This window comes from Chiloscyllium punctatum, chromosome 41 (assembly GCF_047496795.1).
Source record: "Chiloscyllium punctatum isolate Juve2018m chromosome 41, sChiPun1.3, whole genome shotgun sequence".
Classification (NCBI taxonomy): domain Eukaryota; kingdom Metazoa; phylum Chordata; class Chondrichthyes; order Orectolobiformes; family Hemiscylliidae; genus Chiloscyllium; species Chiloscyllium punctatum.
Window position 1 is genome coordinate 2,009,329 of NC_092779.1, and position 144,179 is coordinate 2,153,507.

A 144,179-nucleotide genomic window follows, 5' to 3' on the forward strand; every position below is an offset into this window, starting at 1 on the left:
GGGTAGGAATAGGTCCAATCAAGGATAGTAATGGGAAGTTGCGTATGGAGGCTGAAGAGATTGGGGAGGCACTGAATGAATACTTTTCATCAGTATTCACTCAGGAACAGGACATTGTTGTCGATATGAATACTGAGGCACAAATAAGTAGAATGGATGGCTTTGAGATATGTAGAGAAGAGGTGTTGGAAATTCTGGCAAGGGTGAAAATAGATAAGTCCCCTGGGCCTGATGGCATTTATCCTAGGATTCTCTGGGAAGCAAGGGAGGAGATTGCAGAGCCATTGGCCTTGATTTTTGTGTCCTCTTTGTCTACAGGAGTAGTGCCAGAGGACTGGAGGCTAGCAAACGTGGTTCCCTTGTTCAAGAAGGGGAGTAGGGATAATCCTAGTAACTATAGGCCAGTGAGTCTCACTTCTGTTGTGGGCAAAGTCTTAGAGAGAATTGTAAGGGATAGGATTTATGCACATCTTGATAAGAATAATGTGATCAAGGATAGTCAGCATGGTTTTGTGAAGGGCAGGTCGTGCCTCACAAACCTTATTGAATTCTTTGAGAAGGTGACTAAGGAGATAGATGAGGGGAAAGCGGTAGATGTGGTATATATGGATTTTAGTAAGGCGTTTGATAAGGTCCCCCATGGTAGGCTACTGCAGAAAATACAGAGATATGGCATTGAGGGTGAGTTGGAGGTTTGGATTAGGAATTGGCTGGCTGGAAGGAGACAGAGGGTAGTAGTTGATGGCAAAGGTTCATCTTAGAGTGCTGTCAGTAGCGGTGTTCCGCAAGGATCTGTTTTGGGACCATTGCTGTTTGTCATTTTTATAAATGACCTGGAGGAAGGGTTAGAAGGTTGGGTGAGCAAGTTTGCGGATGATACGAAAGTCGGAGGAGTTGTAGACAGTGAGGAAGGATGTGGCAGGTTACAGCGGGATATAGAGAAGCTGCAGAGCTGGGCAGAAAGGTGGCAAATGGAGTTCAATGTAGCTAAGTGTGAGGTGATTCACTTTGGTAAGAGTAATAAAAAGATGGGGTACTGGGCTAATGGTCGGATACTTGGTAGTGTGGAAGAGCAGAGGGATCTTGGTGTCCATGTACACAGATCTCTGAAAGTTGCCACCCAGGTAAATAGTGCAGTGAAGAAGGCATATGGCGTACTGGCTTTTATTGGTAGAGGAATTGAGTTCCGGAGTCCTGAGGTCATGCTGCAGTTGTATAAGACTCTGGTGCGGCCGCATCTGGAATATTGTGTGCAGTTTTGGTCGCCATACTATAGGAAGGATGTGGAGGCACTGGAACGGGTGCAGAGGAAGTTTACCAGGATGTTGCCTGGTATGGTAGGAAGATCCTATGAGGAAAGGCTGAGGCACTTGGGGTTGTTTTCATTGGAGAAAAGAAGGTTTAGGGGTGACTTGATAGAGGTGTACAAGATGATTAGGGGGTTAGATAGGGTTGACAGTGAGAACCTTTTTCCACGTATGGAGTCAGCTATTACAAGGGGGCATAGCTTTAAATTAAGGGGGGGTAGATATAGGACTGATGTTAGGGGTAGGTTCTTCACTCAGCGAGTCGTAAGTTCATGGAATGCCCTGTCAGTAGCAGTGGTGGACTCTCCCTCTTTATGGGTATTTAAACGGGCATTGGATAGGTATATGGAGGATAGTGGGTTAGTGTAGGTTAGGTGGGCTTTGATCGGCGCAACATCGAGGGCCGAAGGGCCTGTACTGCGCTGTAATGTTCTATGTTCTACGTTCTATATGTGTGCATGTACAGGAGAGAGAGAGAGACAGAGTCAATGTGTGCATGTGAGTGTGCATGCACATGAGAGAATGTGTGTTAGTCTGTGTGCAAGCTTAGTTAACTGTGTGTGAGTGCGATGGGGTATAAGACTGTGAGAGGGTGCATGTGTGAGTATGAGTGTGGGAGATGTATGAGTGTGCATATGAGAGAGAGCTTGTGTATGATAGAGGCTCTGCGTGAATGTGTGAGAATGAAAGAGTGTGTGTGTCTGTGTCTGTGTCTGTGTGACAGAGACTGTATAGAGCACTGGGGTCACCTGTAGTGTGACATGAATCCGATGTCCCGGTTGAGGCCATCTCCATGGATACTGAACATGGCTATCAGCCTCTGCTCGGCCACTTTGTGTTGTTGCCTATTCTGAAGTCTACTTTGGAGGATGGTAACCCAAAGATCCGAAGCCGAATGTCCCTGACCACTGAAGTGTACCCCAATTAGGAGGGAACACCCCTGCTTGATGATTGTTGCGCTGTGTCCATTCATCCATTGTCATGGTGTCTGCTTAGTCTCACTAATGTACCATGTACAATGTAGGCCGAGTCACATGAGTACCCTGCTGCATACAAGGTGGGTTGTGTCCCCACATGTAATGGTGGTATCCATGTCAACACTCTGATACATCTTGCAGTGGTTGCCATGACAGGGTTGTACAGTGTTGTGGTCAATGTTGTCCTGAAGGCTGGGCAGATTGTTGCAAACAATGATCTGTTTAAAATTTGAAGGTTGTTTAAAGGTGAGAAGTAGAGGTGTAGGGAAGGTCTTGGCGAGGTGTTCATCCTCATCGATGATGTGTTACAGGCTGTGAAAAGCTTATGAATGCGTTCTAGACATTCTTTTTGCCCTCCTGATTTCCCTCTTAAGTATACTAACACTGCCTTTATACTCTTCTAAGGATTCACTTGATCTATCCTGTCTATACCCGACAAATCTCAATTTCTCTAGTCATCCAACATTCCCTACACCTATGAGCCTTTCCTTTCACCCTAACGGGAATACATACTGTCTCTGGTCTCTTGTTATCTCATTTCTGAAGGCTTCTCATTTTCCAGCTGTCCCTTTACTGCGAACATCTACCTTCAATCAGCTTTTGAAAGTTCTTGCCTACTACCATCAAAATTAGCCTTCGTCCAATTTAGAACTTTAACTTTTAGATCTGGTCTATCCTTTTCCATTAGATTAGATTACTTACAGTGTGGAAACAATAAGTCCACACCGACTCGCCGAAGCGTAACCCACCCAGACCCATTCCCCTATATTTACCCCTTCATTTAACACTACGGGCAATTTTAGCATGGCCAATTCACCTAACCTGCACATTTTTGGACTGTGGGAGGAAACCGGAGCACCCGGAGGAAACCCACACAGACACGGGGAGAATGTGCAAACTCCACACTGACAGTCGCCTGTGGTGGGAATTGAACCTGGGTCTCTGGCACTGTGAGGCAGCAGTGCTAACCATTGTGCCACCGTGCCGCCCATGCGGTTAGCACTGCTGCCTCACAGTGCCTGAGACCCGGGTTCAATTCCCGCCTCAGGCAACTGACTGTGTGGAGTTTGCACGTTCTCCCCGTGTCTGCGTGGGTTTCCTCCGGGTGCTCCGGTTTCTTCCCACAGTCCAAAGATGTGCAGGTCAGGTGAATTGGCCATGCTAAATTGCTCGTAGTGTTAGGTAAGGGGTAAATGTAGGGGTATGGGTCTGGGTGGGTTACGCTTCGGCGGGTTGGTGTGGACTTATTGGGCCGAAGGGCCTGTTTCCACACTGTAATGTAATCTTCTCATCTTCTCATTACTACTTTAAAACTAATAGAATTATGGTCGCTGGCCCCAAAGTGCTCCCCCACTGACACCTCAGTCACCTGTCCTGCCTTATTTCCCAAGAGTAGGTCAAGTTTTGCACCTGCTCTAGTAGGTACATCCACATACCGAATCAGAAAGTTTTCTTGTATACAGTTAACAAATTCTTTAACACTATAGCAGTCCCTACCATAACCACCCTTTTATTCTTACAAATAACTGAAATCTCCTTACAAATTTGATTCTCAATTTCCACTGACTACTAGGGGGTCTATAATACAATCCATATAACATTTGTAAATTCCACTTTGGAAAGAGGACCAGTCTTACTCAAGTTTGGGGTCCAGACAGACTCCAACCTCACACACATTTATGGCATTGTCTGAGCTGAGATGTCACCTTTTGTTATGAAACCTTAAATTATCTTGAGCGTGTGACTTAAACGTTCTAGGATTTACATATTAAAGAACAGAAACCAGCAAATCAATTCTAAAAGATGAAAGACTTAGCAATCTAGGTTTGTTCAAAGTATTATTGAATCACTGTAATCTTTTGCTATAAATTCAATGTTTTATGGTCCTGCTTCACAACCACCCGATGAAGAAGTAGCACTTCGAAAGCTAGTGCTTCCAAATAAACCTGTTGGACTATAACCTGGTTTATTTATAGTCCTTGTGTTAGCACCAATGCTGTAGGTTCGGGTAAGTTAGTCAGTCTGTGCCTCGCCGTGGATCGCACATGCAGTTCTAGTTCCCACGGAGACGGGGGCTGATCTATATTCAGTTCACACGCTTTGGTTGCTTGGGAGCCTTCTCAGTGCATTTCTTTCGAATTGAAACCGAACGACTCACAGCCAACCATGAGGATATTCGTCCCAGTGACACAGGCAGCAAGCGATGAACTCACAGCGAAACCCGGCTCAAAAATTTATAAACACGCGTTTTGCTAAAAGTACCACAAAACTTCCACCTGATTGAAAAGCCGAGAAATCAATCCTATTAATCAGTGAATATTCAAGATCCATCGGACTCTGGTAAGTGTGTAACATTTTATTGAAGAGTTAACGATGCTTCTCATATTAAAGAGCTGAGAATTGAGAGTCTCTCTTGGAGCGGTTGAAACTCAAAGGCAAATTGGAACAAACGTTGCAGAGGGCGCCAGAGAACTTCGGTCTCCAAGACCCTTGTTATTCACCAGCCTCCGGTCTAACCCGTACACTGAATTTAAGAAGAATTGTTGCTCATGTAACAACACAAATCGGTCCTTGCTTCTTAACACCTTCAGCAAGTTAATTTGGAAAAGATCCGCCTCGCCTCCACTCGCAATCACAAATGAATCCACAACTCAGGATAAACTTCCAATTTAAAAAAAAACTCATTGTATGAAATGCATTTGTCGTTTCAATCAATGGGCACTTCGTTATAAAGACTAACATTTCAGGGATTAAATTAAAATTTCACCCGGAAGGTTACATTTGTAAAGAAAACAGGCTGCGCTTGTCAAAGAGTACCAAATCGTTATGAAGATATTTAAAATTAAACCACTTAATGACATATTTTAAAGCTGCAATTTGGAACGCTGAAAGAGCACGTGATGCCGGTCTGTGTGTCCAATTGTATTCACTGCGCCATCTCCGAGTAGATATTATTTTACAAATGGGCTAAGGTTTACTCGGCTCCTGCCCACACTCTCCGGCGAAATGCAGCTCTAGAGGTGTGCCGCCTGAGTCCCGCACTGAAAACTCCGCTTTCACACACACACAGACTGTATAAGGAGCTTCACATCGGAATAACGGTAAGGCACGGAGCAGAATATTTCGGTGAAAAACCGCGCGGGTGAATGCTCAAATGTGAAAGGTTTTGATCTGATGGAGAGCAACAGCATTTTCGAAACAAAGCAGCCACTTGAATTATTGGCGTAAGGCAGTGGGTGCGTTTTTAAGGACTCTGCTGTGATGTGTGAATGCAAAATGTGTCATTTCAGATGACTGAATCTTTTTGATTAGAGACTCCATTCTTTGGAAAAACAAGCTTTATGAAGCTGATGTATTTGGGGGGGATGCAAGTCAATAAGTCTCATTCATTTAGCACAGTAACCTATAGCAATTATGAGGGATAAATCACTATGGCCTTGTCTAAAATTGATCTCGGAACAAAAAAGAACGACAGTTTAATTGAACTAATCATGTCATTGTCATAGGATTTCTGAGTATAGAAAAAAAATATTTAACAGCTGCTATTCCCAGCACCTTACTGATGCACAGTCGAATGATAGACGCTCGCTAAAGCCATGTAAGAAACGATTTTTAGTATTTCGATGAAACCTGTGGTTGTATGACTATTAGGGAAAGAACTGAGTATAAATGCTTTGCATCAAGTTCTAATTTGATACCGATGTACGGGGGAAAGCGTTACTGTAAGGGCATTATGGTAAATTTGGAACATGATTTACTATTTAAATGTAGAAATTTCGGTCACTTCCTTTTTCTTCTGTAAAGCTTGGTAACTTAGAGCGCAGTTTTATCGAGTGGATTTTCCAGACTCCTTGCTCAGACATTGCGGCTCATTCTCAGGTCGAGAGCCATTGAGTTCCTTTGTTTCCCATGACGCATGCGCCTTACTGCAGGGTGTGGAATGAAGGCATATCTGTAAATCATTCTGTCATTTAGCTGTAGTCAGGAGAACAATAGAAATTGTTACCTGATTAAATTCCACAATTCCTACCTCCTTATGAATCAAGGCATCTTACTAACCTTGTAGTTTCTAGGACTTATATCTGACTCCATAAACATTTATTTGTGATTTCATATTTTAATGAGCAAAACAAATCTGTATGAATGACCAATATATAAAAAATGTTGGAACCACAAGACTTCAGTTGACAAGCCGGGAAATGCAGTCTAGCATCAACTACAAATTCCTGGGTGCCTTAGGGAAGGGCTTTGCTGTAAATGTATTCAAATATATTGCAACAACTGATTGAAACTATGTTGAAGCAACACTCCCTTCTCATTAATGTTTTTAAATTTCTGTGTAGAGACCTAAGTGTTAAAAGAACACTACTGCAAAAACGTGCATCCCAAAATGTGTTGTTTGATTTTGATGTTATAGATATGGCAGACAAAAAAAATTGTAGATGGATGAACTTGTCCTATCATGTGTTTCTTCGTCTACCTTCTCTGATAAACATGTGACTTTTCAGAGTGAGGCACTTCATTATTCTCAAATCATTTTATGTCTAGGTGTAATTTAACCAAACATTCTCCAGGCAAGTTCCAACTGCTGACAGCTTTGAAAACATTGACCATTACTAAAGAATGTTATGATATTCATTACTGCTTTGCAGAAAAGATGAATAATAACAATTCAATATGATCTGCAACATTATGTTTCAGAGGTGACATGGGCATTTTTGCATTGAAGTAATATCATTATTTTGTATAAAAATTGAATTTTGTGATGACATTCCTTTAAAATTCAGCCCTATTTTCATTAGTATGTTGGAATACACAAATGAATCGATGTCTGTTTCCTCCTCAAATGTAAGGGCAAAACTATGTGGAAATATATCTGAATAATCCTTATTTAATTTCAGGCATTATGCTGCTGTTCTGTGAATCTTCATTTGTATGTTGGTGACATAAATGTGGAGCATTCAATGCAGTTATCAATAATATTTGTTGTTAATATCATTTAGAGGGCTGTTTTGCATGCATATTATCAGTACATAGAAAATAAAAGCATATATAGTTCATTTAGCCTCTTAAGCTTGCTTCTTTTGTCAGCTTCTAGATAGCAAAGACTCTTTAAATCAATCAGGATTTTATTATGACAATGAGCACTTCAAATTACTTTATCATTATTTATAATGAGAATTGATATTCAGAAATTTTAAATATTTAAACATATGGTCAAAGGTTTATTGTTCTCCACCATTATGCCATGTTTGTGCATGTATTTAAACCATGAACAGAATCTGTTATTGAATCTTTTTGAAACTTCCAGCATGGCAATAATGGTCTCTTAATTCAGTGCTAATTAAACTTCATAATGTGAAAGAATATTTATTAAAACCGCTTAAAACCTCTCCCATAAATCCAGCTGCTTAAGCATCTTCACATTGCTCAAGGAATGCGTATTGCATTTTATATTAATGGCATTTCCCTTCCCCATAAATGACACAATTGACCTATTCCTGGGTGGAAATGTGGAGTACAAGTAAATACAACTTTCAAGTTAACATGGATTAGGCGAACAAGATATAGACAATGGCTTGTTGCTGCAAATGAAAATGGAACTACAAAACTGTACTTCTATTGCCATAAACTTTAGTTGATGACTACTGATAGATTAGAAGATTTTGAGCAGCAAATATATGGTTGCTTTAAATTGACTGATTGCCAAGTGTTTTAGACTTAATCTCCGTGATCTACACCAAATGGTTAGGTTTGCACTAAGTAATTTCATTGAACTTCACAGATCCAACTGGAGCAGATGGGAATATTAAAAATGTTCCGAAGTCTATTAAAAGGTCATCTGTACTGTGAAACTCAATTAGCACCTGTAACATTACATAGCACATTAAAATTCAGTATAACATTTTTGCCCATTTCGTTTCAAATAAAACTTCAGGTCACTTCTGTGTTGCCAGCTTTAAACCCAGAGAATGCAATACATTTGTCTTAACGCTATAATTTTGGCAAATGACTATGGTTGTTCATTTCAAATATTGGCAAGTGATAGCTTCAAATCAATCCACTGACCACAACAATGGAGATATGTTACTGGGCTACGCCTCACAAAAAAACTCCAAAGCAGCATCATATTCAACGCCAGTACTTTACTTCAGACAGGCTTCCATGTTTATGGAGAGAGAGAAGCTGAACTTCAATGTTCAGAATAAATTTCTAGCATAGCAAAGGCAAATTGCACACAATGGTGAACTTGTGACTTTCCAACGATTGGTTTAGTACAATATTTCATACCTATATGTGCTCTGAGTGACAATATAATCAGATTAATGAGAAATGAACCTGGTTACTCACACTTGCCTCAAGTTAAATCCTGTTATCATGCCATCTCACATCGAAATCAAAATGTAATAAAACAAGTAAATAGTTTTCATTTACACAACACTTCTGATTTGCAATATTAGGAAACTTTGGTCCTTAGTTAACCTTTTTTTTTAACTGCCTTTACTTATTTACATTGATTCACATGGTACATCATTGGCAATAAACCGGTTAACAAGCATTTCAGTTCAATAGGTGCATGTATTGCACTCTTAGAGCAGAGAGTCAGCAATCGACCTCTGTCAATGTTGATGTGGTTTGAAAGGAACTGAAAAATTCCCAGCTAAGCAAATTGCTAGGAATGTCTGAACTACATCAGTACCCATGAACGTAAAACATGAGAAAAATAGTACTCATCCAAATTATAATGTGGAAGCTGGAATTCAGAGTTTTTGCATCGGAGGCTGAGGCAGTAATGACTAAAGTTATTCATTTGGGACTTCTAAAATCATCTTAACTCATCCCATTCAAAATGTATTTCTAGATCCAAGTTAATATAGGTGGACTTTTACTTAGCTTATTTAAAAATGTTCTAATCGATGGGTCCCTATTTCCATCTTTCATTCTCATACAATCTCCATCAACTGTCCAAAAACTTTAAAAAAGTTTTGAAGCTTTCAGAGTCTTGAAATACTTCATATACTTACAATTGTCAGGCAAATGTTGTGAATGACACAGTCTTGCAAAACAAATGCTTATGGCTAGTTAGCTCTGCAAGCTAACCGATACTAAGTTGTATGGAAGCTTTATAATACGCTTCTGAAGATGGGTCACTGGACTCGAAAGATTGACTCTGCTTTCTCTCCACAGATGCTGCTGGACCTGCTGAGTTTCTCCAACAATTTGTTTTTGCTTCAGATTTTCAAAATCAACAGTTCTTTGTTTTATGATAACATGATGGCCCTTGATTCATGATTGTAATATCAATTTATACATTACAGATATTGTCAGATATATTTAATATTTCAGCAATTCTATTCAATACAAAATCAATTTTATTTTTGACTTGCCAATCAATTTGACTTTCCATGTTCTAACACTTTTGCAATAATGACATTTTCAGTTTGCACGTTTTCCAATATATTTAGGTACTTTTACTATCTTTTTAGTAAACATAATATTTACCATTGTTATAACTCAGTGTGAAAGATGAGTTTTACACAATCTGTCAATTTTATTTGAAGTTGAAATCCAATGCCAACTCCAAGGTTATAAACATACATACATTTATGTAAACATAGAAATGAGAAAAAGGAGTAGACCACACAGCCCCTCTGTCCTGCTCTAGCATTCAATAAGACTATGGCTGATCTGTTTCCCTCCATTCCTGCCTACCTATGAGGGCTTTCAACTCAACCCCCTTCCCCCACTTACCAAAGATTTATCTACCTCTGCCCTAAAATGTTTCAAAGATACTGCTTCCAGCAATGTTTGAACAAGAGAGTTCCACGCATTTATGACCATCTGAGAGAAAGTAAATTCTGCTCTTCTCTAGCTTAAATTTATTTTTATACAGTGACCCCTCAGTTTTGATTCTCCACAAGGGGAACCATTGTTTCCTTATCCATCTCATCAAGATTCCTCACATCATTAAATGTCTAAATCAAGCTGCCTCCTGCTTTTCTAAATTTCAGTGGATACAATCTTAGCCTTTCCAATATTTTCTAAAGACAGTCAACTCATTACATGATATTAGTCTAGTGAGCCTTCTGTAACCTGTACTTATGCCCTTACTTAAATAAAGAGACTAGTGCTCAGTGTAGACTTCTAGATGTACTCTCGATATCCCATATAGCTGAAGCATAATCTCCCTATATTCCTCATGCAATGAATGATATCATTCTACTAAATTTCCTAACCTTTTTGCTGCATTTGCATATTAACCTGTTATGATACATGCAATAGAATAGAATAGCCTTTATTATCACATGCACTTGAATGATGCATGAAAAGTTTGTAATGTCATTACTTTGGAGCCATCTTAAGTACAGAGTACCAAGTTATAAATGTCTTAAGTGCTTGTTACAGAATTGAAAGTGTTTTTAAAAAGTGTTGCATTGGAATACAAAGTTTTAAAACTATTCAAACTACTCAAAGTCCGGAAGTTTAAAAAGTTGAAAATTGGGAGTTGGGGAAGAAAAACTGCAGAAGAGAGAAGAAAGAAAAAAAGGAACTGGTAGAGCAGAGGAATTCTGGCTGCATCTGGTGCCCCCTTGTTTGATGTATTAGGACACCCAGATTATTCTGCATCTTGAGGCGTTGCACAATTTGGATAATATGCTACCTTTTTTTATTCTTCCCATCAAAGAGACATTGCATTCTATTTGCCTTATCTTTATCTCTTCATAAATTACTATCCTACTTATCTTTGTGTCATTATCAAATTTGGCAAACATCCTTCTATCCTTTCACCCAAGTCATTTATATAAAATGTAAAACATCGATCCCTGTGGTGAACCACTCATTATGTCTTGCCAACTAGGAAATAACCCATTTTGACTACTCTCTGTTTACTGTTAGCTGACCAATTTTCTATCCACACCAATATATTACTTCCTTTATAATGAGCTCTTATTTTCTGCAATAACCTTTAATGTAACACTTCATCAAGTGCTTTGTAAAAGCTTAACTTCTCCATATCCGTTAGTTCTCCTTTATTCCCAGCATGTTCATTCTTCAAGTAACTCCAGTGAGTCTGTTAAACATGTTTCGCCTTTCACAAAACCATGTTGACTCTGATTACATTAAATGTCTCAAAGTGCTTTGCTAAAACATCTTTAATAATAGTTTTTAACATCTTCCCACTGATGTTAAGCTGAGTGGCCTGTATTTTCCTATGTTCTGTCTCCCTCAACTTTTGAATAAAGGAGTTACTTACACTATTTTCTAATCTAATGGGAACTTTTCCAAATATAAGTAATTTTGCTAAATTAATACCAAATGCATCAAATATTTCATGAACCACTTCTATCGGATGAAGATATCCGCTCATAGCTCCCAACTGTTTGTTTAATATCACTTTCTTGGTCATTGTAATTTTCTTGAATTCCTCCCAGCCTTCCATTTCCTGATTTATGGCTATTTTTGAGAGGTTACATGTCTTGTCTATTGTGAAGACTGAAGCAAAATACCTGTTTAATTTCGGCTCTTTGTTTTCCATCATTAATTCACATGGCTCTTTTCTATAGAGCCAATAGTCATTTCTAAAAAAAAATCTTCTAAGATATTTAGAAAAATTTTTAATATGTGTTTTTACATTTCTAACGAGCTTTTTCTTGTACTCTAATTTTTCTTCCTTATTACTTTTTTCAGTCATTATTTGATTCTTTCTTTGTATCTTCTAACCTGCAACATATCTTTGCACAATATAAAGTTAAAAATCACACAACACCAGGTTATAGTCCAACAGGTTAAATTGGAAGCACACTAGCTTTCGGAGCGACGCTCCTTCCTCAGGTGATAGTGCCTGATGAAGGAGCATCACTCTGAAAGCTAGTGTGCTTCCAATTAAACCTGTTGGACTATAACCTGGTGTTGTGTGATTTTTAACTTTGTACACCTCAGTCCAACACCGGCATCTCCAAATCATTGCACAATATAAATCTGGTACTCTTTGACATTTTTTAGTTAATCTCAAAGAGTGGATCCTCCCCTTGAGACTTTTTTCTTTCTCATTGAAATGTATTAATTCTGTCTATTATGGCATATCCTTTTCAATGTCTACTACTGCACTTTTGCATCTCAGTTAACCTATCTTTTAATTTAATTTGCCATTTCACATTAGCTGGTTCTGCCTTCATAGCTGCCTTTGTTTAAGTTTCATAATTTTGGACTCACTCTTCTGTCAAACAGAATGTACAATTCAATCATATTACGATCAGAACGCTGTCAGGATGCCTTAATTCACAAGGTCATTAATTAATTTCATTTAATTTTTATTTGATAATTCTTTCATCTAATTATGTACCTCACTATTTTTTCAATAAACATAGTTTAATTAAACTTGATGAATTAAATGTTGAAGTCATCTAAAATTTATAAAATGTGATATTACTCAAAGTAGTTTTATTATTAAGGCTTAGTGAATTGGTGTTCCTCTTAATAAAGAAGACATTCTAGCAGAGGTAAAACAAGTTGACAATTTGTGATCCACATTTTAGAACATAGAACAGTACAGCACAGAACAGGCCCTTCAGCCCACGATGTTGTGCCGACCATTGATCCTCATGTATGCACCCTCAAATTACTGTGACCATATGCATGTCCAGCAGTCTCTTCAATATCCCCAATGACCTTGCTTCCACAACTGCTGCTGGCAACGCATTCCATGCTCTCACAGCTCTTTGTGTAAAGAACCCGCCTCTGACATCCCTTCTACACTTTCCTCCAACCAGCTTAAAACTATGACCCCTTGTGTTAGCCATTTCTGCCCTGGGAAATAGTCTTTGGCTATCGACTCTATCTATGCCACTCATTATCTTATATACCTCAATTAGGTCCCCTTTCCTCCTCATTTTCTCCAATGAAAAACGTCCGAGCTCAGTCAACCTCTCTTCATAAGATAAGCCCTCCAGTCCAGGCAGTATCCTGGTAAACCTCCTCTGAACCCTCTACAAAGCATCCACATCTTTCCTATAATAGGGCGATGAGAACTGGATGCAATATTCCAAGTGCGGTCTAACCAAAGTTTTATAGAGCTGCAACAAGATCTCACGACTCTAAAACTCAATCCCCCTGCATGCTTAATCAACAGTCGCTGTCTGAGAATGGGTCGGAAAAGAGATTTGAAGGACTGATAATTGCAGTGAAGATTATCACTGCATTTCATCCTGAATAAAAATTGATCTTTAGCGGGTATATTTCTTCAAGTTCTGTAATACTTATGATACATTTGGGAACTAAATTAATTTTGTTTACTATATTTTCAATGTATGAAATAAATTGAGGAAAAATCATCCAGAATTCAGTATTATGTAGGAAACTAGTTCACAAGAAAAAGGATTAGATTCAGTATTGGAGTGGTACTACAAAAACTGGATTTAAGATGTAATAAACGTGACCTGCCAATCTTTCATGATAGGGGCATTGGAGGAAATTTTTTTTATCCAATAGGTTATTATCTTTCATAACATGTGTCTAATTCACAAACAAGAACAGAAAATACTTGAGAAACTCAGCAGGTCTGACAGCACATGTAGAAATTCACAAGTGGTTCAAGAAAACAGAAAGGCAGAGTGATATTTAAATGGTGATATTTTGGGAAACGTGAACGTGCAAAGGAATCTCAGTGTCATTATACACCAGTCAATGAAAGTAAACAGCTAGGTGCAGAAGCAATCAGGAAAGCAAATGTATTTTGGTCTTAATTGCAAGAGGAGTTGATATAGGGCTACCTTTCCACAGCTGTGTATGGCTTTGGTGCAACCACACCTAGAGTATGGCATGCAGCTTTGGTCTCTAGCCCTCAGCAAGGATATAATTTCCATTGAGGGAGTGCATGGGGGTTCACTAGCCTGATACCAGGTTGGCAAGATGGGGAGAGATTGGTTTGACCCAGCCTATATTCACTGGAGTTTAGAGGGGCTCTGATTGAAACACAAAATTCTAACAAGGAGGGACAGACTAGATGCATGGAGGATGTTTCCCCTGGTTGGGTAGTCTTGAATTAGATGTCACAGTCACAGGATATGGGTTGGCCATTTAGGATTTTTCTTCATCCAGAGAGTGGTCAACCTGTGGCATTCACTATTACTGAAGTCTGTGGAGGTCGGATCACTGAGTATACTTAAAAAGAGATTGAAAGATCTTTAGATATAATAACATAAGAACTAGTAACTGGAATAGGCAATTAAACCTCTTGAACTTGCTCTGCCACTTGGTAAGATCATGGCTGATCTCACCTCACTCACAAATAACTCTTCATAACCCACCAAACGATTACTAATTTTAAATCTGTCCACCTCCTCTTTAAGTTTACAAAGTCTGAGCATCCACCACACCCTTCCACAGATTCACAATCCTTCAGAGAAGCAATTTCCCTTCAACTCTGTTTTAAATCTGCTACCCCTTACTCTAAATCTATGACCTCTCATACTAGACTGCCCAATATGATGAAAAATCTTTTTATATCTAAAGGCATCAAAGACTATGGAGTGAAAATGGAAATATAGTGTTAAATCTTAGAATCCCTACAGTGTGGAAACAGGTCATTTGGCCCAACAAGTCTACACCGACCTTCCAAAGGATATCCTGCTCAGACCCATTCCCCTACCCTATTACTCTGTATTTGCCCTGACTATTGCACCTAACCCACACACCTCTGAACACTATGGGCAATTTAGCACTGCCAATTCACCTAACTTGTACATCCTTGGACTGTGGAAGGAAACCAGAGCACCCGAAGGAAATACACACTGACACGGGGAGCATGTGCAAGCTCCACACAGTCAGTTGCCCAAGGCTGGAATCAAACCCGGGTCCCTGGTGCTATGAGACAGTAGTGCTAATCACTGAGCCACCGTGCTGCCCCAAGTAGAGGATCATCCATGATCATACTGAGTGGTGGACCAGGCTCAAAAGGCTGCTTACTCTTAGTGTTTCCAAGCACTGCTGCCTCACAGCGCCAGAGACCTGGGTTCAATTCCCGCCTCAGGCAACTGACTGTGTGGAGTTTGCATATTCTCCCCGTGTCTACGTGGGTTTCCTTCGGGTGCTCCGATTTCCTCCCACAGTCCAAAAATGTGCAGGTTAGGTGAATTGGCCATGCTAAATTGCCCGTAGTGTTATGTGAAAGAGTAAATGTAGGAGAATGGGTCTGGGTGGGTTGCTCTTCAAAGGGTTGGTGTGGACTTGTTGGGTCGAAGGGCCTGTTTCCACACTGTAAGTAATCTAATCTAATCTAATCTTGCTCAATGATCCCAAGCATCTGGAGCAAAATCAAGTGCAGACCAGTTATGGACAGACTTCCTTCCCTAAACCATATTCGTGAACTAAAGGGACTTTCATGACAATCCAGTAGCTTCATGGTTATCACTCCTGAGACCAGTTGTTTTATTTCAGAGTTGTTTATTTATTAAATTTAAAACTCCAGCTGCCATGCTAGAATGTGAATTCATGTCTCCAGTGCAGAATGAGGCCATTTGGTTCATCAAGTCTGCAACAACCTTCTGAAGTGCATTCCATCCAGGCTCATGCCCCACTCTATCACTGTATAGGGTTTTTAACATGGCTAACCCACCCAACCTGCATGTCGCTGGACATTATGGGCAATTTTTTTTCAGCATGGCCAATCCACTTAACCTGCACACCTTTGAACTGTGGGAGGAAACCCATGCAGACACAAGGAGAACATACAAACTCCACACATCAGATGCCAAAGCTTGAATCAAACCTTGGTTCCTAGTGTTGTGAGCCACATTAGTCCAGAACTCAAGATTATTTGTCCAATAAGATTACAAACTATGTTGTTATCCTGTATTTTTTTGTCATTTCCCTCAAAGCAAGATAGGCACTTTGAAACCTCAATATGCAATGCAAATTTTACATCTTAAGGTGAATAATTGATTCCATCAAAATTATTATCTTTCAAATTTCTGGGAAGTGGTGCTTAACTGTTGCAAAGTTTGATCACTACTGTTTCCCTCTTGCTCCCTTCTTCAGTCCCATACTAGTTCTGCTAAAGCTGGAAAAGCGCAGCAGGTCAGGCAGCATCCAAGGAGCAGGAGAATCGATGTTTCGGGCATGAGCCCTTCTTCAGGAATGAGGAGAGTGTGCCAAGCAGGCTAAGATAAAAGGTAGGGAGGAGGGACTTGGGGAAGGGGCATTGGAAATGCGATAGGTGGAATGAGGTTAAGGTGAGGGTGATAGGGCGGAGTGGGGGTGGGGGCGGAGAGGTCAGGAAGAAGATTGCAGGTTAGGAAGGTGGTGCTGAGTTCGAGGGTTGGGACTGAGACAAGGTGGGGGGAGAGGAAATGAGGAAACTGGAGAAATCTGAGTTCATCCCTTGTGGTTGGAGGGCTCCTAGGCGGAAGATGAGGCGCTCTTCCTCCAGCCGTCGTGTTGCTATAGTCTGGCGATAGAGGAGTCCAAGGACCTGCATGTCCTTGGTGGAGTGGGAGGGGGAGTTGAAGTGTTGAGCCACGGGGTGGTTGGGTTGGTTGGTCCGGGTGTCCCAGAGGTGTTCTCTGAAATGTTCCGCAAGTAGGTGGCCTGTCTCCCCAATGTAGAGGAGGCCACATCGGGTGCAGCGGATGCAGTAAATGATGTGTGTGGAGGTGCAGGTGAATTTGTGACGGATATGGAAGGATCCCTTGGGGCCTTGGAGGGAAGTAAGGGGGGAGGTGTGGGCACAAGTTTTGCATTTCTTGCGGTTGCAGGGGAAGGTGCCAGGAGTGGAGATTGGGTTGGTGGGGGGGTGTGGACCTGACGAGGGAGTCACGGAGGGAGTGGTCTTTTCAGAACGCTGATAGGGGCAGGGAGGGAAATATATCCCTGGTGGTGGGGTCCATTTGGAGGTGGTGGAAATGATGACGGATGATATGATGTATATGGAGGTTGGTGGGGTGGTAGGTGAGGACCAGTGGTGTTTGTCCTGGTGGCGATTGGAGGGGCGGGGCTCAAGGCCGGAGGAGTGTGAAATGGAGGAGATGCGGTGGAGAGCATCGTCGATCATGTGTGGGGGGAAATTGCGGTCTTTGAAGAAGGAGGCCATCTGGGTTGTTCGGTATTGGAATTGGTCCTCCTGGGAGCTGATGCAGCGGAGACGAAGGAATTGGGAATATGGGATGGCGTTCATGCAGGTCCTTCGACTCCTCCAAACGTCGATTCTCCTGCTCCTTGGATGCTGCCTGACCTGCTGCACTTTTCCAGCAACACATTTTCAGCTCTGATCTCCAGCATCTGCAGTCCTCACTTTCTCCTAGTTCTGCTGAAGCACAGGGGGAAAGCATTCATTGTCGAATAAATATTGAACCAGTGCAATTTATCAGATTAGCATATGGAACAACTCACTGCACTCCAAATAATTAATTGTATGAAGTGCTTCCAGATATTTTGATGTGATAACTTGTTCTGTGAATACAAATATTATTTCACTTTTTGTGGAATTGTTAGATTCTCGTTTTGTACTACAATAACAATGAAGTTAAAATAACTGTACTCTTCTCACTGTGGGCAGACCATCCTATACCTTCCTCGTGTTATTTTCCATGAATGCATGTATGTGTTAATATGTTTGTCTTGACACTGTTTTACATATCAAAAGCATTGAAAATCACAAAGAAAATGTGCGAAAGTAATGAATGGTGCAAAGTAGAGGAGGATACAAATGTAAAGAATTGCACTACCATAGTGGTAATGCCAAAAAAAACACATTTTCAGCAAATAATTAAATTCATTTTTACTTGGAAAAACATTAAATTATCCAATTGTTTAAAATATGCAACTTTAATAAAACTACAGATATTCAAAAAGAGATTATGGCAGAAAACAGGAATCAATAGGAGAGGTAGCTTAATGCTTACTCCGTAGATGCTAGAAATGGTCATTAAGGAGGATATTACTATGCACTTTGAAAAGCTTAAAGTGATCAAGAAGAGTCAGCATTGATTTGTGAAATAGAAATTGTTTTCAACCAATTTATTTGCATTCTTTGAAGGAATAATATCTACCTATGGATACAGAAAAAACTGTGAATGTATTATACTTGGATTTCTGGATGGCATCTGATAAAGTTATTGCACAAGTAGGAGTTCGAAAATAAAGATAAAGTTGCCATAATCCTACTGGATGATTGGGCTACACTCTCATTAGAGAGAAATGACTGGTGGTGGTTTAATTTCAGGGTCACCACGCCTTAGATAAAGGAAGAGGTTGAGAAGGTAGGTTCTCCATAGTAACATCAGCTGGAATAGGAATTGAACCTATGCTGTTGGCATTATCCTGCATCACAAACCAGCCATCCAGGGAACTGAGCTGTCCAACCCCTCAATAGAGGGCAACCTTTTTAAAAATTCAATTTTGGGATGTGGGCATTGCTGGCTGGCCAACATTTATTGTCATTCCTAAATATCCAGAGGGCGATTAAGATTCAACCACATTTCTGTGGTTCTTAGAGTCATAGAGGTTTACAGCATGGAAACAGTCACTTCAGCCAACTTGTGCATGGCCCCCAGTTTCCATAATTAATCTACTCCCATTTGCCAGCATTTAGTCCCCGCCCCTCCATACTTCTCCTATCCATGTACCTGTCCAAATGTTTGTTAAATGACAAAGTTGTACTTACCTCCACCACTCTAGCAGCCCAGACACTAAGCACTCTGTGTGAAAAAAATGTCCCTCCAGACCATTTTTTATCTTACCCCAAAACCTTAAACCCATGCCCTCTAGTTTTAGACTTGCCTACCATGGGGAAAAATTGTTGGCTATCCAGCTGATCTTTCTCTTTCATGATTTTATAGATCTCCATAAGGTCATCCCACAGTCTCCTACAGTCCAGGGAAAAAAAGTCACAGTCTCTCCTTAAAACCCAAATCTTCTAGTCCAGGTAGTATCCCAGCAAATCTTTACTGCACTCTTTCTAGTTTAATAATATTCTTTCTATGGTGGAGTGACAAGAACTGCATCCTGTACTCCAAATGTGGCCTTACCAATATACAATTGCAACAAGAAATCCCAACTCCTATATTCAATGCTCTGACCAATGAAAGTCAGCATGGTGAAAGCCTTCTTCACCACCCTGTCTGCCTGTGGCTCCACTTTCAAGGAGCTATAAACTGGTACCCTTAGATCTCTTTATTCTTTAAGAATCCCCAGGACCCTACCATTGACTGCGTAAGTCCTGCCAAAATGTAGCACTTTGCATTTATCTAAATTAAACTCGATCTGCCATACCTTAGCTCATTAGCCCAGTTAATCAAGATCTTAGCCTATCTCTAATCCTAGATAACCTTCTTCGCTGTCCGCTAGACCATTGATCTTGGTGTCATCTGCAAACTTACGAACTATACCACCTAAATTATCATCCAAATCATTCATTAAATGATGAATAACGGTGGATCCAGTACTTCACTGGTCACAGGCTTCCAATTTGAAAAAACAACCTTTTACCATCACCCTATGTCTTCTACCTTCAAGCTAATTTTGTATCCAATTGTCAAGCTCTCCCTGGATCCTGTGAAATTTAACCTTATTCAACAACCCACCATGCAGTACCTTGTCAAAGGCCTTACTAAAGTCCATGTAATCTGCCCTTATTTACTTACTTGGTCATCCCTCCAAAAGACTCATTCAAATCCATAAAGCATGATTTCTCATGCACAAAGCCATATTGACTATCCCAAATGGGTCCTTGCCTCTCCAAATGCCTGTAGATCCTGTCTCTCAGAATCTCCTTGAATAACTTACCAATGTTAAAAATCACACAACACAGGGTTATAGTCCAACAGGTTTATTTGGAAGCACTAGTTTTCGGAGCGCTGCTTCTTCATCAGGTGGTTGTGTAGTATAAGATCTTAAGACACAGAATTTATAGCAAAAGTTTACAGTGTGATGTAACTGAAATTATATATTGAAAAAGACCTGGATTGTTTGTTAAATCTCTCATCTTTTAGAATGGGCATGTTGGTTTCAGTTCTTTCATATGTAAATCGTAGAACATTTAAAAGTTACATTCTCAAGTGAACTGTAACAATTGGTGCCATGTCGGCCCAGATAGTGCATTGAAGGTGTGAGGTGCCCTGTGTGAGGCTGTCTGTGCCCCAACCGTCAGACCGATTCTAATCTAAAAAATGGATTTACAGAATCTTACATGGATTCATGCAGTTTTTCAGCAAAGTAAAATGTAATGCTCCAGTACAAATTCACCCCACAAACTTATATGTGTCTGTGTTCATGTGGCGAGGGAGGGAGGCTGGGGTTATGAGTGTCTGTGAGAGAGAGTGTGTGTGTGTGTGCATCTAAAGGGGTATAAGACTGTGAGAGGGTGTGTGTGAGAGCATATGAGAGAGTGTGTGCATGAGTGTATGGGTCTGTAGGAGAGTGAGTGTGTGTGTGTGTAGGAATGCTTGTCTTGTCTGTGTGTGTGCGCATAGTGCAATGGGGTCACCTGCAGTGTGACATGAGTCCAGGGGTACCGAACTTGACTAATACACACACACACACACACACACTTTTTATCCACCCTGTCTATGCCCCTCATAATCTTTTTCGCTTCTATCAAATTTCCCTCAACCTTCTCTGGTCCAAAGAAAATACTTCAAAGAAAATGCTACAAAGAAAAGAAATAATTCCTGACCAAGGCCTCATTTCTGATGAAGGGCTTATGCCTGAAACATCAATTCTCCTGCTCCTTGGATACTGCCTTACCTGCTGTTTTATCCAGCACCACACTCTTTACTCTGACCTCCAGCATCTGCAGTCCTCAATTTCTCCAAAGAAAGTAACCCAAGCTTATCCAACCACTCCTCAGACCTCAAGTACTCCATCCCAGGCAACATCCTGGTGAATGTCCTCTGCACCCACTCTGATGCAGCCTTCCTGATGTACAGTGATCTGAACTATGCACAGTACTTTATCTGTGACTTAACCAAAGTTTTGCATAACTCCAACATAACCTCTCTGCTCTTATAATCTAAGCCTAGATTAATTAAGGCAAGTATCCTTTATGCTGCCATAACTACCCTACTAAGCTGCTATACCACCTGTGGGAACCTGTGGATAAGCACCCCAAGATACTTCCGTTCCTGTGAGTTTCCTAATGTCCTGCCATTCACTGAATACTCCTTTGTCTTGTCACTTCTTCCCAAGTCTATCACCTCATACTTGTCAGAGTTAAATTCCATCTGCCACTGATCTGCCTATCTGACCAATCCATTTATAACTACATGGTTCCTGAGACCTTCTTCCTAACTTTCAGAATGAATGCTATTATAAATGCTTGGTGGGAAACAGGTGTTTCAACAGATGATACCCATGGAATGGTACAGTATGGCTTCCTGGGTCATGGGTGATTCACCTTCCCTTCACTTTGAGTCTTGGTGGACTTGTTAAAAGTATTTGTGTGTGACCAGTCATGGCCTTCTTTGATCTTGACATGTTAATCATCTTTTATTCTAAGTCTTCAGCAGAGAAAGTCAAATGTTAGATGGGATTACGCAGGTATTCCAAAACGTTTTATGATTACAAAAAAGAATTGAAGGTATTGTTACCCTATACACTACTGACTACTTACTGATTTTTGAACAGCATTGGCAGAAATTCAAGAGTAGGTTTCATGTCCATTAGGCTGACTAAAGTGTATAGCATAGGAGATCCAGAGTCTTGGGAAAAGTTGCATAAAAGATATTTGCCAATGACCATGGAAAATATGAGGTTTGGGGTTTCCCCACTACATGACAGAGCAGACTGGTTTTTGGGATGGCAAGTCTAATGTATGAAGAAAGATTGGATTGGATTGGACTATATTCACAGGAGTTTAGGAGGAAGGTGGGGGTGGGAGATTGCATAGAAACTTATATTGTCTAACGTTGTTTGAATGTTATAAGTGCTAGAAGGGTGTTCCTGATGACCAAACTGTCCAAAACTGGGGATCACAATCGAAGGATATGCGGTAAACCATTTAGGACTGAGGTGGTGGTGAAAAAAATGCTTAATTCAAGGAATGGTTAAACTGTGGAATCTGCTACCTCAGAAAGTAGTTGAGGCCAAAAGATTCGAACGTTTTCAGGGCTAAAGAAATCAAAGGATACAGGGAGAAAGCAAGATATTGAATTGGATCATCATACTATAATCATATCAAAGGGTCAAATGGCATCCTTCTCTTATTTTCTATGTTTTTGTGTTTGGCATATCTGGCAAAAAATAGTCAAATCTTAATGTAACCCTGGCTAAGAAAAAAACGTTTTCACATTTTCCTAACACCTAAGTGACATGCCAAATGTGGTGAGGAAAATCTTTTCACAAATTGTGTTGTTTGGGTCTGGAATGCACTGCCTGGAAGAGTGGCGAAGGCAGGTTCAATCAAGGCATTCAAGAAGGTATTGGCTGATTATTTAAATATAAACAATGCACAGAGATAAGGGAGATGAAAGGCACTAATTCAGGATGCCCATTCAGACATCTCATGCAAATCCAATGGGCTGAGTGGCTCCCTTCAGTACAATAACAATTCTGTGATTGAAATTCCATGATCCACCAAAATACTTAGTTACAATACCATCTGCCGGATGACTACCCATTCCCCTTCTACTAGTACTTGAGGTGGTCTCCATTCATTCATTAGCACTTTGCTGTTTAAATAATAACATCCAACGGTGGCTCAGTGGCAAGCACTGCTGCCTCACAGCGCCAGGGACCCAGGTTCAATTCCCGCCTCAGGCGACTGACTGTGTGGAGTTTGCACATTCTCACCGTGTCTGCGTGGGTTACCTCTGGATGCTCTGGATTTAGACTAGTAAAGTGGAGGGGTGGGACCCAGGGAGAAATTGAGGAAAGAGATCAATCTGAGACTGGTACAGTTGAGATCAGAAGTGAGTCAAACAGTCAGGGCAGGCAGGGACAAAGTAGAGAACAAGGTAGGGCTGACAAATTAAGCTGCATTTATTTCAATGCAAGAGGCCTAACAGGGAAGACAGATGAACTCAGGGCATGGTCAGAAACATGGGACTGGGAGATCATACAGAAACATGGCTCAGGGATGGACAGGACTGGCAGCTTAATGTTCCAGGATATAAATGCTACAGGGAGGATAGAAAGGGAGGCAACAGAGGAGGGGAGTGGCTTTTTGATAAAGGATAACATTACATCTGTGCTGAGGGAGGATATTCCCGGAAATACATCCAGGGAGTTATTTGGGTGGAACTGAGAAATAAGAAAGGGATGATCACCACATTGGGATTGTATTATAGACAACCTAATAGTCAGAGGGAAATTGAGAAACAAACTTGTAAGGAGATCTCAGTTATCTGTAAGAATAATAGGGTGGTTATGGTGGGGATTTTAACTTTCCAAACGTAGACTGGGACTGCCATAATGTTAAGGGTTTAGATGGAGAGGAATTTGTTGAGCGTGTACAAGAAAACCTTCTGATTCAGTATGTGGATGTACCTACGAGAGAAGGTGCAAAACTTGACCTACTGTTGGGAAATAAGGCAGTGCAGGTGACTGAGGTGTCAGTGGGGGAGCACTTTGGGGCCAGCGATCATAATTCTATTAGATTTAAAATAGTGATGGAAAAGGATAGACCAGATCTAAAAGTTGAAGTTCTGAATTGGAGAAAGGCCTATTTTGATGGTATTAGGCAAGAATTTTCAGAAGCTGATTGGGCGCAGATGTTCGCAGGTAAAGGGACGGCTGGAAAATGGGAAGCCTTCAGAAATGAGATAACGAGAGCGGCACGGTGGCACAGTGGTTAGTACTGTTGCCTCTCAGCGCCAGAGACCTGGGTTCAATTCCCACCTCAGACAACTGACTGTGTGGAATTTGCACATTCTCCCCGTGTCTGCGTGGGTTTCCTGCGGGTGCTCTGGTTTCCTCCCACAGTCCAAAAATCTGCAGTTTAGGTGCATTGGCATGCTAAATTGCCCGTAGTGTTAGTCAGGGTTCAATATAGGTAGGGGGATGGGTTAATCTTCGGAGGGTTGGTGTGGACTTGTTGGGCTGAAGGGCCTGTTTCCAAACTGTAGGAAATCTAATCTAATCTATTGGTTCTGATTCAGGTTCTCAATTTGATACAGCTCTCTCAATACAAGAGCCATGTTTTGTATTTTTTGTTTGTTTCACATTAGTTAGGATATTTGATAAGAGTACCAATCAAGGGAAAATCAATATTCATGCAGCATAAGAGGACAGTGCTGATCGGTTAGCAAGTAGAAATAATACTGTGGAGAATGTAGCCATTAAAGCTCATTGTCAGTTAGCCACCAGGCTTTGTCAAATTTTAAACAAGGCAGGTTGATTCTGATTGTCAGGGCATTGTCCTGATAAGTGAGCCAGTGAATAACCATCAGCTATTGTGTTGTGTTGAAACAAGTACAGTGTGTGAACATGTTTTGTCATCAAGCCACAAAAGTCAAAGGTTTTTAAAATATGCAGAATTACCCAGTTTACCCATCTTTCAGACTCTGGTTGATACAACAGACCAGGCTTCTGTACTCAACAAGAACCACTATTTATTACAAATAAATAAAATTAGCACAGGTAAACAATTAAGGACAGTTGGTATGTAACACTACAAATTAAACCTCCAACTCTCTTATAAAGTCCCCCTTAAACAAACATACAGATAGACACAGACAGGGAAAAACACCGGAGTGTTATGAATGAAGGAAGACTGGGTAAGCAGTTCGTGGGTTTTGCTAAGATGATTCTTGTGCTATCAGAATCTTGCTTCTCAATCAGCCCTCTTCAGATGCTTTCTCTTGTATGTAGGAGACACAGGCTAACTGGTTCATACTTACAAAGCTATCTGGGAACCGATCAAAAGTTGTTGGGAGACAGCTTTTGTCATTGGTAACTGGTCACAAGTCCACAGACTTCTTGTTGCTGACTGAATCTCCACTTGTACACATTCCTTGGTTCCAGCTGATCTGCAAATGTTTTAGTATTGCGAAGAACCAGCAACTGTGTAAAACCACTTACAATGAGTGTCAGGTTACTTGCTTTCAAAATATGTGGCAAACCCTCAACAATCTTTGGTTTTTAAAACAGCTGATTTCCCATTTTAGTTGAGAATCATAAGTACAAAAGAAAAATAAAAAGACATGATCTTTACAATCTCCTCCATCCCAGGCAACAGTCTGTTGAATCTTTTTGAACTGTCTATGCATGTAAAGAGACCAATAGAGTCACAGAGTCATAGCGACGTACAGCACGGAAACAGACCCATCGGTCCAACCCATCCATGCCGCCAGATATCCCAACCCAATCTAGTCCCACCTGCCAGCACCCTCCAAACCCTTCCTATTCATATACCCATCCAAATGCCTTTTAAATGTTGCAATTGTACCAGCCTACACCACATCCTCTGGCAGCTCATTCCATATACGTGCCACCTTTTATGTGAAAAGGTTGTCCCTTAGGCCTCTTTTATATCTTTCCCCTCTCTCACTAAACCTATGCCCTCTAGTTCTGGACTCCCCCACCCCAGGGAAAAGACTTTGCCTATTTATCCTATCCATGCCCCTCATGATTTTGTAAACCTTTGTAAGGGCACCCTTTAGCATCTGATGCTCCCGGGAAAACAGCCCCAGCCTATTCAATCTCTCCCTTTTGCTCAAATCCTCCAACCCTGGCAACATCCTTGTAAATCTTTTCTGAACCCTTTCAAGTTTCACAACATCCTTCCGCTAGGAAGGAGACCAGAATTGCATGCAATATTCCAAAAGTGGCCTAACCAATGTCCTGTACAGCTGCAACATGACCTCTCAAATCCTGTACTCAATACTCTGACCAATAAAGGAAAGCATACCAAACGCCGCCTTCACTATCCTATCTACCTGCAATTATACTTTCATGGAGCTATGAACCTGCACTCCAAGGTCTCTTTGTTCAGCAACACTCCCTAGGACCTTACCATTAAGTGTATAAATCCTGTTAAAATTTGCTTTCCCAAAATGCAGCATCTCGCATTTATCTGAATTAAACTCCATTTGCCACTCCTCAGCTCATTGGCCCATTTGATCAAGATCCCATTGTAATCTGAGGTAACCTTCTCTCGAGAGTGTGTTACTGGAAAAGCACAGCAGGTCAGGCAGCATCTGAGGAGCAGGAGAATCAAAGTTTTGGGTCAGAGCCCTTCCTTCGGAAAAAGGCTGGGAGCCTCAGGGGTGGAGAGAAAAGTAGGAGGGGGTGGAGCTGGGGAGAAGGTAGCTAAGAGTGCAATAGGTGAATGGAGGTGGGGGTAAAGGTGATAGGTGGGAAGAAGGGTGGAGCGGATAAGTGGAAAGGAAGATTGACAGGTGGAACAGGTCATGAGGTTGAAGATAAGGCATTCTTCCTCTAGGCATTGGGTGGTGGAGGGAGTGCGAGGGGGAATTGAAATGTTCGGCCACAGAGTGCTTTAGAGAACATCTCTGGGACACCTGCACCAATCAACCCCATTGCCCCAAGGCCGAACATTTCAATTCTCCCTCCCACTCTGCTGAGGGCATGCAGGTCCTGGGCCTCCTCCATCACTACTCCCTCACCACCCAACGCCTGGAGGAAAAATGCCTTATCTTCCACCTCGGGAGCCTTCAACCTCAGGGCATCAATATGGACTTCATCAGTTTCCTCACTTCCCCTACCCTCACCTTACCCCAGTTTCAACCTTCCAACATGACCTGTCCCACCTGTCAATCTTCCTTCCCACCTATCCGGTCCACCCTCCTCTCTGACCTATCATCTTTACCCCACCTCCATCCACCTATTGCACTCTTAGCTACCTTCTCCACCCCCACCCATTTATCTCCCCATCCCTGAGGCTCCCAGCCTCATTCTTGATGAAGGGCTCTGCCCTCAAACGTCAATTCTCCTGCTCCTCAGATGCTGCCTGACCTGCTGTGCTTTTCCAGCAACACACTCTCAACTCTGGTTTCCAGCATCTGCAGACCTCACTTTCTCCCACTTTGACCCTCTTCGCTGTCCACCACACGTCCAACTTTGGTGTCATCTGCAAACTTACTAACTCTACCTCTTATGCTCACATCCAAATTATTTATATAAATGACAAAAAATAGTAGACCCAGCACCGTGTAAACAGCACTCTAGGAGTTGGCTTGTCAATGCCCTGTATATTCCTTATATGCCCTGAAATTTCCTTTTCTTCCAATCCCCCTTGCAATTATTACAATCATTCCATTTGCCTTTCTGATCGCTTGCTGGACCTGCATGTTAAGTTCTTTTGTGATTCATGTATAAGGACATCCAGATTCCTCTGTACTCATGGTGCATTGTGACTCAATTTAAATAATGCGCAGCTTTTCTATTCTTTCTGTAAAAGATATGACCTCACATTTCATCACACTAAATTACATCTGTCAAGTTTTTGCCCACTTGTCCTATCAATTTCCCTTTTCAGACTCTCCCACCTTGTTGCCTATATACCTTTGTATCATAGAATCATTTGTCATAAAAGAGGAGGCCATGATGTCCATTGTGCCCATGCTGACTGAAAAACAAACTAACCTAATTTTCCAGGTTTTGGTCCACATTCCTGGAGGTTACTGCAGTTCAGATACAGATCCCAACACCTTTTTGATAAGTGGAAAGTTTCTGCCTCCCCTACTCATTCAGTCGGATATTTGATATTTGCTGGGACAAAAAAACTTCCCTCGTTCCCCCTCTAATCTTTCCACCAATCACGTTAAATCTATGCCTCTAATCACTGACCTCAATGTTAAGGTAAATAGGTCACTGTCTGCTGACCCCCCTCATGATTTTGTACTTCTCAATCAAACCTTTCCTCTGTTCCATGGAGAATAACCCTGACTTATCCAATCTTTCCTCATTGATGCACTTTTCCAGGCCTGATAACATCCTGCTGGAAAAGCACAGCAGGTCAGGCAGCATCCAAGGAGCAGGAGAATCGACATTTTGGGCATGAGCCCTTCTTCCTGATTGCCCAAAACGTCGATTCTCCTGCTCCTTGGATGCTGCCTGACCTGCTGTGCTATTCCAGCAACACATTTTCAGCTCTGATCTCCAGCATCTGCAGTCCTCACTTTCTCCTCCTGACAACATCCTGGTAAATATCCTCTGTACATTCTCAAGTACAATTACACCTTTTCTGCAATGAAGCAATCAGACATGCAGACAGTGCATAATCAAATTGGACTATAATACTGTTGCTCATTTCATCTAGTGCATCAGTATAGATTGTTGCAATTGTACCCACCTCCACCACTTCCTCTGGCAGCTCATTCCATACATACACCACCCTCTGCTTTAAAAAGTTGTCCCTCAGATCCCTCTTAAATCTTTCCCCTCTTACCATAAACCTATGCCCTCTAGTTTTGGACTTTCCTAATCTGGGGAAAAGACCTTGGCTATCCACCTTATCCATGCCCATCATGACTTTATAAACCTCTATAAGGTCACCCCTGAGCCTCCAATGCACCAGGGAGAAAAGCCCTAGCAAAAACCTTTATAAATTATTTCTGAACCCTTTCAACTTTAATGACATCTCTCCTATAGCAGGGAGACTAGAATTGAACAGTGTTCTAAAAGTAGCCTCACCAATGTCCTGTACAGCTGCAACATGATATCCTAACTCCTATACTCATGTACTGACCATTGAAGGCAAGCATACTAAATGGTTTGTTCACCACCCTGTCGACCTGCAACTCCAGTTACAAAAGACAATGCATCTGCACCTCAAAGTCTTTTTTATTCTGCAACAATCCGTAGGACCCTACCATTAATTGTATATGTCCTGCCTTGGTTTGCCTGATCAAAATATAGCACCTCACATTTACCTAAATTAATCTCCATCTGCCATCCCTCAGCCCCTTGGCCCATCTGATCAAGGTCCCGTTGTACTCTGAGGTGACCTTCTTTGCTGGCCACTACATGTCCAATTTCGGTGTGATCTGCAAACTTACTAACCATACCTCCTACATTCACATCCAAATCATTTACATAAATGATGAAAAGCAGTGGACCCATCCTTGTGGCACATCACTGGTCACACGCCTCCAGTCTGAGAAACAGTCCTCTACCACTACCGTTTGTCCCTACCTTTGAGCCAATTTTGTCTAGCTCTCCCTGGATTTCATGTGATCTAATCTTGCTAACCAGTCTACCATTCAGACATTCTAACTAAAATCCAACTGACAACATCTACCACTTTACCTGCATCGAGCTTCTTTGTCACCCCTTTAAAAAACTCAGTCAAGTTTGTGAGACATGATTTCCCACATACAGAGCCATGTTAGATATCCCTTAATCAGTCCTTGCCTTTCCAAAGACATGTAAATTCTATCCCTTAAAATCTCCTCCAGTAACTTACCCATCACTGACACTATGGTTCCCTGACTTTTCCTTACCACCTTTTGAAAATAATGGCACCACATTTGTCAAACTCCAATCTTCCGGCAGCTCACCTGTGGCTATTGATGACACAAATATCTCTGCCGGGGTCCAGCAATCTGTTCCCTAGCTTCTGGGCTACACCTGATCAGGTCCTGGGAATTTCTCGACCATTATGTGATTTTAAGATGTTCAGCACCTTCTCTCTATAATATGGACACTTGTCAAGATACCGCTATTTATTTCCCCAAGTTCCCTCGCTTCTACATCTTTCTCCACAGTAAATACTGATGCAAAGTACTCATTTAGGATCTCACTCATCTCCTATGGTTCCAAACATAATTGGCCTTGTTTATCTTTAAAGGGCCCTAGTTGCTTTGTTACCCTGAATGTATCTGTTGAATCTCTTTGGATTCTCCATATAATGCTATTTGCCAAAGCTATCTCATGTCCCTTTTTGCCCTCGTGATTTCTCTGGTTGTGGGCGGTCACGGTAGCACAGTGGTTAGCACTGCTGCCTCACAGCGCCTGAGACCCGGGTTCAATTCCCGCCTCAGGCGACTGACTGTGTGGAGTTTGCACGTTCTCCCCGTGTCTGCGTGGGTTTCCTCCGGGTGCTCCGGTTTCCTCCCACAGTCCAAAGATGTGCAGGTTAGGTGAATTGGTCATGCTGAATTGCCCATAGTGTTAGGTAAATGTAGATGTAGGGGTATGGGTGGGTTACGCTTCGGCGGGGCGGTGTGGACTTGTTGGGCCGAAGGGCCTGTTTCCACACTGTAAGTAATCTAATCTAATCTAATCTAAAAAAATGCGTCTGCTGCCCTTATGGTCCTCCAGGGATTCACTGAATCCCAGCTGTCTGTACCTGATATATACCTTCATCTTTTTGATCAGAACCTCAATTTCCTTAGTCATCCAGCATTTCCTACAGCTATCACCCTTGCCCTTTACCCTAACAGGAATACACTGTCTCTGAACTCTCGTTATCTCAGTTTTGAAGGTCCCCCACTTTCCAACCAACCTTGGTATGCAGGGGAAAATTTCAGATCTGTATTTTCAATTTGTAGATGATGCAAAACTTGGAAGTGTTGTAAACTGAAGAGGAAAGTGTGGCACTTTAAAAAGACATTGCCAAGTTGCTGGAGTCATGATTTGGAGATGCTAGTGTTGGACTGGGGTGTACAAAGTTAAAAATCACACAACACCAGGTTATAGTCCAACAGGTTTAATTGGAAGCACACTAGCTTTTGGAGCGATGTTCTGAAAGCTAGTGTGCTTCCAATTAAACCTGTTAGACTATAACCTGGTGTTGTGTGATTTTTAACTTTAAAGTTGCTGGAGTGAGTGAATATGTAGCAGATGAAGTTCAATGCTGAGAAATGTGTGGTGATGTATATTAGTAGGAAGAACACAGATACACAAAATACAAAGTGAGGTGTACAATTCTGGTTGCAAGAGCAGAGGGATCAGTGAGTACATACATTGGAGGTGACAGGAAAGGTGGAAAGAGCAGTTAATAAGGCATACAGTATCCTGGGTTTTACAAGCGTAAGAAGGATGTAAGGACAAACTTGTACAAGATACAAGTTAGGTGGAATTTTATGTGCAGTTCTTGATGCCACAGAATATGAAAGATATGAATGCGTTGGAGACAGTGCAGAAGAGATTTACAAGAATGTTCCAATGATGAGAAAAAATATTTGTGAGGTAGATTGGAGAAGTTGGGGATGTTCTCCTTGGAAAGAAGAAAGCTAAGAGATCTGATAAAAGTTTTCAAAATCATGAAGGAGCTGATAGAGTAGATATTGAGAAACTGTTCTTGCTCATAAAAGGGTCAAGAACACATTTAACATGATTTACAAAAAAAAGCAAAGGTGATAACAAAGTAACTGGGGAGTGGTAGGGCCCCATAAAAATCAACAAGACCATCTATGTTTAGAACCACAGGAGTTGAGTGACATTCTGAATGAGTATTTTGCAATTTTCTCATAACAAGGAGTTAGGGTGGGAATGCACTGCTTGAAAATGTGGTGAAGACTGGTTCAACTGAGGCATTCCAGAGGATAAACGATGGTTATTTAAATAGAAATAATATGCAAATATATGAGGAAAAGGTGGGAGATTGGCACTAAGTCATGATGCTCATTTTGAGAGCCAGTGCAGAAACAATGACCTGAATTGCCTCCTTCTGAACTGTTACATTGCTGTGATTCTGGGGCTTGTAGTTCTCTGGCTCTCTCCTTGAGCTTTTATATTTGTGACTTTCTGAACTGTCGGGACCTTTTTAAAATCGAGGAAATATTATAAGCTGTTTTCAATGTACCATTATCTCTGCAGTCACTTCCTTTAAGATCCTGGGATGCAGATAGTCTAATTCAATGAACCTGTTGGCCTTGAGATAGCCTACTGTTAATACTAGTTCTCTTGTTCATTCATTTATTTTCACAATAGCCCAAGGGGTTCCATTGGTATTGTTTTTCTTATGCTTATTTCAAGCTTCTCTCAGTCCACGTCTCAATGTCACTCCCCCCCACCCACATTTGATTTTTCTACTTCCTATTCTGTTTTTATCCTCAACTTTTCCTTCAATTTTCTTCCAAGATGAGTATTTCTTGCTTCTGATGTTGATTTTTTAAAGTTCCTCTGTGCCTTCCCTGCCACATTGTTATCTCCTATTTTTGGGATGTGCTTTGTGTTTTCTATTGGAATGGTTATAGATAATACGAAAGTTTAAAATGCTAAATTATGAGGACAGGTTACTTAAGGTTAGTGCATATCCTCTTGACTGTATACAGTTAAGGAGCGATTGAGTGGTTGTGTTGAAAATCTTTACAGGTTTTGCTGAGGTGGGTAGTGACATACTGTTTTGCTGAATTCAAGAGTCCAGAACAAATAGACACAGTCTTAAAATTAGGCCTATTCATTTAAGAATTGAAATCAGAAAGTTCTATTTCTCGCAAAGTATAGTGGAACTATGAAATTTACTCCCAAGGAGCTATGAGCGATGTAGCAATTAAAATTGTCAATACTGAATTTTGTAGACTTTCATTAGATAAAGGTTGACATGGGATATTTTATGGATCAAAGTTAATAGAGCTAAGTTTAATGGTAACACAGAAACAAGGGGCTAAGTTGCCTCTTCGTATTGTATTAACTTGGATATTCCAATAGCCAGATAGTTGTTTGAGCAACACAGGGTGGATTATACAATGAAATCCTACAGAATTGCAGACACAGCAGGCTCCTTGGGAATTTTCCTGCTTCTGAATCACTACTGGCCCTGAAACTTCCCCAGAATCAACTGGCCCCTATCACTGCCTGCCAAGTTCGCATTTTTGAAATTCTTGCCTAGAAATGGAAAACTCAGTACTGACAGAAACTAAGGAGCAGAGTAAATCCAATGTGATTTCCATTTCTCAGAGTATCTGGGTCAATTCTTCCTAGCCTTAAGTTTGCTTGGTATGGTTACATCGAAGTAAAAGCAGAATATTTGCCATCCAGTTCTACTCAACAATATTGAAAGGTACTTTTAAAAACACAGAAGAATTTAGCCACTTACCCAATGATCATGATAAGCAATTGAGTATTTTATGGCTTCTCATGAATGGCAAGCAACTTTCGTTTAAATTTCAAATATCTAGCCCTGAAGTGGGACAAATTGCATTCCTTACCTAGACCAATTAGGCACAACTTGCTCAATGTTCATTCATGTAATAAAACTATTCAAAGGACTTTGAGCATATGAGTATTTATAAATAATTAATATTCTGTATTTCAGGCAGCTCAAGTGTTCTCATTTTTATTTTTGGGAAGAAAACAATGACCTATACCTGGGAACTAAATTGATTCAAAATCTGGTCTCGAAGAAAATCAAAATCTGTAAGGACATTTATCCACTTAGAGATTTCTTCAGTTCCTGTTTGGAAATTTTAAGATTTTCTTTCTGAGATTCCTGACATTGCATTGAGAGCAAATGTTCATGGGAATAATTATGCTTTATTTTAATGAATTTTTAGCTTTATAAATCTGTGTTGTATAATTCGCAAAAGCCCCACTGAGGATTCCCATTAAAGGGATGTCTAAATAGCACCAAGGAAATTTTCCCCTCCGTGGAGGAATCACACTGAAGAGGCATCTAATAGCAAACCTTATCCAGCTGTCATTTTGGAAAAAAGCCTAACTTCGTTGAATAAATGTCCATCAACCCTGTGAAAACCTTTGTATACTCTCAATTGCAGCAGCTGTGATTTAACCTAGTGTATCATTTTGTGTGCAGATTTCATTTGTTGACTGTGCAAAGATTTGCTGACAGCAATTTTAGAAAGATTGTCAGAAATATTTTCTGCATTCCTAATGCACTGACAAACTTCAATAACTATTTGAACAATACGGAGAGTAAATCACTACCCTATTTCCTGAACAAATCTGTATTCTACTCAATTCCTTCACTGATACTAAGAAATACTCCTTTTAAGAGCCAAGACGAAGCTTTCGCTGGTAATTATAACTGCATAAATTGCTTGGAAACTAACAGATTGATACTGTATTTTTCAGCATGTTCGAGTCTAATTTCCAGTAAGCATTTAGCTCTAACTAACCTGGTTAGGAAGATGGAGCAGATGAATGCATGGCTGAGGAGGTGGGAGAAGGATTCACATTTTTGGATCATTAGAATCTCTTTTGGGATAGAAGTGACCTGTACAAGAAGGACGGATTCAACCTGAATTGGAAGGGGACTAATATACTGGCAGGGAGATTTGCTAGAGCTGCTTAGGAGGATTTAGACTAGTAAAGTGGAGGGGTGGGACCCAGGAAGATAATGAGGAAAGAGATCAATCTGAGACTGGTACAGTTGAGAACAGAAGTGAGTCAAACAGTCAGGGCAGGCAGGGACAAAGTAGAGAACAAGGTAGAGCTGATAAATTAATTTGCATTTATTTCAATGCAAGAGGCCGAACAGGGAAGGCAGATGAACTCAGGGCATGGTCAGGAACATGGGACTGGGAGATCATACAGAAACATGGCTCAGGGATGGACAGGACTTGTAGCTTAATGTTTCAGGATATAAATGCTACAGGGAGGATAGAAAGGGAGGCAAGAGAGGAGGGGGAGTGGCTTTTTGATAAAGGATAACATTACATCTGTGCTGAGGGAGGATATTCCTGGAAATACATCCAGGGAGTTATTTGGGTGGAACTGAGAAATAAGAAAGGGATGATCACCACATTGGGATTGTATTATAGACCCCCTAATAGCCAGAGGGAAATTGAGAAACAAACTTGTAAGGAGATCTCAGTTATCTGTAAGAATAATAGGGTGGTTATGGTAGGGGATTTTAACTTTCCAAACGTAGACTGGGACTGCCATAATGTTAAGGGTTTAGATGGAGAGGAATTTGTTGAGCGTGTACAAGAAAACTTTCTGATTCAGTATGTGGATGTACCTACGAGAGAAGGTGCAAAACTTGACCTACTGTTGGGAAATAAGGCAGTGCAGGTGATTGAGGTGTCAGTGGGGGAGCACTTTCGGGCCAGCAATCATACTTCTATTAGATTTAAAATAGCGATGGAAAAGGATAGACCAGATCTAAAAGTTGAAGTTCTAAATTGGAGAAAGGCCTATTTTGATGGTATTAGGCAAGAACTTTCAGAAGCTGATTGGGCACAGATGTTCGCAGGTAAAGGGATGGCTGGAAAATGGGAAGCCTTCAGAAATGAGATAACGAGGGCGGCACGGTGGCACAGTGGTTAGCACTGTTGCCTCTCAGCGCCAGAGACCCGGTGACTGACTGTGTGGAATATGCACATTCTCCCCGTGTCTGCATGGGTTTCCTCTGGGTGCTCTGGTTTCCTCCCACAGTCCAAAAATGTGCAGGTTAGGTGAATTGGCCATGCTAAACTGCCCGTAGTGTTAGGTGAAGGGGTAAAATGTAGGGAATGGGTCTGGGTGTGTTGCGCTTCGGTGGGTCAGTGTGGACTTGTTGGGCCAAAGGGCCTGTTTCCACACTGTCAGTAATCTAATCTAAAACGAGAGTCCAAAGAAGGTATATTTCTGTTAGGGTGAAAGGAAAGGCTGGTAGGTATAGGGAATGCTGGATGACGAGAGAAATTGAGGGTTTGGTTAAGAAAAAGAAGGAAGCACATGTCAGGTATAGACAGGATAGATCGAGTGAATCCTTAGAGTGTGAAGGCAGCAGGAGTATACTTAAGAGGGAAATCAGGAGGGCAAAAAGGTGACATGAGATAGCTTTGGCAAATAAAGTTAAGGAGAATCCAAAGGGTTTTTACAAATACATTAAGGACAAAAGGGTAACTAGGGAGAGAATAGGGGCCCTCAAGGATCAGCAACGCGGCCTTTGTGTGGAGCCGCAGAAAATGGGGCTGATACTAAATGAGTATTTTACATCCGTATTTACTGTGGAAAAGGATATAGAAGATTTAGACTGTAGGGAAATAGATGGTGACATCTTACAAAATGTCCATATTACAGAGGAAGAAGTGCTGGATGTCTTGAAATGCATAAAAGTGGATAAATCCCCAGGACCTGATCAGGTGTACCCAAGAACTCTGAGGTGATTGCTGGGCCTCTTGCTGAGATAATTGTATCATCGATAGTCACAGGTGAGTTACTGGAAGACTGGAGGTTGGCTAACGTGATGCCACTGTTTAAGAAGGGTGGTAAGGACAAGCCAGGGAACTATAGACCAGTGAGCCTGACGTCGGTGGTGGGCAAGTTGTTGGAGGGAATCCTGAGGGACAGAATGTCCATGTATTTGGAAAAGCATGGAGTAATTAGGGATAGTCAACATGACTTTATGCATGGGAAATCATGTCTCTCAAACTTGATTGAGTTTTTTGAAGAAGTAACAAAGATGATTGAGGAGGGCAGAGTGGCAGATGTGATCCATATAGACTTCATTAAGGCGTTTGATAGGGTTGCCCGTGGGAGACTGGTTAGCAAGGTTAGATCTCATGGAATACAGGGAGAACTAGCCATTTGGATACAGAACTGGCTCAAAGGTAGAAGGGAGAAGGTGGTGGTGGAGTGTTGTTTTTCAGACTGAGGCCTGTGACCAGTGGAGTGCCACAAGGATCGGTGTTGGGTCCTCTACATTTTGTCATTTACGTAAATGATTTGGATGCAAGCATAAGAGGTACAGTTAGTAAGTTTGCAGATGACACCAAAATTGGAGGTGTAGTGGACAGCGAAGAAGGTTACCTCTGATTACAATGGAATCTTGATTAGATGGGTCAATGGACTGAGAAGTGGCAGATGGAATTTAATTCAGATAAATGTGAGGTTCTGCATTTTGGGAAAACAAGTCTTAGCAGGACTTACACACTTAATGGTGAGGTCCAAGGGAGTGTTGCTGAACAAAGAGACCTTGGAGTGCAAACTCATAGCTTCATGAAAGTGGAGTCGCAGGTAGATAGGGTAGTGAAGAAGGCGTTTGGTATGCTTTCCTTTATTGGTCAGAGTATTGAGTATAGGAGTTGGGAGGTCATGTTGGGGCTGTACAGGACATTGGTTAGGCCACTTTTAGAATATTGCATGCAGGTCTGTTCTCCTTCCTATTGGAAAGATGTTGTGAAACTTGAGAGGGTTCAGAAAAGATTTACAAGGATGTTGCCAGGGTTGGAGGATTTGAGCTATAGGGAGAGGCTGAACAGGCTGGGGCTGTTTTCCCTGGAGCATCAGAGGCTGAGGGGTGGCCTTCTAGATGTTTACAAAATTATGGGTGCATGGATAGTATAAATAAGCAAAGTCTCTTCCCTGGGGTGGGGGAGTCCAGAACAAGAGGTCATAGGTTTAGGGTGAGGGGGGAAAGATATAAAAGAGACCGAAGGGGGAACATTTTCATGCAGAGGATGGTACGTAATGGAATGAGCTGCCAGAGGAAATGGTGGAAGCTGGTACAGTTGCAACATTTAAGAGGCATTTGGATGAATAGGAAGGGTTTGGGGGGATATGGGCTGGTTGGTGGCAGGTGGGACTAGATTGGGTTGGGATATCTGGTCAACATGGATGGGTCGGACCGAAGGGTCTGTTTCCGTGCTGTACATCTCTTTGATTCTACAACTCGATTTGCGAATTAGTTTCACAGGATTATATCAGATCTAATACAGTAAAGGAGCAGGCCAATAATTGGATATCTTTGCTCTATCAAGTTTTTTTCCTATTTTTCATCATCTAAACCTAGATCAGAATCAACAATTTCCTTCTCTCTCATCTGTGTTATTCCACTCTGTGTGATAGTGAGTTCTGTATTCTCACCATTTTCTGGGCAAAGAAATTTCTTCAGAATTGTGTTTGATTTCTATCTCGTACTTTAGAATATGATGAAATATGACTATCTCATATTGATAGAAATCATAGAGTCATAGAGTCATAGAGATGTACAGCATGGAAACAGACCCTTCGGTCCTACCCGTCCATGCTGACCAGATATCCCAACCCAATCTAGTCATACCTGCCAGCACCCGGCCCATATCCCTCCAATATAGCAAATAGGGACAGGTGGAGCTAACTCTGCTATTCAAAATGAGCACGGCTGATCCTCCACCTCAACGTTATATGCCCTTTCCCTCCCTATCCCTCTTGATCTTTGCTGCCAGAAATCTATCCATTGCCTTCTTATATAAATAACTATATTCAATGACTTATCCTTCAGAGCCTGTATGAGAGTCTTCACAGGTTCACCACCCTTTGGGTGAAAAAGTTGCTATTCAGCTCAGTTTGGAATGCCTCATATTTTGAGACTGACCTCTTGTTCTAGACACTACCATCCCCACTTTTGACTCGGGATGACATCATTCCTGCATCAAGTCTGTCCAGGCGTATCAGAATTTTATACATTTCAATCAGTTCCCTCATTCTTAGTGAATGCAAGCCTAGATGACCCAATCTCTTTTCATACGACAAACCTGCCTTCCCAAGAATCAATATGGCTAACCTTCACTGTACTCCCTGTATGGTAAGTTTATCTTTTCTTATGTAGGGAGACCAAAACTGCATATAAAGGTCCAGGTCTAGTTCCACCAAGGCTCTGTACAGCTGCAGAAAGACTTCTTTGCTCCTGAACTCATACCCCGTTGCAACGAAAACCAATACTGTATATCAGTGGTTTTCCCAACTACTTCACGCATCTGTATGGTTGCTTTCAGTGACTGGTGTGCACAGACAGCCAAGTCCTTTTAAACATTAACATTTCTCAATTGTTCACTTTTTAAAAGAACACTCTGTCCATTCTGTTTTTCCTTCCACAGTAACAGATCCATATTATTCTGAAATTGCCATCTATTTGCCCACTCACAACTAAATATAATACCCCCTTGGTTATCGATGCTTCAACTAAGGAGAACAGCTGTTTTCTATTCACTCTGTTTATGCCCCTTATAATCTTATACATCATTATCAGGTCCCCTCAACCTTTTCCGCTCTAAAGGAAAGGACTCAAGTTTACCCAGCCTTTCTTCATGGCTAAACTGATATATCCTAGGCCACATCCTGGTGAATTTCCTCTGCATTCTCTCTCGTGCAATCACTTTCTTCCTGTAGTGTGCATTCCAGAACTGTACATAGTACTCTAGCTGTGGCCTAACCAAACTTTTATCAGCTTCAACATAATTTCCTTATAATCTATACAATTACTATAATTATAATCTACACAACTATTGTACAATTACTTAGATTACTGAAAAGGCAAGTCTCACATATGCCTTCTTTACTACCCTAATAACTAGTCCTACCATCTTCAGGGTCTGTGGACATGTACCCCAATACCTCTCTGTTCCTCTGAGCTTCATCGTGTTCTGATAGTCATTCAGTAGCCCTTTGTCTTCTTGCTGCTGATATGGTGAGAGCGCAGGTAAGTGAGTCCATGAAATGATCAGGCTTGATCTTATTGAATGGTGGAGTAGGCTCAAAGGGCCAGACAGCCTAGTTCTTATGTTCTTATGTTCCAAAGTGCTTCACTTCACAGCTTTCAAGGTTAAATTCTATCTGCCACCGATCTGCCCATCAGACCAGTCTATTTATATCCACAAGTAATCTAAGGCCTTCTTCCTCACTATCGACCACCCTGCCAATCTTCGCATCATTGACAAACATACTTATCACCTTCCTTCCATTCTCATCTGCATCATTTTTATATATTTCTTTAACAATAAGGGACTCACCACTGGTCTCTAGTTACATAAATAGCCTTCTACCACGAAATCAATCTTGGAAACAATTTGCCAAGTTACCCTGGATTCCATGATATTTTTTATTCTTTACCCACCTCCTATGTGGGACTTAGCGTTGCTGAAATCGAATATAAATTACATCAATGGCATGACACTATTTACACACTTGGTCATCTCCTTGAAAAATTCAATCAATTTATTCAGTATGACTTCTTTCTGACAAAGTCATGCTGACTATCCCTGATCAAACCTTGCCTCTCCAAGTGTAGATTAATTTTCTCCTTTTATAATTTTCTCCAATAGTCTCCCAGCATTGATGTGAGACTCACTGATCTGTCATTCCTTAGTTTGTCTCTACCATCCTTCTTGAAAAGTGGAACCATATTAGATGTCCTCATGTCCTTTGGCATCTTCTGTGCAGAAAGAGAGAAAGTAAAAATTTGAATCAGAGGCCATGTAATTTTCTTCCTCGTTTCCCACAGTAGGCTGGGATTCAACTCAACAGACATGGAGATTTGTCCAATTTAAAGCCCATCAGTAGTTCTAATCCCCTGCACTCATTAAACTACACATCTCAAATTGCTCAAGAGCCTTACAGTCCATCATCATCTTGAATTCTGTCCTTACATTTTCTTTCTCCTGAGTAAGTACTCCTTTAAAACCCTACTAGTAACCTCAGGCTTCACATAGTCTGCTCACTTGGTCCCTAATGAGCTTTGTTCCCTCCTGTTGATAAAATTATCTTTTTCTGTTGATATGCTTGGAGAACATTTTGGGATTCTCCCTATTATTACCTACCAATTCTTTTCAAACCCGTCTTTCCTTTCCTAATCACTTTCGTAAGATTTTCCCCTGCACTTTCTGGCAATGAGGTCAGATAGGTGGACTTCATAGAATATGAATTCCCTGATTGGACCTGATTAACAGACCAATCAGGGAGCCTTGGATGACAGATATAAACAGGAATGTCAGAAATCCTGTTCACTCTGAGAGCTAGGTCTGTGGGAGCTGGATCAATGTCAAGGATTCTCCTTATGGAAATAAAAGGTTACTTGGTGATGGGACACTGACCTCTGTGGATTTATTTCCGTAGCAATGAGAGAAAAGCACACTGCTGAAGAAACTGACTCGCAATAGTTGTCTTTCAGTTGGAGTAAGCATTTCTGGCATCATGCTGTTATTTGACAAGCTTGACTCATTTGATCATGCTATCGAAGACTAGGCCCAGGATGTGGAAAGAATGCATTATTTTTTCTGGGCAAATGACATTGGTGCAGATGAAAAACAGCAAGTTGTTCTCCTGACAGGTTGTGGACCCGCAGCTATTTTGGATATTAGGAACCTAACCTTCCTTGAGGCACCAAATACTAAAGCCTTTCAAGAGTTGACAGATTTAGAGAAGGAATATTGTGACTACAAACCTCCTCTAATTCTGCGACACTATCTGTTTTGCTCAGCAGTCAAGAACCAGGGGAATCCATATCGGAATTTTTGATGACTGGTAAAGGCATGTGACATTAGTTAACCCTCAATGAGATTTTGAGAGGATATTTGGTATATGGGATTAATGAGTAACCACACAAAAGCACTTACTAGCTGAAGCGCAGCTGTACGTTGAAGGGAAATGTTCAACCTGGAGTTTAGTTACTAGTGGTTAACTATATGGATCTGTTTTAGGGCCACTGCTGTTTGTCATTTTTATAAATGAGGGCGTAGTAAATTTATGGATGACACTAAGGTTGGTGGAGTTGTGGATAGTGCTGAAGGATGTTGCAGGTTACAGAGGGACATAGATAAGCTGCAGAGCTGGGCTGAGAGGTGGCAAATGGAGCTTAATGCAGAAAAGTGTGAAGTGATTCACTTTGGAAGGAGCAACAGGAATGCAGAGTACTGGGCTAATGGTAAGATTCTTGGAAAAGTAGATGAACAGAGAGATCTCGGTGTCTATGTACATAAATCCCTAAAAGTTGCCACTTAGATTGATAGGGTTGTTAAGAAGGCTTATGGTGTGTTAGCTTTTATTGGTAGAGGGATTGAGTTTTGGAGTCACGAGGTCATGCTGCAGTTGTATATAACGTCGGTGTGGCCACACTTGAAGTATTGCATTCAGTTCTGGCGACTGCATTTTAGGAAGAATGTGGAAGCCTTTGGAGATTTACTAGAATGTTGCCTGGTATGGAGGGAAGGCCTTATGAGGAAAGGCTGAGGGACTTGAGGCTGTTTTCATTCGAGAGAAGGTTGAGAGGTGACTTAATTGAGACATATAAGATAAACAGAGGGTTAGATAGGGTGGACAGTGAGAGCCTTTTTCCTCAGATGGTGATGGCTAACATGAGAGGACATAGCTTTAAATTGAGAGGTGTTAGATATAGGACAGATGTCAGAGGTAGTTTCTTTACTTAGAGTAGTAGGGATGTGGAACGCACTGCCTGCAACAGTACTAGACTCGCCAACTTTAAAAGCATTTAAATAGTCATTAGATAGACAATGGATGAAAATGGAATAGTGTAGGATGGATAGACTTCAGATTGGTTCCACAGGTCAGTGCAACATCGAGGGCCGAAGGGCCTGTACTGAGCTGTAATTTCTACGTTCTATGGACTTCAAACAGGTATGACAACTGAATTCATCATTGGAAAATAAGGCAAGTAGACCATATGAGTTGCAGGGTATTCCAATGGAAGTGGACACCTTCACAAGTTCGACTGAGCATGGGCAACGTCACTTGAGCAAAAGCAATTTCATACCCCTCATTCAGGACATATCCTGTACAGAAAGAGTCTAGATCAGCTCATTGCAAAACCTCAAAACAAATCCAAGCCTTGGCGAAACGGTGAAAAACTTTCTGAGCTGACAAGTCATTGTATTTGCTGCCACTATGCAGACTCGCAAAAGAGTCCCACCTAATGTGAGTAAGAGAATTCATAGCTGAAAATGTGTTGTTGGAAAAGCGCAGCAGGTCAGGCAGCATCCAAGGAGCAGGAGAATCGATGTTTCGGGCATGAGCCCTTCTTCAGGAATGAGGAAAGTGTGCCAAGCAGGCTAAGATAAAAGGTAGGGAGGAAGGACTTGGGGGAGGGGCGTTGGAAATGCGATAGGTGGAAGGAGGTTAAGGTGAGGGTGATAGGGTGAGGGTGATAGGCCGGAGTGGGGGTGGGGCGGAGAGGTCAGGAAGAAGATTGCAGGTTAGGAAGGTGGTGCTGAGTTCGAGGGTTGGGACTGAGACAAGGTGGGGGGAGGGGAAATGAGGAAACTGGAGAAATCTGAGTTCATCCCTTGTGGTTGGAGAGTTCCGAGGTGGAAGAGAACTCATAGGCTGGTATCCCGGAGAGTGCACACCCTACACCTGGTCTGGAACAGTTAAATTGCTTAGTGACATTCAAAATAATTATCTAGTTAAATGGTCACCCAGTTCTAATGGAGGTGAATACTAATGTACCAATTTCAGTTATCGCAGAACCAATTGTTAACAAAATTAGCTTTGGCCTCTAACTCTTAAGTTTGCGTAAGACCTCAGGTAGACTGAGAACCTACACCAGGGAACCTTTACAGATTAAGAGTACAACTTTGGTTTCAGTCTCTCACGAGAAGCAGCTGAGAGAAAAGGAGGACTACAGATTCTGGAGGTCAGAGTCATGAGTATGGTGCTGGAAAAGCACAGCCAGTCAGGCAGCATCCAAGGAGGAGGTGAATAGTGTTTCGAGCATAAGCTCTTTATCAGGAATGAGTCATCATTCCTGCTGAAGACCTTATGCTTAAAATGTCAATTCTCCTGCTCCTTGGTTGCTGCCTGACTGGCTGTGCTTTTCCAGCACCACACTCTCTCGACTTAATGGTGTTCGAGGTGAGCTACTGCGATGGATTGAGGATTGGCTGTCTGATAGAAGGCAGAGAGTTGGGATAAAAGGTTCTTTTTCAGAGTGGCAGCCGGTGACGAGCGGTGTCCCACAGGGTTCAGTGTTGGGGCGACAGCATTATATATTAATGATCTGGATGAAGGGACTGGGGGCATTCAAGCGAACATTGCCGATGATACGAAGATAGGTGGACAGGCAGGTAGTACTGAGGAAGTGGGGAGGCTGCAGAAGGATCTAGACAGTTTGGGAGAGTGGTCCAGGAAATGGCTGATGGAATTCAACGTGAACAAATGCGAGGTCTTGCACTTTGGCAAAAAGAATAAAAGCACAGACTACTTTCTAAATGGTGAGAAAATTCGCAAAGCCAAAGTACAAAGGGATCTGGGAGTGCTAGTCGAGGATTCTCTAAAGGACAGCATGCAGGTTGAGTCTGTGATTAAGAAAGCGAATGCGATGTTGTCATTTATCACAAGAGGGTTGGAATATAAAAGCACCGTTGTGCCTCTGGTTAGGCCCCATTTGGAGTATTGTGTCCAGTTTTGGTCCCCACACCTCAGGAAGGACATACTGGCACTGGAACGTGTCCAGCGGAGATTCACACGGATGATCCCTGGAATGGTAGGTCTAACATGTGAGGAACGGTTGAGGATCTTGGGATTGTATTCATTGGGGTTTAGAAGATTAAGGGGAGACTTAATAGAAACGTACAAGATAATACATGGCTTAGAAAGGGTGGATGCTAGGAAATTGTTTCCATTAGGTGAGGAGACTAGGACCCGTGGACACAGCCTTAGAATTCGAGGGGGTAAATTCAGAACAGAAATGCGGAGACATTTCTTCAGCCAGAGAGTGGTGGGCCTGTGGAATTCATTGCCGCAGAGTGCAGTGGAGGCCGGGACGCTAAATGTCTTCAAGGCAGAGATTGATAGATTCTTGTTGTCTCGGGGAATTAAGGGCTACGGGGAGAATGCAGATAAGTGGAGTTGAAGTGCCCAGCAGCCATGATTGAATGGCGGAGTGGACTCGATGGGCCGAATGGCCTTACTTCCACTCCTATGTCTTATGGTCTTATGGTCTTATGGACTCTGGTTCAATTACTGCTGACTGTTGTAAAAGGCTCGGCCCAAGCTTGATGGAGCAAAGTTGGTTGAGACAACTCACCTCGATTGGCTCAACATTTTTTGATTAGAAATGGCTGCCTGAGTGAAATCCTAATTAAATACCCACGATCTTCCAGGGAGATCTAGGGACTATCAAAGGAGCCAGACCATCGAGCATATTGACCAGGAAGCAATTCCATGATTTTGTTAGGCCTGCCCAGTGCCATGCGGGCAAAAATAGAGGTAGAAATCAGAGGGTGAAAGTGAAGGAATCATCAAACCAATGCAGTTTGTGGAATGGCAGCGCCTGTTTTACTGATTTGTGAAGCCTGATGGGTCAGTTTGCCCTTGTGGGGATGTTAAACAAACTATAACTACTTTTTACAGCTGGATAAATACCTAATCCTTCGCATAGAGGACTTATATGTAAAGCTGGCAGGGGAGCTGTGTTTCATGAAGCTGAACATGACCCAGGCATAGCTGCAACTGCAGTTAGATGATTCCCAGAAGTCTGCTCCAATTAATACCCATAAGGGTTTGTACTAATGTAGGAGACTGCCTTTTGTGGTATTGTCAACCTATAGAATTGTTCAGTGGACGATGGAGAACATTTCACAAGGTCTATCCCAGGTTGCCATTTGTCTAGATGACATGCTAATAATAGGGAAGACCAATGAGGAGCACTTAGAGAATTTGGACATAGTGTCTAGATATTGCTGCAAGGTGGGACATAGTGTCTAGATATTGCTGCAAGGTGGGACATAGTGTCTAGATATTGCTGCAAGGTGGATTATTGCCTCAGAAGATCAAGTGAAGGGCTATCAAACGTACTCTTATTTCCACAAGGGAATAACATTTGCCACCCTCCAATCATCTGGCAATACTCCAGCAGATAATGAGGATGCAAAGATCATTGCTAAAGGTGCGGCAATCTCTTCCCTCACTTCCTATAGTAACCTAGGTTATATCCTGCCTGACCCAGGGGATTTATCTATCCTTATATTTTTCACAATTTTCAGCATATTCTCCTTCCTAATGTCACCTGTTCAAGCATATCAGTCTGCTTTGTATTCTCCTAATAAACATCGAGCTCCCTCTCAGTGGTGAATACTGAAGCAAAGTATTCATGAAGGACCTCCCCTACGTCCTCCGACTCCAAGCGCAAGTTCCCTCCACTGCCCCTGATCGGCCCTACCCTCACTCTGGCCATTCTCTTGTTCCTCATATAAGTTCCTCACATACTTCTTGCATTAAAATAGACACAATTCAACCAATCACACTGACTGCACCTTTCCCCGATCAAGTGCCCATTCCTCCTCACAGACTCTCTGCATGCTGTATCTGGCTGTTCACTGCTTACTCCATCATCTGATCTATAGCTCAGGTTCCCACCCTCTGCCAATCTAGTTTAAACCCTCCTGAAGAGCTCTCATAAACCTCCCACCCAGGATATAGGCAGCACAGTGGCTCAGTGGTTAGCACTGCTGCCTTACAGCACCAGGGACCTGGGCTCGATTTCAGCCTAGGGCAACTGTCGGTGTGGAGTTTGCACATTCTCCCTGTGTCTGCGTGGGTTTCCTCTGGGTGGTCCGGTTTCCTCCCATATTCCAAAGATGTGCAGATTAGGTGAATTGGCCATGCTAAATTGCCCACAGTGTTCAGAGATGTGCTTTTGCCCGAAACTTCGATTTTACTGCTTCTCGGATGCTGCCTGAACTGCTGTGCTTTTCCAGCACCACTAATCCAGAATCAGAGATGTGCATGTCAGTGCATTAGTCAGAGATAACTGTAGAGTAATAGGGTAAGGGGATGGCTCTGGGTGGGTTATTCTTCAGAGGGTTGGTGTGGACTTGTTGGGCCAAATGGCCTGTTTCCACACTGTAGGGAATCTATGATTCTGTGATATTGGCGCCCCTCCAGTTCAGGTGTAACCCATCCCACTTGTACAGGTCCCACCTTCCTGAGAAGATATCCCAATGATCCACATATCTGGAGTCCTCCCTCCTACACACCAGAGCTGAAAATGTGTTGCAGAAAAGCGCAGAAGTTCAGGCAGCATCCAAGGAGCAGGAGAATCGATGTTTCGGGCATGAGCCCTTCTTTAGGAATGCTGAAGAAATCCTGAAGAAGGAATTCATCCTTGGATGCTGCCTGACCTTCTGCGCTTTTCCAGCAACACATTTTCAGCTCTGATCTCCAGTATCTGCAGTCTTCACATTCTCCTCCAACACACCAGCCCTGCAGCCATGAGTTCATCTGCACTCGCTCTCTATTCCTCATCTCAGTAGCATGTGGCACCGGTAGCTTATCCTGTTGTCTAGCTTCCAGCCTAACTACCTCTACTTTCTTTTCAGGTCCTCCTCCCTTTACCTATCACTGTCATTGGACCGATGTGTACCACGACTTCTGGCTGCTCTTTCTCCTCCTTTAGAATCCTGTAGACTCGATCTATGTTCTATGTTCTATTTCTCAAGTTCTTGGGGTTTTTTTAACCTTTATCTGGTTATCAGTTTAATTAACAATTTAGATAATGCACCTGACAACTTATTACAAATACAATTGTCCTTTGCATGAGACATTAAGCTTGGATCCTGATGTTAAACTTCCTTCATATTATTTGAAGAAGTCAAGGACTGTTCTTCTGATACATTTGCCAATGTTTAATCCCCAAACAATATCGACAGAAAAAGATTATCCAGCCGTAACATGACTGTCATTTGAAGAAACCTGCTGAGCACAAATTTGGCAGCCTCAAAGCATTTTTTATGACCAGAGATTGTATAAAAGTATGGTATAAATGCAATGCGTTTTTGTTCTTACCTAATTTTACCATCAAGATATTAGGTGTGACTTTGAAGAAAATGCAGTTGACAAGAATACAAGAATATATTAGTGTACATTTGAGGACAATTTTGGCCTTGTGTAAGAGTACAAAACGATCAAAAATTGAAATCAATACAAATAAATGTTGAGAGAATATAAAACCAGCAGCTGATTTACCATCACTGATTCTATGTTGTTAACAAAAACCACAGTGACTTCCTTTATGCTTGAGTACTTCAAGTGTAAAGTTCCCTGTTCCTTTCTAGTTTGACCTAATCTACAAATTTAAAGCAGATGTGCTGAAAGGATTGTGGTAAGTGTGGACCTGCAGGTAAAGCCTCCCACTTCATCTTAACTGCTTTGCCCCCACTCCCCACTGGTCTATTTTTTGTTCCCCACCTGCATTGATATTTTTGTTTAAGGACAGAAAATAGTTTAATTTTAAGAAGCAATTCTAACATTTTTGATCTAAATGCTTTTAGAATGCTCTCAGCTCCCTCCATTTGCAAAAATACACTAAACTGCAAACTACCTGCTCCATAGGGTCTGAGGAAGGACTATTTAACTAGAAGCTGTCATAATCCATTCCACCAGACCACCAGACCACTTAAATGTAAGAAACCTGTGAGGAAGTGGAGTAAGCGTGCCGGCCTGCTAGTAAGACTGAGACTACACTGTTTCAAGATGCTACCACCCTCCCCCCCACCATTCCTAGCTTACTGCTAGCAAATGTACAATCTCTGGAGAACAAGATGGATGAACTCAGACCACGGCTCGGCTTCTCGCGTGAACTGCGGGACTGCTGCGCACTCTGCTTCACAGAAACGTGTCTCAATCCATTCATTCCCAACTGCGCACTTCAGGCTGACGGTCCATCGTGTGGACCATACAGCGTCCTCAGGTATGACAAAGGATTGGAGAGGTTTGCTTTTTAATCAACAACTTGTGGTGTATAGACATTGCAACCCTGGGCAACCACTGCTTCCCAAACCTTGAACACCTCACCATCAAATGCCACTCGTTCTATCTACCAAGGGAATTGCCCACTGCTGTACTAACTGCTATGTACATACTGCCACAAGCAAATGTTGAGGAAGCTCTGGATGTGCTGTACTCTACCACTAACACCCTGGAGAATGAATACCCCGAGGCGCTGTTTATTGTAACTGGTGACTTCAATCAAGCCAATCTAAGGAAGGTGTTGCCCAAGTACCACCAGAACATTACTGCTCCACCAGCGGTCCGAACATTTTAGACCACTGCTACACCACTGTGAAAGATGCCTCCCCCTCCATCCCCCGCCCTCATTTTGGGAACTCTGACCACAATGCCGTGTTTCTTCTCCCGGCTTATAGGCAAAAGCTCAAGCAGGAGATCCCCCCTCGTGGATACAGGCTCCGTGCTGATCGGAGGAGCAGAGGGTCAACTCCGGGGCTGTCTGGAATCGGCTGATTGGGCCGTGTTCAAACAGCCCACAAGTACCTTTGACGAGTACGCCACCCCCGTCACAGACTTTATCAGTAAGTGTGTGGAGGACTGCATACCGAGGGAGTCATACCGAGGACCCGTGGACACAGCCTTAGAATTAGAGGGGGTCATTTCAGAACGGAAATGCGGAGACATTTCTTCAGCCAGAGAGTGGTGGGCCTGTGGAATTCATTGCCACGGAGTGCAGTGGAAGCCGGGACGCTAAATGTCTTCAAGGCCGAGATTGATAGGTTCTTGTTGTCTAGAGGAATTAAGGGCTACGGGGAGAACGCTGGCAAGTGGAGCTGAAATGCGCATCAGCCATGATTGAATGGCGGAGTGGACTCGATGGGCCGAATGGCCTTACTTCCACTCCTATGTCTTATGGTCTTATGGTCTAATCTGGGTGTTCCCCAGCAGGAAACCCTGGATGAATCAAGACATACAGAACCTGCTAAAAACAAGGCGTGAGGCCTTCAGATCAGGAGACCTACTCAAATATAAGGAATCCAAGTTTGACCTTCGCAGAGCAATTAAGACAGAAAAGGACCAAAACTGATCCAAACTAGAGACTCAGACAGACACCCAGCGATTATAGCAAGGACCTGAATGACATCACAGGTTCTAAAAAGAGACAGTGCAAGAAAACAAACGATGACACATCCCTCCCAGATTGTCGCAACACCTTCTATGCTTACTTTGAGCAGAGTTTTGACAGAGAATTAACATCTATTCTGACAAGGAGACAGTGAGGTCTGCAGATGCTGGAGATCAGAGTTGAGAGTGTGTTGCTGGAAAAGCACAGCAGGTCAGGCAGTATCCGAAGAGCAGGAAAATCAACGTTTCAAGTGGAGACTCTCAGCTACCTTCTTCCCAAACCCACACCCTTCCCATTTACCTCCACCCCCAAGACTCCCGGCCCCATTCCTGATTAGATTAGATTCCCTACAGTGTGGAAACAGGCCCTTTGGCCCAACCAGTCCACACAAACCCTCCGAAGAGCAACCCACCCCCAGATCCCAGATCCATTTCCCCTCTGATTAAAGCACCTAACAATATGGGCAGTTTAGCATGGCCAATTCACATGCCCTGCAAATCTTTGGACTGTGGGAATCACCCAAGGCTGGAATCAAACCTGAGACCTTGGTGCTGTAAGGCAGCAGTGCTGACCACTGAGCCACCATGCCGCCCCAAGGACTTTGGCCTGAAATGTTGATTTTCCTGCTTCTCAGATGCTGCTTGACCTGCTGTGCTTTTCCAGCAACACACTCTCAAATTTATTCTGACAAGTCCCGATGAACCTATCCCAACAGTCACTGCATCAGAGATCAGATCAGTTTTCCTTCGTGTGAATCCAAGGAAAGCAATGGGACCAGATGGAGTACCAGGCCGTGCACTCAGAGCATGCGCAGATCAACTGGCAGAGGTCTTCTCGGACATCTTCAACCTCTCCCTGCAGCAGGCCACTGTCCCTGCCTGTTTCAAGAGGGCCAACATCATACCTGTGCATAAAAAGGCTCATGCAGCATGTCTCAATGACTACCGCCCAGTGACCCTAACTTCGGTGGTCATGAGGTGCTTTGAAAGGCTGGTCATGGCATTAATCAACTCCCGTCTCCCCAATATTCTTGACCCACTCCAATTTGTCTATCAGACCATTGCCATATCATATGCCATATCACTTACCCTTCATTCCTTCCTAGAACATCTTGACACCAAGAACTGTTACACAAGAATCCTACTCATTGACTACAGTTCAGCCTTTAACACTATTACTCCCTTGAGACTGATTACTAAACTGAGTGATCTCAGACTAAGCCACACTCTCTGCTACTGAATCCTTAGTTTCCTGATCCACAGGTCACATTCAGTGAAGTTGGGGACAATATTTCATCCTCACTAACACTCAACACCGGAGCCCCCCCCAGGGGTGCACACTCAGCTCCCTACTATACCCACTGTATACCCATGACTGCGTCACCAAATACCAGACTAATGCCATTTACAAGTTCGCTGATGACACTACCATAGTCGGTCGAATCTCAGATGGCGACAAAACAGACTACAGATGGGGAGTGGAAGACCTGGAAAAATGGTATACTGAGAACAACCTAGCTCTCAATGCCGGCAAAACCAAAGAACGCATTATTGACTTTCGGCGGGATGTTACTCATGCCCCCCCTACACATTAACAGCACAGAGGTGGAACAAGTGGAGAGTGTCAAGCTCCTGGGAGTGGTCATCCACAACAAGCTTTCCTGGACTCTTCATGTGGATGCACTGGTTACAAAGGCCCAACAACGTCTCTTCTTCCTCATGCAGTTGAGGAAATTTGGCATGACGGTGAATACCCTTACCAACTTTTATAGGTGCGCCATTGAGAGCATTCTGTCTGGATATGTCACTACCTCGTATGGCAACTGTCGCATTCAAGATCGGAGATGGTTACAAAGAGTGGTGAATTTGGTCCTGATAATCACAAAAGCCAACACCCTCAATAGAATCCATTTACTAGGCCCGATGTCAAGAAAAGGCCGCCAGAATTCTCAAAGATCCATCCCACCCTGGCAGTGTTTTTCTACAACCTCTACCATCGGGGAGAAGGTACAGAAGTCTGAACACACGCCCCAGCCAATTTCACAACAGTATCTACCCGACTGTTGTCAGAATACTGAATGGACTCACAAACTCTTAACATTCGCCTGTACCTATGTTTTTGTTTTTGCCGCTGTTTACCTATTATTTACTTATCTATGCTACTGAAGTCTGTGATCTGCCTGTATTGCTCACAAGACAAAGTTTTTCTCTGTGCCTCTGTACAAGTGACAATAAATTCAATCCAATTCAATTCAATTCGATTCTTCAATTTCATCTGACATCCACTGAGCAGTCTTTGTTCTCCCAAACTCTCTTCCAGACATTTTCATTTATCCACACTTTATACCTTTGTGCTGCCTGTAAATTAATATTGTGTCCCTCCTTCCTAAGGCCAGATCATTTATATAAATTACTATGTTCTACATCAAAATGTAATATATAAGCATTTGAAATAGGGGGGGAAGGAAACCATTGGGGCCTCTTGAGTCTACTTCATGATTCACTAAGATCATGGCTGATCAGTTTGTGTTTTGACATTCCCACCTATCCCTGGTAATCCTTGATTCCCTGTCTAACACAAATCTATCCACCTCTGCCTTAGACATATTCAATGACCAGGAGAAATTGAGGACTGCAGATGCTGGAGATCAGAGTCGAAAAGTGTGGTGCTGGAAAAGCACAGCCGGTCAGGCAGCATCCGAGGATCCAAGCAGCATTCAATGACCATACTTCCACTGCCTTCTCAGGCAGAGAATTTCAAAATCTCACACCCTCTGAGAGCAGAGAAAACTGTTGTTCTCTGTCTTGACAGGGTGAACTCTAGTTTTTAAGTGTCCCCTAGTTCTGGACTGACCTACAAAAGGAAACATTCTTTCCATGTACACCTTGTCAAGACCATTCAAAATCAAATAAACTTCAGTTAGGTTACCCCTCACTTTTCTAAATCATAGTGAAAATATATGCAGAATGTCCAAACTTTTCTTACCAGACAACCCACTTATTCCAGATATTGATCTAGTAAATGTCCTCTGAATCACTTCCAATGCATTTATTGCAAGTGTTTGGGATGTGGTGTCACTGACATGCTGTATACTAAAGTATAACATCGTTACTTATATGTTCAATCCCTTTTATAATAAAAAACAGTATTCCATTAATCTTCCTGATTAAATGCTGTGCCAGCATCCTAACAGTGGCTTAGTGGTTAGCACTGCAGCCTCACAGCCCCAGAGACGCGGGTTCGATTCCAGTCTCGGGAAACTATCTGTGTGGTGTTTGCACGTTCTCCCTGTGTCTGCGTGGGTTTCCTCCGGGTGCTCCGGTTTTCTCTCACAGTAGATTGCCCATAGTGTTGGGTGCATTAGTCAAAGGGAAGTGGGTTGGTGTGGACTTGGTGGGCTGAAGGGCCTGTTTCCATACTGTAAGGAATCTAATCTAACTTTTTGAGACCCTTGCACCAGAACACATCAATCCTTCTGCATCTCAGAATATTGCAGTTATTCTCCATTTCAGTATTACTATTGCTTTATTCTCTCTGTCAAATTGAACAGCTTCACATTTTTATACATTATGTTTCATTTGTGGGTGAGGCAATGGCCAAGTAGTATTATTGCTCGACTGTTAATCCAGAAATTCAGCTAATGTTCTGGGGTTCAGGGTTCCAATCCATCATGAGAGATGGTGGAATTTGAACTCAGTATAAAAATCCAGAATTAAAGTGCCTAATGATGACCATGAATCCATTGACAATTGTCATAAAAACTCTCTGGTACACTAATGTCCTTTAGGGAGGGATATCTGTTATCCTTACCTAGTCTTGCCTTACCTGGTTATCCTTACCTGGTTATCCATGGGGATAAAAGGGTCCTTCTCAGGATGGCACCAGTGACAAGTGGTATTCTGCAAGGCTCAGTGTTGGAACTACAATTTTTTACTTTATACATTAATGATATTTGCAGACAATACAAAGGTAGGTAAAAGGACAAGAGGAGGTGGGGAGGCTGCAGAAGAATTTGGACAGGTTAGGAGAGTGGGCAAAGAAGTAGCAGATGAAATAAAGCTTGGGAAAATGTGAGGTCATGCACTTTAGTAGGAAGAATAGAGGCATGGACTATTTTCTAAATGCTAGAAAATTCAGAAGTCTGAAGTGCAAAGAGACTTGGGTGTTCTAGTCCAGGAGTCCCTCAAAGTAACCTTACAGGTTGAGTCATTAGTTAGGAAGGCAAATGCAATGATGGCAATTATTTTGAGAAAACTTGAATATAAAAGCTGAGGCATACTTCTGAGGCTCATAAGTCTCTAGTCAGATGATGAAAAGCTAAACACTTGAGGAATATTTGAGTACTCTGTGTGTAATACTCAGAGTTTAGAAGGATAAGGGGATATGTAATTGAAACATAAAGAATACTGAATGGCTTGGACAGATTGGATGTTGGGAAGATGTTTCCATTAGTAGGAGAGATTAGGATCCAAGGGCACAGCCTTAGAGTAAAGGGAAAAACTTTTAGAACAGAGATAAAGAAAAACTTCTTCAATCAGAGAGTGGTGAATTTATGAGATTCATTGCCACAGAAGGCTGTGGAGGCCAGGTCATATTTAAAACTGATATAGATAGGTTCTTGAGTATCAAGGGGATCAAGGGTTATGGGGAGAAGGTGGGAAACCTATCAACTGTGATTGAATTGTGGAATAGACTTGATGGGCTGAATGGCCGAATTTCTGCTCCTATGTCTTATGGTCTTATGTGATCCCAGGCCCACGGCAATGTGATTGACTCATAACTGTCTCAAAGTAAATTACTGCAGATGCTGGAATCTGAAACCCAAAGAGAAAATGCTAGAAAATCTCAGCAGGTCTGGCAGCATCTGTAAGGAGAGAAAAGAGCTGACAGTTCGAGTCTAGCTGACCCTTTGTCAAAGCTGAAAACTCTGAGTATTACACCTAGAGTCCTCAAATGTTCCTCAAGTGTTAAGCTTTTCATCCCTAGGACCATTCTCATGAAAAACTCTGAACATGCTCCATGGCCAATACATTCTTCCTGAGATATGGGGCCCAAAACTGTGCACAATACTCCAAATGTGGTCTGACCAGAGCCTTATGAGCCCCAGAAGTATGCCTCAGCTTTTATATTCAAGTCCTCTCAAAATAAATGCCATCATCCTTTGGGCAATAAATGCTAGCCTGGCCAAGGATACTCACACCATGTGAGCAAATAAGGAAAAAAAACTATCTGCCAGGTTTTTGCCCAGTCAAACCTGTCTCATCTATCTGCAATTTCTTTGTCTTCTTCAGAAATACTTTTATCTTCGTGTTGTCAGCAAATTTAACCATTAAGTCTTCACTCTCCTCTTTGGTGTCATTGCTGTAGATTATGAAAAGGTGAGGCTCCGGCACTGGCCCTGATAGAACCCGGGGTTCTGGCAGTTCTGTATAATTTTTTGTAAGGTCTGACAGGGGTGCCCAGGATCAAATAGAACAAGGGAACAGATTAACACAATATAGTAGTTAAAGGATAGTTGGATGGGCACTTGATATATATTATGGGCACCAAATAATCAGGAATGTTTGATTGTATCGTGTGTGTGTTGAGATAAAACACTGACTTGAAAAATATTTGCCTGGAACCTAACTAACCAGGATTTAATCTGTGATATTTGACACCATAAGTGCCAGGGATCTGGGTTGGTTCTTCCTCGGACTTTTGTGGAACCATGTGAATGACATTTGTTAAGGAGAGGTAATGGTGTCATGCGAATATCACTGGACTAGTATTCCAGCACACCAGGCTAATGTTCTGGGGATATGCATTCAAGTCCACAGGAAATGGTGACATTTTGAATCAGTAAAAAAAACTATTATAAAATGGTGATCAAGTAACAATCTTTCATTGTCATAAAAGCCCAGCTAGTTCACTAATGTCCTTTAGAGATGGAAATCTGCCATCATTGCAAGGTCTAGTCTATCTGTAACTCCAGATCCACAGCAATGTGGTCAGTTCTTAAATGTCCTCTGGGTAATTAGGAATAGGCAATAAATAATGATTGAGCGAATGACGCCCACATCATGCGATTAAAAAAAGTCCAGCACACTCAACCTTGAAGGAGGGAAATAATAACAAGAACATTACACCTCGATCTCAGGCAGTCTCGTGCTGTGGTAGTTTAGCACTCCAGTATAAATGCTTCAATCATCTGGCTTGTCCTACTCATCCAAGCTGATACCTCTTTATCAAGCAAACTGGCACTGGTCAATAAGGTAGCTTTTAAATTGTGTCTTTAAAGGAGAAATGAAAGGCAGAGAGGTGAGCAGGTTTACAGACAGTATTCCAGATCTTACAGCTTGGCATCAGAACACCTCGCCATCAACCTTTTTTTAGAATAGAATCCCTACAGTGTGGAAACAGGCCGTTTGACCCAGCAAGTCCATACTGATCCACTGAAGTGTATCCCACCCAGACTCACTACCCTAATACTCTACATTTACTTTTAACCAATGCACCCAACCTACACATCCCTGAACACCATGGACAATTTAGCATGGCCAACCACCTAATCCGCACATTTTTGGATTGTGGGGGGAAACCAGAACACCTGGAGGAAACCCACGCAGACATGGGGAGAATGTCTGTGTGGAGTTTGCACAGTCACCCAGGCTGGAATCAACCATCTTTTGGGGTAGAAGAGACGTGTACAAGAAGGACGGTTTCACCTAAATTGGAAGGGGACTAATATACTGACAGGGAAATTTGCGAGTGCTGCTCGGGAGGATTTAATCTAGTAAGGTGAGTGGGTTGGGACCCAGGGAGACAGTGAGGAAAGAAATAAATCTGAGACTGGTAGTATTGAGAACAGAAGCGAGTCAAAAAGTCAGGGCAAGCAGGGACAAGGTAGGACAAATAAATTAAACTGCATTTATTTCAACACAAGGGGTCTAACAGGGAAGGCAGATGAACTCAGGGCATGGTTAAGAACATGGGACTGGGATATCATAGCAATTACAGAAACATGGCTCAGGGATGGGCAGGACTGGCAGCTTAATGTTCCAGGATACAAATGCTATAGGAAGGATAGAAAGGGAGGCAAGAGAGGAGGGAGAGTAGCTTTTTAAATAAGGGATAGCATTACAGCTGTTCTGAGGGAGGATATTCCCAGAAATGGATGATCACCTTATTGGGATTGTATTATAGACCCCCTAATAGTCAGTGGAAATTTGAGAAACAAACTTGTAAGGAGATCTCAGTTATCTGTAAGAATAATAGGGTGGTTATGGTAGGGGATTTTAACTTTCCAAACATAGACTGGGACTGCCATAGTGTTAAAGGTTTAGATGGAGAGGAGTATGTTAAGTGTGTACAAGACAATTTTCTGATACAGTATGTGGATGTACCTACTAGAGAATTCCGTAATTACACCGGCACCACTCCCCACCTCTTCCTCCGCTACATTGATGACTGCATTGGCGCCACCTCGTGCTCCCGCGAGGAGGTTGAGCAATTCATCAACTTCACCAACACATTCCACCCTGACCTTAAATTTACCTGGACTATCTCTGACACCTCGCTCCCCTTCCTGGACCTCTCCATCTCCATTAGTGACGACCGACTTGACACTGACATTTTTTACAAACCCACTGACTCCCATAGCTACCTGGATTACACCTCTTCCCACCCTATCTCTTGCAAAAATGCCATCCCGTATTCCCAGTTTCTCCGCCTCCGCCGTATCTGCTCCCAGGAGGACCAGTTCCACCATAGGACACACCAGATGGCCTCCTTCTTTAGAGACCGCAATTTCCCTTCCCACGTGGTTAAAGATGCCCTCCAACGCATCTCGTCCACATCCCGCACCTCCACCCTCAGACCCCACCCCTCCAACCGTAACAAGGACAGAATGCCCCTGGTGCTCACCTTCCACCCTACCAACCTTCACATCAACCAAATCATCCACCGACATTTCCGCCACCTCCAAAAAGACCCCACCACCAGGGATATATTTCCCTCCCCACCCCTTTCCGCCTTCCGCAAAGACCGTTCCCTCCGTGACTACCTGGTCAGGTCCACACCCCCCTACGACCCACCCTCCCATTCTGGCACTTTCCCCTGCCACCGCAGGAACTGTAAAACCTGTGCCCACACCTCCTCCCTCACCTCTATCCAAGGCCCTAAAGGAGCCTTCCACATCCATCAAAGTTTCACCTGCACATCCACCAATATCATTTATTGTATCCGTTGCTCCCGATGTGGTCTCCTCTACATTGGGGAGACTGGGCGCCTCCTAGCAGAGCGCTTTCGGGAACATCTCCGAGACACCTGCACCAATCAACCAAACCGCCCCGTGGCCCAACATTTCAACTCCCCCTCCCACTCTGCCGAGGACATGGAGGTCCTGGGCCTCCTTCACCGCCGCTCCCTCACCACCAGACGCCTGGAGGAAGAACGCCTCATCTTCCGCCTCGGAACACTTCAACCCCAGGGCATCAATGTGGACTTCAACAGCTTCCTCATTTCCCCTTCCCCCACCTCATCCTAGTTTCAAACTTCCAGCTCAGTTACTGTCTCCTTGACTTGTCCGACCTGCCTATCTTCTTTTCCACCTATCCACTCCACCCTCTCCTCCTTGACCTATCACCTTCATCTCCTCCCCCACTCACCCATTGTACTCTATGCTACTCTCTCCCCACCCCCACCCTCCTCTAGCTTATCTCTCCATGCTTCAGGCTCACTGCCTTTATTCCTGATGAAGGGCTTTTGCCCAAAATGTCGATTTCGCTGCTCGTTGGATGCTGCCTGAACTGCTGTGCTCTTCCAGCACCACTAATTCAGTATTTGATTTTCAGCATCTGCAGTTATTGTTTTTACCCAGGTGCAAAACCTGACCTACTCTTGGGAAATAAGGCAGGGCAGGTGACTGAGATGTCAGTGGGGAAGCACTTTGGGGCCAGCGATCATAATTCTATTAGATTTAAAATAGTGATGGAAAAGGATAGACCAGATCTAAAAGTTGAAGTTCTAAATTGGAGAAAGGCCCATTTTGACGATATTTAGGGCAAGAACGTTCGAAAGCTGATTGGGCGCAGATGTTCACAGGTAAAGGGACGGCTGGAAACTGGGAAGCCTTCAGAAATGAGATAACGAGAATCCAGAGAAAGTATATTCCTGTCAGGGTGAAAGGAAAGGCTGGTAGGTATAGGGAATGCTGGATGACTAAAGAAATTGAGGGTTTGGTTAAGAAGAAGAAGGAAGCATATGTCAGGTATAGACAGGACAGATCGAGTGAATCCTTAGAAGAATATAAAGGGAGTAGGAGTATACTTAAAAGGGAAGTCAGGAGGGTAAGAAGGGGACATGGGATAGCTTTGGTAAATAGAATTTTGGAGAATCCGAAGGGTTTTTACAAATGCATTAAGGACAAAAGGGTAACTTGGGAGAGAATAGGGCCCCTCAAAGGTCAGCAAGGTGGCCTTTGTGTGGAGCCGCAGAAAATGGGGGAGATACAATATGAGTATTTTGCATCAGTATTTACTGTGGAAAAGGATATGGAAGTTATAGACTGTAGGGAAATAGATGGTGACATCTTGCAAAATGTCCAGATTACAGAGGAGGAAGTGCTGGGTGCCTTGAAATGGGTAAAAGTGGATAAATCCCCAGGACCTGATCAGGTGCACCCGAGAACTCTGTGGGAAGCTAGAGAAGTGATTGCTGGGCCTCTTGCTGAGATAATTGTATCATCGATAGTCACAGGTGAGGTGCTAGAAGACTGGAGGTTGGCAAACGTGGTGCCACTGTTTAAGAAGGGTGGTAAGGACAAGCCAGTGAGCCTGACGTTGTTGGTGGGCAAGTTGTTGGAGGGAATCCTGAGGGACAGGATGTACATGTATTTGGAAAGGCAAGGACTAATTAGGGATAGTCAACATGACTTTGTGCACGGGAAATCATGTCTCACAAACTTGATTGAGTTTTTTGAAGAAGTAACAAAGAGGATTGATGAGGGCAGAGCGGTAGATGTGATCTATATGGACTTCAGTAAGGTGTTCAACAAGGTTCCCCATGGAGTCTGATTAGCAAGGTTAGATCTCATGGAATACAGGGAGAACTAGCCATGTGGATACAGACCTGGCTCAAAGGTCGAAGACAGAGGGTGGTGGTGGAGGGTTGTTTTTCAGACTGGAAGCCTATGACCAGTGGAGTGCCACAAGAATCGGTGCTGCGTCCTCTTAGTTTTTGTCATTTCCATAAATAATTTGGATGCAAGCATAAGAGGTACAGTTAGTAAGTTTGCAGATGACACCAAAGTTGGAGGTGTAGTGGATAGCGAAGAGGGCTACCTCAGATTACAACAGGATCTTGACCAGATGGGCCAATGGGCTGAGAAGTGACAGATGGAGTTTAATTCAGATAAATGTGAGGTTCTGCATTTTGGGAAAACAAATCTTAGCAGGACTTATACACTTAATGGTAAGGTCCTAGGGAATGTTGCTGAACAAAGAGACCTTGGAGTGCAGGTTCATAATTCCTTGAAAGTGGAGTCGCAGGTAGATAGGATAGTGAAGAAGGGGTTTGGTATGCTCTCTTTTATTGGTCAGAGTATTGAGTGCAGGAGTTGGGAGGTCATGTTGTGGGTGTACAGGACATTGGTTAGGCCACTGTTGGAATATTGCGTGCAATTCTGGTCTCCTTCCTATCGCAAAGATGTTGTGAATCTTGAAAGAGTTCAGAAAAGATTTACAAGAATGTTGCCAGGGTTGGAGGATTTGTGCTTTTGGAAGAGGCTGAACAGGATGGGGCTGTTTTCCCTGGAGCGTTGGAGGCTGAGGGGCGACCTTATAGAGAGGTTTATAAAATTATGAAGGGCATGGATAGGGTAAATAGGCAAAGTCTTTTCCCTGGGGTCAGGGAGTCCAGAACTAGAGGGCATAGGTTTAGGGTGAGAGGGGTAAGATGTAAGACCTAAGGGGCAACGTTTTCACACGGAGGGTGGTATGTGTATGGAATGAGCTGCCAGAGGAAGTGGTGGAGGCTGGTACAATTGCAACATTTAAGAGGCATTTGGATGGGTATATGAATAGGAAGGGTTTGGAGGGATCCAAAAAGGATATAGGTTTGGAGGGTACTGGCAGATGGGACTAGATTGAATTGGGATATCTGGTCGGCATGGACGGGTTGGACTAAAGGGTCTGTTTCCATGCTATACATCTCTATGACTCTATGTCCCTAGCAGAGTGAGACAGTAATGCTAACCACTGACCCACCGTGCCATCCCAATTTTGAAGACATTAGAATCAAGAATTCCAAAGAGGGCAGAAATGGGGATGTGCAGTGGTTATGAGGCTGGAGGAGTTTCAAAGACTGGTGAGGCGAGAACTTGGGTGGCTTTCAAGATTAGTTTAAAGTTGAGGCATTTTTTGATTAAAAGTGAGTGTCGATCACTGAGCTCAGGGGTCACATTGAGTCATTTTGTGTGCAACAGAGTTTCCATTTGAAATGCTAATAAATGCTGCAGATGGAACAGTCCTTAAAACAGATGTCAATCCCATGCGTGTTTACACTGCCCATTTCACCTGTATGACACAAATTTCAATCACAGTTTCTCCAAACTTAGATCTTCCTGATGAGAATTCCAATCCATTTCCTTCAAAGAACTGACCAATCCACTGCAGGGGGCAGTCATCTTCTAACAGGGTACCACTCATTGCTTGCCTGGGGGCTTCAGATATACCAAGCCAGAGGTGAAATCTGGTAGAAGTAAGTAGTCTTAATGAAATAGAAAGAAATTGTAAATCAATGCTCAGTTTAGAGTCAAAGAGGCTACCAAGTTTAAGTTGTCTGTTTGAGTTTCAGTCAATGGCTATAGGTTGCAAAAGGAATAGACTCTGAAATCAAGTATTTGATTTGATACTTGTCATGTTTTGTTGCTTGATAATTAGTAGTAATTAAAAATAGTTTTATTATTTATACCAAAAAGTGAATTATACTGAAAGTGGGAATTGGTCAGTGCTAAAGAAATGTTATCATCTTTGGTTATTTAGATATTTGAGCTGTGTTAATGGCAATTTTTCTTGATATTATTTGGCAATGATGCAGAGCTTCAGCTCCATCTTTGTCCTAGCAAACAATTTAAGTTGTGAGAGATTTTGAAATGGAAGACCAGATTGGAAAGCAATCTAATTGAGCTTTTAAAAGGAATCCTGGTCTTTATAATGGCTTCAAAAAAGCAAATCATTGACTTTAGTGCTGTCTAACTCTATTTGGTTTAACATGACACGTTATTAATGAAAACATTTTGATACTTTCACATAAACAATAGCATTCTGTGAGAGATTATAAACAAGGAAATGAGAGAGTTCTTTGAAGAGAAAGAAAATCTGCAAGGCTGGGGAGCATTTGTTATTATCTGCTACCTGGAGGGTTTAAAGCCTGTGCTGGTTAAGTCTAGAACAATTTACCAATCTCACTGCAGAATGAGGATGTGGTTATAAAATGGCAGTACATTATTCATATCACTTCACTTGCACAGACTAAGCAGAGAAACTTGCAGAATTGCAAAATGATTCCCTTCAAATGCAGCAATTACCAAACAATATTTCAATTTTGAAGCATTTATTGTAGAAAGAATCAGAATCAATTTGATTTGAAAAATAAGTCAAATCATAATTAGTACAAAGATCAACGCTGCAGATGGAACAGTCCTTAAAACAGATGTCAATCCCATGCGTGTTTACACTGCCCATTTCACCTGTATGACACAAATTTCAATCACAGTTTCTCCAAACTTAGATCTTCCTGATGAGAATTCCAATCCATTTCCTTCAAAGAACTGACCAATCCACTGCAGGGGGCAGTCATCTTCTAACAGGGCACCACTCATTGCAATCTCATGTACAATTGAACCTCTTTCTGGAACTTTCTTAATTCTCAGATCCTATTATTCATGTTAATCCTTTGGTACTAGCTAAACTGCCTTTATCTTTGTAAGGTATTAACAAGTCTAGGCACTGAATCACTTAGGAAAGTGAAAAAAAAACACCAGTCCTCAAAGATATCCTCCTTGCTGACCATCTTCCCTCTCAACATATCAACCATTTGGCTTCCGTATTTTGAAATTTTACCCTGTTGGGTCTACTTCCAGGTCAAGGTTCAACAGGACAAATATTTCCTGTTATCCAAAAATGATAATTGACCCTGCCACAAGTGATAGAGAGTCATAAAGGTATTTTTCAAACATTTTAGCAACAATGATGGAATTTAAAACACTAAATTATTTCTTTTTATATAGTTGCTGCTTTGGGGTCAAAGTCCTTCACACAACTGATATTAATTGGAGTCAAATACCATGACAATTTGTATTTATGTATTGTCTTTCAGGATGTAAAACATCCCAAGGTACTCATCAGGAGCATTATGAGAAACAAAGTACTTTTTTGTGGCATGTAATTGTTCCCACCCATCATTGATGAAAATGTTTGGTGGTGCTTCCATCCAGGATCTGTGAGCTGCCCTGCACCAGTTCAATACCAGGAGCTTGTTAGTCTCTTTAAGTCAAGAATTTCATCCCTCCCTTCGGAAGAACTCCAGCTTTAGAGATCTACTTGCCAGTCAGATGGTCAGTAGCTCTGTGGTCCCAGCAGCATTAATCAGGAACAGCATAGTTGACTGACAGTCCTGGCAAAGAACCTGGACTCAGAGAAAAGTCTACAGTGTCACTGGCTGGGACCAGGCTGACAAGGCTTGAGTGCAAAGTCGCAATCTGGAATGAGAGGCCAATGGGGGCGGTAAAGATGAAATTATAACCTTGGGTGGTGCAGGAGGGCACCTCTGATGGGCCCAGAGAACACACCCTACAAAGGAGATCACACCCCATATCCAGCTTGCCCCACTTCAATCCACACAGCTGATGCTGAAGAGCTTTCCTCAATTGGTAAAGCACTAATTGACATCTGAAGCTGATAAATGCATTTTACTGGGCAATAAGGGTCACAATATTTCCAAGATTAGGCAGCCAGCTAGCTATTCTCCTGACTCTGTAGCATTTCTGATTGGTTTGGGTAGGATAGTGGGATTTTTGTGAGTCATTCACTGTCAAAGCTGATGGTGACAGGGTGTAAAATTCAGCCACTAACAGCAAAGCACGTTAGGGGATATTAGGGCAGTCAACATAACCTTTATAAAAACATTTTCAAGGGGGAAAGAAAGCTTGAGAAATTTAGAGAGATGGTCAGTAGTGTGAGTAGTTGCAGATAGTTTGATAGGGACAAAGAGAGATAGTTGACCTTTATCAGAGTTACTTAGAGTTAGATCGTACTATTCTGAGTTTCAGAGTTCTAACTTTGGTGGTAGAGGTCTACATTCCCTCTAATTGTTCTTGCTGCTCTGGAACCAGAAGTCAGTGCCAGTTGGGCTGTGTGTACTGTGGCAGACCCCATAAGTGGCTGTACAGCTAAGTGGGATCATTGTTTGTGGTCTTGTGGTTAGGATTTGTCACATTCCCCACCATGGACCAGGTTCAGTTCCTGGTCATGGAATAAATGTTCATTCTCATGTCCAAAAATTATTTGATAAGGTACCGGATATTAAGTTGCTTAATATAATAAGAGCTTGTGGTGCTCAGGGTAGTTCTTTATCATGAGAGAGATTTGGCTGACTCATAGAAGACAGAGTGTTGTGATGAAGAAAGTCATTTTCAGTATGGCAACCTCTAACCAGTTGAGTGCTACAGGGCTCAGTGCTGGGGCCACAATTATTTATTATTATTTAGTTAAATAACTTGAATGATGAACAATAAATTTGCTGTAGTTGACAGTGTGGTGCTGGAAAAGCACAGCCGATCAGGCAACATCCAAGGAACAGATGAATCAGATGTTGTCTTACCTGCTGTGCTTTTCCAGCACTATACTCTTGACTCCGATCTCCAGCATTTGCAGTCCTCACTTTCCCCTCATGAATGGACTATATAGTCAAATTTGTGGATGATACATAAATAGGTGGGAGGCAAGTGGTGAGGATAATGCAAACATTCTGCAGAAGAATGTGGTTATGTTAAGCAAATGGACAAAATCTTGGTGAATGGACTATGATTGGGAAAATATGAAGTTATACACTTTGACATGAAGAATAAAGGAGCTAGATATTATTTAAATGGATAAAGCTCACAGGAAGCTATAGAACAGATGTGTTTGGGACTCCTTCTGTATAAATTCAGTAGGTAATAAAGAAGGCAAATGGACTGTTGACTTTAATTTAAAAAAAGGAATATAAAAATAGGGAGGTTTTCATAAAACTGTACATCAACTGAAATACTGAGAGTAGTTTTGGTCCCCTTATCCAAAGAAAAATATGCTAGTTGTGGAAGTAGTCAAGAGAAAGTTCACTAGGCTGATCCTGGGTATGGAGGAACTGTCTTATGAGAAGACGTTGAGTTGGTTGGGCCTTAACTTATTGGAGAAAGTGAGGACTGCAGATGCTAGAGATCAGAGCCAGAAATTGTGGCATTGGAAAAGCATAGCAGGTCAGGCAGCATCCGAGGAGTAGGAGAATCAATGTTTAGGGCTTATACTATGCCTGAAACATCGACTCTCCTGCTCCTTGGATGCTGCCTGACCTGTTGTGCTTTTCCAGTGCCACACCTTTTGACTTTGTACTTATTGGAGTTTAGAATAATGAGGTGTCCTTGTTGAAACATAAGATTCTTAGGGGTTTAACAGGTTACAATGCAGAGAAGTTGATTTCCCTTGTGGTAGAATCTTGGACCAAAGGGCACAATGTGGGGTTGTTCATTTAATACAGAGATAAGGAAATTTCTTCTCTCAAGAGGGTGGTAAATCTGTAGAATTTTTGACCACAGCTGTTGATACTGGGTTACTAAGTATATTAAAGGCTGAGGTTGCCTGACAGATCTTTAGTCAATAAAGGAGAAAACGGAGTTAAGAATTATCTGATATGACTAATATGACTTCTTCAGACCCATTTCAGATTTGAATTTTTTTCTCACTCCACACAGACCTGCAGAATTGTTCTGTTTTTATTTCAGATTTCCAACATCCACAAGATTTTGCTTTTATTTGAGGATTATCAGATTAGCCACGATCTCATTGAGTGGCAGAGCAGACTTGATGGGCTGAACAGCCTACTCCTGCTCTTGGTTGTATGGATTTTTCATCAACCTGGATATGCTCATGACAGGACTTCAGGTACAATGTCACAGGAACTAGTCCCTGAGATTGCATCCAATTCGACAGAGAAACCAGGTTGAAGAGGCAACATTTCCTGTGATTATGTTGGCGATGCAAACATCAGTGATTGGGATATAAGGGAGACCAATGTAATGAAATGGACTTGAGGATGAAGGTGCCTCAAGATGTTTGAGCTCCCTTGGTCGCAGCAATTCTCAAGAGAAATCATGGCAATAGCACCTGTACTACCTGCATCCTGTACTACCACACTACCTGTGAAGCTCAAGCTGCTGGGCATACCAACTGCACATTTACCTCCATGATCTCAATGGTCTTAATTGGCTTCTTGTGACTGTCAGATACTGTTTACTATTGTGAATCTGTTTCTGGTAAAAGCGTAAGTAGGCAAGAGTACAAACCAACCTGATACATTTAGTTTACAAATCCCAGGCTTTTCCTCAACTCCAGAGCCACCTTGAAAGAGTGGGAAGATTCTGCATTTATGTAATTTATAAGAACTGTGCCATGGCCAGAAACCTGATTGAAAAGATCCAAAAATGGTATTCTAGGAAAGATGGGCAGAAATTTCAGGCATGACAACATGTTGAAGATGTTTGGAGAGGGAAGAGAAGTTAAAGCTGGGAATGGTACAAAAAGGCAAACATTCAAACTTTGAAGTGATGGCAGTAAACAAATGATTTCAACAGTTAGAAAGTATATAGCGATATGATAGGAGGAGTCCTGCAATATTCAGGAGGGTATGGATTATAAATTCTTTAGAGTGATATTGTTCCAACAACCTTGAATTATTTAATGGTGTAATGAAAGTTTGCAGCTTGTGTATTGACTGTATTAGTTTAAATTCCTTAATAATGATTTTTACTGTAACATACAATGGATTGCATCTGACATCTGCAGAGTTCTCTATTTTGTTTGTGATTGGAAGAGTGTCTTTTAGCGATGTCTCAAACCATTTCACCTATAGTGGATTATTTTCAAATACAGTGATTTTAGTTATTAAGCAAATTTGTTTACAGAAACCTGCAGAGGCCAATGACATAGAAGACAATATAATCTACCTTTCATCGTATTGTTGACAATTAACTTAAATATTGAGAGCAATTACTGGCCTTCTTCAAATAGTGGTATAGAACATTTAAAAGGCTAACAGAACATTGGTTTAATAATTGGACTCCCTCAGTATAGTACAGGAATGTTATTTTAATAATAAGTTCCCAATTCAGAGGTTACTGCCTGACCCAAGGTGTATTTTCTATCATGCAAGTTCTTCATTGTACTGTCTGAAGACATGCACAAATTAAATGCTACTTCTGAATGGTTGCACAATTTACTTTGCATATTTTTCCAAGTAGAGATAATTGGCAAGGACCTTTCATAATACCAACTATTACCAAGTCATAAAGATTCTGAATGCTCCATTAAAATTATTGGACCATTTTAACGACTTTTGTCTGAACCGATAAAAGATGGCCTGGTTATGAATGGCCACCTTCCTGTGGTAGACATTTTAAATAACTGACAGGATGTGTTCAGTTCTACTTTGCTGATAATGTGAAATGACATTTGCAAAATTCTTGTACTTCCGTAATCTGCAGTATGCTGGGCAAGGCTATTCCAGTATTTTTATTCTAATACTGTTTATCTTGACGTAAAACCCTACTGTGCTGAAGAAGTGAAAACACCATTAATGGTGACAGGTGAGAGCTGCACCAAAAGTTTCTCCTAAGAAGTTTGGTAAAACAGCTCAGGCGTTGTTTGAAAATAAACTTAATTGTTGGGTCCATCACCATGCTAAAGTTGAAGTTGAATATATGTTAGGCTTCAATGCAACCTCACTGGGCCAGAGCAGAGGGAGATACCACTGGTTTTGACAGTCACTTTGGTTTAAAATATTCTGTTATTGCAACATGTGCAGAGTCTTTGGTAACATACATCTGAACGTTACATATGTTTAGCAGATTAGATATGAATTCCACCCTGTGTGATGTTGGCAAACGTCACATATATAAATAGACAGCTGGGTGCTTCTTTCTGCAAAGATTCTGTGTGCAACTGTGGCAGGATGTGGGTGCTGACACAATTCCTTTTAGTAATTAATCACATGAGCTGAAGCAGTGTTGCAGGATTGTGTGTAAGATTGTGGTTGCACTAGGCTTGACTCTGGGGTGCTCTCCGTGGAGTCCTGTTAACAGAAATCTTGAAATTGCTCGTCTCTCATTGCCTGTGGTGGAATCGCATCTACATCCCAAAGATTGTGGCATTTTCTAAATCTGATTGTGCTCAGGGTAAGCAGTTGGCTTCTAAGCTCTGTCTTTAAGAAATCAATTTGATGTGATTGTTGTTGTCTTATGTTTGTTAATATCGTAAGTCTGCCAAATGGAAAAATATCATTTTTGGCAATGTTGTGATAAACTCGTGGTGTTAGTAGATTTTGAATATTTCTCGAATAATATGAGCCAGAGGAAAAATCCAGAAAAATTGAGATGCACTGATTCCAGAAAAATCCATGTGTTCAGTATATCCCGACAGTATCACATCACAAGATCCATTGAGTCATGTAATGTACAACATATTGTGTATAATTGGTGCAAAGCTACAATTGGGCAACTGCTATATTTAATGCATGGGTGCCCTCTATTTTAACATCAAAGCCAACCTAATAGTTTGTTTTTCAATGGGTGTTTGGTAATAGTGGTAAACATTTTTATAGTCATGTTTTGACACACTTAAAATTTTTTTTCAATATTTCTTGTTTTTGAAACCATTTTTGAATCTTAGCTACAAGGTACAGTTTGGTAGTCAGCTGTTTTTTGAGTTAACATTTCATCATTTGGACCGTGTTCATTGGTTCAACGCCTTAGGGCAGTTTTGTGAAGTCTCAAATATAAAAAGAACAGAAAATTCTTGAAATACTGAGTGAGACACAAGGATGCTACAAAATAATACTGATAGATTAGGTGAGTGGACAAAACCTAACAAACCTAACATGTAGAGGAATGCAAAACTGTCAATTTTGGCAAGAAGGAAAATGAAACTTATTATCTAAGTAGTGAGAGGCAGCACAGTGGCTCAGTGGCTAGCACTGATGCCTCACACACCAGGGACCCGGGTTTGATTCCAGCCTCAGGTGACTGTCTGTGTGGAGTCTGCACATTTTCCCTGTGTCTGTGTGGGTTTCCTCTGGGTGCTCCGGTTTGCTCCCACAATCCAAAGATGTGCAGGTTAGGGTGGATAGGCCATGCTAAATTGTCCATCATGTTCAGGGATGTGTAGATTAGATGCATTAGTCAGGGGTTCATGTAGAATAATAGGGGAATGGGTCTGGGTGGGATACTCTTCAATGGTCAGTGTGGACTTGCTGGGTCAAAGAGCCTGCTTCCATCCTGTAGGGATTCTATGATCTATGAGAGATTGCAGAAATCTGACATGCAGAGGAACCTGGGTGTCCTAATGAGTGAATCTTGGGAGTTTATTATGCATGTACAGCAAGTGAATCGGAAAGCTTAAGAATACTATCATTTATCATAATGGGAATTAAATGTAAAAGTAGAGAGGTGTGCTTTACTTTGGTAAGGCATTGGGGAGACAACATCTAGGGTATTAGTTTCCCTATTTAAGGAAGAATGTAAATTATTTCAAAACAATTCAAACTAGGTTTACCAGACTAATACCTTGCCTGGGGAATTATATTATGAGGAAAGATTTGACAAGCTGGACTTGTATCCATTGAAAGTTGAGAAGAATAAGAGGCAACTTGATTGAAACACAGAAGATTCCAGGGAAATGTAACAAGTTGTGTGTGAAGTTTTCTCTTGTGAATGAATCCAGATTGGGGAACATTATTTAAAACCAAGGGTTGCTCATTTAAGACAGAAATGTGGAGTTTTTTTTCTCTCTCCAAAAGTCTTCAGCGTTTGGAATACTCCCCCCTTGAAAAAGAGGTGAAGGAAAAGTTTTTGAAATTTTTAACGAAGGAGGTGGAAGATTCTTGATTAAAAAAGGGGCATGAAAGGTTACTAGGGATTAGAACATAGAACATAGAAAAATACAGCGCAGTACAGGCCCTTCGGCCCTCGATGTTGCGCCGATCCAAGCCCACCTAACCTACACTAGCCCACTATCCTCCATTTGCCTATCCAATGCCCGTTTAAATGCCCATAAAGAGGGAGAGTCCACCACTGCTACTGGCAGGGCATTCCATGAACTCACGACTCGCTGAGTAAAGAATCAACCCCTAATATCTGTCCTATATCTACCACCCCTTAAGTTAAAGCTATGCCCCCTCGTAATAGCTGACTCCATATGTGGAAATAATTTACTCTTCATCCTGACTTGGAAATATATCATAATTCCTTCAATATGACTGGCTCAAAGTCCTGGAATTCCCTCTCTAAGGGCATTGTGGGTCAACCTACGATACATGGATTATAATGGGTCAAGAAGGCAACTCACCACTATCTTCTCAAGGGCAATTAAGCATGGTCAATATTGGTGGGAGTGTGGAGCTGAGGTTAAATTCAGATCAATCATAACATTACTGAGTGTAGAAGGACACTGAAAGGGCTGAGTAAAAATGTACTCTAGCTCCCAACTTGGACATAAATCTGTTCAGTCTGGTAGCATTTCTGGAGAGAGAAATCGAGTTATGGGCTGAATCATCTGTCTTTTTGGCTGAGAGTTACATTGAGGTCTTTGGAGGGCTTTTGACATGAGGCCAAATGGGATTTTTTTGCTATATTTTACCAAATGCATTGCATTAACTACCTGTCTTGCCCCATGGCATTTGTCACGTCCAATTCTGCCCCCATTTTACCACGCGCCATTTCCAAAACAATTCATTACTCAGTGGGTATCTGCTGCAAGATTGGCATCCATTATACCTATACCATCTGTGAAAGGCTGCTGTGCATTTGGACAAGAATGGGCCATCAGCCATTGCTCCACACAGGTAATGTAAATGGCCCAGCAGTTACAATGACATGTTGCTTATTGCACAAAGCTGGCATAGCCGACACTCGTACATACAACCCCATTCTCTTACCCAGTCACCGTTTAATCACCAGCCCACATGCTTTAACTGTCCTTAGTCAGGGTGTTTAGACAGGATATATCTTGAGTTACCTCATTTCTGTCCCCAATGTCAAGTGTAGGCCCTCATCTTGTCATTATCCAGTTGGGAAATATCACACTTAGGCAAGCAATTGGATAGTTCCACACATAATGTTTTATTTACTGTCAAGTCCAGTTCACAGGTTGCAAAACTGAGCACAGCAAAATGAATAGAGGCTGCAAGTCACCTCCACAATGCAAACAAACTACTGGCATCATGATAAACAGCTATTTCACGGTCTTGGGTTGTTTGCAGCAATCAGCTGTAATAAACAGGAACTGGGTGTCAGTCACATCCTGTCTGTCTTGCAGTGCCTGACTCAGCCGAACTCTGTCATGGACAATGAAAGCTTTCCCCTTCGCAATGTCCCCATCCTCCTTCTTGAATGGCTGTTCCCATTCGTCCAGTTATATCACAGTGGCCTCATTGTCTGCTCCAATCTCACTGCTCACCTCATCCCAGATTGTCCCAAACAGTGGAACTATATCTTCAGCAGCCTCATCATCTGCTTCTCCATGGTCGAATGCTTGATTGAAGGGCTGGGCAGGATTGTATCTGACCTCTTTATTGGTCAGTGAGGTATGCAATTGTATCATGAGCTATGGAAAAAGTGAGGACTGTAGATGCTGGAGATCAGAGTCAAAAAGTGTGGTGCTGGAAAAGCACAGCAGATCAGGCAGCATCCAAGGAGCAGGAGAGTAAATGTTTTGAGCATAAACTCTTCGTCAGGAATGTGCCATGGTCACAGTCCTTGATTCCAGGAATCATCTTGTAAGACCCCTGGACCCTCATAATTACCTGGTACATGAGAGTGCTCCAGGTTGGAGGAGTTGTGAGAGCTGGCAGGATGATGGTCCCACACCTCCAGGGATTGTTAACCATGATCACAGATCACCTGAACATTAATGACCTGGGAGAAGTCAGCGACATTCCCAGATCCTACTGCATGGGCTGCAGCACTGACCCCATCATGGGGAATGTAGTGAGCTGGTGTGACTTTGCACAGATGGCATTGGTAACTGCCCTGCTGTATTTGTGTGCCCAACTGAGTGATTTCTCACAAGCCACCTGTCACTTCCTAGAAGCAACCAGTTGTGTAGAGGTTCAAAGTGACTAACACCTTCACAGCCCCAGGAGAGGATGGCTTTCCCCTCCAGCCATCCTCAAGTCCCGTTCCAGCATACATAGCCTGCAGTAAACAAGACGCCTCAATCACCTCAGGAAATGGAGTCACGGCCAGAAAATTATTTTCCTCCTGTATCGAAGAGTGTGGGGCTGGAAAAGCACAGCCGGTCAGGCAGCATCTGAGGAGCAGGAACATCAGCGTTTTGAGCATAAGCCCTTCATCTTCTTTGGAAGGCAGTTGTAGCAAACAATGTCTCACCAGCAGCTGAGTGCAGGACACTCGCTGGAAATAACACACATAAGGAGCAGAAGAGATTCTTAGGTGTCAAAACACTTGGTGGTAACATACTTTGGAGATGAGGACTACATATACTCTTCCAGATAGTGAGACAGGTAGCACACGGTTATGAGACCCATATCTCTATCATTCATTCACCATCAGCCTGAGGAAGTGATCAACTTGGTAAAGGTACTACGCTGGTTGAGTGACAAACACTTTTCATTAAGAAAGGAGTTTTGGCTGCACTTCAAACCCTTTCCTATTGCAGGCCGCATCAATCATGAAGCTTTTTCACTGCATTCAGAACAGACTATCAATGTATGTATCACCTCCCATTGGACTTGTAGAGGTTGCACAAGGAGCCCATCTTTGGCCAGCAGTCACCTCCTTTTGGGTCATTGCCACTCAATTCTGTGTCTAAGATGACAAGGTTTGTACATCCAGCACCAACCAGATGTTTCAATCAGCTATTGACCAATACTTGACACATCAGCACATTCACACTGCATGTGTTGTAGGTGTGTGAAGAAACATTTACAAATAAAACGGCATTGGTGTTTGCAAGCCCATTTTTAATGTAAAAACCAAACAAATTGTGGATGCTGTCAATTAGAAACATAAACAGAAATTGTTGGATAAGCTCAGCAGGTCTGACAGCATTTGTGGAGTGAAATCAGTGTTAACGTTTCGGGTTGAGTGACCCTTCCTCAGAATGCTGAGGAGGGGTCACTCGACTAAAATATTTCTCCCCAAAAATGCTGTCAGATGGGCTTACCTTTTCCAGCAATTCCCATTTTTCATGTATTTGCTCTTTCATTGTCCTAGCGCCCAGTAGACATGGATCTCATGATTTTTCCCATAACACAACACTACTTCACCCACTCCAGGCATTGCTCTAGATATTTTCTAGTTGAATTTCATGTCTAGAGAATGTCAAGTGATGGTTGAGAATGCAGCTTGCAGTGGACACCAACAATACTGGGATCTTTAAAGTTCCCTTTTAACCCCAACCCTAACCCGACAGTATATTTCCATTCAAATCTACATGTAAATACCTACTGCATCAAAATCCATCTCCAACTGTCTTCCCTGCTCCCTGAACTCCAACATTTGGCCTTAATGTTGGCCCCACTCTTCTGCACACTCCTGTGGAGGCCATTGAGAGTAGTCATTGTCACTAACCCATCTTCCCATACTCTGCCATGCCCTCTGATGACATACCACATACAATCCCATTCACTTTGACTTTCCCCAATCATAGAATCCAACCATAGAATCACAGAATCCCTACAGTGTGGGAACAGGCCAGTTGGCCCAACAAGTTCACACCGACTCTCTGAAGAGTAACCCACCCAGACCAATTCCCTTACCCCATATTTACCCCTGACTAATGCACCTAACACCATGGGCAATTTAGCATGGCCAATTCACCTAACCTGCACATCTTTGGATTGTGGGAGGAAACCAGAGTACCTGAAGGAAACCGACGCAGACATGGGGAGAATGTACAAACTCCACACAGACCGTCACCCAAGGCTGGAATCAAACCCGGATCCCTAGCACTGAGGCAGCAGTGCTAACCACTGAGCCACTATGCCGCCCCATTCTTGTCCTTATTCCCACTTCCACAAAACCTTCTGCCTTTTCCCATCCCCTCCCTGTCCTCAAGCCTTGACATTCCGACCCCTTTTAGGGTGGTCATCCAGTTATCCCTTCAAGCTGCATGCACCCTTCTTAACATCAACAGATAAACCCCCAGGAATGTGTTCTCTCTAGACCCTGACTGACTTTGATGAGCAGCCCTTGGATGTAACTGACCAGATTCATGACCACTGTCTTTACAGCTCCCCAGCTGATGATACACAATTCCTTTGACTGCTGCTGCGGGTGCCACAGGACTGACTATTGCCCATTCCCAGATTGTACCCGGACAGATCCCTGATTGTGAGTGTCCCGAGCTGAGGAAACCGAGCTGGGTTTCCTCCGGGTGCTCCGGTTTCCTCCCACACTCCAAAGATGTGCAGGGCAGGTGAATTGGCCGTGCTAAATTGCCCGTAGTGTTAGGTAAGGGGTAGATGTAAGGGTATGGGTGGGTTGCGCTTCGGCGGGGCGGCGTGGACTTGTTGGGCCGAAGGGCCTGTTTCCACACTGTTAGTAATCTAATCTAATCTAATCTGATGATTGACCACGGCCAAGCCCCTGGATTGTGTCCCTGCTGGATGATACCAAAACACCCCTAACAGACAGTAGCCACCTTCCACTTGCCTGGACTAAGGACTCACCCCCAGGCACTCTCCAACATGGCTGTTTGGTTGATTAAATAGGCAGGGTGTTTGCTGCACAGGCAATTGGTAAACGCTGCAGGTGTTAGATTGAATCTCAGTTTGCCGTTGATAAAGGCTACAGCACACACCCATCCTTATCCTCATCTCCACCCTCATTCCCACCAACCCCTTAGACAGATCCCTAATGACATGCAGCCTGTTAGTGTATCTGTGCAAAACATCATTTCAATAAGGCAGTACTGAGAGTCTTTGGCTCTGGCTGAAGTGCAAATGCCAAAGTGGCATTGCATGGCACATTGTGGATGCTGTGAGCATGCAGGTAGGCATTAAGTGAGTGCCTTTCAATTTAGTTGCCAATGTGCCCAGAAATTCAAGTCTGTACTTCCAGCGTCCCCTGCATGTCAATCTGAGTGGCTTTGTGTTGGTCATCTGGAAAAAGCACATGTCAAATGCTTGTGCCCATGCAGATGCTGTCTGTGCACTGTGTCCTGAGATACTGTTTGATAATGACACCATGGAAGCTCCAGGCAGCCAACCACAATCTAAAAGCACCAAGTCCCTGCTCTGGCTTCCATGTTAATAATTTTTATCTAAACATTAATGAGATGAATTGGTCATTAATAAGTCATGTAAAGGTAATAACCCCCTTAATTGCAACACCCTGTTGCCTGCTGAGAAACACATCACTCTGCATATGGTACTGGGAGGCTCCTGGTGTCAAGGTGGGCCTTGTTGGACTTCTCACCTGGTTCTGCCACAAATCCTGTCATGGCTCATATGTCTTTGGCACCTATAAGATTCCCATTTTTTAATATTAGTGACCTGTCTTTTTGCTGACTTTTATCTTTCGATATATTTCGTTTTTCAGCTGGAACATGGAAGTAAAATTTGTAATTCCAAAATAAGGAAGAAAATAGGTAAGTATTTTAAATTAAATTAAATAATTAATGGGGTAATTCAGGCTCAGGCATACCTTCAAAAAATGCTTATCTAAAATACAGACTTCCCCGAGATCCTTTTACAATTCCTGTTGACAAACAGGACATTGAAGATCTTCCAGCAAAGGATCTAAGTAGGAAATATGAAAGCGATATTTTCACTGTTAGAAGAACTGTGAAATGTCATCAGTGAAGTGTAAACTGGTACAATTGGGCTGAAAGTAACAACTTTGTTGAATATAGAACATTACAGCTCAGTACAGGCCCTTTGGCCCTCGATGTTGCTCCGACCTGTGAAACCAATCTGAAGCCCATCTAACCCACACTATTCCATTTTCATCATATGTTTATCCTAAAGAAATGGCAAACACATTCATAACATGTGCAAATCCACAACTATCAAATCATGACTACACACCAGGTCAGTATGGAGATTGCACCCACACCCTTGGCATTATTAACACTAATACTGAACCATCTGTGCTACCTGACCAATACATGAGTTGTATGAAGTGTATTCTGTTCAGTTGGGATGTCATTTTACTACACTGGATCAAAGAATTGTAGAACATTAATCAGTGTTTGGTTTCCAGTTAAGAGTCATGGACTTTTACAGCAGAGGACAAGGATCTTCGCCCACCATATCCAAACATCTATTTATTTTAATCCCATTTCCCAGCACTTGGCCTGAAGTCTTGTATGCTATGGTGTTTCATCTGTTCATCTAAATATTTCTTAAATGTCTGAGGATTCTTGCCTCTACCACCTTTTTACGCAGTGAGTTACAATCCTCTGGGTAAAACCTTTTTCCTCAAATCCCCTCTAAACTTACTGCCCCTTACCTTAAAACTGTGTCCCCTGCTTATTAACCCCTGTATTAATTTGATTTGATTTGATTTATTAAAGTTTAGTTTCATGTGCGGTACAGGCAGATCATAACATGCAAAGATCATAGGGAGAATGAACAGAGCAAGGAATCCAAGTTATGGCTGCAAAGAAGGTACACAAAAAGCAAAGTTAAAAATCACACAACACCAGGTTATAGTCCAAAAGGTTTAATTGGAAGCACACTAGCTTTCGGAGCGACGCACCTTCATCAGGTGATAGTGGAGGGCTCAATCCTAAAACAATTTATAGCAAAAATGTACAGTGTGATGTAACTGAAATTATACATTGAAAAATTGATTGGCTGTTAAGCCTTTCATTTGTTAGAATACCGTAATAGTTTCACTTCTTTCATGTGTGAATCACAAAACCTTTTTTTAAAAAGTTGCATTCTCAGGTTAGCTGTTAACAAGGGTGATAGCTAGAGAATATGTGGAGGGCTGGCTTGTGTGATGAACTGGGCAGGGTTCACAACTTTCTTTCGTTTCTTATGGTTCTGGGCAGAGCAGTTGCCATACCAAGTGGTGATGCATCCGGATAGAATGCTGTCTATCGTGCATATATATAAATTGGTGAGAGTCCTTATGGAAATACCACATTTGTTTAGTGTCCTGAGGAAGAAGAACCATTGTTGTGCCTTCTTGACCGTTGCATCAACTTGAGTGGTCCAGAGAGGAAGGTTTCTGCTTACCTGATGACGAGTCACCATACTTGAGATCTTAACTCTGCTTTCTTCTCACAGATGCTCCTAGACCTGTTGATTTTCTCCAGCAACTTCTGCTTACATTTCAGATCTCCGACATCCACAGTTCATTGATTTATTTCTCCCTATCCACCTTGACTATGCCCCTCACAATTTTGTACATCTCAATAAAATCCCCCTCAGCCTTCTCTGTTCTATGGAAGACAAGCTCAGTCTATCTAGTCTCTCTTTATAGCTGAAGAATTTTTCAGAAAATCTGCAATGTGTACAGGTAGTTCGCCTACAACACCATGCTTGCGTTCCAGTGAAAACTTGCTGAATAGAAAATGGCTGAATAGAAATAACGGGGCCTATGGGAAAAGTGGGGTGAGGGGCAGACTAGCAAAATAATCACTCGCAATTGCTCAAAAATCATCCAGAAGTCTAATGCAAAGTATAATACAGCCTGAATGAAGGTTGAAATTATATTTAATAATCAAACAAAAGTAAATTTAACACAGTATATTTAAAAAATGTAAGACAGCAGCTCTTTACATCACCTCTCATAGAAAGCTGCTATGTCAGCACCTGACACAGCATATGTGCAGACTGATACAAAGACCAGTACCGAAACCAACGCATTGGCGGAACAGTGCGGAGGTTTTGGCATACGCAATGTTATAGTGAAATTGCGCTGCCGAAACATGTGTTATCCCAGCACTACCTGTATATTTGCTTGAGTTGTTCGGGAGGGTTTAAACTAGTTTGGCAGGGGGTGGGAAGCAGAGCTACACACCTGAGGGGGTGGGGCGGTGTGCCAGTTGTAGATCGTGCAATCGCAAGATGTAGTGAATCTATCGGGGAGGTTTTTCATGTGATGGAACAAAAGGATTGGTTAAAGCATGTCTGCTTTAATGCAAGGAGTGTCAGAAATAAGGGTGATGAACTTAGAGCATGGATCGGTAATTGGGGCTATGATGTAGTGGCCATAACAGAAACATGGGTTTCACAGGGGCAGGAATGGTTGCCAGATGTTCCTCAGTTTAGAACATTTAAAAAGAACAGGGAAGGTGGAAAAAGAGGAGGGGGTGTAGCATTGCTAATCAGAGAGTGTATCATAGTTACAGAAACGAAGGTTGTTGAGGAAGGTTTGTCTACTGAGTCAGTATGGGTGGAAGTTAGGAACAGCAAGGGAACAACCATCTCATTGGGGGTTTTCTACAGACCACCTAATAGCAACAGAGAGTTTGAAGAACTCAGGCAAGCAGATTCTGGAAAAATGTAGATGTAGCAGGATTGTTGTTACGGGTGACTTCAACTTTCCCAATATTGATTGGAACCTCCTTAGTGCAGATGGTTTGGATGGGGCCGTTTTTGTCAGGTGTGTTCAGGAGGGTTTCGTTACTCAACATGTAGACAGACCGATGAGGGGAGAGGCCATTTCAGATTTGGTGCTCGGCAATGAGCCAGGACAGGTGTCAGATCTCGCAGTGGGAGAGCACTTTGGTGACAGTGATCACAACTGCCTCACATTTGCCATTGCCATGGAGGGGGAAAGGCATGGTTACCATGGGAAGATTTTTAATTGAGGAAAAGGAAATTATGATGCTATCAGACAGGAGTTGGGAAGTACAGACTGGGAGCAATTGTTCTACAGAAAGGGCACAGCAGACATGTGGAGACTGTTTAAGGAGCAGTTGTTGTGAGTGATGCAGGAATTTGTTCCTCTGGGACAGGTAAGAAGGGGTAAGGTTAAGGAACCTTGGATGACGAGAACAGAGGAGCTTCTCGTCAAAAGGAAGAAGGCAGCTTACATAAGGTGGAAGAAGCAAGGATCTGACACAGCTTTAGAGGATTACAGGCTTGCTAGAAAGGAGCTCAAAAATGGACTCAGGTTAGAGCCAGGAAGGGCCACAACAAAAGCTTGGCAGCAAGAATTAGGGAGAACCCAAAGGCGTCTTACTCATACGTGAGGAATAAGAGAATAATCAGGGTGAATGTAGGGCTGGTCAGGGATAGCATAGGGAACTTGTGCGTGGAATCTGAGCAGATAGGGGGAGCCCTAAATGAGGTTTTTGCTTTGGTTTTCACTAAGGAAAGGGACCTTGTTGTGAATGAGAACTTTGAGGAGCTGGGATGCAGTCTTGAACAGTTCGAGATTGGGGAAGTTGATGTGCAGGAAAGTTTGGCAAATATTAGGATTGATAAGTCCCCAGGACCCGACCAGATTTATCCGAGGTTGCTCTGGGAAGTGGAAGGTTGCTAAGCCGCTGGTGAAGATCTTTGCTTCCTTAATCTCCACGGGAGTCCTACCGGAGGATTGGAGGGAGGTGAATGTTGTTCCTTTTTTCAAGGAGGGCAATAGGGAAATCCTTGGCAATTAGAGGCCATTCAGTCTTACATCTGTGGTCAGCAAGATTTTGAAAAGAATTCTAAGGGATAGGATTTATGACTATTTGGAAAAGCATAGCATGATTAAAGGCAGTCAGCATGGCTTTGTGAGGAGCAGATCATGCCTCACAAATCTTATTAAGGCCTTTGAGGAGGTGACGAGACAGGTTGACGAATGTCGAGCAGAGGATGTGGTGGTACATGGACTTCAGCAAGGCATTTGATAAGGTTCCCCATGATAGGCTCATTCATAAAGTCAGAAGGTATGGGATACAGGGAGATTTACAGTCTGGATTGAGAATTGATTGACTGACAGAAGACAGAGAGTGGTTGTAGATGGAAAGTATTCTGCCTGGAGGTTAGTGGTGAGTGGCGTCCCGCAGGGCTCTGTTCTGGGGCCTCTGCTCTTTGTAGTTTTTATAAATGACTTGGATAAGAAGGCTGAGAGGTGGGTTAGTAAGTTTGCTGATGGCACAAAAGTTTCAGGTGCCATTGATAGTATCAAGGGCTATTGCAGGCTGCAGCGTGACATAGACAGAATGCAGAGCTGGGCTGAGAAATGGCAGATGGAGTTAAACCTGGATTAATGCGAAGTGTTGCATTTTAGAAGCTCGAACCCAAATGCTGAATATAGCGTTAAAGACAGTATTCTTGGCAGTGTGGGGAACAGAGGGATCTTGCTGATCAAGTGCATAGACCTCTCAAAGTTGCCACCCAAGTGGATAGGGTTATTAAGAGAGCATATGGTGTTTTGGCTTTCATGAACAGGGAGACTGAATTGAAGAGCCGCGAGGTTTTGCTGCAGCTCTACAAAATCCCGGTGAGATCAAACTTGGAATATCATGTCCAGTTCTGGTCGCCCTTGTATATGAAAGTTACGGAGACTTTGGAGAGGATGCAAAGAATGTTTACCAGGATGCTGCCTGGACTGGAGGGCTTGTCTTATGCAGGGAGGTTGACTGAGCTTAGAGTTTTCTGTCTGGAGAGGAGGAGGAAGAGAGATGACCTGATCGAGGTATGTAATGAGAGGCATGGATAGAGTCAATAGCCAGAGACTCTTCCCCAGGGCAGAATTAACTGCCACAAGGGGTTATAGTTTTAAGGTGTTACGAGGAAGGTATAGAGGAGATGTCAGAGGTATGTTCTTTACGCAGAGAGTTGTGAGCAGAAGGAATATGATGCCAGCGGTGGTGGTGGAAGCAGAATCATTAGGGACATTTAAGTGACTGCACATGGGCAGCAGTGAATTGAGGGGGACATAGGTTAGGTTATTTTATTTTCAATTAGGATTGATCCTCGGTACAACATCGTGGACTGAGGGGCCTGTACTGTTCTATGTTCTATATGATGTGAAATATGATCTCTCATAAGCATTTACCTCTCTAATTGGTTATTTAGTTCTTTTTCCTTTTGAGGTTAAACATTATTTGGTAATCCTTTCAGTTCTGTGGCCACATTGCCTTAGGCAGCTCAGCTAAAAAATCAGACCTGTCATCTCATTCCTGAAACGATTTCTATCCATTCACACAAGACATAAGATATGAAGATGATGTTGGTTTTGCTGCAAACATCCCCATTTATTTGATTTCTATCAACTGAGTGTCCTCCTCAGCATTCAATAAGGTTCCCCACAGTAGGCTATTGTACAAAATGCGGAGTTCGATAAGGTTCCCCACAGTAGGCTATTGTACAAAATGCGGAGTTCGATAAGGTTCCCCACAGTAGGCTATTGTACAAAATGCGGAGGAATGGGATTGTGGGAGATATAGCAGTTTGTATCAGTAATTGGCTTGCTGAAAGATGACAGAGGGTGGTGGTTGATGGTAAATGTTCATCCTGGAGTTACTAGTGGTGTACCGCAAGGGTCAGTGTTGGGTCCACTGCTGTTCGTCATTTTTATAAACGACCTGGATGAGGGCGTAGAAGGGTGGGTTAGTAAGGTCGGTGGAGTTGTGGATAGTGACAAAGGATATTATAGGTTACAGAGAGACATAGATAAGCTGCAGAGCTGGACTGAGAGGTGGCAAATGGAGTTTAATGCGGACAAGTGTGAGGTGATTCACTTTGGTCGGAGTAACCAGAATGCAAAGTACTGGGCTAATGGTAAGATTCTTGGTAGTGTAGATGAGCAGAGAGATCTCGGTGTCCACGTACACAGATCGTTGAAAGTTGCCGCCCAGGTTGACAGGGTTGTTAAGAAGGCATACAGTGTTTTGGCCTTTATTAATAGAGGGATTGAGTTCCGGAACCATGAGGTTATGTTGCAGCTGTAGAAACTCTGTTGCGGCCGCACTTGGAGTATTATGTACAGTTCTGGTCACTGCATCATGAGAAGGATGTGGAAGCTTTGGAAAGGGTGCAGAGGAGATTTACCAGGATGTTGCCTGGTATGGAGGGAAGGTCTTACGAGGAAAGGCTGAGGGACTTGAGGCTGTTCTCAAGAAGTTTGAGAGGTGACTTAATAGAGACATATAAGATAATCAGAGGGCTAGATAGGGTGGACAGGGAGAGCTTTTTTCCAATATGGTGACGGCGAGCACGAGGGGGCATAGCTTTAAATTGAGGGGTGATAGATATAGGACAGATGTCAGAGGTAGTTTCTTTACTCAGAGAGTAGTAAGCGTATGGAATGCTTTGCCTGCAACGGTAGAAGATTCGCCAACTTTAATTACACTTAAGTGATCATTGGACAAGCATATGGATGTACATGGAATAGTGTAGGTGGGATGGGCTTCAGATTGGTATAACAGATCGGCAAAAGGGCTTGTACTACGAGGGCCGAAGGGCTTGTACTGCGCTGTAATGTTCTATGTTCTATGTTCAGTTAAGAGTTAACCATATTTCTGTGGGTCTGGAGTCACACTTAGGTCAGACCAGGTAAGGATGGCAGATTTCCTTCCTAAAGGACATTAGTGAACCAAATGGATTTTTATAACAGCCTTCTAATTTTATGGCTGCCATTGCTGATATGCTTTTTTACGCCAGATTTAATTAAGTAGTTGACTTTATATTCTCCAGCAGCTGTGATGGTGCTTTTTGTATCAAGATCATTAATGCTGGCTCTGGATGACTTAAGACAAAAACAGAAATTGCTGGAGGAACTTGGTCGGTCTAGCATCATCTGGGGAAAGAAAACAATGTTAACATTTTGAGTCCAGTGACCTTTTTCAGAACAAGAAGCAACTAGGAAAATGTGGCATTTCTACTGATGATAGGAGTTGGTGGCAAAAGGAGTTAATAGTTTGATATGGACATAGCCCAGATAGAGAGAAGAAAAAGGTTAGCAGATGAAGAAAATGTTGCTAATAAGCCAAGGAAAAATAGAAGCTAGATGGTGATGATGGGTTTGGTGTGCTGAGAGCAACCCATTTCATACCAAGACCTGGGGTTGTGAGGCTGGGTAATTCACAAGGAAGGAGATGTTCCTGCACTGAAATTATTAAACTCCAATGCTGAGCCCTGAAGAATGTAAGGTACCTTAGCAGAAAATGAAGTGTTGTTCCTCCAGCTTGCATTGAGCCTTGCTGGAGCACTGCAGCAAACTTGAGAAAGAAGTGTTGGCATGGGAACACGGTGAAGTGTCAATGTGCCGGGCAACAAAATACTTGGGGTCATTTTTACAGATAAACATAGGTGCTCTGTAAAACGGTCACTCGGTCTGTGTTTCATCTCTCCAGTGTAAAGCAGACTAGATTGAGTGCAGGTGAAGCAGTGCTTCATCTGGATGCTAATCCTCTGGATGTCGAGAGAATAATCATTATCCTACTGTACCAACATTTGTCATTCTGGATGCTGTAATTAGCTTCATTAGGCCCTGACTGTAGACGAAGGGTTCCACCTCCTGATTGTTATCTTGTGACTCTGTCATTTTGCTTGCTGGATGTTGGGTATATTTGTAATGTGTATTCTAATGAAGGAAGACATGGCAGAAGAAGACAGATGGAGAATGGGTGATGAAGCAATTTACCCCAATATTTCTGGAGAGTTAGGAAAAGTGACCAAGTGAAGCAACAGCCTGAGGACATGGAAATCTTGCTGAATTTATTGTGGTTAGCTTCACCTATATATTTCAACTCCATTTCCCACCAGTCAAACAAATGGACTGCTGGTGGATAAAAAACAATGTCAGCAGTCTATAGTTATGGATCATAGAACATTACAGCGCAGTACAGGCCCTTCAGCTCTTGATGTTGCGCCGACCTGTCATACCAATCTGAAGCCCATCTAACCTACACTATTCCATGTACGTCCACATACCTGTCCAATGACAACTTAAATGTACTTAAAGTTGACGAATCTACTACTGTTGCAGGCAAAGCAATCCATACCTTTACTACTCTCTGAGTAAAGAAACTACCTCTGACATCTTCCTGTATCTATCACGAATCCTTGGAGACAGATCCCAGAATTCAGGAGGGAAGAGAGGGGTCAGGATGGGGAGGGGGTGAGGGGTGTGGTTGGGATGAGATAGTGATTAGAATGGAAAAAAGTGCACAATCAGTGGCAGGAATTGATCTGTGGGAAGCATTCCTGCTCCATTGCCTAGAAAGGAGTGCTAATGAAGGCACCTACAAATTGAGCAATCACCCCTTCCCCCTTTTGCTGCCCATTTCCTGATCCCTGGAAAATGCAGGTGTCAAACCTCCAAATGAGACTGTGGGAGCCAGATCCTGAGCCTTCCTCACCACAGCTGGACATTTAGGCATCTTTGTGTTCCCTGATGTAAACATGGAAACCAGTGAGTTGTTCTGACTCCTTTTGTGACCAAAAACATATCTAAAAACAGATAAGAGTTTCTCAACAATTGACAGAATGGATCAGCTGACAATTTCGCACTTTAAGGCTTTTATTGTAATAAACTAAAATTTACAATTATTGAACATTATTTGGTAATCAGGCTTTTTTTATTTGGTGATATAATGTGGGTGTCACTGGTTAGGTCAGCAATGCTACGACATACCAACATTCAACGGACAAACTGGGAGCAGGGTTCGGTCTTTTGGCCCATCCAGCCTGCTCTGCCTTTCAGTAAGAGTTTGAGCTCAACTCCACTTTCCTGTCCACCTTGACAACCAAAATACTAAATTAGTGAAAAGCTTAAAGCTAGACAACATGCAGGTAGACTGGGAGAATCAGGATAGTACTGGACCCCAAGAAAGGGAGTTTGTGGAGGTCCTCCAAGATGGATTCTTAGAACAGCTTGTGCTGGAGCCTACTAGGGAGAAAGCAATTCTGGATCTGGTGTTGTGCAACAAACCGGATTTGATCAGAGACCTCGAAGTAAAGGAGCCATTAGGATGTTAAAAATCACACAACACCAGGTTATAGTCCAACAGGTTTAATTGGAAGCACTAGCTTTCAGGTGATGAAGGAGCGTCGCTCCGAAAGCTAGTGTGCTTCCAATTAAACCTGTTGGACTATAACCTGGTGTTGTGTGATTTTTGATTTTGTACACCCCAGTCCAACATCAGCATCTCCAAATCATGAGCCATTAGGAGGTAGTGACCACAATACAATAAGCTTTAATCTGCAGTTTGAAAGGGAGAGGGTAGAATTGGAAGTGACAATATTTCAGTTGAATAAGGGGAACTGTGGATCTATGAGGGAGGAGCTGGCCAAAGTTCAATAGTGCAATACCCGAGCAGGGATGGCAGTGGAACAACAATGGCAGGTTTTAATGGGTATAATGCAGAAGATGCAGGATCAGTTCATTCCAAAAAGGAAGAAAGATCCTAAGGGGAGGCAGGGGTGGTCGTAGCTGATGAGGGAAGTTAAGGACCATATAAACACAAAAGGGAAAAGGTATAACATAGGAAAGATGGGTGAGAAATCGGAGGTCTGGAAAGCTTTTAAAGGACAACAGAGGATAACTAAAACAGAAATACACAAAGAAAAAATAAGGTATGAAGGTAAACTGGCGAAAAATATAAAGGAGGATAGTAAAGGCTTTTTTAGGTATGTGAAAAGAAAAAAAATGGTTAAGACTAAAATTGGGCCCTTGAAGACAGAAACGAGTGAATTTATTACGGGGAACAAAGAAATGGTAGAAGAGTTGAATTGGTACTTTAGATCTGTCTTCACTGGGAAGACTTGAGCAATCTCCCAGGTGTAATAGTGGCTGAAGGACCTGAACTGAAGGGAATTTATATTAGGCAGGAAATGGTGTTAGAGAGACTGTCTGAAGGCTGATAAGTCCCCGGGGCCTGATGGTCTGCATCCCAGAGTATTGAAGGAGGTGGCTCTAGAAATCGTGGATGCATTGGTGATCATTTTCCAATGTTCTATAGATTCAGGATCAGTTCCTGCAGATTGGAGGGTGGCTAATGTTGTCCCACTTTTTAAGAAAGGAGGGAGAGAGAAAACAGGGAATTATAGACCAGTTAGTCTGACCTCAGCGGTGGGAAAATTGCTGGAGTCAATTATAAAGGATGAAATTACGACAAATCTGAATAGCAATAACAGGATAGGTCAGAGTCAGCATAGATTTATGAAGGGGAAATGCTTGACTGATCTTCTGGAATTTTTTGAGGACGTAACTCTGAAGATGGACAAGGGAAATCCAGTGGATGTAGTATACCTGGACTTTCAGAAAGCCTTTGATAAAGTCGCACATAGGAGGTTAGTGAGCAAAATTAGAGCACATGGTATTGGGGGCAAAATACAGACATGGATTGAAAATTGGTTGGCTGACAGGAAACAAAGAGTAGTGATAAACTGCTCCCTTTCGGAATGGCAGGCGGTGAGCAGTGGGGTACCGCAGGGATCAGTGCTGGGACCGCAGCTTTTTACAATGTACATTAATGATATAGATGAAAGTATTAAAAGTAATATTAGCAAAGTTGCTGATGAAACAAAGCTGGGTGGCAGGACGAAATGTGGGGAGGATGTTAGGAGAATACAGGGTGACCTGGACAGGCTAGGTGAGTGGATAGATCCATGGCAGATGCACTTTAATGTGTGGTTATCCACTTTGGTGGCAAGAACAGGAAGGCAGATTACTACCTAAATGGAGTCAAGTTAGGTAAAGGGGCAGTACAACGCGATCTAGGTGTTCTTGACATCAGTCAATGAAAGCAAGCATGCAGGTACAGCAGGCAGTGAAGAAAGCTAATAGCATGCTGGCCTTCATAACAAGAGGAATTGAGTATAGAAGCAAAGAGGTCCTTCTGCAGTTGTACAGGGCCCTGGTGAGACCGCACCTGGAATATTGTGCGCAGTTTTGGCCTCCAAATTTGAGGAAAGACATTCTGGCTATTGAGGGAGTGCAGTGTACGTTCACGAGGTCAATTCCCAGAATGGCGGGACTATCTTATGCTGAAAGATTGGAGCGACTGGGCTTGTATACTCTTGAGTTTAGAAGACTGAGAGGGGATCTGATTGAGACATATAAGATTATGAAAGGATTGGACACTCTGGAGGCAGGAAGCATGTTTCCTTTGATGGGTGAGTCCCGAACCAGAGGACACAGTTTTAAAATAAGGGGTAAGCCACTTAGAACAGAGTTGACGAGAAACTTCTTCACCCAGAGAGTAGTGGGTGTGTGGAATGCTCTGCCCCAGAAGGCTGTGGAAGCCAAGTCTCTGGATACTTTCAAGAAAGGGTTGGATAGAGCTCTTCAGGATAGTGGAATCATGGGTTATGGGGATAAAGCAGGAACAGGATACTGATTGAGGATGATCAGCCATGATCATAATGAATCATGGTGCTGGCTCGAAGGGCAGAATGGCCTACTCCTGCACCTATTGTCTATTGTCTATTGGATATTCCTTATTAACATCTAAAATTACCAAATGCTTAATTTTTTATAAATTACTGTACACTCTCCATGGAAACATAGAGTGTATTCCCCCACTTCTGCATGGGGGATACTTAATCAACTCCACATTGATTAAGCACTTGATGGGAAGGACAATGAATGACCTTTCTGTCCCAAATAATGCCCACTTATGTGTCTCATACCACTGGCAGAGGTAGGAACATGGTTTGACAGAGGAAAAAGAAGCCCTGACATGTTTGCCAGCTCCTGGGGGAGGGATTCTGTCAGTACTGAGACCCTGAATAAAGCACCTGCAACTGCGAAGTGAGGGGTCCCTTCCTTGCCCTTGTTGCCTAACCTTCAACTTCTTAGTTCTGCAATCCCCACCCTATTATATCACTCCCTCCTCACTCATCTGTGCTCTGTGCCCTTCATTGACCTGAGAGCTTCGGTGTTGGCTTATCAGCAGCAGTCACAGTGTCCTTGGTAAATATAGAGCATTGCCAGTCTGTGTAGGACAGGCTTTCCACCTGGAATTCTTGATCCTGAGGGAAGGCTGACTGCTGGCTGCCAGGTGTCTGAGTGCAATGAGATATGAGATGCCTTTCTGGAAAGATGAGATATGATGCAAGGCCTCCAATTGGTCACCAAGTTTTCCAACATTTCAACATGAACCTGCCCATAATCTTATGTTTAAAGCTCCAAGTTCCTCCTGGTTTCACAGGATTTCCAGAAGAGTCAATGTTCCAGAGTACTATAAACAAAGTATTTTTATTCACCACAAAGGTATACAGGAAAGCCACACACACAGACCAAGTCCTGAACTATGAAAGCAACCACCCCAACACACACAAACAAAGTTGCATCAAGATACTGTTCAAAAGGGCCACAACACACTGCAGTACACCAGAACTGCAAAAAGAGGAAGAGGAACACCTATACAAGGTATTTGCCAAAAACGGATACCCTCGCAATTTCATCAACAGATGCCTAAGGGAAAGACAACGGAATGAGGACATGCCACAACCCAAATACTAGCCACACTACCATACATCAAGAGCATTTCCGAACTGACAGCCAGATTACTGCGACCACTAGGACTCATAACAGCACACAAACCAACAGCCACTCTCAGACAACAACTCACCAGGACAAAGGACCCAATACCCAGCAAGAGCAAAACCAACGTAGTGTACAAAATCCCATGCAAGGACTGCACAAAACACTACATAGGACAAACAAGAAGACAGCTAACGATCCGTATCCATGAACACCAACTAGCCACGAAACGACACGACCAGCTATCCTTAGTAGCCACACACGCGGATGACAAGCAACATGAGTTCGACTGGGACAACACTACTATTATAGGACAAGCCAAACAGAGAACAGCCAGGGAATTCCTAGAGGCATGGCACTCATCCACAGATTCTATCAACAAACGCATCGACCTGGACCCAATATACCGGCCACTGCAGCGGACAGCTGGAACTGACAACCGGAAGTGGCAGAGAAAAACCACTATAAATGCCGGAGGAAAGATCACAGAAGCGCTTCACAGGAGGCTCCCAAGCACTGAGGATGTCACCTAGACAGGGGATGAAACATCTGCAACACAAATTCCCAGCTCGGCCAACAGAACCACAACAAAGTCTTTTTATTCAATCTATGAGCAAACTAATGTGGCCTTCCAGCAATGAGGCACTACAGCAAATTATCAGTATCTAACTATTAACAAATTAGGTTCCTTCAAACAGGGAATCTGACATCAGCAGCTTCCTGCTTTACTGGTTAACCTAAAAGCAGTCATAGAGTCATAGAAATATACAACATGGAAACAGACCCTTCAGTCCAACTCATCCATGCCGACCAGATATCCTAATCTAGTCCCATTTGCCAGCACTTGGCCCATATCCATCTAAACCTTCCCCATTCATATACCCATCCAGATGCCTTTTAAATATTGTAATTGTACCAGCCTCTACCATTTCCTCTGAGAGCTCATTCCATACATGCACCACCCTCTGTGTGAAAAAGTTATCCCTTAGATCCCTTTTAAATGCTTCTGCTGTCACCCTAAACCTGTGCCCTCTCGTTCTAGATTCCCCCAACCCAGAGAAAAAACCTTGTCTATTTATCCTATCCATAGTCCTTTACCTTTGCCTAACTCAGTAATAATGTTTTTTAAATTGTCCATGAAAATGCATTCCAGGCCCACACTTATTGCCATTGCTAGTTGTCTTTGAGAAGATGCTGGTGAACGCTGTAATCCATGAAATGTCGAGATACCCATAATGCTGTTAGGGAAGCAGTTCCAAGATTTTTATACAGCGACAGTGAAGGAACGCAGTTATAGTTTCAAGTCATGATAGTGAGTCTGTTGGAGGGAAACTTGCAGGCAGTGGTGTTCCGATAGATCTGCTGCTCTTATCATTATAGTTGGAAATAGATGTGGGTTTGGAAGGAAATATCTGAGTCTTGATGAATAGCAGTTGTGCATCTTGTAGATGGTACACACTGTTGCTGTGAAGCATTGGTGGTGAAGGGATTGAATGTTGAAGGTGATGGGAATAAAGCAAGTTAATTGGGTCCTGGATGGTGTGGCGCTTTTTGACTGTTGTTTCAATTGCGATCATTCAGGAAAATTGAAAGAGTTCCCACCATATTTGTTTTTAATTCATTTACGAGATGAGGGAATCACTTGCTAGGTTAACACTTATTGTCCTAATTGCCCAGAGAGTGGTTAGGAGTAAACTAGATTGCTGTGGGTTGGAGTTACATGTAGACCAAACCAGGTAAGGATGGTAATTTCCTTCCCTAAGTGATATTAGTGAACCAGATGGGTTTTTCTGACAATCAACAATTAATTCCAGATTTTTATTGAATTAAAATTCCACCATCTGTCATGGCAGGATTCAAACCCATGTCTCCAGACAATTCCAGGATCTCTGGATTTACAATCCAGAAATAATATCACTATGCCAATGCTTCCCCTCAGAGGTTATTCCCAACTTATATCTTGATGGTGAATAGGCATAGCAGGGTTGTGAGGTAAATTATGTGCCACAGAATTCCTAGCCTCTGACCTCCTCCAGCTTGAATGTAGTCCAGGTCACACTGCAGATGAACACTGACTGCCTCAAAACTGAGGAGTTGTGAAGGGGGCTAAATATTGTGCAAAATTTCAGTGAACACCCCCACTCTTGTCCTTATTATTGAGGGAAAATTATTGATGAAGCAGTTGAAGATGATTGGAGCTAGGACACTACCCTGAGGAACTCAGAGATGCAGTAGGACTGAAATGATTGACCTCTAGGAATCACAAGTATCTTCTTTGTGCCATTGACTCCAGCTTTGCTCAGAATAAATGATGTCACACTGTGTCAAATGCTGCTCTCACCTCACCTCTGGTATTCAGCTGTTTTTTCCATGTTTGAACTAAGGTTGTAATGAGGGCAGGAGCTGAGTGACCTTGGCAGAACTGAAAATGGGCATCACTGAGCAGGTGATGCTTGATAGCACTGTTGATGACACCTTCCCTCACTTTACTGATGATCAAGAGTGGACTGATGGGGCAGGAATTGACCAGGCTGAATTTGTCCTGCTTTTTGTGGACAGAACATAACTGACAATTTTCCACATTAGATATATGTATTGTATCTGTATTGGAATAGTCTGCCTAGGTGTGCAGCTAATTGTGGAGCACAAATCTTCAGTATTATTACCGAATGCTCTCAGGGCCAGTAGCCTTTGCAGTATCCAGTGCCTCCAGCTATTACTTGATACCATGTGAAGTGAATCAAATTGGGTGAAGACTAGCATCTGTGATGTCGCGGACCATTGGAAGAGGCTGAGAGAGATCATCCAATTGGTCTTTCTTCTAAAGATTGCAAATGCTTTAGCCTTATCTTTTGCATTGAAGTGTTGGGATCTTCCATCATTGATGCCTGGGATATTTGTGGAGCCTCCCCTTCCAGTGACTTGTTTACTTATCTACCATATTCACAATAGGATGTGGCAGGTTTTCAGAGCTTAAATCTGATCTGTGTGGGATGCTGCTAGCATTGTTTGGAACGTGAATACTCCTGTTTGAAGCTTCACCAGATTGACACCTCATTTTTAGGTATGTTTGGAGCTCCTGGCATGCCCTCCCCTCTTCCTTTAACTAGGGGTTGATCCCTTGTCTTGGGATCAACCCAAGGAATAGGAGACTGGGTGATATATCGTGAAATTACAGGCTGTTGGTGAATACAATTCTGCTGTTCCTGATGGCCCACAGTGCCTCTTTGATGTCTAGATTTGAGCTGCTATATCTGTTCAAATTCAACTCCCTTTAATATGGTGCTACTCATTGTTTCTTCCTGAAATTTCTCTGTGTGATTGACTTGGAGAGTCTGAGGAACAGGCAGACCAAGTAACTTCTTCTTTGTACCACAATGTTAAAACTTACACCTTTCTTTTCCTCAGTTTTGATTTGCACTTTTGTCTCCACAACAAGTGGGTCACATGAGTTTGTCTCCACATAACTGATCACATCCCAGTCTTCAAACTATTACATTTTACTTAAAGGAAATAGTTTAATCAGCTTACAAATTCAGCATTTGGAAAGCAGCTTTTTTCATATTTCCATTATTTGTTCATTCTCGTGCAACGTTGTGGGTTTGAAGGTGTGGAGAGTAATAGTGCAGTAATAGCGCAGCTGTATTGAACTTTGTGAGTTGCATAATCAATCTTCATGTGGATTACAAAGCCAGGCATAAATAAAAACTTCCAACTAATCAGTGCCAAAAATTTTAATGAATGTAAATTTGAAAATATTTAATGATGAATGAAATGTAAGTGCAGTATTTTAGAGGGTGTACAAAGTTGTCAATGGTACAATTTGATCTCTAGTTACTTCCTCTGCTGCACATGTGGAGCCAAAGCTGAGGGTAGTCTTCAGGTAAAGCACAGTTAGAAGGCAAATGGTCATTTGGACTCAGTTACACAAATGCAATTCAATACCCATCTTAAAGTCATACAGTTTTGTTCTCATTTTAGATTACATTTTTTGTGTTTAGTGGAAAAAACAAAACATGAGGGTAATTTAGGAAGGAGTCAAGTTGGTAAAGAACAGGTCTTTCTTTACGGTATAGGCTGAGGAGATGAGAACTTCAGTAGCTGTGTGTTATCACCACTCAACATGCTGATACCATTGGTTTCCAACATTAATGTCAACATCATAACTGAGGACTACTGAAGGTTGGCACAGAAATATAACGAAACCGTGACAACAGGAAATAAAGTTTAAAGTTTTATAGCTGAAAATGTGTTGCTGGAAAAGCGCAGCAGGTCAGGCAGCATCCAAGGATTAGATTACTTACAGTGTGGAAACAAGCCCTTCGGCCCAACAAGTCCATACCGACCCGCCGAAGCGCAACCCACCCATTCCCCTACATTTACCCCTTTACCTAACACTACGGGCAATTTACCATGGCCAATTCACCTGACCTGCACATCTTTGGACTGTGGGAGGAAACCGGAGCACCCGGAGGAAACCCACGCAGACACGGGGAGAGTGTGCAAATTCCACACAGTCAGTCGCCTGAGTCGGGAATTGAACCCAGGTCTCTGGTGCTGTGAGGCAGCAGTGCTAACCACTGTGCCACCGTGTCGCTGGAGAAGGAGCAGGAGAATCGACGTTTCGGGCATGAGCCCTTCTTCAGGAATGAGGAAGGTGTGTCCAGCAGGCTAAGATAAAAGGTAGGGAGGAGGGACTTGGGGGAGGGGCGTTGGAAATGCGATAGGTGGAAGGAGGTTAAGGTGAGGGTGATGGGCCAGAGTGGGGGTGGGAGCAGAGAGGTTGGGAAGAAGCTTGCAGGTTAGGAAGGTGGTGCTGAGTTCGAGGGTTGGGACTGAGACAAGGTGGGGGGAGGGGAAATGAGGAAACTGGAGAAATCTGAGTTCATCCCTTATGGTTGGAGGGTTCCTAGGCGGAAGATGAGGTGCTCTTCCTCCAGCCATCGTGTTGCTATGGTCTGGCGATGGAGGAGTCCAAGGACCTTCACGGAGACACAGATTGTTGTCATGTATTATGTTTCATTTTCAGTATTACTGTGTTGGTAATTCTAACATGATTAAAACTTGTTGAATTTGCTGCCTAGCTTTTCTACAACTAATTCCAATAATTAATCAAGAGAAAATGCACATAGCTAAAGAATGCTGAGTGAACAATAATGCTGCATCCTGAGAAATTAAGCATATACTTGGACAGGGGAATGTAAATTCAGCTCAGTATCATTGATTAGGCTATTGCAGAAGGAAAATTGTTGAAGCTTCTAAAATACAGAACAGGGTGTTCAGGTAAATTTATTCACAATTTTGTGAAACTTGCTTTTTAAATTGGTTCCCTTATCTTCAATATTAAGATTTTCAGTTGGTCAGGAAAAGATGATTCAGCAATCACTCTTCGATTTTGAGTTCTAGATCTGGAGTTTTTTTTTAGGATAAGAGAAGAATTGTGTAATTATCAGCTAACAGTGTATGCACCACCGCAGACCATCAGGAACTCACCACACAGAGAAAGTGAAACCTGTCCAAGCATTAGTTATCAATAAACATCTGTTCTCTTGCCCTATCTCTCCACCAATCCCCCATCCCTTGCCAACAGGGAAACAAGTTCAAGGGACCTAAAATAAAGTCCTTTCTAAGCAGATGTTTTGAACATTAAAACTGAATACTTCAGTACCACTAAGGCCAGACGATTGAGGAGTTACTCCTGTCCTGATGGGGCATGCATTCACTGAGTTTGTGCTGCATCCTATGGATGGATTAACATGTGGAGATTCAAGAGAACAGAATTCTTATCCATGGTCACACTTTGCCCGTAATGATTATCATTTTTGGTTTAGGTGCAGCGCATTGAATTTTAAGCCAGACCTGCTTCCTGCACTGTGAAATTCCAGTCTGTAATACCTTGGGCTGAGGAGATCAGCATATACACTGTTCCTGTGTCTGCTTTCTCCTTGTTAATAAGTAAAGCTGTTCACCTCTTAATGTACCGTAATACTTCTGTATTTACACCTGTACCAAATCACTTAGCAAAGACAGCTCCCCAGTCTGAAACCTCTCTTTTCATGTTCATTTTCGATTGGTGTTTTCTCTCCTACTGATGTCAGAAACATAGAACATAGAACGTTACAGCGCAGTATAGGCCCTTTGGCCCTCGAAGTTGTGCCGACCTGTGATGCTCGTCTAACCTATACTGTTCCATTATTATCCAAATGTGATCAGTTACATGAATTTTGTTATATCATGTCCTCCTCACCCCCAAATTTCTATCAACTCATATATTATTTTAGTAGCTTATTTCTAATCAGTTGCATAGCCTTTGTAATCAGTAACATCATGGTCACTGTTATCACCACCTTTCCTCCCCCTAATTGCCTGATTTGGAACTTCACTGGACCTCCCAATCTGGTTCACTTGTGTTCATCAGTAAGATGATGATATTGTGTTGCATCCGGAATAATTGTATCACTACACACTGTCTGATGTATAACAGGTGTAGCTGTCCCATGTTCTGTGTTCATCATACTCAGTATCCTTTCTTGGCTTGAGTAAGATCAATGACTTCACGTTCCTCCTGAATGATCCTTCAGGTGCTCTGACAATGTAAGATTTCAGTTGCTCAGATTGTCTGATGACTGTGGCTTCTGACTTCTTGCTCGTTAACCATACTTTCTGCCTTAGCTTTAAAATTGAAGGTTTGTATGTTTATCCGTGTAGTGCCATGTCAGCTGCATCTTGCTGTAGCTTTCTCCAATAGTTTTGCTTCTTGCGGTCTTGAGAGGCCATGTTTGACGTGAGGTGATGTTCCAAAAATGGTCCATTTGTTTTTAACCTCTTTCCCATTAGCAATTCCTGTGGTGAGTATTCATTAATCAGTGATTGCTCTTTTTGTGTATTCTTACAAATCAGTGACTTCTCAGTCTTATTTATGTTATCAGTCTATACTTTTGATTGAAGATGGTCTAGAAAACTTGTCACCTGGTTAATTCCTGCCTCTAAAGTGAACTTTCTGAATTCCCCATTCATGGATTGGTATCCATTGTTTGATTATTCTTCATTTGGGAACTGTGTATTGCAAAAATCCTTTACACTGCTGTGATCTCTGAGACTGTTAGGGGTGTTTTGAAGTCTTGCCATTTCAAATCATCTTGAATGATAGTTGACTGAGATAATATCCATCTTTCTATAATCAAACAAATCCAGTGCTAGTTCTCCTTATAGCCTTTCCACAAATCTGGAGGAAAGCATTGGCTCTGTGTGCACTTGTTTGCGTGCTGCGCATGTTTGGAACAACAAAATGTAATCTTGTATGTCTTTCACAATGCCCGGCCAACATACATCATTGTATTCTTAATCATACCTAAATATCCTCCATAGAGTCTCTGTAGAATTTCTTACCTCATCAACTTTGGTATAACCATTCTGTGGTTGTCCACAAATAAGTATTCTATTATTGCCAAATGTTGTTTCTAATCTTGGTATCTTTGCCACCCTGAGTCTGCTGGATAATATTCAAACCTTCCTTGCAGGTACAATTGGCTGATGTATGTTCCCTTCCTGCCAGATTTTTGAGCTGCACAAATTGGTTTCCATTTCCCTCAGTTATTCAATAAGTCTTGGTTATTGTTGTAGAATAAGATTTTACTTCAACATGATTAGGATCCTCTTTTTCTAATCAATGTACTGCTGCCCTGAGAATGCACCTGCCATTGCTTACATCTTGCCTGGAACATAAATTATCCCATAGTTTCATTCATCAGCCTAAGCTGCCCTCATTGTATGCATGGAAGCATTTTTGAGATTTCTTTCTATTTTAATAATGTTACCAATGTTACTGACTTATGGTCTGTCTCAGTCTCATGAGATCATCTAGAAACTTTTCACACTGCAATTTAACTGTTAATCTTTCTTTTTCAATGACTGTGTAACTCAGTTTGATCTCCATCAAAGCTCTTGACATAAAACAGATTGATTTTCATGTTCCATAAATTTGTACTTGATTAAGAATTGCTCCTAGTCCTGTGGAGGATATTTCCAAGGCCAGTAAAGTGACTGCACTATGATGTGTTGACAGATTAAGACAAAGTAACATCTTTCTGGTTGTCAGAAGTTTGTAGTCTGTTCCTGACGGCAGTGTCATTGTTGACCTTTCTTCAAAAGCTCCTTTCTAGGTTGAGTAAGACTGGCTCAGCTGAGGATAAACCTTCCTACTTAATCTGTTATCCCAAAGAAGTTTACTATATTATGTAAATAATGTTGCATCAGAAATTCACTGCTGCCTCAGCCTTCCTTGGATTTAATATTTTGCCTTGCTCTTGGACAGTGTGTCCAAGAAATGTAATCATCATTTTCAAGAATTGGCTTCTCATGTTTAGTGTAAGGCCTATGTTCTGTAGCATCTTTACTATGTCTTTGATACACTGGTCATGTACCTCCTTTTTTTATAATGCACTAAGATGTTATCCATGTTGTAAATGATTTCATGTTTCCCTTTCAGGATTCCTACATTGTCCTTTGGAAAATCTCTGGCACAGAGGTGATCCAGATTTCTACATTGTCCTTTGGAAAATCTCTGGCACAGAGATGATCCAAAGAGTTGATGGTTGAAGCAATACCTTGAATGGTGAAATAAATTAAGTCAGTAATCTCAACTCTTTGACTAAGGATGTCTGCAGGAACCCATGACTCTCATTCAGTTTTATGCAAAAACTTGCTCATTGCTAAAATAGGATGGAGCTTCTTACAGCTCTTTTGTTGTAACTGAGTGAGAAAGTACATAGAACATTACACTGCAGTACAGGGCCTTCAGTCCTCGATGTTGCACTGACCTGTGGAACTAATCTGAAGCCTATCTATCCTACACTATTCCATTTTCATCCATATGTTTATCCAATGACTATTCAAATGCCCTTAAAGTTGGCAAGTCTAGTACTGTTGCCAGCAGGGCATTTCATACCCCGCTACTCTGAGTAAAGAAACTGCCTCTGACATCTGTCCTGTCTCTATCACCCCTCAGTTTAAAATTATGTACCCTTGTGCTTGCCATCACATCAGAGGAAAAAGGCTCTCCCTGTCCACCCTACCTAACCCTCTGATTATCTTATATGTCTCAGTTGAGTCACCTTTCACCCTTCTCTCTTGTTAGAGAGAAGTCCCTTAGCCTTTCCTCATAAGACCTTCCCTCCATACCAGGCAACATCCTAGTAAACCTCCTCTGCACCCTTTCCAAAGCTTCCACATCCTTCTGAAAATGCAGTGACCAGAAATGTACATAATACTCAAAGTGCGGCCGCAGCAGAGTTTTGTACAGATGCAGCATGACCTCATGGCTCCGAAACTCAGTCAATCTACAAATAAAAGCTAACACACCGTATGCCTTCTGAACAACCCTAACAACCTGGTTGGCAACTTTCAGGGATGTATGCACATGGACACTGAGACCTTTCTGCTCATCTACACGCCCAAAAATTTTACCAATAACGCATTACTCTTTATTATTGTTGCTCCTTCCAAAGTGAATCACCTCAGACTTTTCCGCATTAAGCTCCATTTGTCACCTGTCAGCCAAGCTCTGCAGCTTATCTCAGATCATCCACAAATGAATGGACAAACAGAGTTGGTATCTCTGGTTTGTTATCCATGCCACGTGCTAGTAAGGCGAGGAATAGGGAGAGAGAGGAGTTGAGCACGTGGCTACAGGGATGGTGCAGGAGAGAGGGCGTTGGATTCCTGGATAATTGGGGCTCTTTCTGGGTAGATGGGACCTCTACAAACAGGATGATCTTCACCTGAACCACAGAGGTACCAATATCCTGGGGGGGACATTCACTAATGCTTCTCGGGAAGGTTTAAACTAATTCAGCAGGGGAATAGGACCTAAATTGTAGTTTACGTATAGAAGAGGTTGAGAGTAGGGAGGTCCAAAATAAGATTTCAGAGTCATAACAGGGCATGGGCAATCAAGAAGTTGATTTGAAGTGTGTCTATTTCAATGCCAGGAGCATCCGGAATAAGGTGGGTGAACTTGCAGCATGGGTCAGTACCTGGGATTTTGATGTTGTGGCCATCTCAGAGACATGGATAGAACAGGGACAGGAGTAGTTGACACAAGTTCTTGGATTTAGATGGTAAAGAAGATGGTAAAAGAGGTGGGGGTGTGGCATTGTTTGTCAAGGACAGTATTACAGTTGCTGAAAGGACATTTGAGGACTCGTCAACTGAGGTAGTATGGGCTGAAATTAGAAACAGGAAAGGAAAGGCCACCCTGTTGGGAGTTTTCTCAGGCCTCTGAATAGTTCCAGAGATGTAGAGGAAAGGATAGCAAAGATGATTCTCAGTAGGAGCAAGAATGACAGGGTAGTTTTTATGAGGGACTTCAACTTCCCAAATAATGGCTGGGAATACTATAGTTCAAGTACTTTAGATGGGTCAGTTTTTGTCCATTCTGTGTCGGAAGGTTTTCTGATACAGTATGTAGACAGGCCAACAAGGGGCGAAGCCACATTAGATTTGTTACTGGGAAATGAACCCGACCAGGTGTTAGATTTGGAGGTAGGTGAGCACTTTGGTGATAGTGACCACAATTCAGTTATGTTTACTTCAGTGATGGAAAGAGATTGGTATACATTATAGGGCAAGAGCTACAGCTGGGGAAAAGGCAATTACCATGTGATTAGATTTAGGATGTATAGGATGAGGAGGGAAATTGCAGAGCATGGGCACAATAGAAATGTGGAGTTTATTCAAGGAACTGCAACTGTGTGTCCTTGATAAGTATGTACCTGTCAGACAGGAGGATGTTGTCAAGCGCAGGAGCCATGGTTTATGGAATCTCTTGTCAAGGGGAAGAAGAAGGCTTATGTTAGGATGAGATGCAAAGTCTCAGTTAGGGCAATTGAGAGTCACAAAGTAGCCAGGAAAGACCTAAAGAGAGAACTAAGACAAGTGAGGAGGGGACATGAGAGGTTGGTGGATAGAATCAGGGAAAACCCTAAGGCTTTCTATAGGTATATAAGGGATAAGAGAATGACTAGAGTAAGACTAGTGCCAATCAAGGACAGTAGTGGGAAGTTGTGCATGGAGTCAGAGGAGATAAGGGGAGCTCGAAATGAATATTTTTCGTCAGTATTCACACTGAAAAAAGACAGTGTTGTTGAGGAGAATATTGAGAAACAGACTACTAGACCAAGTGGGATTGAGGTTCACAGGGAGGTGGTGTTAGAAATTCTGGAAAGTGTGAAAATAGATAAGTTCCCTGGGCCAGATGGGATTTATCCTAGGATTCTCTGGGAAGCCAGTGAGAAGATTGCCGAGCCTTTGGCTTTGATCTTTATGTTGTCATTGTCTCTAAGAATAGTTCCAGAAGACTGGAGGATAGCAAATGTTGTTCCCTTTTTTAAGAAGGGGAGTAGAGACAACCCTGGAAATTATAGACCAGTGAGCCTTACGTCGGTTGTGAGTGAATTGTTGCAAAGGTTGTAAGAGATAAGATTTATAATCATCTCAACAGAAATAAGTTGATTAGGGATAGTCAACACAGTTTCATGAAGGGTAGGTCATGTCTCACAAAAATGATTGAGTTCTTTAAGAAGGTGACCAAATAGGTAGATGAGGGTAAAGTGGTTGATGTGGTGTGTATGGATTTCAGTTAGGCATTTTATTAAGGTTCCCCATGGTAGCCTTTTTCCTCAGATGGTGATGGCTAGCACGAGGGTGCATAACTTCAAACTGAGGGGTGATAGATATCGGACAGATGTCAGAGTTGGTTTCTTTACTCAGAGTAGTAAGGGCGTGGAACACACTGCCTGCAACAGTTGTAGACTCGTCAACTTTACAAGCATTTAAATGGTCATTGGATAGGCAGATGGACGAGAATGGTTTCACAGGGCAGTGCAATGCAGACGGCCAATGTAATGCGCTGTAATGTTCTATGTTCCATGATCTGAGTTCTTGCAAACTGTTATTAGCCCTGGACACCATTGTGTCAGTTCTGTCATTGGCAAAATGACCCAATTTATAATCTGTTACCCATTGGAGAATGAGAAATTTCCTGGTAGTGTACAAGCAGGTTTAGCATCTTTGTGCAGCACCAAGTGATGCTTCCGCTTTAAGTTAATTGAAACCTTCGCATGGCGTTTGAAATTCTTGCCCAAATTTTCTCATGCATTCATTCTGAGGTACTATCACTCAAAAAAATTAGTTAAATACATGCATTTTTGCTCAACAAAGAAGTATCTCATTTTTCAGTGTATATTCTCCAAGTTATTTTCAAGTTTTCCGAAATTTAGGGTCAACCCTTTTCCAGTTCTTTTTCTGTGAAGTTTTTTTGGTGATCCCTTTTCAGCGTTGTCACTTGGATTCTATTTTAATTTTAGATTCTGGCGCTTGAAATTTTGTGCTTAAAAATGTCTTGCTGGAAAAGCGCAGCAGATCAGGCATCATCAAAGGAGAAGGAGAATCGACATTTCGGGCATAGGGCTTAGGGATTCTCCTTCTCCTTGGATGCTGCCTGACCTGCTGCACTTTTCCAGCAACACATTTTTATGCTCTGATCCCCAGCATCTGCAGTCCTCACTTTCTCCTGCTTGAAATTTTGTCCCTGACTGCTGGCACTGCTTTATCTTGTGCTTTAAACTCGTCCTGTTTCCTGCAGTTTGACATATCTGTCAGGAATATAGAATCACCTGATGAAGGAGCGACGCTCTGAAAGCTAGTGTGCTTCCAATTAAACCTGTTAGACTATAACCTGGTGTTGTGTGATCTTTAACTTTGTACACCCCAGTCGAACACCAGCATCTCCAAATCAGGACTATCTTGGGCTGTCTATGCCTACTGATATACAGCTTGCTCCTTATCATGAAGTAAATAATTCCGTATTTCTTTCAAACGCCTTCATTTACACCTGTGTATAGTAGGCTGGTGTAGTGCCTGAACCCTCTCTGTCTTCAGAGACTCATTCTAGATTCGTGTCTTCTCAATTAGTGATGTCAGGGTTGTGTGATCAGTTGTATTATCATTATTTCCACGAATCTCTTTTTTACTGTTTAGATATTTGTGCTTTTAAGACCAGAACCTTCTAGGTCCAGACTGCACCGTTGTTGTTGAAAATTAGTTTACAGGGGAGCCCAATCGAGAATGAAGGAAAAACCAGACTAGAGAATGGAGGCCTTATTCTCAACTCACATTAAATCATACATTTTTATCATTGTATTTCCATTATAAATTTATAATACGAACTAACTGTGTAAACTTATCATGCTAGATTATATTCTCCATCCAAGATCATTGTGATGTAATATTAATTAATGTGAAAGAGACAGTCAACCTTATTTTTATTGACCTTTATTATTCTTTACAGAGCATATAAAATGGGAAACGCACTGAACAGGAAGAAGAAGAACTATAAACTTTCCAGCGACAAAGACGCTGATAAATTGGCTGAAGGAACAGCAGCAGAGGATGGAGAGGCAAAAAAGGAAAAGCAGGAAGAGGCCAAAACATCTGAAGAAGGTGGAAATGTATCAGAGGCCAAAGATAGTCAGGCTGCAAACAACACAGCTGAAACTAAGGAAGAAGATAAAGAAACAGTGAAAAAAGAGGAAACTCAAAAACCTGAAGCTGAAAAGCCACAAGATTCCACTGAAGCCAAAACAGAGCCTCTGTCTACAGAACCAACCGCAGAAAAGCCAACAGAACAAACCGAGGTTGCGCCTATGAGTAGTTCTGCAGATGGCCAGTCTTCAGCCGTGCCTGAATCCAGCACTGAAGTGACATCCAGTCAACCCTCTGAAACCCTAACACCTGCTCCTGAAAGCAAAACAGAAGAGAAGTGTTCAAGCATGGTTGAAGTGGAAGCCAAACAGACTGAGGTCGCATCTACTCTTGTGGCTCAAGAGGAAAGTAAAAAAGCAGAGCCCCAAAATTTGGACTCTGCCTCAAGCACCACTGATGATGTTTCTTCCCAGGAGACACCAGCAGTAGATGCACCAATCTCTACTCCAGCTGTTCCTGAAGTCTCAGACAGTGCTACTCCAGCAGATGTTACAACTTCAGAGAATTCTTCAGCCATTACTGATCAAACGTTAGCTGCGCAAGAATAATGATAGCCTCATTCAACAACCATTCACAATCTGCATTAAATTCCGACCGTACTAACAAACTGGATCCACTGTCTTTTACCAGAAAACATCCAAACATCCCATACTCAGAAATTACATCAGGATATTTCAAGCAACATTTGGAAAATTGCTGGACTTAAATATTGATGTCTGGAAGTTGAGTGAGTGGAATGAAAGTCTCAACAGCTGTAAATGATGTGCCTCACTGATTCAATCCAACATAGTGAATAATGTTTATGACTCTGCTGAGTGATAGTTAGTGGAACTGTGCCAAACTAATCAGATCTTCAGATAACATCTTTGTATTCCCACCTGATTTTACACAGTGAGGTACAACCAGCTGTCAGATATAAGCCACCATGTTCCCTTTCTCATGACAGACCAGGAACAATAGTTTTGTCTCAAAGTTACTTCAGACTAACACACACTTCTCATTGTACGTTTCCTATATAGATTTCTCTTGATCAGTTAATGCATGTCCGTTGTTGGGTGCACCTGTAGTTCTGTTTCACAGCAAGTTGCAAACAAGTCTGCATTCATTACAGTTCCAGCTTCTCCTCCATTCAGTGTCACTAATGCCTCCACTACCACAGCACATGTTGAAAATGATGAGAATTGTAAAATGGATGCATTGGAATTATATGTGGTTGTATTAATGGTGCAACAGTAATAAAAGTCATGTAAAAATAACTAAAGCAGTTTGAAATTATTTTTATTCTAACTCATAAAACTGTTTCAATGACGCAGTTTGGCTTCTTGAAAAATACAATACAATTTTTGAGACACTAAAGTTATAGTGTGTTAGAGCTAATGAAGAAAGAATCCGTTTGTCAGTTTCTTAAGAGATATGATGTCTTTATGCTCAATATGTTTTTGCCATTTATGTTAATGGATTTACAAAAGGAACTAAACCTAGGAAATAACCTGTGATATTATGCAGTACAACTATCAAATCATAAATATGTTTTCCTCCTCTGCTTTTGTTCTACTGTACATCAGGCAAATGAACCTTTTATACCTCATCCATTTGAAATTGAGCTGAATTTCTAAGTTCCGATATTTTAAGTTGCTATTTACAAATTATTGGAGAAACATTAATTCCTGTTTGCTGAAAGACCTGAATGAGACAAAGCCCTTCGTGTCAGGAGCAGAAATGAATGTTCTCCACTCTCTGTCCCTTCTTTCATAATAATAATAATTCCACGTGTACCTTTTTGAAGATCTGACAAAGTTGCTGGCTTCTCCCTTTAATGCCTTTCATTGGTAGAACTGATGATTTTTTTGTCTGTTGGACCCACATCACATATCACCTGCCAACTCCTCCGTTCAATTGCAAAAATATATTGCTCCATTTAATTGTGTTTAGTGGAAAGGCTTTGCATGTTGCAGGATGCCACAAGTAATGCACAGTGACAGAGGCCTGACATTATGTTAGAGATTACTATGACTCACACTGAAGCAGCAACAACTGATAGAGTTAGGCAGAGGAACAAAAAACTGTCCCAAACATGGCACCTAGTTTTTTTCATACCCTTTTACTTTCTCCTGTTATGAAACATTGTTTATTTAATCCTCAATAACAGGGAAAATTTACATTTACACAATAACTTTCATAGGCCATCCCAAAGACTTTACAGAAAATGAAATAGTTTTGAAGTGTAGCCACTAATGTAGGAAATGGGGTAACCAAATTGTGTGTAGGAAGTACTAAGAAACAACAATGATAAAGCACAGAAAATCTGCTTTTAATAAATATTTATAGGATACCAGAGAAAACTCCACTTCTTGAAAGAATGCAAGGATCTTTCATGTCCATCCGAGAACACAAATGAAGGTTCAATGCAAAATCTTAGTCAATAAATGAATATTGACTGGCAAACAGAGAAGCTGTTGATTTGATTAGATTAGATTACTTACAGTGTGGAAACAGGCCCTTCGTCCCAACAAGTCCACACCGACACGCAACCCACCCATACCCCTAGATTTACCCCTAACCTAACACTACAGGCAATTTACCATGGCCAATTCACCTGACCTGCACATCTTTGGACTGTGGGAGGAAACCAGAGCACCCGGAGGAAACCCACACAGACACGGGGAGAACGTGCAAACTCCACACAGTCAGTTGCCTGAGGCAGGAATTGAACCCGGGACTCTGGCGCTGTGAGGCAGCAGTGCTAACCACTGTGCCACCGTACCGCCCACAACTCTGCAAGGTGAGGAAGCTCCGAATTTTAGGAGAGAAAACTCTATTGTTTGTCTCTGAACACAAAGAAGTCAAGGGAGTATGCATATGACTTCACCAAGAAATTGGGCTTCACCATCACTCAAGGTACCATCGACTGCACATACATTTCTTCAAACACAGCAAATCTCGAAAGGTGAGATATACAAAAATTTAAAAGGGTGCCTTTCACTCAGCTGGGTTGGTATATGTGTGTGATTATTGTCAGCTGGTAAATGCCAACTAACCTGGCAGCGGTCACAGTACATTCTCATGCCAGTCCACTGTACCAGGAATCTTTCAGCAACCATGATGAACCAGGGATGGCTACTTGATTTACGAGTGATACCTGCTATAAACTTGGTTAATGAACTCCACACCATTCCTGTCCAACCACTATGCCATTAAAAGACCACTAAACTGAAAATCAAGGTACTGAAACAGACTGGATGCAGGGAGGATTTTTTTCCCCTGGTTCAGGAATCTAGAACCAGAGAACGAATGACAGTCTCAGGATACAGAGTACACCATTTAGGGCTAAGTTGAGAAAACATTTGTTCATTCTGAGAGTGGTCTGCCTGTCGAATTCTTGATCACATAAGGCTTGGAGGCCAAGTTACTGAATATATTCGAGTGATAGATACATTTTCAGATTTTAAAGCATCAAGTAGTATGGGGAGACAGTAGAAGTACAATGCTGAGATAGAGGATCAGCTATAATCACACTGAATGGCAGAGCAAGCTCGAAGGACTGAAAGGTCTAATCCTGCTCCTCGTTCCCATGTTTACGTTTTGTGTCTAAGGCCATTTCAGATACTTGGCTACTATTTGGAAGAGCAGTCATTTGGGATGGCCTGTTCTATTCTCTACAAATTGGCTCTTGTATAAATGCCACTATTGTCACCACAATGTCAGCAAAAGTCTCAACTGGAGGAGGAACAGGCAGATGAAGAGAAAAAGAAGAAAGAATATGCAAATGGGAAAAGAAATTGACAAATGGATTTCAAAATAGGAAAGGTGAGATAATCTATTTTGATCTTAAAAAGAATAAAATGGAAATGCAAAGTAATCAATCTATACAAAATTAATTCAATAAAACATCCAACATTCATCTGTTATAGATGAGATTAAACCTCCTGCAAATGTGTCAAGGAGATAGTCTAGACACTAACTTTTATCTTATTTAAAGACAAGTGTAAGGTACTGTGTTCCAGACATAATTTGATTAATTACTCAGCTTTAAGTGAAACACACTTTATTCTTACTCTACAGTTAAAATATAAAGAAAGGAAAGAATGATTGATTAACTCTATTGGAAAACGTAACAAAATAATAGATTATTTAACTCAACAACAACTGTTCCAATATAGTAATACCCCTCAAAACACCCATGGCAAAGGCAAATTCAGTAAAATAGATTGTCTCACATGCAATGTCTCTCCATTCCAGTAGGAAAGAACATCAAGAGAAAGTTCTGGCAGAGAGAGAACTCAAGAAAGAGCTTTGCTATAGCAAGGAGATGTATGGCAGCTTCTAAACCACCAACTACTGAAAACTAAACAAAACCTCTGTTTCTGTGGGAGCCTGACTCCACCCATTCATGCTGCTTCGATTCTTCTAACTTATAAACAGAAGGCTTCACAAGCTGTTTAATAGCTGGAGGAGACAGCTTGTCACCAATGGCTCAAAATCTCTTCAAAAAAAGGACAAAATACACCTCTTTAAGCCATAGTCTCATCACACATATGCTATTTGATTAATCATCCTCTGTATCCCTTCAGTGCCTGTATATAGTAGCTTTGGAATTCTTGGAAGAGCAGGGTCGGATTAGAACAAGTCAACATGGATTTAGTAAGGAGAGGTCGTGCCTGACAAACCTGTTGGAGTTCTTTGAAGAGGTGACAAGTAGATTAGACCGGGGAAAGCCAGTGGATGTGGTCTACCTAGACTTCCAAAAGGCCTTTGATAAGGTGCCACACAGGAGGCTGCTGAGCAAGGTGAGGGCCCATGGTGTTCGAGGTGAGCTACTGGTATGGATTGAGGATTGGTTGCCTGACAGAAGGCAGAGAATTGGGATAAAAGGTTCTTTTTCGGAATGGCAGCCGGTAACAAGCGGTGTCCCGCAGGGTTCAGTGTTGGGACCGCAGCTGTTCACGTTATATATTAATGATCAGGATAAAGGGACTGGGGGCATTCTAGTGAAGTTTGCCGATGATACAAAGTTAGGTGGGCAGATAGGTAGTACTGAGGAAGTGGGGAGGCTGCAGAAGGATCTAGACAGTTTGGAAGAGTGGTCCAGGAAATGGCTGATGGAATTCAATGTGAACAAATGCGAAGTCTTGCACTTTGGAGAAAAGAATACAAGCATGGACTACTTTCTAAACAGTGAGAAAATTCGTAAAGCCAAAGTACAGAGGGATCTGGGAATGCTAGTCCAGGATTCTCTAAAGGTAAACATGCAGGTTGAGTCCGTGATTAAGAAAGCGAATGCAATGTTGTTATTTATCTCAAGAGGATTGGAATATTAAAGCACCGTTGTGCTACTGAGACTTTATAAAGCTCTGGTTAGGCCCCATTTGGAGTACTGTGTCCAGTTTTGGGCCCCACATCTCAGGAGGGACATATTGGCACTGGAATGTGTCCAGCGGAGATTCACACGGATGATCCCTGGAATGGTAGGTCTAACATACGAGGAATGGCTGAGGATCTTGGGATTGTATTCATTGGAGTTTAGAAGATTAAGGGGAGATCTAATAGAAACTTACAAGATAATACATGGCTTGGAGAGGGTGCACGCTAGGAAATTGTTTCAGTGAGGCGAGGAGACTAGGACCCGTGGACACAGCCTTAGAATTAGAGGGGGTAAATTCAGAACAGAAATGCGGAGACATTTCTTCAGCCAGAGAGTGGTGGGCCTGTGGAATTCATTGCCACAGAGTGCAGTGGAGGCTGGGACGCTAAATGTCTTCAAGGCAGAAATTGATAAATTCTTGATGTCGCAAGGAATTAAGGGCTACGGGAAGAATGCGGGTAAGTGGAGTTGAAATGCCCATCAGCCATGATTGAATGGTGGAGTGGACTCGATGGGCCGAATGGCCTTACTTCCACTCCTATGTCTTATGGTCTTATGGTCTTATGCTGTTATGCAGTGCAAGCCCAGTGGTTGCAACTTTGCCTTTGAAACGCTTCTGATGTTTATAAGGGAGTTTGCAGATGCCCTTGTAGGATGCTCTTGAATATTTTGGGTCTTGCAAATCTAGATTTGAACTGCACCATCTCAGTGTGGCAGACAAAGGCTGTACTGGCCAATTATGCAGTCATAAATGGCGGAAACATAAATCCTATCACTGAAATTACAGCACCTTCCTCCTCTGTGGAGTCTCTGGGACATGTCTCAGCAAGTCAAGTCATCTGTTAGTGCACATATTGTTGGCATTTGAGAATACTTGAAAACCCAACCAGACATCCAGAATCAGGTGCCAACAACCTGAGCCCAAATAAATGAAGATATTGTGAGCAGAGTCTGAGAATCCATTGCAACCTCCACAGATTGGGTGACTACTGCCTGTGATATGTTGGAGTCATGCTCCTCCATACACCTGACCAATGACTGCTTTCTTTCTAGTAACCCTGTTTTATTTTGTACATGTCAATCAGCTTTTTTCTGTACACTGTTCTAATTCTATTAGGGACCTGAAATAACTCCAGAGGCCGGTATCCTGTCCCCAAGCCACTGTTAATTTACATGTGGAGTATCCTTGATCTAACTCCATCAGAGCCACCTCAGAGTGAACAGCATATCGAAAACTCTTATTCTTTTTTTATTTATATTCCACCATCAGGAAGAAAGGAAACACCAGAGTGGCCAGTAACAATAGTGCCCTTCTCATCAAAGGGCAATGCGGTCAGGTTCCTCTAACTCTGTAATGCACAGGAGCTTGCCTCTTGTGCCAGGAACATGTTGGAAGAAATTTATTCTCTTCCTCAGACAGCAAAAGCAGCAAGGTGGTGACATCAGCCATGTCCATCTTAGATTTCAAGGTATCATCAATGCTTGACAAAGAGGGAGAACCCAGAGGGTTCTGGGACAGGCAGAAAGGCAGTCAAGGAGCTGGCATGTTTTGCTCCCACACTGTTTGAGAGTTTGCAGGTTTCATATGATCCCCATGCTTGCTCAGAATCGTCACACCTAACTGAACTTTATACGCCACTGGACCTGACTGTGTTGATCTTGCCTCTTACTCATGCAGGGCCATTCCTGGGTTTTCTACACCAAACTTCATCCCTTAAAGTAAACTGTCTCTATCACTTTGCAGAATCTTGTGTCCATCATTAGCATTCCTAATGCTATTTCACCCTCATCCAGATCCAGAGAGGTCAGATTTAACCTCGTGCAAAGTCTTCTCTCCACTAGCAACTGTGCTGGTGCTATTCCTTAGTTGCCTGAAGTGTAGCCCTATAATCAAACAGGGACCAGGACAGTTTGGTATCTACTGAAGATGTCGGCTATTTCTTTAAGCCTAGGAGAAAGTGAGGACTGCAGATGCTGGAGATCAGAGCTGAAAATGTGTTGCTGGAAAAGCGCAGCAGATCAGGCAGCATCCAAGGAACAGGAAAATCAATGTTTTGGGCATGAGCACTTCTTCAGGAATGAGGAGAGTGTGCCAAGCAGGTTAAGATAAAAGGTAGGGAGGAGGGACTTGGGGGAGGGGCATTGGAAATGCGATAGGTGGAAGGAGGTTAAGGTGAGGGTGATAGGCCAGAGTGGGGGTGGGGGCGGAGAGGTCCACCCTCTTTTCAGAAAAGAACACCTCCTCCGTGACTCCCTCGCCAGGTCCACACCCCCCACCAACTTAACAACCACTCCCGGCACCTTCCCATGCAACCGCAAGAAATGCAAAACTTGTGCCCACACCTCCCCCCTTACTTCCCTCCAAGGCCCCAAGGGATCCTTCCATATCCACCACAAATTCACCTGCACCTCCACACACATCATTTACTGCATCTGCTGCACCCGATGTGGCCTCCTCTATATTGGGGAGACAGGCCGCCTACTTGCGGAACATTTCAGAAAACACCTCTGGGACACCCGGACCAACCAACCCAACCTCAAGTGGCTCAACATTTCAACTCCCCCCTCCCACTCCACCAAGGACATGCAGGTCCTTGGACTCCTCCATCGCCAGACCATAGCAACACAACAGCTGGAGGAAGAGCGCCTCATCTTCTGCCTAGGAACCCTCCAACCACAAGGGATGAACTCAGATTTCTCCAGTTTCCTCATTTCCCCTCCCCCATCTTGTCTCAGCCCCAACCCTCGAACTCAGCACCACCTTCCTAACCTGCAATCTTCTTCCTGACCTCTCCGCCCCCACCCCCACTCTGGCCCATCACCCTCACCTTTACCTCCTTCCACCTATCGCATTTCCAACGCCCCTCCCCCAAGTCCCTCCACCCTACCTTTTATCTTAGCCTGCTTGGCACACTTTCCTCATTCCTGAAGAAGGGCTCATGCCTGAAACGTCGATTCTCCTGTTCCTTGGATGCTTCCTGACCTACTGCGCTTTTCCAGCAACACATTTTCAGCTCTTTCTTTAAGCCTGCCAAGCCTGCCTTCAAAGGTCACACTGCTCTTTTTGCCAGACCATTGGACGATGGATGGTAAGGAGCTGTTCAAATGACAAATACCATTCAATTTTAGGAAATAATGAAATACCCTGCTAGTAAACAATGGCCTTTGTCTATGACTAACACTTCCAGGAAGTCAGTGTATTGCAAAATACGAACAGTTTTTCTATCATCTTCCCAATTTTTGACGAATGGACTCTATGCACATCCAGCTATTTTCAGTGGGCATCCACAGTGACTAAGAACATTGAGTGCATTAAAGCACCTGCATAGTCGATGTGTAACTGAGTCCCAGGATTACCTGGGCAATGTGGGGAAGATGCTGTCAGTAGTGTTTGTCCTTATTGGCACTCTGGGCACTGCCCTACCAATGTGGCTATATCTTCTTCCAATCCTGGTCACCAGATGTAACTTCTCACCAACATCTAATGACCCTGATGGAGTTCAGCTAGTTTCTGGTGGTGACCTTTGCTTGGGACAATCATTTTTGCTCCCCCTAATAATATGCTGTCCTCTACTGTAATCTGGTCTCTCCAAATCTAAAAAGGTTTCAATTCTGGTTGTGATGGCTCTTTTGTTTTGCCTGTCAGTACCAGCTGTTTGTTTTGCCAGGTCCAGATCTTTCTGCTTCTAATGTCTAATATTGTCAGCTCTGACTGGAAATGTTTCCAGAGAATTTAAAACCATCACAGACTCCTCCGATGGTGGTATCACTGATGGGGTATTCTCCAGTGGTACATGGCTCAATACATCTGCCTTTGCCACTTGGCTTCCTGTACAGTGTTCCAACTTGTAATTGTGTGCATTTAGAATTAGAATCCACCACAGAAGCTCAGAGTGGCACTGCCTTGCCCTCTTTAAGTAGCTCTGGCAGGGGTTTGTGAAGTGTTACTGTCACAAATCCACATCCGTAAAGGTATTGGTGGAACTTCCTGAATCCAAGTATGACAGTCAAGCGTTCCCACTCCACCACTAACACTCAGCATTAGCTAAACTCTGAGCTATTGGGCGTTCCTCTCCATTGGGCCACCTTTGAGCTGATGCTACCTCAATGCTGAGGTAGTGGCGGCATGGTGGCTCAGTGGTTAGCACTGCTGCCTTGCAGCACCAGGAACCCAGGTTCAATTCCCGCCTCGGGCGACTGTCTGTGTGGAGTTTGCACATTCTCCCCGTATCTGCATGGGTTTCCTCCTGGTGCTCCGGTTTCCTCCCACAATCCAAAGATGTGCAGGTTAGGTGAATTGGCCATGTTAAATTGCCCTGTAGCATTAGGTGCATTAGTCAGAGTGGGGGAATAGGTCTGGGTGGGTTTCTCTTCAGAAGGTGCACTGGTTGGGCCGAAGGGCCTGTTTCCACACTATAGGTAATCTAATCTGAATGGGGAGACATTGCATACCAGACCTCACTTGGGATCTAGTATGCCTTAGAGATTGATAGCTGTTTCTTCACTTCCCTGAACATTATGGCTTGGCTACAAAGCCATTTCCAAGGCTGACCATTTAAGAGTTGATGCAAAGATGCCAGGTTATATATGGACTTTCCACCCTCACTTTATCTTCCAAGACATCTAACCCAGTCTTGTGGACATTATAGCCCAAGTAGGTCACTTGGGGTACCTGGAACACACATTTTCCCTGGTCAATATGCTTCCTGGTCAATATGTAATGTGGTCTTGGCTCCTTTGATAGTTCCTTGACCTTCCTGAAAATCTTCCAGACATTTAATTAGGATTTCACTCGAGCAGCCGTTTCATAATGGAAAAATGTTGAGCAAATCTAGTGAATATTTCTCAACCAATTTCACCCCATCAAGCGTGGGCCCAAGTCTTTTATTACAATCAGTGATAACTCAACCAGCTGCTTCTCATTAGAGGCCAGAACCAACGTTGTACCCTCAATCTGTAAATGTTCCCTGGTGTAGGCTCTCAGTCTAGCTGAGGTCTTGCAAAAACATAAGTCCACATTGAATTTTGTTCAAGTCTGGTTCTTGGATAGTTGAAACGGCCACACTGATATTGACCTCCATAAGAATCAAGTGACCATTTAACCAGATTGGTTTATTTTGAGGGGTTCTGATTCTGATGTTGCTAAGCAATTTAATTGTTCCAAATTAGATGTAGGTGGACTTTCCAGGGTGTGCTAGAATACTGGCTTATGACGTCCCTTACTCAATTTAGGTATAGTGGGACATTTCGGCCGAGTCGAGACCACATGCCAGCAGCAACTACATTGAGTTCTTGTGAAAATTTTAATCATTTGGCCGAGGCTTAGTTTTGCTGTGTGCTGATCTAGAGTCCTTCTGTTCAGGATATGTCCTGATTGAGGACATGCAATTATGGTCACCCAAGTGGCGTTTCCCAGGTTCAGTCTGACTGGAAAAAGGGTCTCCTTTCATCGGAATACCCTGCAATTCATAAGCTCCACTTGCCACATTTTCTAATGATAAAGCCAGTTGTGGTGTTGGTTTGACGTTCAGTTGGGCTTCAGCTAGTAGGTGCTTTTGCATGGTTACATCATTAATCCCTTCTCCCAAGTGTCCTCTCAGCATCTCATTAATGGTTAAACTAAAGGCACAAGCCTCTGCCAATCATCTTAACCTCGTCAAAATTCCTGATATGGATTCCCTTAGTTCTCAAATTGCTGAGTAAAAACCAATAGCATCTGAGAGTTAGAGGAGGCTGAGGTCAGTATATTCCTTCATTAAATCTGTCAACTCTTGAAAGGTTTTAGTATCTGGTGCCTCAGAGAAAATTAGGGTCCTAATAACTGTGAGTCGACAGGCTGTCAGGAGAACAACTTGTTGCTTTTCATCTGGAGTAATGTCATTTGCCCAGAAAAAATAATACATTCTTTCTACATATTGGGCCTCGTCTGATAGCAGGAATGAGCGAGTCAAGCTTTCCAAATAACAGCATGATTTCAGAAATGCTTACCCCAATACTAAAGAGGTCTATTGCGAATATATTTCTTCAGGACTGTACTTTTCTCTCATTGCCACTGATGTAATTCCACAGAGGGTGGTGTCCTGTCACCACATCACCCTGTATTTGCACATTGAGAATCCTTGGCACTGATCCAGTTCCCTCAGATCCAGTTTTCAGAGTGAACAGAACCTCTGACACTCGTGTTCTTATCTCTCAGTCAGGGCTTCATGATTGGGGCTATTAACCTGGGCCAATCAGAAGCCTCTTGGCTGACCTCGTTACCATCTCTACAGCACCATTAATATTTAATGAAGAAATTCAAACTCTTATAATTAACTGACAGAACCAAACTGAAAGCCCTACAACATTTAATAAAATATACTTTTGTATATCAAAAATAGGAAAGTGCTTTTAATTCAAAAATATAACTTATAAAAACATCTATTATAAATTCAGTTATCCATTCTATTTACCCTAGGAGTTACCATAACTTAACAAATGTTTGAGGTCCATTCGCCTTTTCAAAGAGGTCATGAAGTGTGCAGGTCTGGGTAGTGCAGTGGATGTAGTCTACTTGAATATCACTGAGGATTTTGACTAGGTGTCTCATGGGAGAACTGATCCAGAAGGAGAAAGCTCCTGGGATCGAGGGTAATTTGACAAATTGGATTCATGACTGGCTTAGAAGCAGGAGGTAAAGTTAATCAAAGGTTGTTTTTATAACTGGAATCCTGTGACCAATGGTGTATTGCAGGGTTTGGTGCTGGGTTCCTTGATGTTTGTAGTGTACATTCATTATCTGGACACAAATATAGAAGTTAAGATCAGTGAGTTAACAAATGACACAAAATTGGCATTCTGGTAAATAGAAGGAAAGCCTTAGATGACGAGATGATATGAATGGGATGATCAGATGGACAGAACAGTGGCAAGTGGAATTCAATCTGGTAAAGTATTTTGGGAAAACGAACAAGGCAAGGGTGTAAATATTGAATGGTAGGATACTACAAAATATAGAAGATCAGAAGAACCTTAACGTGCATGACCATTGATCCTAGAAGTCAACGTGACAGGTAGATGAGGTGATTAGGAAAATGTGTGAATACATGCCTCTCTTAATCAAGGTTGTGATGGAGTGGCATATAATGTTAGTTCCTGTTGAGATAGACTAGATGGCACAGAGTTCATATAATTAGGAATATTGGTGTGGTATTGTGGGAGAAAAGCAAACCACTTTGCCTGCCCACCACTTGCTCACAGAAATCATGTCTGTTTTTAGCCACCCGACGCCTGGAGGAAGAACGCCTCATCTTCCGCCTCGGAACACTTCAACCCCAGGGCATCAATGTGGACTTCAACAGCTTCCTCATTTCCCCTTCCCCCACCTCATCCTAGTTTCAAACTTACAGCTCAGTTACTGTCTCCTTGACTTGTCCGACCTGCCTATCTCCTTTTCCACCTATCCACTCCACCCTCCCCTCCCTGACCTATCACCTTCATCTCCTCCCCCACTCACCCATTGTACTCTATGCTACTCTCTCCCCACCCCCACCCTCCTCTAGCTTATCTCTCCATGCTTCAGGCTCACTGCCTTTATTCCTGATGAAGGGCTTTTGCCCGAAACGTTGATTTCGCTGCTTGTTGGATGCTGCCTGAACTGCTGTGCTCTTCCAGCACCACTAATCCAGTATTTAGCTAAAGAGAGCCTACCCACAATGCCACACTCAGCTCAGGGACTAACAGTGAAATGAGACATTACCTAAGCAGTTTCCTGACTGAAGGAATACACTAACTAGATGATCTAACTGGTTTTCCTACCTCACAATGGTATCGGTGCTGCTGAAACCTCGAGGGCATTCCCTGTCTCCCCAGGTACTCAATCCCCACAAAGCCCATGAAGACTATGGCACCAAGATACCTGACAAGAATGAATACTCCCCTCGGGACCTATTGAAGCCAGGATGCTAGCCATTAGCACCCATTTCTGCAGATTAGTTAAACCTGTTGCAATTGTTAACTGATGGTTACTGCTGGACAAGCAATTGTTTTCTATGAACTATAATCGAATCTACACTGTCTGTTAATTAACATTACCCTGCTGTAACCCTATAAAACTGACTGTACCTACTGCTCAGGGAGGACAATCCTTGATTTAGCTGTGCAAAGTGTCTGTTTTGTATCAGAACAGTCAATTTTTCTTCCACACAATATTGTGAGAAATAAACCAGTATTTGTCAATTTCACAAGTCCGTGTGTGGCCTCTATTTATAATTGGAGAATTAATTATCTGACAGGGATAAAGAATCAGAACTATCCTGCCTTGAACCCCACCCCACCCCCAAGTATGGATCAGGGGACTTGAATCCTTTTCTCGCCTTGCCATATTTACTGTCCGCATCACCTTAATTTCTATAAGACATAAATATAATGCTTCCTTTTGTAGTCGGGCTTAAATGCTAACTGAAGGAGCTTGAATGAAACATAATGCACTAAATTATTTGGGGTACTTTGCTTCTTCACATAAGATAGATTATTTGTGGTATGATTTAACTGACAGGACGATAAGCAACTTTTATCAAATCACCTTGAACTTTGTAGCATATTAATCTTCCGTATAGTGACTCTCTTTTGTACCACAATTAGAATGTGCCAGATCTGAACAACAGGTAAGTAATGGCAGCACAGAACTGTCCTTCATTTACTGATTCTGGAAGTGCACAGAAATCATATTTTTTGCCCTAAACTAAAGATGGTAGGAAGAATTGGACAGAAAGTTTTACCAGCTCAATTGACTTTTCACATTAAAGGGAACAAGGAATTGTTTGTTTATACTAATAAAGATTGAGTTAAAAAGATTGGTAATTTAAGGTTTTCAATTTATGAAATGAACATTTGTCTATCTAACATTGTAAGTATTAAATTTTGCTATCTATCCTGTTGGTACATGATCTCACTCCCTGCTTAGCGATGCCTCAAGATATCCGCTTGTAACTTCCCTTTTTGTTGAACCTTATGTTCTCTTGCCAGCTCTACTTTTATTTCTTACTAAATTTTGGAAAGAGAACATAAAGTTTCAGAAAAGGAGAAGTCACAATCTGATCAGACAAGGCATTGATGCAATACCTGCAACTTTGAGAAAATAAGTTACTCATTCTGGTTTTGTTAAGGGAATGTCAATCTGACTAACTTGATTAAACTTTTGAAGAGATAATCAGATGTGTAAATGAGGGCAATGCATTTGATGTAGTCTATTTAGGCTTCAGCAGGCTTTTGTTAAGGTCCTGAATGAGAGATTGATAGCAAGGGTAAGAGGCCATAGGCTTCAAGGAAATTTAGCAAATTGGATCAAGAATTGGCTGAGTGGAAGGAGAGGGAGATTGTTGACAGGTATCTTTGTGACTGTAAGCCTATGTCCAATGGAGTTCCACAGGGATCAGCACTGGGACCCAAGCTGTGGTCTATATAAATGATGAAAACGGTTAAAGTCACCAAGCTGCACAATAGCTTCAGCACCTCTGCAGACGGAGCACAGTGTAGATACACTTAGGCTCATCTGGCTGTGACTATCTGCTCAAGGATAGATTTCCTATTTGTATCCCACATGTTTTCAGTCAGATCCACTGTATTCTTTTCTGACCACTTCCTCCTGCTGGCTGAATGTCACCTACAGCATGACCAATGGGCTGACAAGGGAACGTGGAAGCTGAATGTGAAATTGTTGACCCCAGAAAACATTGAGGAGCTCAAAAGCACAGTGGCTCAGTGGTTAGCACTGCTGCCTCACAGCACCAGGAGCCCAGGTTCATCTCTGGCCTCAGACGACTGTGAAAACTCTACACAGGCATTCTCCCAGTGTCTGCGTGGGCTTCTTCTGGGTGCACCGGTTTCCTTCCACATTCCAAAAAATGTGCAGGTTAGGTGAATTGGCCATGATAAATTGCCCAAATTGTGTTGGCGCCCAAGTTGAATTAGTCAGGGGTAAATGTAGGGAAATGAATCTGGGTGAATTACTCTTCAGAGGGTCGATGTGTGGACTTGTTGGGCATGTTTCCACATTGTGGGAAATCAAATCTAATTTAAAAGGGGATTACACTGGTTAGATAACCATGATAGCTCTTTTTGAATCTCCAGCAGATTGGTAGGAAACAATCAAGGGGAACATCAAGAGTTCATTATCCTCAAAGGTGTTTGAAAGTGAGAGAGAGATGGGGAAAGCTGGCCAAACTCCAGAAAAGTATGCAGAACCTACTCCTCCTGCAGACGATGGGCATCGATGTTGTATAAATTCTCCAAGATGTGAAGAGACAGCAAGCCTCACTGTTTGCCTCAGAGGCCTCCAAGATAATCTTCCGGTCCAGGGTCCATACCGTACAGCAGGATGAGATGTGCTCAAGTTTCTTCTTCCAGAAAGTGTGCAAGGAGAGCTATCTGCTCAGCTGAAGGAAGAAGATCACTTGGTAATGTCATCTCAGTCTGACATCCTGAGGATTAGCAAATCCTTTTATGTCAGACTGTATGACACAGAGACCACACACGCAGCCCCCCCCCCCCCCCCCAGGTGTTCCTGTCCTCTATCATGGAGGTCTTAGATGACAGCCCGCAGGAGAGGCTGAACCAACCGTTATCTCTGATGGCCTGACAAGGCCCTCGAGTCTTTAGAAAAGGACATGATGATGCACTGGTTGAGTTGCATTTAGCTCTGTGAAACGTGATTGGCCAGGACCTTCTGGAGGTGTATGACAGTATGCTTCTGTCAGGTAGCATGCGCAAGTCCATGAAGAAAGGTCTCATCACCTTCATCCACAAGTGGAAAGGGGAGAGGGAGGAAATTAGAAACTGAAGGCCAATCTCACACTGAACACAGACCATAAATCCTGTCTGAGGTGATTTCTAACCCAGTTAGGTCTGCTCTGGGATTCGTGATCCACTCAGAACAAACCTGTGCTGTAGTGGGCAGGACGATCTCTGACAGCCTCGTGCTTTTCTGGGATATGATCACCTGTGTACAGGACAGAGGGGTGGATGCCTGCCTCATCAGCCTGGACCAGGAGAAGGCCTTTGACAGGATATCACACAGCTATGAGTGGGACATGCTTTCCAAAATAGGTTTTGGGAAGGGAATTTACAATTGGATCCAACTGTTCTACATTAACATTGTTAGCGTAATCTCAATCAATGAAAGGGAATGAGGAAGCTTCCCAATCAGATCTGAAGTCAGGCAGGGCTGCCCTCTCTCTCCTGCCTTGTTTGTTGTATAGAGGCATTTGCTCAGTCCATCAGTCAGCCTGACGACTACTCCAGGCAGCAGAGGCCTGCAGGTGAATGCCTCCTTGTACATGGGTAACCTTGCTGTTTTCTGCTTGGATCAGCTGTTAGGTGACTCATAAGCATCTGTGACAAGTTCAAATTGGCTTTGGAAACCAAGGTAAATTGAGGCAAGAGCAAAACCATGTTTTTGGGAATTGGCCAACCGATCCTTTATCCCCTTCATTGTCAGGACAGATTACCTGAAGGTCATAGAGTCATAGGGTTGTACAGTACGGAAACAGACCCTTCAGTCTAACTCGTCTATACTGATCAGATATCCTAAATTAATCGAGTCCCATTTGCCAGTATTTGACCCATAACCCTCCATACCCTTCCTATTTAAACACCCATCCAGATGCCTTCTAAATGTTGTAATTGTACCAGTCTCCACCAATTCTTCTGGCAGCTCATTCCATACATGTAACACCCTCCGTGTGAAAACGTTGCCCCTTAGATCTCTTTTAAATCTTTCCTCTCTCACCTTAAAGCTATGCTGTCTAGTATTGAACTCCTGTACCCCAGGGAAAAGACTTTGGCTATTCATGCTATCCATGCACCTCATGGTTTTATAAACCTCTGCAAGGTCACTCCTCAGCCTCCGATGTTGCAGGGAAAATTGCCTCAGCCAAGCCTCTTCTTATAGCACAAATCCTCCAACCCTGGCAACATCCTTGTATATCTTTTCTGAACATTTCAAGTTTTGCAACATCCTTCCTATAGTAGGGAGACCAGAATTGTAGGTAGTGTTCCAAAAGTGGCCAAACCAATGTCCTGTATAGTTGCAACGTGACCTCCCAACTCCTTTACTCAATGCACTGACCAATAAAGGCGAGCATACAAAATTAATTCTTAACTATCCTGTCTACATGCAACTCCACTTTGAAGAAACTATAAACTTACACTCCAAGGTCTCTTTGTTCAGCAACACTCCCCAGGACCTTACCATGCAGTGTACAAGTCCTGCCCTGATTTGCCTTTCCAAAATGTAGCACCTCACATTTATCTAAATTAGACTCCATTTGCCACTCCTCAGCCCATTGGCCCACCTGATCAAGATCCTGCGGTACTCTGAGGTAGCCTTCTTCACTGTCCACTACACCTCCATTTTTAGTGTTATCTGCAAACTTACTAACTATACCCCCTATGTTTCCATCCAAATCATTTATCTAAATGATTAAAAGCAGTGGACCCAGCGCCAATCGTTGTGGCACTCCACTGGTCACAGGACTCCAGTCTGAAAAGCAATCCTCAATCACCATCCTCTTTCTTCTATGTTTGATTAGATTAGATTAGATTAGATTACTTACAGTGTGGAAACAGGCCCTTCGGCCCAACAAGTCCACACCGCCCCACCGAAGCGTAACCCACCCATACCCCTACATCTACATCTACCCCTTACCTAACACTACGGGCAATTTAGCATGGCCAATTCACCTGACCTGCACATCTTTGGACTGTGGGAGGAAACCGGAGCACCCGGAGGAAACCCACGCAGACACGGGGAGAACGTGCAAACTCCACACAGTCAGTCGCCTGAGGCGGGAATTGAACCCGGGTCTCCGGCGCTGCGAGGCGGTTTGAGCCAGTTCTAAATGGCTAGTTCTCCCTGTATTCCATGTGATCTCACCTTATTAACCAGTCTATCATGAGAAAACGGGTTAAACACCTTACTGAAGTCCATATAGATCACATCCACTGCTCTGCCCTCATCAATCCTCTTTGTCACTTCTTCAAAAAACTCAATCAATTTACTGAATCACAATTCCCCACGCAGAAAGCCATGTTGACTATCCCTAATCAATCCTTGCTTTCTTAAATAAATGTAAATCCTATTCCTCAGGATTCCCTCCAACAACTTGCCCACCACCAATGCCAGGCTCACCAGTCTACAGTTCCCAGGATTTTCCTGACTACCTTCCTTAAATGGTACCATCACATTCACCAACCTCCTGTCTTCTGGATCCTCACCTGTGGCAATCAATAATACAAGTATCTCATCAAGGGACCCAGCAAACACTTCCCTAGCTTCCCACAGAGTTCGAAGGTACATCTGATCAGGTCCCGGGGACATCCATCTTTATGCATTTTAAGATGTCCAGGGGCTGTGGTGCTGGGAAAATGATTGGCACAAGAGTATTGCAAAGTTGAAGCAGAAACTGATTTTTTGGGAACATTGTTCCCTCTCCATGGAGCATAAAAAACTTGGTCATCAAGTGTGAGGCACTCTGCTGTTGTACATGGTGCAGTTCTGACCCATTTCCCCTTCCTGCACTGTTGCAGTCACCTGAGCTATCTTCCATTTCATCTGGAGATCTGAGATTGACCTTGCCTGCAGAGACACCATGTACAAAACTCTGGATAAAGGGGGTAAGAATATACCTAAGGTAGCCTTCATTCTGATGGGCACCTTTGTGTGTGGCTGTATCAAGCTGTATGTCGAGATGTGCTAGGCAAGAAAAACATAGGGAAAACAAACTTCAATGACATCCTCATCCTAATGAAGTGCTGAGAAAATGACCTCATCATAACAAGCACCAGAGAGACAAACACAATACTTCATGCATTAAGCCCTGCTCCAAGAACTGGCCCTAATAGACTAAATCATTGTTCAAGCAAAGGGGCACAAAGATGTCTGTATCAGCCTGTACCATGAGCGGAGCTGACCACTGATGCATATACTCTACTGTCTCCATCAACCTAGCCCCCAATCTGCAGAAGCAGAAAAAAAACCTCTCTCTCAGGAGACTCAATATTGCTGGAATCAAAAACCCTGCGAAGAAAGACCTATTCAGGTGATGCCTCATAGCCAGGCTGGTGATGAACAATGTGCCAGAGCTGCAGAATGCCCACATCCCTGGTCCATCCTGAAGGCACCATAGTCAGCACCTGCATGGAAACAGTTAACCTCATGACCAGGAAACACCAAGACTGGTTGGACAAGAATACAGGATCTCCTAGACCACAAATTCAAGGCATTCCTGAACTGGTAGCTTCACCAAATCTTGAGTAAGAGGAAACAACCCTGCAGATAACAGACAGCCGATGTGCAACAAATAACAAACAGATGGTGAGTGGAAAGAACACAGGAAACTCACAACTCTTTATCTGAACCATCCTTGACTCTGAAGGACTGCCAAAGAAAGAAAGCTTTCTACTATTCTGGTGCTTTCTATTTGGGGATTTCCTTTGCAGACTGACTATTGACCCCTTTTCTAAAGTTTGGTGCTGAAGTTGGCTAAATTAATCAATCAGAGCTAACTAAGTGTGGCCCGAGGGTTCAGCACTGCCTGATTACAGGTTGTCCTGCAGGAAAGACAGGAAGTCTGTTCCCCATGGATATCAGCAGGACTCACAAACCTACATTTGACCAAGAGTTGACGGTCAGAATCTTTTTCCCAGAGTTGAAATGTCTGTTACTAAGGGCATGTATTTAAGGTGAGCAAGATAAAGCTCAAAGGAAATGTGAGGGGCAAGTCTTTTACACAGAGAATGGTTGGAGCTTGGAATGCGCTGCCAGAAATGGTGGTGCCAAAATTCTTGAAGCATTGTTGGATTTTCACCCATCCATGTAAGTGGAGAGAATTCCATCACACTTCTGACTAGTGCCTTGTACAACATTTTGAAATCTCCCACCCAACATACATTCATCGTGACACCCTCAGTGCCCACTTCAGTTTGTGTTCAACATGGAGGAGATCTGATGCATTATTTCACCAGCTGAAGGTTTGGGGTTGGGTCATTTGTGGTCTTAACAGGATATTTCTTTGCTCATGTATTACATGATGCCATGAGACCTCATGGGGGCCACAATCGATGTAGAAGAATCCCAGGACAAATCCCTCCTTTCTGAACCCCAATGTATTGACATCTCTTGGATGGAAGCATTCGGGACATGGTCTGTAAGGCATGATTCTGTGAGTATGAGTATGTCAATTTGTTGCTTGACTAGTCTGTGAGACAGCTCTCCCAGTTTGTAAGGGGGACTTTTCTATCTATGGGCCTGTGCTTGCTATTATCATTTCTAATGCTGAGGCCAATGGTAAATGTTTGGACCCTTATCATTCCTTTCTTTAGGTTTTGTTATGATACAACTGAGTGTCTCACTCAGACATTTCGGAGGGCAGGTAAGAATTAACCAGACTGTGGATCTGGGGTCACATGAAAGCTTGACCAGGCAGGGATGACAAATTGCTTTGCTTAGTGGGCATGAGTGAATGAGGTGTGTTTTCACAACAGTCGTTACATCATTGCCATTAGCTAGCTTGCTATTCCAGTATTTTTTTAACTAAATTTCACCAAATGCTATAATGTGTTTCAAATCTTTGCCCCAGAATATTAGCCTGGTGCCTCTTTATTACAAGTCCAGGACAATACAGTACCAGCACCTGCTTCAAAAAAATAGGCAAAGGAATGTTGAAGGTTAATTGAAATTAAACAGAAAATAAACAAATTAGACATAAAGTAAACAATGAACAATTGCTTACATGCCTTATATCTCACTCTTTACCAACTGAAGCTTATAATATTTAATATCCTGATCTGAGCTACTGTGTTGATATCCTTATTTTTAATTTGTTTCTATTTGGATCATTGCACAGAGAAATGTAACAAACCAGATAAGATTGGGGTATGTACTGAACATCTTATCTCAAGTAATCAGCAAAAGTATTTATCAAGAGGGAACAGTTAGTCATCAACTTATTTCAACCTCTTCAGACTGGACAAACTGTTGTTTATTCTTGTTTGCTTTGATTGTGGGTTAGAGGTATTCTGGAATTTAATTCAACTATGTGGCTTCAGGCTGTTACATAAACATGCTATTTGTCTTTTTAAAAAAAACATTCACAAGCAGGCTGATAAGGAAATGTCAATGTTTCAATGCTCCACTGCTACCGAGGTACAATGTTTGACCCAGGATTTACTGTGTTTGTGTGAATTGAACTCAGCAAGCTCACAAACTGACAAAATGCAACAATGTCACTAGGCAACAGCAGATGTTTTGCTATGAGAAACATACATGTTCAGAAATAATTTACAAATTGGATTTGACTGAACTTTCATGAAATAATTTTTCTATTAATCTGCAAATAGTAACATCTTAGTTTTGGAGCTTAGTTTTTGCCTGCCCGGTGCCAGGGTGCGGGACATCTCCGACCGATTTGAAAGGATATTGGATCAGGAGGGGGAGGATCCATTTGTTGTGGTCCACGTTGGGACTAACAACGTAGGCAAAGCTAGGGTGGAGGACCTGTTTGGGGATTATCGAGCACTAGGAAGGAAATTGAAGTACAGGTCCTCAAGGGTCATAATCTCCAGATTACTGCCCGAGCCACGTACCAATTGGCATAGGGATAAGAAAATTAGGGAAGTAAACACGTGGCTAAGGGTTTGGTGTGGGAAAGAGGGATTCCACTTCATGGGGCATTGGCATCAGTTTTGGAAACGGGGGGGATCTGTACCGTTGGGACGGTCTCCATCTGAACCGATCTGGTACCAATGTTCTAACGAAGAGGATACATAGGGTGGTCAGTAGGACTTTAAACTTCTGAGTTGGGGGGAAGGGAAAGTGAAAGCGACAGGGAGTATGGAGTTAAATGGAAAGATAAGCAGCAGGATAGCATGTGTGCAGGCGGATTTAAACTTAAGGCAGACTGGGAATGCAGCAAAAAGGAAGGATAACTTAGGACATCTTTTGACTTCCAATATCTCTAATAATAAGAAAGTAAGCATTAAGGCACTTTACCTGAATGCTCGTAGCATTCGTAACAAAGCAGATGAACTAATGGCACAGATCATTGTGAATGATTATGATGTGGTAGGCATCACAGAGACATGGTTGCAGGGGGGTCAGGACTGACAGTTAAACATCCAAGGATTTACAACTTATCAAAAAGACAGGGAGGTGGGCAGAGGGGGCGGGGTTGCCTTGTTAGTTAAGAACAAAATTAAATCTATGGCACTGAATGACATAGCGTCGGATGATGTGGAGTATGTGTGGGTGGAATTGAGGAACCACAAAGGCAAAAAAACCATAATGGGAGTTATGTACAGACCTCCTAACAGTGGTCAGGACCAGGGACGCAACATGTACCGGGAAATAGAGAAGGCATGTCAGAAAGGCAAGGTCACGGTGATCGTGGGAAACTTCAATATGCAGGTGGACTGGGTAAATAATGTTGCCAGTGGATCCAAAGAAAGGGAATTCATGGAATGCTTACAGGATGGCTTTTTGGAACAGCTTGTCATGGAGCCCACAAGGGAGCAGGCTATTCTGGACCTAGTGCTTTGCAATGAACCAGACTTTATAAAAAATCTTAAAGTAAGGGAACACTTAGGAAGCAGCGATCATAATATGATAAAGTTCAGTCTGCAGTTTGAAAGAGAGAGGGCAAAATCGGATGTAATGGTGTTACAGCTAAATAAAGGTAATTATGAGGGCATGAGAGAGGAACTGACGAAAATAGACTGGAAGCAGAGGCTTGCGGGGAAGACAGTAGAGCAAAAATGGCAGGAGTTTGGGGGTATAATTAAGGACACTGTACAGAGGTTCATCCCCAAGAAAAGAAAGATTATCCGGGGAGAGATTAGACAGCCATGGCTGACAAAGGAAGTCAGGAAATGTATCAAAGAAAAAGAGAGATCCTATAAAGTGGCCAAGAGCACTGGGAAATCAGAAGATTGGGAAGGCTACAAAAACAAACAGAGGATAACAAAGAAAGAAATAAGGAAGGAGAGGACCAAATATGAAGATAGGCTAGCCAGTAATATTAGAAATGATAGTAAAAGTTTCTTTCAATACATAAGAAACAAATGACAGGCAAAAGTAGACATTGGGCCACTTCAAACTGATGCTGGAAGCCTAGTGATGGGAGATAAGGAAATAGCTGGAGAACTTAATAAGTACTTTGCATCAGTCTTCACATGGAAGACATGAGTAATATCCCAACACTTAAAGGGAGTCAGGGGGCTGAGTTGAGTATGGTTTCCATTACAAAAGAGAAAGTGCTAGAAAAGCTAAAAGGTCTTAAAATTGATAAATCTCCTGGCCCCGATGGGCTACATCCTAGAGTTCTGAGGAGGGTGGCTGAGGAAATAGTGGAGGCGTTGGAGTCACTGGAGTCAGGGAAAGTCCCGGATGATTGGAAGATCGCTGTTGTCACCCCCTTGTTCAAGAAAGGATCAAGACAAAAGATGGAAAATTATAGGCCAATCAGCTTAACCTCGGTTGTTGGTAAAATTCTAGAATCCATTATTAAGGATGAGGTTTCTAAATTCTTGGAAGAGCAGGGTCGGATTAGAACAAGTCAACATGGATTTTGTAAGGGGAGGTCGTGCCTGACAAACCTGTTGGAATTCTTTGAAAAGCTGACAAATAGGTTAGACCATGGGAACCCAGTGGATGTGGTCGATCTAGACTTCCAAAAGGCCTTTGATAAGGTGAGCTACTGGTATGGATTGAGGATTGGCTGTCTGACAGAAGGCAGAGAGTTGGGATAAAAGGTTCTTTTTCGGAATGGCAGCCGATGACAAACGGTCTCCCACAGGGTTCAGTGTTGGGGCTGCAGCTGTTCACATTATATATTAATGATCTGGCTGAAGGGACTGGGGACATTCTAGCGAAGTTTGCCGATGATACAAAGTTAGGTGGACAGGCAGGTAATACTGAGGAAGTGGGGAGGCTGCAGAAGGATCTAGACAGTTTGGGAGAGTGGTCCAGGAAATGGCTGATGGAATTCAATGTGAGCAAATGCGAGGTCTTGCACTTTGGAAAAAAGAATACAAGCATGGACTACTTTCTAAACAGTGAGAAAATTCATAAAGCCAAAGTACAAAGGGATCTGGGAGTGCTAGTCGAGGATTCTCTAAAGGTCAACATGCAGGTTGAGTCTGTGATTAAGAAAGTGAATGCAATGTTGTCATTTATCTCAAGAGGGTTGGAATATAAAAGCACCGTTGTGCTACTGAGACTTTATAAAGCTCTGGTTAGGCCCCATTTGGAGTACTGTGTCCAGTTTTGGTCCCCACACCTCAGGAAGGACATACTGGCACTGGAGCATGTCCAGCGGAGATTCACACGGATGATCCCTGGAATGGTAGGTCTAACATACAAGGAATGGCTAAGGATCCTGGGATTGTATTCATTGGGGTTTAGAAGATTAAGGGGAGATCTAATAGAAACTTACAAAATAATACATGGATTGGAAAGGGTGGACGCTAGGAAATTGTTTCAGTTAGGCGAGGAGACTAGGACCCGTGGACACAGCCTTAGAATTAGAGGGGGTAAATTCAGAACAGAAATGCTGAGACATTTCTTCAGCCAGAGAGTGGTGGGCCTGTGGAATTCGTTGCCGCAGAGTGCAGTGGAGGCCGGGACGCTAAATGTCTTCAAGGCAGAAATTGATAAATTCTTGATGTCACAAGGAATTAAGGGCTACGGGGAGAATGCAGATAAGTGGAGTTGAAATGCCCATCAGCCATGATTAAATGGTGGAGTGGACTCGATGGGCCGAATGGCCTTACTTCCACTCCTATGTCTTATGGTCTTATGGTCTTCTAGCAGAATACTGCTTTGAGTTAACTATAGATATAGGCAAGGGTCAAGCTTCCAAAAAATAATGGTTTATTACCTCACGTGAAAGAAACTATTGCGTATTGTGTCAGGAATCTCGTCTGTATATCTTATACTGTGGACATGGCTATATGAGAAAAGTGGGGGTTGAGAGTGTGGTGCTGGAAAAGCACAGCAGGTCAGGCAGCATGCGGGAAGCAGGAGAACTGATGTTTCAGGCATGAACGCTTCATCAGGAATGAGAAAAATGAGTGCTTTTGAGCAGTCTATAGAAATGCAAGTATCTTGATAATATAAACCGGTTTGAAATATAAACAGAAAAACCTGGAAACTTTGATTAGCTTGGGCACCAGGAAGTACAGGAAGATTGTGTTTTAGTTCAATGATCTTTTGTTCAAAGTATACAATTTTAGACTAATGGCTTTTCACCAAATAGAAGCTTGTTAGATATTGCCAGGTAAGGTCATCATTCTGCAGTCATGTGACAGACACAGCTACAAGCTTTCCAAACTTTAATCGAAAATAAATTCTTCTCCTTTTCTTAGTTCTTGATTTGCTCTGCTTGATATTCGTGATTTAGTAAAAAACCCATAACCCATAACGTAACCTGCTGGTTTTTGTTGCATAAATAAGTACATTTGGAAAACAAGACCTGAATGTCAGCAAAACTCTTAACAGTTCCAGGCTGCACTAAAGCTTCAGACCCTCCAACCCTTTTATCTACCAAGTACTTCCTTTGTATTTCTACTAAACTGAACTCCATTTATCAACAAAGTCTGTTTGGTTCCTTTTTGTACCTCAGTAAGATTTTCTATCCTTGTCTCAATTCCAGAAATCTGTTCTATAGTATAATTACAAATATTTTTGTATGATATTGGGGCAAAATGTTAATGTTATCTTGGTAAAGGTCATCTTATAAATATATACAAAAAATTTTCACACTGCAAATTGAATACTGAAATTGACAGCACCAGAGCAATAAGCAATGAGTGAAGAATGGAAATAAGGAGAAACCTCTTCAGCCAGAGAGTGTTGAATCTATGGAATTCATTGACACAGAAAACTATGGAGACAAGATCATTAAGTATATTTAAGAGTGAGATAGATAGGTTCTTGGTAGTCAAGGGGATCAAAGGTTACAGGGAAAAAGTGGAGGAATTGAGTTGAGAAACTTATCAGCCATGATTAATGGCAGAGCAGACGTGATGGGCTGAATGGCCTAATTTCTGCTCCTATGTTTTATGGTCTTCTGATCTTATGATTGTGCTGGAGCTCTCTGTGATTCTCAAACTAAATTCTGCACATTTGAAGGTACTGAATAAGTAATTTTTGGGTTTTTTTGGACATTGATAAGAGCTTGAGCATTGTCAGAAGACATAGTTCAGTACCTAGGATACAGTAAGGATCTGTCCATCCCCATCTCCGGCAACCGACTCACCACTGATATCCATTTCAAACACACTGACTCCCACAACTACCTTGACTACACCTCTTCTCACCTGCCCACCTGCAAAAATGCTATCCCATACTCCCAATTCCTCAGGCTTCACCACATCTTTATTGGTCAGTGTATTGAGTACAGGAGTTGGGAGGTCATATTGCAGCTGTACAGAACAATTGGCTAGGCCACTGTTGGAATATTGCGTGTAATTCTGGTCTCCTTCCTATCAGAAAGATGTTGTGAAACTTGAAAGGGTTCAGAAAAGACTTACAAGGATGTTGCCAGGGTTGGAGGAATTAAGCTGTAGGGAGAGGTTGAATAGGCTGGGGCTATTTTCCCTGGAGCGTTGGAAACTGAGGAGTGACCTTATAAAGGTTTGTAAAATCATGAGGGACATGGATAGGATAAATAGACAAAGTCTTTTCTGTCGGGTGGGGGTGGGGTGGCGGAGTCCAGAACTAGAGGGCATAGGTTTAGGGTGAGAGGGGAAAGATATAAAAGAGACCTAAGGAGCAACTTTTTCACACAGAGGGTGGTATGTATATGGAATGAGCTGCCAGAGGAAGTGGTGAAGGCTGGTACAATTACAAAATTTAAAAGGCATCTGGATGGGTATATGAATAGGAAGGACTTGGAGGGACATGGGCAGGGTGGTGGCAGGTGGGACTAGATTGGGTTGGGATATCTGGTCAACATGGACAGGTTGGACCGAAATGTCTGTTTCCGTGCTGTACATCTCTATGACTCTATCTGTTCCAAGGATGAGGCATTCCACTCCAGGACATCCCATTTGTCCTTTGACCTTAGGGACCATAGTTTCAGGCCTCAATAATTAAGGATGCCCTCCTCCATCTTCCACACTTCTCCCCCCAACAATAAGGATACAGTCCTCTTAGTCCAGAATACCATCCCACCAACGCATCATCTTCTGACATTTCCGTCATCCTTGGTCCTGATGTGGTTCCCTCTTTGGGAACCAAATAGACTCAGGGACTGGTTCATGGAGCTTTTGTGCTCTGCACACATTATCCAACTCAACCTTCTGATTGCCGTCCACTTTAATTCCCCCTCCCACTATCTGACAACATGTTTGTCCTTAGCCACCTCCATTGTCATAGTGAGGCCAAATGAAAACTGGAGGAACTACACCTTATATTTCATCTGGGAATGTAACTTCCCAATGGCCTCAATGTCGACCTCATTAGCTTTAAAGTCCCTCCTCCCCCAGCCTTATCCCATGTCTAGCTCCACCCTTCCTCCTCGCCTCCCTGACATGTCTTAACCTGTCCATCTTCCTACCCACCTAACCACTCCATTCTTACCACTGACCAATCACAATAATCCTCTGTCTGCATCCACCTATCACCATCCCACCTAACCTTCCCCCATGCCCACTCCTCTCCCTCGATATACTTCTGGGCTCTCTCCTCCTCCCCAGTCCTGACGAAGGATTTCAAACGGACACTCTTCGGATTCTGTCTGACCTACTGGGCTCTTCCAGCTTCACATTGATTGACACCAGTTCAACATTCAGTCCAATATCTGGATGTCTTGATGAACACAATGTCTCTGTTCTGTTGAACTGTATTGAATAATGTAGATGGTGGCTTCCTTGTGGATACTATATTTGTCTGTTTCATCATAGTGTCGTGATTGGAACCAGGTAGACCTCATTGAGTATAAGTTCCTTGATTGGTCCAGGTTAACAGCCCCAATCAGGAAGCCCTTTAGGGAGAGGTGAGCACCATGGAGGGTGAATTGCTTCATTTCCCCCTCCAATTCTATTTTGATTTAATCCCTACACTTGCCCTTTCCTTGTTTTTCACATAAATATCGCCCTTGAGCTTTGTTTGTTAATGATTCCCTGGTCACATGGGTGTTTCCATGATGGTGGAAGTATTGAATAAAGTATTTTGCACATTTCTGTTTTCACTTAGTCCCTGCACATACACACACACACAACAATACAGGTGCTGTGGGGATAAATAAGCATGACTGCTGTGCAGCAGTAGTGTGGGAATGCGAAAAAATAAACGGAGACTTAAAATTTCCTCAGTTCAGGAAGCTGATTCTCAGCTGGATGGCCACAGCCAGTGTACTGTGCTCAGGTAAATAAAGGATGACTTGGTGACGGGATACCAGCCTCTGTGCTGTTATTTCACATACCTTGCCTTTTTTGATTTCAATGATGCAGAACAATAGATGTAATGTTGTTCAAGCACTTGGCCAAGACAAGTCTGGTCACAAACCCACATTTGCTCTTCTGGTTCAGTGATGCAACACATATTCTGTCTTATTGATCCATGTTTGCTTAGAATATAACTTATCCTCTGACTCCCTCACCTTGTTCAAGTCCTCTGTTTGTTGTAATAACATGAGTGTTTTGTCCATTAAGAAGTTCAGTTTTCAGCCTCTGTCCTATTAATCAGTTACAGAAAGCGAAAACGTTTTGAAGTGGCGTTGAATGGGGATTCAAGAGTACTGGATGAATGTCATTGTTCTTTGACAGCAACACCTTTAATATTCATATGCCCTTTGTGCTTCACCATAGATTTGTGAGTATTTTGGGGGAGGTGAGGAGGGGCTAGTGATGCATTCAGATCTGTATAATACTGTACATTCCTTAAATAACATATATATATACATTTGTTTGTATATATTTATAAGGCCATTAACAAACTGTGGCTTATTGTCCAAATTGATGAGGTCTGAGATCCCATGGTTGGTGAACATCCCTTCCCACAACAGAACCACTATCCCTGAATGACACTCTAGTCACTTGTCCTCTAGCCAACTTGAATACTAGTCAGGAACATTTCACTTCTGTGTTCAACATTTTGAAGGGTAGGAGGATGACAAGTAATTTCTTCACTTCCAAAAATGAATACACAAGTAATATATCTCAATAGCTTCTGTTCTAAGGCTTTTGAAAGATCTGGCCATCAAACAGCATTCCTGATCAAGCTTAACATTTCAGAATAGCCAAATGGCCTCAATTCTAATATATCAAGTCTTAGGACTTTTGGTAAGACTAAGCTCTCTTTGTAAATCAAAAAACATCCATGGCACCAAACTGACCTCTCTGTTAAAAATATTCTCTTGGGAATGAGATTCTGTGACATGTATAATGGCAAACCTTTGATGCAATATTCTCAAACTTCGGTACATTCTTCTGTGATGAAATTTCATAATTCTTTGTTATTATTTGAAAAAAACTGAGTTCTAAGCTTGGCAGAGCCAAGTATATCTTTATATTTGGTTTATTGTTCTATATTGTATATGTTAAATAGGGAAGACATACTTTTGTTATATTTTGAGTTTGAAAATTATGACAGGTTTTCTGATCATTTGTTTACATGAATTAAAGTAAAATTTATTTTAAAAATCCCTGAAGTAAATAGTTTGATGCTTTGAAAAACAAAGATAATGAAAACATGGCTTAGAAACAAGGTGTCTTATTACACAGGAAGACAGAGAAAACAAGTTTTGTTTTTGAAAGGGAGACAAAACCATCCAAGAATTAAAAGAATATGCAGGTTCCTTTCAGATAGAAGCAAGTTTGCTGTGTGGCACTATATCAAATGCTTTTTTGAGAGTCTATTTATGCACTCATTGAACCTTTTCTTTTGCCTCATCAAATAACTCCTGCAAGTTAAACATAGTTTTCCCTTAGGAAATATGTGCTGGCTCTTCTTAATTATACCATATTTATCCATGTGGTTATTAATATAATGTGGATTATTGTTCCTTGAAGTTACACCATGACTGAAGTTCCACTCTCCATTCTCTTTTCCTTCAAAATCTTTGCACATGTCTCATCTGGTCCTGCATTCTGTTAGTTCTAAGTACCAATATATTATCCAATATCTCCTTATTTTAGCATTCATTAGCAGAGGGATTGAATTCAAGAGTCGTGAGGTGATGTTGCAGCTGTACAGGGCCTTGGTAAGGCCACATTTGGAGTACTGTGTGCAGTTCTGGTCGCCTCATTTTAGGAAAGATGTGGAAGCTTTGGAGAGGTGCAGAGGAGATTTACCAGGATGTTGCCTGGAATGGAGAATAGGTCGTATGAGGATAGGTTGAGAGTGCTAGGCCTTTTCTCATTGGAATAGCGAAGGATGAGGGGTGACTTGATAGAGGTTTATAAGATGATCAGGGGAATAGGTAGAGTAGACAGTCAAAGACTTTTTCCCCGGGTACAACAGAGTGTTACAAGGGGACATAAATTTAAGGTGAAGGGTGGAAGGTATAAGGGGGATGTCAGGGGTAGGTTCTTTACCCAGAGAGTGGTGGGGGCATGGAATGCGCTGCCTGTGGGAGTGGCAGAGTCAGAATCATTGGTGACCTTTAAGCGGCAATTGGATAGGTACATGGATGGGTGCTTAAGCTAGGACAAATGTTCAGCCTAACATCGTGGGCCAAAGGGCCTATTCTGTGCTGTATTGTTCTATGTTCTATGCTCTTTTAATTTGAAGCCTTCTCATGATAGAGCCTCTTCCTCTGACACCATCACCTGGCAGTATCTGCCCCTTGGTGAAGACAGCTGCAAAATATTTCTTTAACACTTCAGGCATGCCCCTCACCTCCAAGTGTAATCCCATTTTTGGTCACTCATCAGCCCTACTCCTCTGTTTTACCATATTTTCACAATTTCCCCTTTGTTAGCTGCCAAAATTATTTCATAAACATGCTTTGCTTTTCTGTTTACTTTATCAGCTCTGTTCTGAACATTTTGCATTCAGCTTGGTTTTAAACTGTATTTTCTACCTATTATAAGCATAATTTTTCACAATATTCTATTCTTTGAAAGTAACCCATTGTTCAGACACAATTCTTCCCACCAACCTTTGACTTCAGTCTATCTGTTACAACTCTGTTCTTGCCATATTGAAGTCAGGTCTCTGCGAGTTAATTATTCTTACTGCAGACTGCCTAGTGTCCTTTTCCACTATCATCATAAACTTTATGATGCAATGATCACTGTCACTGAAATGTTCCTTCACTGACATTTACTCTACTTTTCCCAACACACTCTCAAGAATCAGATCTGGTAGTGCCTCCTAGAGTCAGCATTGTCTCGAAGTCTCACAATGGCGTGCTGTTTCTATGCACACCAACTACCATGTCAATGCATTGATTTCTGCTCACTCAAACCACTACCGTATAGCACTTTGAGCTCCACACAGCAGGAAAAATAATTAGAAGGAATGTCAGATACAGTCAGTCCATGTCTCAGGAATCTAAAGCCCTCCCTCCTGCACCATTGTTTCAGACACGCATCACCTGTCTTATCCCACAATTTCTCTATTCACCAGTGAATAGGTAATGTCCGTCATCTGGACATTGCCACTTTTGAGCTTCTCTTTGCTAATTTTTTTTTCTTGGTTTGCTAAGTTCTATTTTCAGGACCATATTTCCCCTTCCTACATAACCATTGGTATCAATGAGGACCTCTCGCAAATCATTTTCTGCCAGAAAACTGTCCCGAAATCACTCGGTGGCATCCTTGATCCTGGTACCAAAGAGACATCTAGGTGTTAATTAAAGCAAGCAGTACGAGGTTTTATATAAAGAAATTCCATCTTAACATTTTAAAATATGATTCCTTACTTAGCGAACTCAGTGATTCCACTTTATCCCATTACACTCTGCATGGGAACACCACTATCTCCTCCAAACCCCACATAATCCTGACTTGGAAATATATCACCATTTATTTAGTGTGCTGTATCGAAATTCTGGAATTGCCTCCCCAGGTGACTGTGTCCTCTCATATCTGTTGCCCTTGATTTTCTGATAGGTAGAGGTGCAGTCTTGGAAGGTGCTGTTAATGGAGAGTTGGTTAATTATTTTAGTGCATCTTGAAAATGGTGGACACTCCTGCTACTGTGCATTGCTGGTGAAGGAGTGAATGTTGAAGGTGGGAACAGAGGTGCCTATCAAGTGGCATACTTTGTACTGGATGGTATCAAGCTTCTTGAGTGTTGTAGGAGTTGCGCCCATCCAGGCAATTAGGGAGTATTCGATCTTCTGAGCTTATGTCAGAGGGAAGGTCATTCATAAAGCAACTGAAGATGGTTGGGCACAAAGTACATTACACTGAAGAACTTCTGCAATGACATCTTGAAGCTGAGATGACTGACCTACAATAATCACAACCATCTTTCTGTATTCTAGGTATGACTCTAGCCAATGGAATTTGTTTCCTCTGATTCCCATTGACCCTAGATTTGCTACATTCAGTCAAATAATGCCTTCAAGTCAAGGGCAGTGGATCTCACCTCACCTCAACTTTAGAATTCAATTCTTTTGTCCATTTGGATCAAACTACAATGAGGTCAGCAGCTGAATGTTCTTTGTGGTACCCAAACTGGATGTCAGTGAGCACATTATTGCTTAGCAAGTACTGCTTGATATCCACAACCTCTTTTATCTCTTTATCTTTCTCAAAGTATCCAATGACCCTACCTGAGCACTCAATGGGGAAGTTTTCTAAGAGAAAACATTTCCCCTCATCTGCATCTTATATGGAAAACTCTTATTTTAACTGTGGTTTGTTCTAGTCTGTCCCACAAGGGGAAATGTCCTTTCAACATCCACCCTGACTTCTCAGGAGCTTTATATATTTCAATAATACTTTCTCTGACTCTCTTAGACACAATTGGAAACAGGGGTAATCTTTCTATTTATGAGGTGACCCATACCCCAAGTATCAGTTAAGTTGAGTGAACTTTCATTGAACTGTTCTAAATGGTTTTTCACTTTTTCTTACATAATGAGACCAAAAATGTACGTAGTACTCTTGAAGTAGTTTCAATAACACCTGTCCCCTTGTTACAAAACATTGCTACTTTTATATTCCAATCCCCTTTCAATAAGTAGTAACATTCATTTACCTTCCTAATCAGTATATCTATTTGTGATTCATGTACTAGGTCACCCAGAAACCTTTGTGATTGGAGAAGACAGTTCACCACCAACTTTTCCAGACAATTAAAGGTGATTTAGCAATAAATTCCAGCTTAGTCAGCAACGCCCACATTCCGTGAAATGATTTTAACAAATGTATAATTACAAAAGCTTAATTAGAGATCACGTGGACACTATTGCTCAGGCATAGATGACTTGAGGTACCTGAGTTTCTTATTGCATTGGTCCAGAATCTCTGAGGGCATGACTGAATGTTTTACAAAGCAAACAGATGTCAATTTTTAAATTTTATATTGTAAAATGATATTTACTGTTTTGAATCTGAGCATTTTGGCTACAGTAATTATGAATAAAAAAATTCTTAGCAGTGACTTGGAATTTAATATCTGAGGTTGTCAAACATGCAATTAATATCATTAACATGTTCTAAGAATTCACCAGGAATAATTGTGGTCAGGGCCAGCGCTTGGACCTCATTTAGTTATAATATGTATGAATGATTTAGATGAGGGAACAAGATTTGATATCTCCAAGTTTGCAGATCACTCAAAGCTGGGTTTGGAGGGTGAACTATGAGATGCTTCAGTGTGACTTGGACAGGGTGAGTGAGTAGGCAAATGCAGTGGCAGTATAATGTGATGAATGTGAAGAGATCTATTTTAGAAGCAAAAAAGAGAATAAGTGAAAATATGAATGGTGACAGATTGGGAAAGAGGAAGATGTGACACAACCTGGGTGTCTTTGTATACCAGTCACTGAAGGCAAGTGTGCAGATGCAGTAGGTGGTGAAGGAGGTAAATAATATGTTGGCCTTCATAGTGAGAGTATTCAAGAATGGGAGCAGGGATGTCTTGCTACAATTAAACAGGGCCCTGGTAAGACCACACCTGGAATATTATGTACACAGTTTTGATCTCCTTATGTGAAGAAGGCTGTTCTGGTGATGGAGAGAGTGCAACAAAAGTTTATCAGACTGATTGCTGAATGGCAGGGCTGATATATTTAGAGACACTAGACCAGTTGGAACATTTTCATTGGAGTTTAGAAGAACAAGGGGTGAGTCTCATAAAAACCTATAAAATTCTAACAGAATTAAGATGCATAGGATGGGGAAGGAAACTGCAGAGGATGGACACTCTTGAAACGTGGAGCTTCATCAAGGAACAGCTACTGCGAGTACTTGAAAAGTATATACCTATAAGACAGAGAGAGTGAGAGAGCCATGGTTTACTAAAGAAGTTGAAGCTCTTGTCAAGAGGAAGAGGCAGGCTTATGAGGTGTGAAGGCTCAGTTAGGGTGCTTGAGAGTTATACATTAGCCAAGAAAGACCTAAAGAGAGAGCTAAGAAGAGTCAGGAGGGGACATGAGAATTTGTTGGCGGATAGGATCAAGGAAAAGCCTAAGGACTTCTATAGATATATCAGGAATAAAAGAATGACTATTGTAAGATTAGGGCTAATCAAAGATAGCAGTAGAGAATTGTGCATGGAATCTGAGGACATAGGGGAAGCACTTAGTGAATACTTTTCATCAGTATTCACATTGGAAAAGGGCAATGTTAGTGAGAATGTGGAGATACAGGCTACAAGATTAGGTGGGATTGAGGTTGACAAAGAGGAGGTTTTAGCAATTTTGGAAGATCTGAAAATAGATAAGACCCCAGGGTCGGATGGGATTTATACTAAGATTCTCTGAGAAGCAAGGGAGGAGATTTCAGAGCCTTTGGCTTTGATCTTTATGTCATCATTGTCAACAGGAGAAGTGCCAGAAGACTGGAGGACAGCAAATATTGTTCCCTTGTTTAAGAAGGGGAGTCGAGACAACCCTGGTAATTATAGGCTAGTGAGCCTTACTTTAGTTGTGGGTAAGGTGTTGGAAAAGATTATAAAAGGTAGGATTCATAATCATCTGGAAAAAAATAATTAGATTAGGGGTAGTCAACACGGTTTTGTGAAGGGTAGGTTGTGCCTCACTAACCTTTGAGTTCTTCAAGAAGATGACAAAACATGTAGATGAAGGTAAGGCGGTTGATGTGGTGCATTTGGACTTCTGTAAGGCATTTGATAAGGTTTCGCATGGTTGGTTATTGCACAAAACCAGAGTTTCAGGATTGAAGGTGATTTAGCAGTTTAGATCAGACATTGGCTCGCCGAAAGAAGACAGAGAGTGGTGGTTGATAGGAAATATTCATCCTGGAGCTCTGTTACCAGTGGTGTGCTGCAAGGATCTGTTTTGGGGCAACTGCTGTTTGTTATTTTTATAAATGATTTGGAGGTGGGCGTAGAAGGATGGGTTAGTAAATTTGCAGATGACACTATGGTAGGCAGAGTGTTGAATAGTGCTGAAGGATGTTATGGGTTACAGAGGGACATAGATAAAATGCAGAGGTGGCTGAGAGGTAGCAAATGGAGTTTAATGCGGAAAAGTATGTGGTAGTTCACTTCGGAAGAAGTAACAAGAATGCAGAGTACTGGGCTAATTGTAAAATTCTTGGCAGTGTAGATGAGCAGTGAGATCGTGGTGTCCAGGTGCATAAATCCCTGAAAGTTGCCACCCAGGTTGATAGGGTTGTTAAGAAAGCATATGGTGTGTTGGCGTTTATTGGTAGGGGGATTGAGTTTTGGAGCCACGAGGTCGTGCTTCAGCTGTACAAGACACTGGTAAGGCCACACCGGGAGTGTCGCATGCAGTTATGGTCCCGCATTATAGGAAGGATGTGGAAGCTTTGGAAAGGGTTCAGAGGAGATTTACTAGGATGTTGCCTGGTGTGGAAGGGAGGTCTTACGAGGAAAAGTTGAGGGAACTGAGAGTGTTTTCATTGGAGAGAAGAAGGTTGAGAGGTGACTTAATTGAGATGTATAACATAATCAGAGGGTTAGATAAAGTGGATAGTGAGAGCCTTTTTCCTCAGATGGTGAAGGCTAACACAAGGGGACATAGATTTAAATTGAGGGGTGATAGGTATAGGACAGATATTAGGGGTTGTTTCTTTACTCAGTGAGTACTAGGGACATGGAACACACTGCTTGCAACAGTAGTCGACTCGCCGATGTTAAGGGCATTTAAATGGGCATTGGACATACATATGGATATTAATGGAACAGTGTAGGTTAGATGGGCATCAAATTAATTTCACAGGTCAATGCAACATCGCGAGCCGAAGGGCTTGTATGGCATTATAATGTTCTATGTTCTATGTAACTAGACAAGGTAAATGCAGGAATGATGTTCGCAATGACAGGGGAATCCAGAACCGGGGCTCACAGACTAACAATATTGAGATGAGGAGAAATGTCTTCACTAAGAGAGTGGTGAACTTGTGAAATTGTCTGTCACAGAAAATGATTGAGGCCAAATCATTGAATGTTTTCAAGAAGGATCAGCTCCTCATTTGAAAATATCAGAAATGATCCAAATTGAGTAGGTAGGAAATCGAGGAAGCAGTAGTTGAAATATGAGAATGATGAAAGTCTAGAATTGTCATTCTGAGGCTAGTTGAACCTGGAATAGTAGATCGAATTGTTGTCGAGGAGGCAAAATATCGTTCAGATGTTAAGACTAGATTTAAATGTTGGGTGAGCTAACATGAGTCAATAATGCTGACTTATTTTTGTTTTGCAAAAAGTTTCCCTTCCTTTCCATTTGTGCTTCCACACTTAATTTCTTCATTTTGTCTCTCCTACCCAAGAAAAACATGTCAGTTATGGCTCAGTTAGTAGCACTGTCATTCAGTCAGAAATTCAAATCCCATCCCAAAACTTGAGGATAAAAATCTAGACTCTCACACTAATGTGAAACCAAGGGAGTACTGCATTGTTGAGGTGCCATATTTTGACTGAAGTTTTAAACTGAAGCCTACTCTGCCCCGAGTGGACATAAAGATCTGAGACACTATCTTTATTCTGTAAATATCCCTTGTCAACATCTCACAAAAAATGACCTGGTCATTCTAGCGTTGCTACTTGTTGGAGTTACTCTGCAAATTGGCAATTATTTTTTTCTGAAATTACATCAGTGTCTGTAGTTTGAAATGTTATGGCTGTCATGAACAACTTGAATTTGAGAAGTAAATTGTTCAAGATCATCAGTTTCTGCCAAAAGTCTTTAAAAAAGAGTTCTTTATGTGACTTAAAAGGCTGATTCTGTCTAGGTAGGCCTCAATTGTGAAAGTCTGTTGAAGTGGCAAGCAACTGAAAACTTGAAGTTTTTTACGGATAGAATATAGACATTTGGACACCACCTTGTTCCCATTTCAATCTCAGGACTATTGTACTGTTCCAGCAAGACCTAACACAAGCTGCAGAAAAAAACGCCTCTAATTCTGTCTATGCATGTTACAGCATTTAGGATGATACATAATTATGAGGGGCATGGATAGGGTAAAGAGGCAAAGTATTTTCCCTGGGGTGGGGGAGTCCAGAACTAGAGGGCATAGGCTTAGGTTGAGAGGGAAAAGATATAAAAGAGACATAAGGGGCAACTTTTTCACACAGAGGATGGTACGTGTATGGAATGAGCTGCCAGAGGAAGTAGTGGAGGCTGGTACAATTGCAACATTTAAGAGGCATTTGGATGGGTATATGAATAAGAAGGGTTTGGAGGGATATGGGCCAGATGCTGGCAGGTGGCACTAGATTGGGTTGGGATAGCTGGTCGGCATGGGCAGGTTGGACCAAAGGGTCTGTATCCATGCTGTACATCTCTATGACTCTAAGGAGTTAGATAGAATTTCTTGGTCTAAAGGGATCAAAGGATATGGAGAGAAAGCAGGGATCGCATACTGAGTTGAATGATCAGCTATGATCATATTGAATGGCAGAGTAGACTCAAAGTGCCAAATGGCCAGCTCCTCCACCTAGTTTCTAATTGTTTTGTTTTTTTAAAATGGGCAAAGGAGAGCTGAAGAAGAGACGATATTTCATCAACTGCTCATTATGTTCCAAAAGCAAGTTAATGCAAAAAATTATTGAAGAGAGTATACGTAGGGTATGATCATATATCATAAGACCATAAAAAATAGGAACAGAACTTGGCCATTTAGCTCACTGAATGTGGTTAGCCAGTTGATCATGACTGATATATTTTTCAGGAGAAAGTGAGGACTGCAGATGCTGGAGAGTCAGAGTCCAAAAGTATGGTGCTGGAAAAGCACAGTGGGTCAGGCAACATCTGAGGAGCAGGAGAATCAATGTTTTGGGGGGTGGGGCATGAGAGATAAATAGGAGGGTGAGGGTAGGGGAGTGGTGGGGTAGCTTGGAAAGTGATAGGTAGATTCAGGTGAGGGGTGGATAGTGATAGGTCAGAGGGGTGGTGAAGTGGATAGGTAGGAAGGAAGGTGGACAGGTAAGACAGTTAAGAAGATGGTGTCAAGTTGGAGGGTTGGCTCTGGGATAGGGTGGGGGAAAGGGAAATGAGGAAACTGATGAAATCGACATTGATCCCATGTGGTTGGAGGGTCCCAAGATGGAAGATGAAACATTCTTCCTCCAGGCAACAGGTGACTTGGATTTAGCAGTGGAGGAGGCCCAGGACTTGCATGCCCTTGGCGGAGTGGGAGGGGGAGTTGACGTAGTCCACCACAGGGCAGTGGAGTTGTTTGGTGAGTGTGTCCCAGAGACATTCCCTGAAACATTCCATGAGTTGGCATCCTGTCTCCCCAATGTAGCGGAGACCACATCTAAAGTAATGGACACCGTAGGTGAGGTATTTGGATGTGCAAGAAAATCTCTGCTGGATGGGAAAAGATCCTTTGGGCCTTGGATGTCAGTGAGGGGGGAGGTGTGGGTGCAGACTTCACACCTCTTATGGGGGCAAGGGAAGGTGCTGGGAATGGACCGTGAATTGGTGTGGAGGAGTCCATGGACCTAACGAGGGAGTCATGGAGGGAATGGTCTCTGAGGAATGCAGATAGGGGTGGGGAGGGAAATATATCTCTGGTGGTCAGGTCTGACTGTAGCTGGTGGAAATGTGGAGGATGATGCATTGTACCCGGACATTAGTGGGGTGGACGGTTAGGACCAGTGTGGTTCTATCCTTGTTGCGGTTGGAGGGTTTGGATTCAAGAGCAGAGGTGTGGGAAGTGGAGGAGATGTGCTGGAGGGCATTATTGACCATATGGGAGGGGAAACTGCAGTCCTTGAAGAAGGAGGCCATCTGAATATTCTGGAGTGGAATTGCTTCTCCTGAGAGCAGATATAGCGGAGGTGAAGGAATTGGGAGTAAGGGATCATGTTTTCATTGGGGGTGAGGGAGGAAGTGTAGTCCAGGTAACTGTGGGAGTTGGTGAGTTTGAGATAGAGGTCAGTGTTGAGTCAGTCGCCGGCGATAGTGATGGAGAGCTCCAGGAAGGAAAGGGAGGTATCCAAGATGGCCCAGGTGAACTTAAGGTCAGGGTGGAAAGTGTTAGTCAAGTTGATGAACAGTCCAATCTCCTCATGGGAGCATGAGGTGGCACCGATATAGTCATCAAAGTAGCGCAGGAAAAGCTGGGTGATGGTGCCAGTGTAATTGCGGAAGATATGCTGTTCCATATGTGCTACGAAGAGGCAGGCATAGCTGGGGCTGTTTCTCAGCTCCATTCTCCTTAAAAGCTTTGATCACCTCACTAATCAAGAACCTATCTATTGCAGTCTTAAGTACACTTTAAGACTTGGCCTCGACATCCTTCTGCGGCCATAAGTTCTACAGATACACCACCCTCTGGATGAAGGAATTCCTTAAAATCTGTATTGATTTGCAACTATACAAAACATTAGTGCGGCCACACTTGGAATATTGTGTACAGTTCTGGTCCCCAAATTTCGGAAAGGATATGGAGGCATTGGAAAAGGTGCAGAGGAGATTGACCAGGATGTTGCCTGGTCTGGAGGGAAGGTCTTATGAGGAAAGGCTGAGAGACTTGGGTCTGTTCTCATTGGAAAGAAGGAAGCTAAGGGGGGATTTGATAGAGACATACAAGATGATCAGAGGATTAGATAGGGTAGACAGTGAAAGTCTTTTCCCTCGGATGATGATGTCAGCTTGTACGAGGGGACATAACTACAAATTGACAGGTGATAGATTTAAGACAAATTTCAGAGGCAGGTTCTTTATGCAGAGTGGTAAGGGCATGGAATGCCCTACCTGCTAATGTAGTCAACTCAGCCACATTAGGGAGATTTAAACAATCCTTGGATAGGCACATGGATGATGATGGGATAGTGTAGGGGGACGAGCTGAGAATAGTTCACAGGTCGGCACAACATCGAGGGCTGAAGGGCCTGTTCTGCACTGTATTGTTCTATGTTCTATGTTCTGTATGTGGTCATCAAACCAAGCCATACAATAAGAAATATAGACATTTCGTCCCGTGTCTAGGTCACATCCTCAGTGCTTGGGAGCCTCCTGTGAAGCGCTTCTGTGATGTTTCCTCTGAAACAACTCAGAAGCACTTCACAGGAGGCTCCCAAGCACTGAGGATGTCACCAAGACAGGGGACAAAATGTCTGCAACACAAATTTCCAGCTCGGCGAACAGAACCACAACAATGAGCACCCGAGCTACAAATCTTCTCCCAAATAAGAAATACACTTGACACTGACAATTATTAATATCATTAAGAAAGTGAATGGAGCTAAATATTTTCCTCAGCTAGATCTCAAATATAAGTTATCAAATTAAACTTTCAGAAGAATTGAAATATCATAGTAATCTGCACTCAGATGTTTTTGATCAAAGAAATTCAACTCTGGAGTCAATTCAGAAGTTGAGATGTTTCAGCCTATGGTTCAATCTGGATTGCAAGGATTTGAAGGAGTACGGAACATCAGTGATGTCATGTGTCATATTTAGGAACAACTGAAAATGAACTCGAGATATCACTATGTCCAGTGGGTTCAATAATGGGGCTGTTGCTGTTTGTAGCACATATAAAAGATTTAAATAAGAATGTCGGAGTACTTATCAGTACATTTACAGCCAATACAAAAATTGTTGGGGTGATAAATTGCGAGGAGGATCGCCTTAGACTGCAAAATGATATAGGTGGGCGAGTCAGATGAACTGATCAGTGACAAAAGGAATTCAATCTGGATAAATGTGAAAAGATGCACTGAGACAGAACAAGGGAAGGGAATACATAAAAAAAAGCTGGATCTTGGGAAGCACTGAGGATCAGAAGGACTTTGGTGTGTAAGTATGATACCAAGGTAGGTAGAAGGACAGGTAGCATTGAGGAGGTGGAGAGGGTACAGCAGGATTTGGACAGGTTAGGAGAGTGGACAGGGAAGTGGCAGATGGAGTACAATGTGGGAAAGTATGAGGTCATGCATTTTGGTAGGAAGAATGGAGGCATGGACTATTTTCTAAATGGGGAGAAAATTCAGAAGTCTGTAGTGCAAAGAGACTTGGAAGCTTTAGTCTAGGATTCACTCAAGGTAAACTTGCAGGTTGAGTCAGTAGTTAGGTATGCAAATATAATGATGGCATTTATTTTGAGAGGACTTAAATATAAGCTGGGATGTACTTCTGAGGCTTATAAGGTTCTGGTCAGACCACATTTGGAGTATTGTGCACAGTTTTGGGCCCCATAGCTCAAGAAGGATGTACTGGCCCTGGAACGTGTTCAGAGAAGGATCACAAGAATGTTACCAGGAATAAAAAGCTTAACATATGAGGAT

General features: G+C 42.4%; 1 protein-coding gene across 3 annotated transcripts; it reads left to right on the forward strand.

The window, feature by feature from the left end:
• The first annotated feature begins 4,384 nt into the window (after positions 1 to 4,384).
• LOC140464824 (uncharacterized) lies at positions 4,385 to 103,195 on the forward strand. Of its 3 annotated transcripts, none has more exons than XM_072560292.1 (2): positions 4,385 to 4,624; positions 101,741 to 103,195. In XM_072560292.1, exon 2 carries the CDS (start codon positions 101,751 to 101,753, stop codon positions 102,480 to 102,482), a length of 732 nt encoding a protein of 243 aa, XP_072416393.1. In that variant the 5' UTR covers positions 4,385 to 4,624; positions 101,741 to 101,750; the 3' UTR covers positions 102,483 to 103,195. The 3 variants fall into 3 exon arrangements, with proteins under 3 accessions (XP_072416393.1, XP_072416392.1, XP_072416394.1); XM_072560291.1 differs by lacking the exon at positions 4,385 to 4,624 and adding an exon at positions 5,209 to 5,385; XM_072560293.1 differs by lacking the exon at positions 4,385 to 4,624 and adding an exon at positions 68,028 to 68,166.
• Positions 103,196 to 144,179: the final 40,984 nt, after the last annotated feature.

Bases quoted from the DNA above. Each gene is read 5' to 3' on its own strand.
- LOC140464824 (XM_072560292.1), top strand. From the start codon at position 101,751: ATGGGAAACGCACTGAACAGGAAGAAGAAGAACTATAAACTTTCCAGC.